The 144179-nt window shown below is 40.8% G+C and overlaps 5 protein-coding genes, 1 long non-coding RNA gene, 1 other non-coding gene and 1 pseudogene across 8 annotated transcripts; 2 read left to right on the plus strand and 6 right to left on the minus strand.

The window, feature by feature from the left end:
- The first annotated feature begins 21496 nt into the window (after window positions 1-21496).
- LOC120439176 lies at window positions 21497-23665 on the plus strand. The gene is made up of 2 exons (XR_005612442.1): window positions 21497-21634; window positions 23505-23665. It is a non-coding gene; the product is annotated as an uncharacterized LOC120439176 (long non-coding RNA).
- Window positions 23666-48395: 24730 nt separating this feature from the next.
- LOC120433706 (ribonuclease inhibitor-like) lies at window positions 48396-60100 on the minus strand. Its single transcript, XM_039600463.1, has 6 exons — window positions 60050-60100; window positions 58585-58758; window positions 56296-56469; window positions 54875-55048; window positions 50165-50174; window positions 48396-48494 (listed from the first exon to the last, which is right to left on the minus strand). Exons 2-6 carry the CDS (start codon window positions 58695-58697, stop codon window positions 48396-48398), a joined length of 570 nt encoding a protein of 189 aa, XP_039456397.1. The 5' UTR covers window positions 58698-58758; window positions 60050-60100.
- A 382-nt stretch (window positions 60101-60482) lies between these two features.
- Window positions 60483-72408, minus strand: LOC120433710. The gene is made up of 8 exons (XM_039600468.1): window positions 72148-72408; window positions 64455-64592; window positions 64278-64370; window positions 63477-63578; window positions 62354-62432; window positions 62005-62191; window positions 61660-61847; window positions 60483-60554 (listed from the first exon to the last, which is right to left on the minus strand). The coding sequence occupies exons 2-8, from the start codon at window positions 64541-64543 to the stop codon at window positions 60483-60485; spliced, it is 810 nt and encodes a 269-aa protein (XP_039456402.1). The 5' UTR covers window positions 64544-64592; window positions 72148-72408.
- On the minus strand, window positions 69722-69810 carry trnay-gua. The gene is given in 2 exon segments: window positions 69722-69757; window positions 69774-69810. It is a non-coding gene; the product is annotated as a tRNA-Tyr (tRNA).
- A 2644-nt stretch (window positions 72409-75052) lies between the features above and the next one.
- LOC120439317 lies at window positions 75053-76426 on the plus strand. Of its 2 annotated transcripts, XM_039610180.1 has the most exons (5): window positions 75053-75184; window positions 75388-75481; window positions 75669-75756; window positions 75870-75891; window positions 76021-76426. In XM_039610180.1, the coding sequence occupies exons 1-5, from the start codon at window positions 75139-75141 to the stop codon at window positions 76251-76253; spliced, it is 483 nt and encodes a 160-aa protein (XP_039466114.1). In that variant the 5' UTR covers window positions 75053-75138; the 3' UTR covers window positions 76254-76426. The 2 variants fall into 2 exon arrangements, with proteins under 2 accessions (XP_039466114.1, XP_039466113.1); XM_039610179.1 differs by having other exon boundaries at window positions 75870-76426.
- A 613-nt stretch (window positions 76427-77039) lies between these two features.
- Window positions 77040-78641, minus strand: LOC120439314 (putative nuclease HARBI1). The gene is made up of 3 exons (XM_039610176.1): window positions 78566-78641; window positions 77339-78172; window positions 77040-77246 (listed from the first exon to the last, which is right to left on the minus strand). Exons 2-3 carry the CDS (start codon window positions 77939-77941, stop codon window positions 77040-77042), a joined length of 810 nt encoding a protein of 269 aa, XP_039466110.1. The 5' UTR covers window positions 77942-78172; window positions 78566-78641.
- A 28615-nt stretch (window positions 78642-107256) lies between these two features.
- On the minus strand, window positions 107257-111229 carry LOC116329905 (annotated as a pseudogene).
- Window positions 111230-120695: 9466 nt separating this feature from the next.
- LOC120432709 lies at window positions 120696-121835 on the minus strand. Its single transcript, XM_039600475.1, has 2 exons — window positions 120979-121835; window positions 120696-120890 (listed from the first exon to the last, which is right to left on the minus strand). Exons 1-2 carry the CDS (start codon window positions 121684-121686, stop codon window positions 120696-120698), a joined length of 903 nt encoding a protein of 300 aa, XP_039456409.1. The 5' UTR covers window positions 121687-121835.
- Between the last annotated feature and the right edge of the window lie 22344 nt (window positions 121836-144179).

Consider the following 144179-nt stretch of genomic DNA (forward strand, 5'->3'; position numbering starts at 1 on the left):
GTTCAGTACCAAAACAGTTCTTTGGAAAGGTAATGTCGACACAAATATAGCCCGAATATGGAACATTCTGACCATTTGCAGCTTCGACTTCTAGCAGGTCCTGTATTGGATGGATTTCAAGGTCTGCAAGATTGTTTTCATAGAACGACCGGGACACTGTGGTCACTTGCGATCCGGTATCAAGAAGGCAGTTGCAAGCTTGATCATTGATTTTTACTTGAGCAGTGTACTTAGCTCCAATTAGACCTTTGGGTAGTTTCACAGTGGCTGATTTACTGTTTGAGAATCGTTTTTTGGGTTTATGTGAAGGTTCGGTGGGACTGGTTTTATCCGTAGCACCCATTTGTCCCGCAATGAGGGCTCCCTTTAGTTTAAAGGCTGTGTTTGCTTGTTTTGTCTATCCCACAGTAACTGTTTTTCTTTCAACTGTTTCCTTTTGTCAGTGACTAAAGACGGGTTTGGGTCATTTGGGCACACAGAGGCAATATGGCCGTCTTCGCCGCACTGGAAACAGTATCCAGGCTTGGGCCTACTCTTCGCAGCTTGGGATGTCAAGGGGGTTTGTTCTGGTACTTTAGAGTTGGTCTTAGCATTAGCTTTTGGAGGGTTAGACTTTTTCTTAGGAGGGTTCGGGGTTAATGTTGCGAGATGGCTTTGAAGCTGACTGATTTGTGCCTTTAGTTCTGTGACCAGATCATTTTGAGCATCTACTGGTGGGACTACTTTCTGGGGTTTCAATCTTGTCAGTTCACCCTGCAGCGCAGTTATTTGTGTTCGCATTTCAGTGAGATCATTTTGCATGGTGAGCGCAGGAATGTCAGCATTTGCAGCGATAGAGTGAGAGGCTACTTTTGGTCTGGTGGCAGCAAAATGTTTCTTCATTCGGCTTTCTTTTGCAGTATGCTTGTCCTCTTCTACTCTCAACTGTAGCAGCAGCTCGGTGAATGAGGGGGGTTTGTCTTTTTTCTTTTCGAGCTGAAGATCTGTTAATAAGGCATTATCCCAACACCCCCGACAGAATTGACGCAGAAGGTGTCGGTCTGCTTCACCCGCTAAGACACCACCTCTTTTCAGAGCTTCTGAGAGAGCTGTTTGCAAGCGATGGAGGTAATGTGAAGGCTTTTCACCTGCATCTTGCAATGTGTTGAGAAATTTGGCGAAAAGCTCATCGCCATCCTCCACAGTGCCAAAAGCTGAGTTGAGTAGTTCAAGATAAGCTGAAGGCAAGGCTTCAGGGCCCAGAGGTTTCACCACGTTGGCAGCAGGCGGTACAAGACTGTCTAAGATTTTCCATGGCGTTGCAAGTCAGACAGATTGGGATCTTGAAGTAGGAGCTCTACACTGTGGCGCCATGTATCAAAGTCCACCTCATGACTAGGACAGGGCAGTTTGCCTGAAAAATTTCTGAGGCGGAAAGAGGCGTTCACTGGTGAGACAAGAGCTTCACTTCGGACAATGTGCTCTACTACAACCTTTTGCACCTCAGGGTGTGTTATAAAGCTCTGTGGAATGGTAGTTTGTAGATCTGGTTGTGTCTGGTTGACTGACTCAGAATTGCTGATGCGTTCGTTAGCTTTGATTGGTTCTGAGGTTTCACTTTGGATAGGTTGATCATTTGCTTGTACTTGGGTTGTTGGTTCACTTTGTGCGTCTGGGGTAGGAGCTTCTGTGCTGTGTGTGACTGATTGAGCACATTGGGAAAGGTGTTCATGCAGAACAGCTTCAAAAGATTTGCCACTAAGTTTAGCGATGCTTTGCAGTTCATTGAAAAAACTGTTGGTGGCGACGTTGGTAACAGCTGCGATGTACTCAGGTGACAGGGCTCGTATCTGATAAGTGACTTCATTCGGACATTCAAGTGTGTAGGGTAGTAAGGGTTCAAGTTTTGACAGAGCAGCTCCACTCTCATACTCCACAATAACATTTTTGTGGTAAGAAGACTTGGGATCATCTATCTTAAGGGTTCTCGCTGTTCGACCATATCTGTTTAAAAAGTCTTTTAAAGCTTCATCAGCGTCTGTGCCTGTAATCCCACTAACAATAACTGAGTTTGGGATTTTAACATTCTCTCTGTCAACTATTTCCATTTTGCCGGACTTGGCCTATTTTTGAGGTCTGGGTCAGGAAAACAACCTTGAGGAATCAATTACTACTCCTGGCTGGCTCGCCACTTCTGTAACACTTCTGGAGTCGTTACAGTACACTAGGACCAGTTAGGTTCGACTACTAGAGTAGTAATGAATGTATGACGTAATAAAGACCACAGACCAGAAAATAAGTTTAAAGTGCCGGCTTATTATTTTGAGAAGACAGAGAATAGACAGATTACATAAAACATTAAACATCACACATTCAAGGAAAACAAGATATTTTCTTTCCCCTTTTTGTTCAGTAATTTCTGTTAATTTATCCTATTTATTTCAAAACCTTTTATTTGGCTTTAAAAGGATGTTATTTTCAACCTAGGTTATTGTCTTATTCATTTCAAGTTCTAAGTTCAAGTTTACCTTTTGATCTATTTGCATTAACACTGTGTTATTTTAAATCAAGTTTAGTTCTTCTAGGCCCAAGATTTAATTTAACCTTGGTCTAGGTTCACCTTTAAATTTCAACCATTCCTTATTTTGTTTTAACCCAACAAAATTATTTACATTTCCAATAACACCATTACAGCATTAAAATGTGAGGTTGACCAAAATAAATTACAAAAAACATGTAAAAACTGAAAACAATTCAGCAAAAGGCTGAACAAATCCCTTAAACAAACAAATAAACAAAAGAAAATTGTCTCTGTGTCCTTTAACTATAAATCCTGGAATTGCTCTGAACGATTATCCAGTGCTTTGAAAGTCCACTGTTCTTTTGCAGAGGTGTATGGATTAATCCTACCAGTTTTTTAGTGAAAGAATTCAACGTCCAGCAGGGGGCGGTTTTCCTTTTTCCTGCTCGGTACAGTTCAATGGGTCCCTGGGTGGCTCGCCATCTTGTTTCTCGCTCAGCGGATCAAACTCCGATTCTAGCTCGGCATTTCCCGATCCAAACCTTAATGGCCTACCATAACAACAAAGCAATATACATAAACATTTGAAAATAACACACGGGTAGCCCTTAAATAACAGTAAAAGTCCGTTTTTTTCCAGCTTATTTAGCCGTAAATGAGGTGACGCCAATATGGCGCGCTGAAACACCTTCAAAGGCCTTTGAACTGCAGCCTGTGTGTCGGTTAAGCACCAATCCACCGTTTTTAACATAAAACAGCATAAATCTGCTACCTTGACTTTCCAGTTGCATGAAATGAGCAATATAATACAACAAAACATTTCTTGCATGAAATAAAATACAATTTCTGAACTCACCAAGTCCCGTTCGGGTACGTTCACAACGTCACCAAGGCAAAGACAGGTCGGAAAAACAAAAATATATTCTCCAGAGTACAAAAATGGCTTTATGTAGACTTCTGGCTTGTTTTTTAATATTTTTTCACTCGTTTAGGCAGCAGCTCCGCAAGGACTGTCTGCATTTCTCCCTCTCCAGCATCAAAAAGAAGGAACAACCCGATTGGGTGTGGCTATCACAGGAGTCACGCTGCAGCGTACCCTTTCACAATAAGAGTCTGAACACATATTTTAGCCATTTTACCTTAATTAACATAAAAACACCATACATTAGCAAGTTTTTTAACCTTTTAACATGTTTTTAAACAAATGAAATCTTATACCATGAATTATATCATTGCTGATGTTTTTAATGAATTTCCTTAACCATTATGTTCTATTTATTGACTATTTATCACCTGTAATATATTTCTTATGACTGTTTTTACTAACAGGCTTTTGTTTATTGACAACTATGTTAACCAGGGTTACATGTGTACCCTTGTAATGAGAGTATGTTTGTGCGCGTGCCTTTAAATTAGATGGTCTTTCTGTTCGAATCTCAAAACAGTCAACAATGATGGATACTCGTTTTCCAAAAGCTTCAGTAAACTGTGGAGGCATTGTGGCCTGCAGACAGTGCCTCTCAGGCCAGTGCACCAGTGCTCCTACGCGGGCATACAAAACATCAATGGTATCGGCGAAGACAGAAGACAGTGTTTTGTGGGACACATCGAATAGATGACAAAGATGCTGGACTGGAAGATCAAGTCTCAAACGCATTAGTGTGAGTAACAGCATTTGGAAACCTGTCAGTTTCTTCGATATTGGCAGAAAATCTTTCACAGTGCTGAAGAGGGACATTAACACAGCATAGCAATGTAGTCCTGTGTAATATCTTACTTTTTCGGTATCATCCTTTAAGAAAGTTTCATTCAGCTCTGTCTTTTGCAACTGTGCTCGAAGCAGTCTGTTCTCCTCCAACAGCCGGTTTATTTCTGCTCTGCCCTGTTCACTGCACACACAATCCTTCGTCTGCCCTTGACCTTCCGTGACGCTCTCACTCCCATCACCACTGTCCACATTTGCAGCTGGTACGTCAACCTCCACTTGTCCAACACAACTGCTGTCCACTGCCTCCATGACATGGTGATTTTGTTGCTGTTCTTTTGTCAGACCTTCATCGATCATCAAGCCTGTAAGATAAAATTAGTGCATAGACATAAGGTTAATGTACACCAATATTCCAATGACAGGTGTGTGATTCATCCTTAACTTAGGTGCGGATTAGTGTACCATAAGAGCAATTTAGTATGTTTTTAGAGGGGAGGGGAGGGGGGGTGTTTACCTGCAATGGGTGCTCTTTTTCGCTTCCTTTGCATACGCCTTGCGTGCCGGTCCGAGTCTGATACAGGTATGTCGTCGTGCCCCATGTGCAGTGTTGGTGCCCAGTCTGGATTTGTAACATCCATTTCATATGCTGGTTTGCCTGCAATAATGCCAAATCAAAAGCTACTCAGTCGACATGATGTGGTTCAGCAGCATCACACATTAGCATGTTTTATCTCATTATCTATGACCTCAGCGCATTGAAAATAACACTAAAAGCCTTTTAAGAGTGATATGAATTAATTTAGAACTCACCGGAGAGAAAATGCCGCAAGCAAACCAACAAAAAGCTGGGGATTGCACGGAACTCAATATCCGCTCGTCGCACCGCTGCAATCCATGCCTGGCGTCTTTGTTTGGTGATATCGGATACATGGGATCCCTCACGTTGCCGCCAGGATGGAAAACGATGAAAAGATAGCCCATTATCCAGTTTCTTGCCTTCACGATCATGAGACCTAACGTTGCAACCGACTACACAACACGTACGAACCATAGCTGAAGCTGTATCCTTTGTCTGGCCTACTGTCATGGCGGCGGGGGGCGTGGCCCGCCTCCCGTGACATCACGCTCCAAAGCCCTATATAGGATATGATTGGGTTGAAATTGAAGCCTGAACTCATGATTGTTTAGGGATGTCCACCACATCACAACAAAGAGGTCAACAATACAAAAGGTAAAAATAATGAAAGAAAATAACTGACAACTATATTAATGAATTGAAAATACACATACACAAATTGTTACATGTGAGATTATCTTTGAAACGAATCAGAAGTGAGATAGTTTGAATCTAGAGCTCAGTGAAAACATGCATAAAGTGTTAAATATGAATACATGAAAATGCAATGAGGAGCACAATATAGGATGCAATGAAGAGGCAGCTTACACTTAATTAAGATGATCACATGGCATACAACGGAGAAAGCAGCTTACATTCAATTAATGTAGATTGCAAGGAAGAGCACGCTTACATTCATATTCATGACATAAACATGACATCACTGGTATTTGTGACATGAAAGAGAGAGAAGTGGGTCGTTTAAGCACTCGTGATAATAATGAAAATGTCTTAGTTTTGTTATTTTCAGGAGTAAAGCAGACCCGGATCAACTTTCCACAGCAGCAGTCGGAAGGAAAATTGTAGGTTAACATCAATGGATAAGTTAAGGCAAGTTTCTGGTTGAATTGTTCACAGAATGATGTGTCCATGAACCTGAGAAGCAAGCCCTAACTCCTGGCTGAAGACTAGGAGTGCTTTATTTAAGGTGGGAAATTAAAACAGAGGGTTAGTAATTCGGGGAAAGAGAAAACTGACTGTTTAACTGGAGAATTGAGAAGGTGTCTGACAGACTGTGAGGCCATATATGCAAAAAATAACACACACAAACAGAGAATGCATTAACCTTACAAAGACAAGCTCATGGAGATTAATGCATAGACATTGAATAAACCTGGCTAAGAACACAAGCATATGCAATGAAGATCAGCTTGCTACGTGTATGAGTGATGAAATGGTGTGAATGTTTAATAAAATAGATTTAAAGCTTGAGGGTGAAGTTGACTCAAAGGGGTTATATGACAGGGGAGTGAGTGATGGAAATTAACAGAAGAAAAGTGATTAAAGCAGTTTTATAAGAGTGAGTTAGGAGTGCTTTTGCACTGATTGATAAAAGTAAGTGATTAGCATAGAAAGAAAATGAAAATAATTCAATAAGGTGATAAGGTTTAAACATGTATTTCTTTTGTCATGTTGACTTGTTGAGATGAATCACTATGTAAATTAGCTGGAGCAAAGACACTTCCTGTGTGCGTGTGTGTCGGAGGCTTTCAGTTCAAGAGACAGCGGTGGCTGTGGAGGATTATTTGGCGAAATATATAAGGGTAAAGTAACACGATAGTTGATTACGGTGGTCAGGTCTGTTCAGAGGGGCAGATGTGAACAGGAAATTTGTAATTTGGTGAAGATACATTGTTGTAAAGGGGGACCATTGTTGTGTGTAAAACGGTGCAGCTTGTGACGAGGTCTAGGTTGCAGTGAACGGGTGAACTTTGAGATTGTTTCAGATTTTTGAGGCTGTTGTTTCTATTTCAAGAGAGGGAGTTTGATTAGACATGGATATGTCTGAGAGGGGCCCGAAAATTTTTGTAGTAGTGCACTCAGAAAAAACCTGTCAGGTGATTTTGTTTTGTACTTTGATGAGCTGATAATCAGCTCTCTTTTTTCATTTTTGTTCTAAGCAGGCCTGGAAGAGAGTGAACTGACGGCGCTGACAAAATTACCAAGTACGAAAATCAGGTGGGCTTTACAGATTATAATTGATTACAATCAGAGACTGATTGGCGGCGAGTCTCTGTCTAAAAAAGGATTGCAGCGAGTCAATCCAGTCAAAAATATAGAGAACTATTTTCCTAAAAAGGAAAAACGAAATAAAATAAATGATTGAGCTCATTTTGCTGATGTGGAGCATTTCATTAGGCTGCAGTATCAGCAAAAATATCATCTGTGAATGCATGTGAGTGAATGTGAGTGACTGGACTAAGGTGGGGATGAATAAGTGTGGACAAATTTACCATGTGAGGAAAAGAAAGGGGATGCTTTGTTTTGCTTTGGCCATAAGCAGGATAAGGGGAAGACTTAAATCTGGGGATGCTGATTTTGGGTTGCTGATGTTTGCATGGAGAAAATTTCTTTTTTACTGGGGTTAGATTATGTTATTACATTATAAAATGCTAAAAGGGAAACATTGTTTGATGAAACTCAAGTTACCATTAACTGAGGTAACACATGATTAATAACTGGTCTATTTAAGTTTGTTTTGTCATGACACAGATTGGATCATAAAGGGAGAGTTGAGTATGAAATGTAAAGTACAGGTTTTGTTTCCAGGAAATTCCAAGGATCCAGACTTTTGCATGGAGCAAGGAGTTTGAGAAGATTTGACATGATGATTAAATTGTTTTTATTCCTTAAACACAGGTTTACAGGGCTGGAGCAGACATACCGGAGAGGAGGATGGCTGAGCTGTTTGGAGAAATGATATGACTAACCTTTTTTCCCTTTTAATTTGTTAAGCTTGGGTGAAGCATTTTGAGTTTTTTGCCACATGAGATGTGTCAAAAAAGAGAGGGATTTAATTTGTTTTATTCATTTAATTTGAAAGGGCTTTAGGATGATTTTAGTGGGGTTTTTTGTGTGATACTTTAGATATGGTAAAACTGGGGCAGAGAATGTTATTTTTTAAAGAGAGGATTAAAATGAACTGAATTCGGTGTAGAAGATAAATTGCTGGTGTTGATAAGAAGTTGTACACCAAACTTAAAGGGAAATTGTGGGAATAATAATAATGGGGAAGATTAGTGAAGATTTTATGAGTAGAAAATGTGCGATTTCTTTTTGACTTTGAGAATAAGTTGTTATGATGTAGGCTTTAGAAACAGATAGTAAATAGATTTATTTCTAGGGTAGAGGAGAGCTTTTTATGAGGATGTTAAAAGTGTCACTGACCCGAATGAATAGCATTGAAGATTACATACACAGGAATGATTTTTTCATACACATTGCATTTTGTGCTTATTAAAGAAATGTTGCTCAAGTCAATAATCTGAAGGTCAGAAGCTTTGTTTGGCGGTATGTCCAAGCAATTTATTGTGCAAGATGACAGAGCATTGAAGGCTGCGCACGCTTACAGACATATAGAGTTCACCAACACACATATGACAGTATTGATTCCAGGCAAAAGGCCTGAAATCCATGTAGCATTTAACTGAATAGGAGTTGGCTTGTAACTAAACTGTGTGACATGTAAAATATTGAGATAACACATGCAGCTCTAAATCAGTCGTAGTATATAAAATGCAGGTATAGAATAACAGATGCTTGTTGATGTGACCAAGTTTTTGTTTAGAACAGAAGCAAAAGGGGAGAAAGCTTATATATTTTGGTTAAGTCTGATAAAGTATAAATGTGCTTACACTTAGTGATCAAAGTGGTTGTTTTTTCTTTGATCCTTTAGTAGAAAAAGTGTTTATGATGAGTTTCTTGTGATAGGTGACTTTAGATGAGAAGCACTTGCAGCAGCAGCGACAGTTTTGTGTACAGGATGCTGATAATCAGATAAGGAGCAACAGGAAGCACATGCAGAGACGTGCTTCCTTTGATCCTCTTAAAGACAGCGCTTTTAAGAGTTTTACAAATGCTGAGTAATGTTGAATAAGATATAAAAATAAAAGTCAAAAACCAAATACGAAATTAGGTTCATGTTTTGAGTAATATTAGGTTGAATCAGGTTTGAATAAAGACAACAACTGAGGAACAGAGTAAGTTAGAGCCGTAGGAGGAGAAGGTGTTTTCTATCCTTTACAGGCGGCCCGATTTCCACGAGAGAGGGACCCAGAAAAGGAGCAGAGACCACTCGGGCATGGAGGGTTCTCAAGTGGGAGCGGGTCTTTTATTATTAAGACCACCTAGATGACATGGGGTTGTCTGGTTCGCTAAGTCACAGGATGCCTAGAGAGGGTCAGAGTGGGAAAAGTGATCCTAATGTCCATGACGTCAGGGGTGGACAGGGAGGCAGCTGAATGGGCCAAGGAGTGACCCAACATAATGTATGGCGACCTCTGGTGGTCCAGAGGTCGAGAGAGGGAGTGTGAAGAATAGAAATATTTTACTGCTATTATTTGCTGCTGTTAGTATGATCATCATTACCATTTCATCATTAATAGTGATATTGCATTCAGATGTTCAAATATATTGGTATTATATTAGTCTTTATTACAAGTCCAGAAGAACCACTTTAAATTGTTGAATTTAATCTATAATTTTAAAGGCTTTTGAATGTTTTTATATTCTTATACTGGAGTCTTCAGTGGGTGAAGCACTCAAAGAGCAGGGACAGGAAACACGTCTGCAAGGCATGCTTTTGCAGAAGTGAAACTGAAAGCAGACTCTGAGGGCACGTACTGTGAGTAGATTATGAAACTATATTAAGCTTTTAGTAGAGGCTCTTGATTAAAACATTTACTCAACAGATTACATATATAGTTCCAGTTAGGTTATTACATGTAAGGATGAGCCTCTGTTCTGGTGAAGGGTCAGAAGTGCAGAGGGTGAGATGAGAGAGAGAGGGCATTTAAGGGCAAGACACACATACAGACACATATAGTGAGAGAAGTCATGACACGTACGCAGTACACAGCACGCACGCGCCCCCGCACGTGCACGCACACACATATTAGGTAGACTCATTTAGGTAAGAGTTTATAACTGCAAAGTTTGGGTGCGTACATGGTAGTCTGTTCCAGGAAGTACACCAGATGTCCCAGAGATGAGCGACAGCGAGGATGGAGACAGGAAGCATCTGCCTTCGACGCGAAGATGATGTTCTTTTAAACTATGTTAAAAGTCATTGTGGTTTTGAAGTGACGTATGCTGTATAAATCTGCCTAACAACAGAAGAGGGGGTGGTACAATTCTCACCTCTATAAAGCCTTTGTCTAATTATTGTAAGTTTAGTTCGACGCTGAAATCTGCACAGCGTTCGGGCTCCACATATGTGTATTCATTAAAATGCCGTCTAAATTGCACACGCCCGGATCTGTGGTTATTTTGGATTCCTCCTCAATATTTGGACCTTAAGACTTAGGAAGCTATCGCAAGGGCGTAGATTTGGTTTTGGCGTTGGTGGGGACGGATGATTCAACCACCGAAACCTGCCCTGTTTCTTTTCTTTTTTCCTTTTTGTCTTTGCTTCTTGATAAAAAAAGGAGAAATGTACTTGCCTACATATGTTATTCTATGTGCTTTTAAACCATTTAAAATTTCAATTCATAGTTTTATATGTGAATTATATAATGTTAAATTACTATTAAACAAATGACTAAGTATTTTAGACTTCAATTTATTTCAGCCATTCCATATAAATCAGGTATCATACAAAAATAAAAATAGCTTCAAATACAGCAATGACAATAAAAGAATATGACTGTAAGGACTTAACAACATTACTTCAGTTATAGTGCACCAACATCTCTTATACATTAGCGCTAAGGGAACACTGAATGACCTGCTGGGTTTTGTCCATAAAACTACTCATTTAACATTACCACAAAGTAAAAGATCTCTCAGCAAAATTATGCAACATTTTAAGCACACTATACAAACATTACTGATGAGGCACTCATATGGATATTGATGGGGACATGTCCCTTAAGTCCATGCCAAATCTACGCCCTTGCTGCTAACACCGTGATTTTATAGTTAGGAAGGGGAGTTATTCGGCATGAGATTAAAAAACACGTCAGCAGCTGAAAAATATCGCTCCCCGTTTAATCACTGAAATTATATTTTGTTCTATCATCAGTTTATTAGTATGTGTTTTATACAAAAGAGAGCTACAGCTATTAAAAATCATGCATTCTGCATGAACCTGTAGTTTTTACCATCGAAAAGAAATTATTTACTCTCGATCTAGTGACTTAAAAAACGGAGTTTATCCTTAATGCTGAGTATAATAGGCCCTCATTAACAAACAGAGCCAGGAGGCCGATCTTAGTGCAACTGCACCTCTCGCTGGCCTGTACAAATCATTTTACTTGGCTCAACCCGAGGCCTTTCAGGCCATTAACTCCAAACAGTTCATTTGGTTATTTTAAATGTTTTTACGTAGTTTGTGCTGCAGTAAAAGTGGAAAGTGTTTGCTTCAGTTTTTAATGTGTGTATCACACATGTCTAGCATTCATTTCATTGTTTAGGGAAATACCTTTAGTAATGAATGACACTGACAGAAAGGTTTTTTTATTTTCAAAAAAAGAAGAAGACAGATTTAAATAGCTCTACTATTTTCATTTTGACTTTCCGATCAATCTGAATGGTCAGACGGGACATATTTCAAATCCTGTAAGAATCAAGCGTGTCAGTTTTCAACCAGTGAAGCATTAAGTTGACATTGAACACTTTGGTAGATGTAAGCCGAGTTTTGATGTATAATTAACATGACCCAACCCTACACCGCTACAAAGTTTCATCGGAATTCATTCAACACTTTTCGAGCCGTCGTGCTCACAGACAGAATGACACGGAAACGCTATCAATAACAAAAGGTCCTTTTGGGGGAGGTAACAACACCGTCACTCAAATTCATCCACGCGTTTATGGATATGTTTAAAAATATTAAAATTAATCCAAGATGTCTAGCATTCATTTCATTGTTTAGGGAAATACCTTTAGTAATGAAAGACACTGACAGAAAGGTTTTTTTATTTTCAAAAAGAGAAGAAGACAGATTTAAATAGCTCTATTATTTTCATTTTGACTTTCCGATCAATCTAAATGGTCAGATGGGACAAGCTCCGCCTACACAAGTCGTGTGTCGGCAGCCACCTCCCTGCCAACGTCAGCGAGGATGGTTGACTGCATTCTTTTTACACACTCTTATAGAGGTTAACACATCATTTTTAATACAAAAAAATCCTTAGACGGTTTCGTATCTCACAAACATTTGATCTACTTTGGCCATGTGAAAATTGGATTATTTATAATGTAGCTGCTGGGATCTGTTAGGAGTTATGTAGAGTATTTTCTTTAACTCTTTACACATCAGCACAAATATCAGTATTGTAAATTTCCCTGATATGAGTTTAAGATAACCTTTATTAGTCCCACAGGTGGGAAATTTGTTTTGTTACAGGAGAAAGTGGACAGTGCAAAGTCACATGGCAAAAAATAGAAAGAAAAACCTCACTGGAATAGGATAAGAAAATAAGAATAAGATACTGTACACAGTAGGATAAAATAGAATAGAATACTATATACAATAGAATAAAAATACAACCGAGTAAAATACAACGTTGTCAAAAAGAGTATTGCACTTAGTGTTATTGCACATATGTGGATGTGTGTGTTTGGTCAGCTGGGAAGTCTTTGTTGTGGAGTCTGACAGCAGTGGGGAGGAAAGACCTGCAAAATCTCTCCATCCTGCATCGTGGGTGCCGCAGCCTTCCCCTGAAGGAGCTGCTCTGTCAGAGTCTCCTGCATGGGGTGGGAGATGTTGTCCAGCCGGGATGACAGATTAGCCACCATTCTCGTGTCACTCATCAGCTCCACTGGGTCCAGAGGGCCTAGAACAGAGCTGGCCCTCTGGATCAGCCTGTTCAGTCTCTTCCTGTTCCCGGCAGGGATGCTGCCGCTCCTGCAGACCACATAGTAAAAGATGGCTGAGGCCACCACAGAGTCATATAAGATCTTCAGGAGGTTGAGGTTGCATCCACACCTGAGGGAGCAGCTTCACCACCAGTTGAGTCTAAATAAAGAGACACTCAGCTGCTGTGTGCAGATTTGAAAATAAATACTGAATTTATAAAAAAAAGAAGAAGATATAAGCCTGGAGCCTACCCCAGCTGGTAAGAGGCAGGATACACCCTGCACAGGTCGCCAGTCTGTCACAGGGCTAACACATGGAGACAAACCAATCACACTCACACCTATGGGCAATTTAGAATCTCATATTAACCTAACCCACTAACATGTCCTTGGAACCCACACGAACACAGGGGAAACAGCCAAACTCCACACAGAGAGACCCCTGACCTGATGGTGGAATTGGACTCAGGACAATATATTAGTTTTAACTATACAGGGTGGGCCATTTATGTGGGTACACCGTAATAACATGGGAATGGTTGGTGATATTAAAGTCCTGTTTGTGGCACATTAGTATATGTGAGGGGGCAAACTCCTCAAGACAGTTGGTGACCATGGTGGCCATTTAGAAGTTAGCCATCTTGGATACAACTTTTGTTTTTTCAATAGGAAGAGGGCCATGTGACACATCAAACTTATTGGTAATGTCCCAAGAAAAACAATGGTGTGCTTGGTTTCAACGTAACTTTATTCTTTCATGAGTTATTTACAAGTTTCTGACCACTTATAAAATGTGTTCAATGTGCTGCCCATTGTGTTGGATTGTCAATGCAACACACTCTGTGTTTTAAAATTGCATTTACATTTTAAAACACAGAGTTTGTAAAACTGTGATTCAGATTAATTTAATTTTAGCTCATTGTTCTCCTGCTGGGCCCCATCTGTTGGTTCATGCTCACTGCTCTGAGACTGTGTGGCTTGTAAAAGCCTAACTTCTTGAAAGTTTCCTGAAAGCACGTTTCTTGACAGCAGTGTAAACCACAGCAATTCATTTCCCCTCAGGAGTGGAAATCAAAGTGATTCAAGTCTTAACATTTATTGAAGGCTGTGTGGGAGCGCTGAGTAAACAAGTGCTGCTGTGGGGCTAATTTGGCGCTAACTGCTTTATGTTTACTTTAACAGGGTGATTCTCTTCAGTATTACTGGTCAACAACTTCACATAATCCCTACTGTGACTGTGTGTGTGAAAGCAGTTACAAAACTAGAGCAGCTCATGTTACATGTGCTAATGTGTTGTTGGCTGAGGCTCAGGAGGTTACAGAGCAGATCACTGTCTAGTCTCCCCGTCTAAATGAAAGTGTTGTGTAAAAAAACACCAGTCTGTTGTCCTTTTACTGTCTGATATGTTACAATACAACTTTCTTTGTATAGCACGTTTTAAAGACCAACGTTACACCAAGGTGCTTTACAATAAAAACAGGAAAATTAAGACAATAAATAAAAGACTATTAACAAAGTACCACATATGTCATCAGGTTAAGGGCACTAATTATACAGCAATAGAAGGGAATATAAGAACAAAGTTACTAAGAACAGATATAGCTAAAAGATAAAATACATAAATAAGAAATAGAACCAAATATAAAACAGGGACACTAACTAGATGGAAAAGCTATGTTGAATAAATGAGTTTTTAAACGGGATTTAAAAGATAAAACGGAGTCTGACGCACGGATAGCAATAGGAAGGGGTGAATCAGAAAGAAACATCACAGCAGCCTCAGCACAGGTCAGCTGATCACATGGTCCAAATTAAAGTCCTCCTGGAGCTCAGTGCACTGATTCCAGCTCTAACTCCAGATGATGACGACGGTCAAGCTCTTGGTTAATATGAAGGCTGTCAGGAGGCTTGTTAGGACTCATCATAACTCTGCTGCTCCCTCTCTGCAGGTGCTGTATTCAGCTGACATGATGATGCTGCTCATCTTCATCTCCAGCTGTGTGGGTGGAGCAGCAGCAGAGGTGGAGGCTGAGGATGGTGTGGATGATCAGGTGTGTTTGGCTGCTGAGAAACAGACGTGTGTTTCATTGGTGTAGTTTTCACAGCATCAGGTCCTGTTTGTGTTTCACTCTGTAAACCATCAAACTCTTTACATTCACATGTTTGTTTGCTGCAGGAGCTTCACTCTGAATCCTGACCTCCTCCTTGTGCTTCTGTCTCCATAATTTGGTCACCATGGCGACCATCTGGATGATTGGAGTCCCTCCTCTCACTTTCTGAGGTCAGTGGTTACTGTTAGGGTTCAAACTTTGACAGTGAGGAGTGAGGCAGAAGAATCATTTCAGAGAGTGTGTCTAAATTTGTGTATTCAAAACTGGTTCGTTTTGAGCTGTGAGCACACTTTTAGCCAAGTGCAGTGATCTGATTGGTCAGATCTGTGTATTTGTACAGGAAAATCATGAAAATCAAACTTTTATAGGAAAAGGTAAATGCCTCAAAGTTGTGCTGTGACATCAGGCGATGTGTGAACGGCTGCATTAAAAATCACGAGTCTGAAAAATATTTTTAACACATGAGAATTTGACACTAATGTTGCACGTCTGGTGTGTAAAAGCCTTTAAGCTGCTGTGAGCCAGACTTTGTTATCAGACTATCACTGCTGGGCCTCACTGACGTTCTTGAGAACAACATGACATAGGATTTTTAAGTTGATATCACAGGCTACAACCTTAAAGTCAAGGTCAGAGGTCAAGGTCTCTGTAAAGCTTGTGAACTCAGTTTGATGTGTTTCAGTAGAGCTTCCACAAATAACAGGCGATAAAGTAAAATCACTGTTCAGTCATGTGTGCAGGTAAGAATAGACAGTGACTGAGAGCGTTCATGCATTTAAGGTGGAATAGATTGTGTTGGCTCTGGTGATTCAGCTGTTTCAGGGCTGATCAGCTGTTCTACAACTTTTACCTCAGGGGATTTGTGCCACCTACAGATTCTCCTGTACCTGCCAGCACACTGACACTTTGACTATCACAGGCCTGTGTGTGCACATGTGGACGCTCTGTGTAACAATGATATTCATTTTAGCACTACTTACTACTGACATGCAAGAGAGGAAGACCAGGTTTCATTTCTGTGCTTATATCTTAATAAATGCAGGGTAATGACTAATGTGTTGAAATTCATGTAGTGGACTGTCTGAGTGGGTCTGCTGATAAGCTGAGTCTGTAGGTGCCAGACGTCTGCTTTATATTTTTATTTATAATTTAGTTCATGTTGTTTTTATAATTCATAGATTCATTACATAAGTCATTTTTTCAGGATTAGTAAATAAATAAATAAATGAAAATATATGTTGTGTGTACATAAAGTACTGTTATGTCACTGTGTGCACAGGTAGTTCTGGATGACTGCTTATTTTTGGAACTTTCATGCTTATTTAGGAAGGAGTTCATTGTTACATCTTCAGTTTGTAATAAATAAACAATCTCCAAATCATAATGCAACTGGAAGCATTTCTTTTGGAAACCAGGAACACACGTCAGCAATAGGTTCCTTATTTGAACTTGGTTCATTGGAAATTACCCTACAGAGCCAATAGAAGCACATCCTGTAGATAAGCAGCTCTAAGATTTACTGTCTCTGCTGCTCTGAACGAGTCCTCTGAGCTTCAGCCGCAGACACAAACTCAGATTTATCCAGTCAGATTCATCTTCAGGACCTGAGGGAGCAAAGCAGACACAAACTGCAGAATATTTTATTTATTGGTCTGTCAGCACCTAATCAAGCCTCTCTCACCACATGTTGTTGAATTGCTGGCTGATTGTGTGAGGCTGTAGCTCCATCTGTCTAATGTTGGTGTGGAGATCATCCTTTCATCAGCTGCTGTGACAAAACCTTAAAGCTCAGATAGAGATAACAGGTGTCACACAGTAACTGTGAGATGAGCTGTATCTGCTGATGGGAGGCTGAGGTGGAGGTGGCTGTGATAAAGGTGCTTAGATTTGCACTGGGAATGACAGCTGTCAGGTATAAGAGGAAATATATCTGATGGACTGGTTAGTTTGGACTGTAGAGGATTATATTCATTTGATATTGAGCTGGGAGTGGTGGGAGGATTGCTGTTGTAGGTGTGACAGAGCAGAAGTGAGTGATTGAAGGAGAATAATTAGTTGATTAAGATGAAGTTAAATGTCTTTAGATGTCTGTGAAATACTCAGCTTCGTGGCTGGTGTTGATGTGTTTTCATAAGCTGTCCTGTTTTGACTTTGCATTTTCTCCCTGCATCAAACACATTCATGATGCATTACTTGGTGATCCTGAGCTGGCTGTGGATGTTTTGGTTAAATGTGGCTCATCAGCTGCTTTGCACAGTGCAAACCCTTCATTTGTAATTCTGCTAAATTAAGCTATTGTCTTTTCTGCTGCTCTGATCAGTGCATCATGTCTCAGTTCACATCAATAATGCTCAAATATTTGCTGCCTCTCAGTTAATGAGTCAGCTGCAGTAAAAGCCTGGTCTCAATCACAGTAATTACAGGACAGCTTTTTAGCTAGTGGTCATTTTTAGTTGGCTTGTGCTGCTCAAATGTTGACACTGTTGTGTGAATGATGTCTGTGGCGTGTGTGGGATCAGAGGTTTACTTGGGGGTTTTGCTTATTACTAATTGTTCAAGAAATGCCAACACCTTCCAAATCTGTGACTTTCTCTGAAAAACAGAGAGCTGCAGTCTGCTCTTCATTTTTTCCTGTATGTGTGCATCTGAATATCAGGATGGAGCCTCATGAATGCCACAGAGTCTTCATGAATCACTGTGATATGATCAAAGCTAAAAGAAATTTTCTCTATATACATACATATATATACGTATATATGTTTGAAATGGGATGGTTTCATGGAGCCTATGGAGATTTCTTTTGTCATTATCAGCCCCCTTGATAGAGGCCCAAGGTATGGTTATGATATAAATAAGGACATGTTTAGATGTTTTTGTGACAGATGCTATATTTGTTAAATGTTACGTTGAAACGTACTTTATGTTATAAGGTTTACGATTGTAAGATTGTGGATTTTTTTGCTTACACGCTGTTTCTATGTATACATCCCCAGCTCTTACAGTGAGGTTGATGGTTTACTGCCATTAAACCTTCAAAACGTCATCAGTAAAGTGTCATCCTTCATTCGGGGGGTTTCGCTACATATATTTTAGTTTTACCAACATATATGATATGCATGTTAGTAAAATATTTTCGGCTACTTTTCTGGCTGTAGTTATTCCAAGTGACCCCTAATTGAGAATGAATGTGTCTAGGTCTTTGTTAAACTTTTCACAGGATAACTGGAAACATTGTGGCAATATTGTGGTATATTGTGATATATATCGTTATCGTGATATAAAATAATTCATATCGTGATAAATATTTTTTCCATATCGCCCAGTACTATGTGTTACTTTGTTTAACTGAAATCTGTGGATTTACCTTTTATTTCTTGGCATTTGTATTACTTTGTATTAATCTGTCAGTGCATTATCTGCTGAGTCAGTTGAATCTGACAGTGTTTGCTGCCACACACTGCTCTAGTGTGTACACACACCTATCTAACAGATGACCATATAAGGTAATGTTTACATCCAGGACATCAGTGTAACCAGCAAACAAAGAGAAATGAATCTGTGAGAGATTCTGTTCTTGAGTGTTTCATGTGGGCAGATCCTGATTATATCAGCACAGGTTGTGATTTCTTATTTTCTGATGTTCACAGAGTTTCTTCACTTCACATGTAGAGTTGGCTCCACTACCCTGAAGGCTGCACTACAAACCAAGTCCAGCATAGTTTAGCTTTATAGGGCTTTGGAGTTGACGTCACGCCGCAGTGCATTGTGGGATTGCGGCGCCATGTCGGGCGGCCACAAATCAAAACAAACACACTGTGCTGGAAGCAGGACTGCCAGAACCATGCTTAAAATCAGCGCAAAAGACAAAGGGCTGTATCGCGAACGATTGCGCCCAGACGCCAAGAGACGGTACTTTGAAAAAATAGCGTGCATCGGTAATGTGGACCCGTATGAAAAAAGGCAGTGGAGCGGAAACCCAGACAGCCTACCGCCGTTGTCGCGTACCTTGTCTGTGCAGTCAGCGCATACACGGAGAATAATTTTCGGAATTATAAATCCCTGGAGGCGCACATCTAATTCACAAACGGTTGGGTACAAGATTTGGCCGTTTTTAAGCCTCCACGTTGTGAGTACGTTGACCATATGACCAAGATACAGCCAGAGGTTGCCAGCTGTGCGTTGCCATGTAAATAGTTTGCATTTCATGTGTATGTACTTGCTAAGTACATGTGAACAGATCTTGAATAAAAAAATAAACATACTTTTATTTTCTGCTTCATATTTCATATGCTGGTTTGCCTACAATAATGCCAAATAATACGCTACTCCGTCAACGTGACGTGGTTCTGCAGCATCACACATTACTATATTTTATCTAATTATCTATGACCTCAGCGCATTCAAAATAACGCTAAAAGCCTATTAAGCGAGATATGAATTTATTTAGAACTCACCGGTAAGAAAATGCCGCCAGCAAACCAACAAAAAATTGGGGATGGCAGAGAACTCGATATCCGCTCGTCTGACCGCTGCAATCCAAGCCTGACGTCTTCGTTTAGTAATATCGGATACATGAGAGCCCTCCCGTTGCCTCCAGGAGGGGAAACAATGAAAAGAGAGCCCATTTTCCAGCTTCTTGCCTTCCTTATCGTGTGATCTAACGTTGCAACACAGCACGTACGAACCATAGCTGACGCTTCCGTGTGCTTTCTTTGGCCTACTGTCATGGCGGGAGGGGGCGTGGCCCCGCTCCCGTGACATCACGCTCCAAAGCCCTATAGCTGGCTCATAAAAGCTCAGTCAGATATAAACTTCACAAACACCTGGCAGGAGTTTGTGGAGGATGGGCTTCTGCTGGTCATCACCCTCCTCTCCCTGGGCATCGCCTACTACGTCAGTGAGGTCCTGCCTTTCTCAGGGTGGAGGCAGTAAAATAAATGAAGATTCTTGTGAGGAACAAAAACCCTGTTTGCTCTGTTACAAGCTGTATATTGCTGATGTTTTGTATCTTTTCATTGTTTTCTCCCCACTTGTTATTAATTCAAATGTTTTTGGTATGAACTTTTTCCTTGTTGTCTTTATTTTACACAAATACCTGCAGCTGTTGTTTAAAAAAGTCTCATTATGTGCAATAAATGAATAAAATCTCTGAATGACTGTAATCTTCATCAGGTTAGAGTGTCAGTTTGTTTTTATCTCAACTTTATTGGCACACAGCAGCTAACCTGAGCTTTTTATAAAGAGCAAAGTAAACAGAGTGAAGACTGTAAATCTCTATAAACAAACAAACAGGACAAGTTCTCGCTGTAAATGAATAATTTTAATATAAAAGGGGAGTAAATAAAGAAGTAGAATAAACAAAACTGCAATAAAACTGTTCTGAAGAAGTAAGAATTTTGTAAAGTGGTCTGAGGAGCTTGGAAAAAAGCGAGTGGACGTTCATCTCTTCTTCTACACTTTAAGGGTTGAGTTGTTTTTCTTTTTCGGCTCATCATTTATAAAGTCAGGGTTCCCGTTTGACTTCAGCATGTGTTGTTGGTCACAGTCTGATTCTCTGCCCTCTTCAGACCCTCCTCCTCCTCCTCCTCTGTGCCGCTGCAGAGATCCATCACCGTTGCTGATGGTAACACTTTTCAAGTTTATTTCTTCTTCCTGCTCTGAGGATCCTCCACCAAAACCTGGAGTGCACACTTTGAATATCCTGTTCCTCAGAAACCAGCAGAGCCAAACGAGCAGGTCAACGATCACAAACGAAAATACCGTTATGAAGAATGTTCTCCACGACCAGTCAGAGCACTCTGATGGCTGCAGAGGACAAGAAGACAGCAGAAATATTAGTTAGCAGTTTTAACTGACTTTTAATGCTTTCAGTTAAAGTGAAAATAAAACATTTTACACCGTAAAGCTCAACATAAAGGCGAGATCATTATATGTTGCTTTTAAGGTGCTGAAGCTTGGACAGCAGATGTGGTGACATTAAAATTGTAGAAAATTGTAGAATTTCGGTCAAACAGGAAAAACAGGGGCTTCTGGTTTTTATGGAGCTTCTGTGCCCATTACGACTATGAGGCTCTGAAAGAGCTGCTTCCACCAAGTTATCAGAGCCCATGACTGCCATAAAGGCCTAATCCCCCCAATTATCAAGAATACATATCTTGTTGATCTGGGCTCCGTTATCTGTGTGGTTGTGTGGGAGAATACCTTAGTGGACCTTTAATGTTCACAGTGAAGTCTGAAACTATGTAATGCAGTCTGTGTTCTTACCCTCTCTGTGGTTGTAGGCTGCGATGTGCTGCTCGGTGGTGTTGGTGGTGTGGAGACGTGCAGGCGGACAGCGGAGCGGTGTTTCTCCACTTTGTCGATGTCACAGTAATAAACTCCTCCGTCTCTCGCCTCGGCTCGCTTTATGATGAGGGACAGGTTTGCTCGTTGGTGCCAGTCTGATGGTATTGAGACCCGGCTTTCATCAAAGCTTTTTCCATATGTGGTTTTCCCCGACCGGACATCCAGCACCACCTCTCCATCTCTCCTCCAGCGCACAGACTTCACCCACTGACCTGCTGTGATGGAGCGGCACGGGAGGATGGCATCCTCGCCCTCGTGTACAAAAACATCAGAAGGTATGAACACCTGCAGCTGTGCACTCTCTTCTTTCTTGTTGTTGCAGTCAAACTCGTAATAGCCTTCATCACTGATGTCTGCACTGGTCAGCATCACAGAGTCGCTGCTTTGGAAAAACCTGTTAATATAACCTGGAGCCGGCTTCCAGCTGCCGTCGAGATCCCCGACTGAATGGAGGCTGTTGTCCTGCAGGCGACATTTCAGCGTGCCTCTTCCTTTCATGCACTCCTCTGTGAGGGGAAACTTTACATCGTCTCCTGCAGCGGCCTGGATCAGTTTCCCAGAAACGCCGCTGATAAAAAGAAAAGGAATGAGCGTAGAGATCGAAAAACGTGTCATCTTGTCAGTGTGGCAGCAAAGTGAGCCGCACAGTAGCTGACTCTTTTTATCTGCAGATGCCTCTGGTTATGACTCCCTGTGCCAACCAATGCACCGCCCTAAGAGGAAACCACAGGCGCATGGGTGGAAAATAGAAATAGGAAATCATAATGTCTCTTGTACAAATTTACCACTATCTTCATAATAATGAAGTCATGAGTGCATGTGAGATAGAGATAATACTGTTAAATTTTCTGATCTGATCTTTGGATCATTTTAGAAATCAGAAAAAATTTAAGTAGGTTTAATTTGAAAACAACAACAATAAGAATAATTGTAATAATAATATGTACTGACATTGTTGCATCTTTACTGTCCCCTTTGAAATTCCTGTACTTTCAGCTACATTTTACTGTCTTTGTGCTGATTATTAATAAACAGAATAAAACTCTAATCGAAACTCCAGATTAAATTAAGCTCAAATGACAGGAAGTGATCGACTCTCTCGTTAGCTACCAGCTTCATTTGACGGTGAAAGAAAAGTGAGCTTGAAACAGCAGAAAATGACAAACTGTCCTGGCTACAGCGGCTCTCTTCGCAGTGAGCCAGCGCCCTCTCCAAAAGCCTGTCTGTGTCTTTGGTTCTGCGTCACTCGTTCTTTTGAGGCTGAGGGTAAAACTCTGTTGATGTGTCAAATTTCTCAGTAAAATAATGTTGGGAAACAGCCTGACTGCGAGGCCACTTTGCACAGTAGCATTTTCAGGCACATTCTTCACCAAAGTTGATGCTTTTTGTGCTTTTTTTGTCCTCAGTTTTACTCATGTATAGATATCTGCCATCATTTATCTTTCCTGGAGCTCCACACTTTCTGTTAGAGAGAAACAATGATGGAGTGGCTGAGTGCTCAAAGTGCCTGTTAGTGTTGGTGTAGGAGGTGAGATTGGTACCCAGCACAGACTTTTAAGCTGGCGAGGTGTGATAGCGGATGCCGCTCAGGTGCGTCTGCCTCTCTTGCAGCCGGAACAATTAGTGTGTTGTTTTTTTTTTTGACAGGCTGCTGCTAACAAAGTGCCCAGAGAAACAGTTTTAAACCATTTCACTGCTAATTAATTTGTTATGTGTACACAGTTCATTCAGGAGTTAGCTACCTGAATCATTCATGGATCAGTGTTAATAACTTAACAAAAACCAAGAACATTTCCTTAACCTCCTAGGCCCTCCTGTCCACATATGTGGACATCACATTTTGAGTTGTCTAGACCAGAATACTACATTTTGCTCTGCAAGTGCCTGATATCCACTTACGAGGACATTATACTGCCACTGTTTTATCAAAATTTTAAATGAATATCCTCATATGTGGCTCTCACTTTTCTTAGAAACAAAAATCAGGTAAAAGAAAATCTGGTAATTCCTTGTTTTTACATTCATCAGGTCCCAATCAGCCCAAATATCAAAGAGAAATTAAAAATGCATGCTGTGGAAGAGTTCGGGTCTTAGGAGGTTAAGAAGCCATAAAACACTTTACTTTTACATGTTTTTTTGCTGCAGGAGCTTCACTCTGAATCCTGACCTCCTTTATTTCACAGTATATAGGTACAGTCACGAGAGGTTAGTAATATCTGGAAGACTCAGACCGATGCAGAGATCTGAACTCTGATCCTTTCAGTTCTTCTGGTTACTGAAGCTGCTTCTTTGTCAGTCTTACTGTTCAGTGGTGTGAAAAAGTGTTTGACTCCTTTGTGATTTTTTAAAAATGTTTGTCACTTGTTTCAGATCACTAAATTTAAATATTAGACAAAGATAACACCGGTAGTTTATTATTACAATTATTATTAATCCAAACCTGTGTGGCTCTGTGTAAAAAAATGGATGTTTGTGCGTGACTATAACTGTGTCAGTAAAATAAACATAGCTTCAAGACATGTTTTACAGTTTTCTGTAATAAAATCAGAAATAAGATGGATTAATATAGTCATGAGGGGACTCTTTATTAAGAACTTGAAACTGTTCATCTGCTGCAGTGTCTCTTTGGCCAGCACCAGTGTGCTCTTCCTGGTATCACATGTTCATGTGAAGCAGAGAGAGCTTACCGGGAATGACTGAAACACAGTTGTGGTGTTTCTAAGTAGTCTCTTCACTACATGTACATGCATGCTATGAAATTGAACTTCTTTTAATTTCATTTTTTGTTCTTGTTTACTTGAATGGAACCGACCTGTCTGTAAACGGTCACGAAACAAAAAGAGTTTTGAGGCTTCCTGTTTAAAGCGTAGCGACTCAGACTGTGTGTAACACCTCCCACATCTGTGCGACTGACAGTAACATGAGTGGCTGACTGTGCGACTGACAGTCAGCCACTGATTCTCTGTAGATTAACATCATCTTTATGAGTTGTGAGCGGCATTGCTTTCATACTGAATCACAAAAAATATCTTACCTTCAGTTTTGTTTCTTTAAATAAATCCAGATTTTAACGTAATTGTGTCAGACCTGACATATCTTTCTTTTGTAAGAAAATAAAATCTGAAAAAATAAAACTAGTATCATTACTTTTTCTTGAAACTACAAATAGTCTGGTTTGATGATGTTAATAGTGGCTTTATGGTTGAAAACATTTGGTTAACAGATTCGCAGCTTTGTAGCTGCACTGACTGCATAGTCAGTTAAGATTAGGCTGGAGTTTATCACCATCACTGTGTTTAAAGATTTGAATTTTTAATAAAATGTCTCTAGACACCTGATAGCCTCATAGGCTGAACTGACTTATCTAACAATTTTCACTTTACTAGTCAATCCTGATCACTGAGGAGGTCTAAGCTTTGGCAAGTTAAGAGACACCGTAGAACTTTCAGCATCACCGACTAAAAGATTTAATTGTTATGTGTACATTTGACCCTGTGTGGATTAGAGGAAAGTGTAATGGTTTTCACAGTTGCCTAACAAGATGTCCAGTTTTATCCTGGGAGGAGACATTGTTTCCCTTTGGATTTGTGTCAGGAAAGGCAAAAATCTGCCAAATCAAGCACGTAGAGTTACACTGTGTGGTGACCCCTTATGAAGAAGGGAGCAGCTTTTTATATGCCGTTAAAGATGTATGCTGTAAAATCATTTTACCCAGGAAAAAGGAGACTTCAAAGAAATTATTTAAAGCCCAAAATTACCATGACATTCAGTAACTTTTTTCTTTTTTTAACTTTACTTTTTTAACTTGTTTTTTTTCTTGCATCCATGATGAGAATCTGTGAAGCCGACAGCAAGATAAATATGATTCGCAGAGCTAAAATCAGCATGAGAAAGCTCTCAAGCTGGAAAAGTCAAAGTTCCTTTTTAACATTGGCTTACATTTTGTTTTGGTTGTGAAGATTTTGGATGTGAGTTTGTAAGAGATGTAACACTAACTGCACGTCTAGCAGATTTAAAGCAGCAAAATAAAATTCCAAATAAAGTTTTTTTTTTTTTTTCTAGCTGATGTCATTAGGAACAGTTAAGAGAGGTTAGTAACATCTGGAAGACTCAGACTGATGCAGAGATCAGAACTCTGATCCTTTCAGTTCTTCTGGTTAGTGAAGCTGCTTCTTTGTCAGTCTTACTGTTCAGTGGTGTGAAAAAGTGTTTGACTCTTTTGTGGTTTTGAAGCTTTCGGTTTAGTGGCACAGTGAGTCATGGACGTGCCAAAAAGTTAAACAGTGAAAATGAGCAAACATTTGCCAGTGCTTTTAGGCCGACTTCCTGAGACTGAAGCTTTTTGTAGCAAAATATAAACAAGTTGTTTTGAGAACAGTTTGTTCTCAAATTGTTCTCCTCTAGAAGCTCAGTCTGGCTGGAGCTCTTTTTTGTTCTCATCTTCCCTCATGAATTGCATATTTCATTGTTTCCATCCTACCTCTCTCCGATCTGTCCCCTCTAATATGATGTCTGTGAAATGAATGTATGGTTGGAAGGGGTCCAGTTTCACTGCATATTTGTCACTGCACGTGACAAATAAAGGGCTATCTATAATGTACAAGTTAAATCTGTTGTCTTTTTTTAAAGCTTCTGTTTGGAAAGATGAACTTTTAACATAAACTAAAGCCCATGATAGTACAGATGGTCTCTGTTGAAACTGAGATTTGAGTCTCAATGAGATTTTTACCTGGATAAATAAAAGAATCATAAAAAAATAACAGTACAATCAGCAAATGTTCAGACTTTACTGATAATCTAGCGGGAGGTCTATATGTGGACCCGAGGCACTTTTCACTTTTTTGAAAACATCAAACGTCCTCACTCAGACAGGAAATAGACAGTTTATTTAGAAAATATATATACATATAGGCAAAGATTTTAACAATAAAACAGATCAAATGAAGTTTTAATCACAAATAATATGTGAATGGTCATTGTTATCATTTGTGACTATGGAAACGTCGTCATTATTAAAGTGCACACTAAACACTAAAGTGCGTTCATAAAAGCTGGCATTGTGCAGGAGACGCAGCTGCTGGCAGTCCTGCAGGTATCAGGTCTGTGATGTTGTTTGCAAAGCTTGTGCATATCATTTTAAAATTGTCAATTTATATTTGCATTTAAAGTTATGAAATATGATTCATTAAACATGTTTGTGGTTGTTACAGTAAAAAAATATAACTTTTTCTACTCAGATTTTATGTTTTTTGTCTGATTTTAGATCAATTGTGTTAATACAGTATGTCAAAATGAAAACATGACTGTAAATTCAGACATGTGAGGTTGTGCTCAAAAGAATGATACCAAACAAGGCAAATAAACAGTTTTTAAAGGTAAAATGCGGAGGGAAAATCAAAAGTAGTTAAAAATGGCCAATTATACCCTGGACCCCACAGGGTTAAAGATCTTTTTTTAAAAGTAACGCAATAGTTACTTTTCAAGTAATTAATTACTTTTAGAATCTTGTAACTCAGTTACTAACGCAGTTACTTTTTTGAAGAAGTAACTAGTAACTATAATTAATTACTTTTTCAAAGTAACTTGCCCAACACTGCTTGTAGGTAACATTCACAAAGATAGCATGGTTTGGCACTTCAGTTTACCTGTCAGAGTATGGTCGTGTCCAAATTCATGGGCTGCATCCTCCTGAGGCCGCATTTGTAGACCGATTACGTCACAGCGACGCGCCGAAGGCTGTCCAAATTCGTAGACTCCTCCGAATGCAGCCGACAAATGCGTCTTCCTTTTCCCCGAATTTGAAGGATGGGTCGGGTGTGTCCTTCGTGGCCCATCATATCCCAGAATTCATAGCGCAGCCCAGCCAAACTCCAGTTTCCAACAATGGCGGCCGCTACTAAGTTTTAAAATTACTCTTACTAATCTTTATGAGTCACAAAATAAACTTTTAACATATTTTCAGGCGAGAAAGTAGCCGTGTAAACATCAAATATCTGCTCGGTTTATCAAGATATTGCATATTTGCAAAAGTGCTTCGACGTTTTCGGAGACGTCTGTTACCCACCAGCTCGATAGCTAGCCGGGAGCTCGAGGGTCACTGAAGCCGCCGAGAATGGCACAACCCCTGGCACATCATTTTCAGATCACCGCCGACTTTCGCTACTCTGGTTAAACGTAATATATAAGTCACTTAGACAACCTAAAAATGTTATTGTTGGGCTTTTTTCAGTGTTTTGTTTGTTTGTGAGTAAATTGGTTTGGCTGAGATTAAAGTTATTAGATTAGATTAGATAAAATAAAACTTTATTAATCCCCCGGGTGGGTTCCTCCTTGGTTTCCACACAGCGGAATAAACGTCAAACAGAAAACTGATTAAAAGCAAGTGTGAGACGGTCAAGAATTTACTCCAGTGTCCTGTTATATTTTAGATAGCAAGGAGCAGACGGCCGAGTTTATTAAACTCCACCGAGACAGCTGTGACGCTAATCAGAAGGCTAGACCGTCCAATTTCCCCAGCCGTTTACTTCCGGCCTACCCGACCTTCTGAGGACCCGGCCCACGTAGACCGCGAAGGCCGGGTCCTCAACAGGATGCAGCCCATTAATTTGGACACGACCAATGTCTCTAGCGCTTATTAAAAAAGGTAGGATGATTTGCCACTAAATTTTACCTGTTAAAGTATGCTTGTAGGTCACATTCACAAAGGTAGGATGGTTTGGCACTTAATTTCATGTTGTGCACATGCGCAAAAACAACGGGTAGGATGGTTTGTCAGGTAGGATGGATTCCCAGAACACCTGTTGTAGATGCCACTGTTGAAGCCATGTACTTGCAGCTTTTCTGGTTGCTGTCGGCTGGTGTCGGGCAGCGGAAGAAGCTGAATAACAGGATTATAACCTCACAGTCTTTTCAGGAAACTATGTAAAGACATAGAAAGGTTTCTGTGCAGTTTTTTCCCTACAATTTGGGATTTGAGAGGACTTCTGGCTTCAGGTGAGCTTTCTAACGTATCAGCAATTTTCTTTGGTCATTAGCTTTGCTCGCACTGGCTAAAACATTCAGGGTTTGTGAGGTGAGAGAATGTTGATCTAAACTGTTATTATTAACAGTTTAGATCATTTTGAGCTAATGAGATATGGGCTGTGTTAATTTGATTAGCAAGGCTAACAAGCCTAGCATACACGGACCTCGTCAGCATTTCTAAACAGAGTCTGCTGGTTTCTTTTCTGCCACACGCTTTCTGAGGGTGGAAATGCGTTTTAGTTACGTTCAATTACATCTTTCTGACTAACCTCGACATAACAAAAGGTCAGTGTAACTGTATTTTTGAGTTTTAGAGATAGAAAACACGAACTAAACGCTATATGTTTTTCTTCAGGGTGTGGCGTCTTTGTAAAGTCCTTTATTAGAAAGTGATGAATGTGTTGAGTTGATAGAGTTTCCAGTTTCATGGCAGGTTGAACCTTTGTTGTTTATTCTTGGACTAACCAATTTCATCTCATCTGAATTGACAGGTTGGGTCTATTTCCAGAACTTGGCAAAGTGGTGACACATGAGAATAGCTTGCACATGTGTACAGTTGTTTGAACTGATGATCTTTGAATCTGCAGTTGTTTAGGAATGACTCCAAGAAACATTCCCAAGTCGTGTACATCTACAATATGCCACTTGCAATTTTCATCTGACAAAATAATGCCTTTTTTTTCAGAGTCAGGTTGTACCCTTTATCATATTCAAGAAGGTGGAGGTAGCAGCAGGGCAGGCTGGGAGAGCAGAGAGGGAGAGGAGGCACACGGGACAGCTAATGAAGTCAAAGAGTTCAAATGCTGGGTCACGCAAACACTGTTGAGCAGGTTAAAGGAGCTGTCCACAGAAGTGTGTGGCACCTTTTTCTTCTGTCATGTGACATCCTCACACAGAGAGTGGAGCAGGCTAATCAGCAGCAGTGTGGCAAACGGGGGTGATTCAGACGAGCAGATAATTATTTAAATGCTGTGGTATAAACACAGTTATGCATGGACAAATACCATGTTTGCTGGGTAGGGATGACCAGCCAGCTGCCCTGCATGATGATGTGAGCCTTTAATGTCCATCCAAACTTGTTTTTATTTAAGTTTTTATCAACTTTTAAAGGTTTTTTTCTTATGAATTATCTGTTATCTATTATTATCTAATAATATTAAAACTATGGTACATCCTGTGATAAAGATGCTGCAGTTAAAAAAGTGTTCTGAACAAAAACAGCTTAGATTAGTTTCATGTGTTGATCTCTTCCACACTCATGAAGTTATGAGGGCTCAAAAATACTATAATTATAAATCAAATTTCAAGGAAGAGTAAGTAAGTTTATAGTAAGAGTGTAAAGTTTTGCTTGGCTGCATTATATGGATCATAATGTATGTAAATTTAGTGAAGTCTATCAAACAAGAGAGCAGCAAGTTCAAGTTCAGCCCTGAATAATATTTCCTGCACTTGTGGTAACGTTTAGCTGCTTATATTTATTTTCATTTCAAATCAAAGCCACATAAAACATTTTAGAGACTTGATATTAAAAGTGTTTGTTACTCTCTGCTCTGACTGAGCTCTTTCTATTTTAAATATTAGACAAAGATAACGTGAGTAGTTTCTTATTACGGGGGGGAAAAAAATGCCAAACATACATGGCTCTGTGTGAAAACGGTATGTGTGTGTGTGACTAGAATTGTGTGTTTGTAGTCGTACTGCAAACCGGTCTTCTCAATCTCATTGTTCCTCTCATTTAAGTGCTTCCTGCTACCAATGCTAATAGAGGCTTCAGATGTGGTGACCTGTAGTGTTTTGAATCAGCACTACAGAGCATTTTGTTAGCACTCTTCCATCCCGTGGATACGTCAGTGTGGAGTTTATGGTTCAAGAGCTGTGAGATTTTCTGTGTTTTCTCCAGAGCACAGTTTGCTGCTGTGCTTCTATTGAAAAAGCCAGTTATACACACACTCTCCCATGACTGTGGCTACTGCTCGCCATGATGCCAGATTCATAGGCAGTTATCCTGCTAGCTGAGTGGCAGCTCAGATTTTTGCTGGCAATCCCCCATTCCTGTGCTCTTCACTCCAGTGTGACAATCATGTAATGTTCAAGTTTGGAAAACGTAAGACAGCAGTCAGTGTTATGTGTACAACAATCAGTGCAATCACCAGACAGCACTGATTTTTTTTTTCTTTTAAAAGAGAACATTTTGTGTGTGTGTGTGTGTGTGTAAGAGAGAGAGAGGTTGAATTTGGTCAGTTTGCTCCATGACAAGCAAGATTAATGAACCTTAGCTCATTCAAATGCCAAGATTGCTCTGTATGTGTGTGAGTGTGTGTTTGGAAAAGGAAATCTTTGTCTGTGTAATGGCTTTTAGCTCCACTGGAACCTGCTAATCAGCATGTGCATGTGTGCAAATAAAAAAGGAAGGATAAAAAACTATATTTTTTAAAAGTGGAAATTGATGACATCGTTTTGACACCTAGAAATCTTCTTGGCCTTATGCACTAATAAGGATGTGTGTTAGTTGCATGTGTCTGACCTGAAGCATGTGTGTGGCTGTGTTTCTCTCTTATTTATTTTCATAACATTAGCTGTCAAATTTTTGACGTTTATCAGTGTTTGATGGCTCAGAGTCCAGCAATGGAGCACTGAGCGCTCTACAATGGGTCAGCCCGCTTAGGAACAAGCAATAAGCTGGCCCACACAGAAAACACATGCGCATTAATTATTGTGTCAACTCAGAGAGGAAAAATACATGATGCATTCTAGGGCTGCACGATATTAGGAAAACCTGCGATGTGCGATAACTGTGATCAATATTGCGATAACGATATGACATGCGATAAAATAAATAGCAAAAAAACCCCAAAACGAATACATAATTTCCGTTTTACTGCAACAGTTTTATTTAAAGAAAGCTGCTGTATTAGCAGTGTAACAACAAAGTGCACATTAACATTGAAACATTGCCCCCATATAAAAAATTTCTGAGGCTTGAATTCTGAAAGACATCCTTCCCAGTCTCTATAATTAGTTTTAAATAAACATAACTTAAATTATACTGCAAATTATCTCAATGCAGTTGTTCATCATTTTACCACTCACCAAGTAGTTATGATGTAAGTCAAAACTGGAGAGGAAACTTTACTGTAGTGCTTGTGTAGTTTTCAGCTTGGCTCAGTTCAAACATTACGGTCTTGCGGCATGTTTCGTACATTTGTGGAATGGCGACATGGGAAAAGTAGTTTCGTGAGGGGATGCGGTATCTCCGGTCCACTTTATGTATCAGACTGGTGAAGCCCTCTCTGCTAACTGTATTTATAGGCATCATGTCTTTAGCCAAAAAATGTGTAATGGCCTCTGTTATTTCTTTGTACTGCTTCAACATTTTCTCATAAGGAGTTCCACTTGAAAAACTCGGATACAGAGACGGCTGTTGGACTGCTGTTTTTTAGCCACGAGTTCATAGTCAGTAGCGTTCTCGTCATGCGTCTCGCTCTCAGCCATTACAACTCTGACTCGTTGCTGCCAGTGTTGCCAACTCCTCAGTAAGGAAAATCGCTATTGGCTGTCCTAAAAGTCGCTAGAAGTCGCTAAATGACGTCATCGCCTAATTTGCATAATTGGTCATGCTAATGTATTGTAACCTACGTTGTTGGAGAGAGAAATAACATCGTGGAAGAGACATAAAGTGAGTAAAACACATCCTAAATGCAGTTAGAATTTATTTAGAACTACAAATTAAATTTCTTTTAGTAATTATTGTTTTTTAATGTCACAATTCCAACCCTGCTCCTTTATCCGGGTTTGGACCAGCAAAGTGACCCGAAATCGGCACTCTGGTGGAGTTACTTTGTGTGTGTGTGTGTGTGTGTGTGTGTGTTTATAAGTAATTTTAACAGTAAAAGAAGAACTGACGGCGTTACAGTCAGTGCGGGAGCTGCGGCTTCGCTCATGCGCGATTCATTTGCCGTTTGGAGGCATAGGTGTGAACGTCTCCTGCCCTGATAGCAGCTGGGGGAGGACTATCCTCCGCCTGTGAGTGCTTTGGCACGGGTGAGGTGCCCATGGCAGCACCGCTGCTTGTTGAGAGTAAGAGCGTCTGGCGTTTTCACGTCAAAAGTTGTCATAAATAAGTCTCCAATAACACCAGAAAAAGTCGCCAGATTTGTCGCTAGTCGCTTTTTAGAAAAAAAAGTCGCTAAGGGGTCTGAAAACTCGCTAAATATAGCGACAAAGTCGCTAAGTTGGCAACACTGGTTGCTGCAGCGTTGTTCGCTCCCCGCCTACGTAGGAGGCGGGCCTCTAATCCATTTGATTGGTTAATGCCGTGAAGGGCTCTATTCAACTGGTCAAATGTGTAAAGGGGTTTCTTTGATTGGTAAATTCTTTAAAGCACGTGTGTAAACATTTTAAGGTACCCAATTATCGCAGTTTATGCAGTCTTTTGCGATGGGCCCATCGCACAAGCGGATATCGCGATGACAATAAATTTTCGATTTATTGTGCAGGCCCTAATGCATACCACATGTATGTACTCTGGTCGAAAGAATCCACGCTTCGTACTGATGTCCAGAATACTTTTATTCCTCTCACAATCATGGAGCACCGTGAAAAGTAGGAACAAGTAAAATAATATCAATAGCACATATGACATTCATCTCAGCCACTTATTTCTTTTCACAAAGTGCACAAGTGCTTAACAAATAACAGCATAATGTTTTTACCGTGTACGCCTTATAAAACCAGCAGTAGAAAAGTTGTACATTCCGAAAAGTCCGCCGTGTTACCGTTCTGTCTTGTCTCTCCCGCGCACAACTTCCGGTTCCCGCGACTCACAGGAAGTGACTACTTCACAATAATTTTTAACAGAAACATTTCTTATAAGCAGGATGTATTACTGGATTCATAGATGATCTTTTCCTACTGCAAATGTACACAAACATGAGTACCAAATAAAGAAAACAAATAGAAAACAATATAACGATCTCAGATGCACTTCTGGTGTTGTCATGGCAACCCACACAAACATTTCAGCGTCAGCTACACTCCCACCAATTACCTTTGATTATTACAATTGTGAATGTAAATACACTTGCATTGTTCATTAAATCAATGGTAGTTCCCAAGCACCATGTTGTTGTTTTTTAAACACTCTTGCATTGAGATAAACGATATTCTTTTCTCAACAAATGAATTTAACAATATGAACAGTAGAATTTACATCTCCATAACATGTGCATGAAGTACAGCATAATGATAACTTCTATTTTAGAAGGGAAATCTAATCAATGAATGACATTTTTCCAATTTTAGCTGTTTTTCACCAGGACCACTAATTTCTGAATGGGTCTTTGAATGATTGAGGGTTGGACGAGGCGTTCGCCTCCCTTTCCTAACTTCCGATCACCAGTCTGGATTGTCACCTTCCGTACAAGTCCATCATCATCCTCATGTGCTTCCACAACCCTAGCGAGTTTCCATTCATTGCGAGGAACATCTTCCTCCTTGAGAATCACAATGTCACCCACCTCCACATTACGTCTTGGTGTATGCCATCGCTGTCTCAGAGCAATATTGGCCAGGTATTCCTTCCTCCATCTGTGCCAAAATTGCTCAGTCAGATACTGGACCTTTCTCCACCGTTTCTTAGCATACAGGTCCTCCTTGACAAATTTCCCTGGAGGTGGAAGTGGGATTGAGGATTTCATGGTGATCAAGTGGTTCGGTGTGAGTGGCTCCAAGCTTTTGGGGTCGTTGATGTTATCAACAGCGAGTGGGCGGTTATTCACAATGCACATAGCTTCATAAAGGAATGTCCTTAATGAGGCATCATCCAACCTTCCCACACTGCAGGCAAGGACCGTGCTCAGTACGCTTCTCACTGTCCGGATTTGACGCTCCCATGCACCTCCAGCATGACTAGAGTGGGGCATATTCATCTGGAAGTCGCACTGATTTTCTGCTAGGTATGCAGTCACTCTTTCCTTATCAAGTTCTTTCAGAGCCTTTGCCATCTCGTTTCTTGCCCCCATAAAGTTAGTTCCCCGATCGGACCTAATATGCCTAACAGCTCCACGAAGGGCAATGAAGCAGCGCAAAGCATTGATGAACGTGTCAGTCGTCAAATCCTCCAACATCTCTATATGCACTGCCCTTGAGCAAAGACATGTGAAGAGGAGGCTGTACCGTTTTTGATCTTTGCGACCCTGTTTGGTGTGAAAAGGACCAAAGCAGTCCATACCACAATAAGTGAATGGTGGTGTGGGATCAACACGGTCACTAGGTAGATCTGCCATCCGTTGCTCCTCTGGTGGTGCGCAGGCTCTCCTGCACTGTACGCACTGCCTGATGTATTGGGCTACAGCCTTACTTCCACCAGCGATCCAGTAACCATTGGCTCTCAGTGCATTGAGGGTTTGTCCTCTGCCTTGGTGTTGTATCTTGGTATGATGGTGTGCAATGATGAGGTTTGTAACAGCACCATCTTTAGGAAGGATCACTGGGTGTCTTAACTCGAGAGGCACAGATGCCTTCCTCAATCTTCCTCCTACTCTCATTATGCCATCTTGGAGGAATGGGTCAAGCTGAAAGAGTTGGTGGTTGCAAGGCAGCCTTCCTGGTTTCTGGCTGAGTGTGTTTAACTCCTCTTGAAAGGCATCTTGTTGTGCAAGCTTGACGAGAGTCTGTGTAGCTTGTTTTCTCTCTTCCACGTTTAAAGGCTCAGCGGTCCTGATCCTCTTTGCCAGCCGCTGGATACGAGCAATGACGTTGACAGCTGTAGTCCATCTTGAGAACCGCAGCAGATGGTTCTGGATGTCAAACTGCCTTGCTACATCAACCTTCAACACCTGAGTAGTCCTCACCTCAGGGTCTCCCACCAGCAAATCTGAAGTAGCATGTTTTGTGGCTATCTCTCTTTCCCATAGAAAGCTGGGACCAGAGAACCAATTTGACTTGATGAGGTCAGCTACTTTGAGGCCTCTCGAGGCATGATCAGCAGGGTTTTCTCCTGTGTCAACATAATACCATTTCCGTGCATCGGTGGTTTCTCGAATTCTCTGAACGCGGTTTGCCATGAACACATGGAACCTTCTTGCTTCATTATTAATGTAACCAAACACGACCTTCGAGTCTGTCCAAAAATATTCGTCATCAATCTTGAGCTCCAGCTCCTCCCTTAACATGCTACTCGCAGCTGCCGAGGTTACTGCAGCAGTTAACTCAAGTCTCGGTATGGTAACTATTTTGGTTGGTGCAACCCTTGCCTTGCCCATGACCAAGGAGCAGCATACCCTTTCTCTGCTTACCACTCTGATGTAAGGGCACTGGCCATACCCTTGACTGCTTGCATCAGAGAAATGATGAAGCTTGGCTCTCTGAATCTCACCAAGGCTGTCAGGTATGAAGCATCTTGGAATCTCAATTCTTTCCAGGTTCTCCAAATCCTTCATCCAAGTCTCCCACCTTAACTTCAGGTCCTTGGGTAGTGGCTCATCCCACCCTGTGCCTCTCTGACACATCTCTTGCAGCACTCTTTCCTTCAAGAATGACTGGGGCTAGAAACCCTAAAGGGTCATACAAGGAGGCCACAATTGAGAGAATCCCTCGACGCGTTGCTGGTTTCTCCTCAAGCGACACCTTGAAGGAGAAGCTATCGTTTTCAGTGTTCCATCTTATACCTAGCACTCTTTGGACTGGTAAATCATCGTGATTAAGATCAACATTCTTTACCTCTGTAGCACGCTCTACAACATCAACAGAGTCAAGGACCTCTCGGCTGTTGGAGAGAAATTTGTGAAGGTGCAGCTTTCCTTTGGCACACACAACTTGGGCTTCTTTGACCAGTTCAATCGCCTTACCCACCGACTCTACACTTATGATACCATCATCGAAGTAGAAATGTTTCCGGATGAAGCTAGCTGCGGAGGGGTACTCTTTCTCACATTGACTGGCAAGGCGTTTCATCCCATAATTGCCGCAGCCAGGGGAGGATGATGCTCCAAACAGGTGAACCTTCATGCGGTACTCTCTGGGTTCAGAGTTTGTGTCTCCGTTTTCCCACCAGAGAAACCGCAAGTAGTCTCTATCATCCTCGCTCACATGAAACCTGTGGAACATTTTCTCCACATCACACATGACTGCGATGGGATACTTACGGAAGCGGCACAGCACAGCTGTTAGGCTATTTGTGAGGTCGGGTCCTGTTAGTAGATGGTCGTTTAAGGAGGTGCCTTCATACCTTGCAGAGCAGTCGAAAACCACTCTGATTTTGCCTGGTTTTCTGGGGTGGTAGACTCCTTGATGTGGGATATACCAGACTTTCCCCAGCTCTGCTTGGTTTTCCACTTTCTCTGCGTCACCATCCTTGAAGATGCCGTCCATAAATCTCACGTAGTCTATTTTGAATTTTGGATCTCTGTCCAGCTTCCTCTTTAGATGCTTCAGCTGTACTAACGCCAGCTTTTTGTTGTCTGGGAGATGCGGACGTGCTTTGAAAGAGAGAGGCATCTCCAGGTGACCATCCTTATTTTGTTGGATTCTGTCTTTCAAGATCTGCAGGAAGCAAATATCTTCTTGAGATATGCTTCTGTCACCAGGTTTTGCGTCTGCAAAATCGGACTCGAGGGCCTTGATGACAGCAAATGGTGTTATGGGTGGCACCTCTCTGACAGACACTCAATGGCAAAAACCAGTCACATCTTTAGCCTGCATACACTGTGGTGTGCTTCTCACAATGCTCCAACCAAGGTCCGTCTCAAGAGCATAAGGCTCATAGTCGCCCCCAGTGATGAATGGTAAATGGACTGATTCTTATATAGCGCTTTTCTACTCTCACGGAGTACTCAAAGCGCTCTACACAACATGCCTCATTCACCCAATCACACCCATTCTCACAAGCACTTCATCTACACTTAGTGCTTTCTAACGACATTCATACACATTCATACTCCGATGGATGCATCAGAGAGCAAGTTGGGGTTAGTATCTTGCCCAAGGATACTTGACATGCAGACTGGAGGAGCCAGGGATCGAACCACCGACCTTCCGATCAGTAGGTCACCTCCGATCAGTAGGTGACCTGCTCTACCTCCTGAGCTACAGCCACCCCTGATGACCCTTCTTGGAATTAATGCTCTGGAACAGTCGTATCGAGCTTGCATACTCTTTGACTCTTCACAACTGAGTCTCTCCCAATCATGGTGGAAAGTTTAAGTTTCGCTGGTTCCATTGTTGCCTGTAGCTTTTCGCACACCTCCTGATCAACAAATGTGTGACTGCTTTGAGTGTCCAATAGTGCATATACTAGGGTTTCAGTGTCCGGAGCACTAAGTGTTGAGATCCACACTGGGACTATCATCGACGTACTCCCACCTTCACCTCCACTCACACAACATGATAATGACGACGTACTTTCTTCAACTGCGCCTTGTATTGATGGTGCTCCTGCTGTAGAACGATCTTCATGCAATGGCGTTGGGTGACTCTTTTTGCATATGCCACACATGGCCCTGTTTCTACATTCTTTAGAATTGTGACCCTTTCTTAGACATGCAAATCACAACTTATTTTCAAGTATGCATTTTTTCTTATCCTCTACAGACATGTCCATAAACCTCTTGCATTTATGTATGGAATGGTTCTCACCGCAGCAAACACACTGGCTATTATTGGAATTTTGTGTTGGTCTGTTCCATTTCTTCGGTTTCTCTGCATCTCTCAACTTGATTTCACCAGGGTCAGATTTGGCGGTGGAGCTTGATGGAATTGGGGGGTTCACATTTGTGGCAAACGTGTTTGCTTTTGAACGCTTCATCTCTCTGGGTAGTGCCTCTGCAGAGTGTCTTAAGGCATGTAAGGATGACACTGGATTGCATGCTATGCGTGACTCCTTAGAGATAAAGGAAGCAAACTCATGAAAGCTTGGATAGTTGTTGCCCCGCTCTAGCTGCTCTGTGACATAACGGTTCCACCTAGATGACACCCAATCAGGAAGCTTGACTAGTATTTTCTGATTCTCCTCGCAGTAGTTAAGAACCTGTAAGCCCTTTATGTGAGGCATGGCATTACTACATGTTTGGAGGAAATCACTGAACTCTCTTAGCTTGAGATATTCCTTTCCACCAATCTTCGGCCACCCATTTAGCTTCTCTCTGAAAGCCCGCTGCACTACAAAGGAATGGCCATATCTAGCATTTAACCTATCCCATGCTTGTTGATAGGCTTCTTCATCTTTTCTGTAGAAGCTGCCTTCAAGAGAAGATTTTGCCTCACCTGCTATGTACTTTTGCAGGTAGAATAGCCTGTCTGCAGGGTCAGAGCACCGTCTCTCTATAAGGGCTCTGAAGCTTATGCTCCATTCTGTGAACTTCAGAGGATCACCCATGAATACAGAAGGTTCTGGAGTTGGCAAGCGAGTGAGAGCTAATGACTCTAGCAGCGTAGCGATTGGACCAATGATGTCTCGTTTTGTGCAACCTGCCGTTCTTCATCTGGGACGTGGTGAGCGAAGGGGCGTGCATCACTCACTTTGCTGAATGGAGGACTGCGTGTCCCATCCCTTCCCTCTTCTTCAGTGTAGACATTTAGCTTTGCCTGAATGACATCAATGTCCCTCTGATTTTCAAGTTTTCTCAACTGCTGACGCTGAGCTTCGATGGCAGCTTCCATATCCATTTCGGCTCTCTTTGCCGCCAGCTGAGCAGCCGCTTCCGCCCTCATAGCTGAAATGCTAGGTGACTCTGAGAGATGGTTAGAATTGTGACAGCTGGGTGCAGTAACTCTGGAGGCTGTGGATCCATATATGGACCTAGCATATTCATTACCAAGTAGCATGCGTAACCTTGATCTTTCTGCCACCGTGTCAAACTCACCTTCATCTTCAGTTAGACGTACTCTCATCAGCTGCAGCAAGTCAGCCGTCACGGCTGAGCATGCATCGACCTTTCTTCGAATTTCTTGACTTGGTGAGGTTTGGAGTCGAATTCTGTCATACTGTTCCTTTAATTCAGACTCTAGCTTCTCAGCCTCATCCATCATATTATACATGTCACTCTCAGAGCATACTTGCTTTAACCTTGTGCGAATGTCTCTTACGTTGCTTTTCCATTTCTCATATGTTGCTTTGAACCTCTTCTCCTTTTGAGTTAACTCTTGATCTTTCAGTTCCTGCATTTTTGGCGTTAATCGCCTTTCACGAGAGGATTTTCTTGTTTTTGTCTCAGATTTCTCAGACACTACACTTTTTCCCTCTTCCAAATCCCCTGCATCTTGTACTTCTGACATAACATCAGGGTGACTATGACCATCTTTAGACATTTTCAGACTTTAAAGGGCATATCTTATGAAGAGGACAAGATATCTAAGGTAAATACAAGAATGGAATGGATGTAATAGGCGGAGAATTATTAAAATTAACAAAAAGGCACCTTAGCTTAGATTCTTACGTATGACAGCAAATAAATCTTCAGTTTCAGCCTTGATGAAGCTTGCAAACAATAGGTAAGAAAACAACAATAATTTCCAGAACTTCAGCAGATTGTCCTTTTTTTTTTTTTTTTTTTTTTTTTTTTTTACACAGTCTGAAATTTGAACACTAATTTCTTGTCCATTATAGCAAATTTGTAGCTCATGTTCTATCCATCAACTCATGAGGCATAATAACTGTGCAGTGTAGCCTGAGGACTCACGCTTTAGCCTGAAACCGCTTCTTGGAGTGTCCGCTGAATCTGCAGCTCCCGATTGGTTGTTACAGAATGCAAAGCAACGTGTCCACTGAAGCCTGTAGCTCACTGCAGGATGAGAAGCAACCGAGATCTGTAGCCTGCTGCAGGATGAGAAGAGCTTTGCACACCGAAGCCTGTAGCTTGCTGCAGGAGGAGAAGCGTGTTGCAAACTGAGACCTGTAGCTTGCTGCAGGATGAGAAGAGCTTTGCACACCGAAGCCTCCAGATGGATTGGGACACGTTTTCACTGTATCTACTCTGGTCGAAAGAATCCACACTTCGTACTAAACTTCGAAATGAAGTTTATTGGATTTACAGAAAGTGTGCAATAATTGTTAATAGTTTACTTTCTTACTACCTGTAATTTATTCCAGATTACTTGTATTTGCTTAATTGTTTACTAAATGTTTGAGGTGTGAAATAAACCGCAGTGGAGCAAAATATGGGTGTTGGGTTGGAGGATGTGCAGTTTCTCACAATAAGAAACAGAAGATTCAGTTTATACTTCTACTACTAAGACTGCTGTGGGTAAACACTTAAAAAATTACACTTGAGTAAATGAAAGCAAAATAATTGAAAAAAAGCACATTTTAACTCACTATATAGTAATGATACCAATGATTATATGCTCCAAAGGAAGCGAATTAATGACACTCACCAATTTTCTGATCATGTGCACACAGCAGGATCATCAGGGTCATTACTAAAGAGACCAAAAAGAGTTACAGATTACAAAAAATCTGTGTTATATGTGTTATGTGTTTTAAGATCTCATAATTGGTACACAAAAATAGAAATAAAGAAAATTGTGCAGTTTTTTTGCATTTAATAAACTAATCTATTAGGTTTAATAAATCGGTTGTAGTTAAGTTTTTATGTGGAAATAGACACACAGTTTGAGGCACAGAGCTCTGACCTCCATGATGTGTTGTTGCTGACTGTATGGACAACTGATAAATGTAAAGGCAGTCAGCATGGGGCGTTTTCCTGCGTGGCTTCTTCCTGCAGCTAAAGCCATACTAAACAAAAAGTCACCCACAGTGTTTCAGATCATTATCAAATGAGAAAAAAAAGACAGACTGCTGCTTTCAATGTGAAATGCAGTCATGTGGTATTTCTCATGCTCACCTTCATCCACCCACTGACAAAATGGAAAATTTTATGAAATAAAATAAAAAGCAACTACAGATTTTAGAAAGAGTTGTGATGAACCAACTTACAGTTGTCTTGGACAAATATGGTGTGCTTGGGGGTTTATCCTTCCTGGCCCCACCTATCCCAGAATTCATAGCGCGGCTCAGCCAATTCCAGTTTCCAACAATGGCGGCAGCTAGTTAGTTTTAATATTTTTCTTATTACTCTTTCTGGGTCACAAAATAAAGTTTTCAGATATTTTGAGGAGAGAATGTAGTTGTGTAAACTTCAAAAATCTGTTTAATTTATCAAGACATCGCATATTTGCAAAAGTATTTTTAGTAGTTTAGTAGTAGTTTTCTGAAACATCTGTTAGTCACGCTCCAACACCTCGATAGCTAGCCGGCTCTAGCAGGTTCTAGCCAGCGAGAACAACCCTTCACTACTGAGGTTAAACATGATATATAAGTCACTTAGATAACTTAAAGATGCTATTGTTTGGCTTTTTTCAGTGTTTTATTTGTTCCTGAGTAAATCGGTTTGGCTTAGTTATAGTTTTTCACAGCTGAATAAACATTTAACAGAAAACTGATTAAACAGAAGTTTGAGATGGTCGAGATTTTACTCCTGTGTCCTGTTATATTTTAGATCAGATGGCTGAGATAATTAAACTCCACCGAGACAATCTCCAAATTTCATTAAAACTTTAATAAACTATCATCTTATCTTTATTTTTAGTTAGCACATACCTTAAACATTTGAAGCTGTAAGCTAATGATAGTTATATAAGATCAGATGCATGCTGGTGCAATAAGCGGTACATTTTACGTCCAATGGATGCATGATCTGATTAGTCGACTAATCACAAAAATAATCGGTGATTAGTTGACTATCAAAATAATCGTTTGTGGCAGCCCTAGTGGCAGGGCTGGACTGGGACAAAAAATCAGCCCGGGCATTTTGACTAGTGACCGGCCCACTATGGTATTATAGGAAAAGCCATAAAGCCTTTATAATAAACTTAAACCTACACCATCCTCCCTATTATGGTATTCTAACAGTACTTGGCAAAAATATAAAACAACCTAATTTATAATTACATATACCTAACTAATAGGGTTGCCAACTCCTAGCAAAAAAAGAAAAGTAAAAAAAACAGGGAACCACTCCCCCACCCTCTGCCTCAAGATGCTTAACTGACAAAACCGATTTTAATTTAATGCACGTATAAAACAAATGCACAGAAATCTATTATTTTTCTCCAGTAATTACACAGATTCAACATCTTTCTTCAACAGAATTGCAGACTGCACAGATGGTACCTTAACAAAGGAAAGAATACTATAGCTTACTAGGGTATATACTAGACTTAATATTCACTGAATACAATAATGGATTTCTATACATTTTACATCAGATGAAAACTTTGGCTATAAGATTCAGATAATTATTCATTAAAAGTGAGACATTTTAAATAAGAATAAGAAAGAAAAGTATGTCTTTGTGCCCCCCTTTTCCCTGTTAATGCCCTACCTGCCCCCCTGGCAAAACTTTGCTAGACCCGCCTCTGCACACGTAGCTGTCGGCTACGTAGAAAAGGATCCTGGTGTTATTTGTCTCTCAGAAACAGTTAATAACTTCCCTTCAACTCATTCCTGTCACCTAAAAGGTAAACCTGTCTCTCCTTCTTTTTTGATCATCCCTGTTCCTTCTCTTTCGTTCCTCTACTGTCAGGTTCTCCTTTGCTATTCTAGCCTGAAATGTACCATTTTGTAATTACTATAATTTTTCTGAACCTGATGCTTTTTTACAGATTAAGGACGAATATTCACAACACAATTATGCATTAAGCAATAGAGATGCTATCCGGCCATTAAGTCTGATGTCATTAGCCGTTTCCAGGTCCAAACTCCGCTGCAGATCCCAAAGTCAAAGGAACTCTGCGGCATCACTGAGCGTTACAAATTGTCTAAATTCTTTCGTCTTTAATAAAATGATCAGTGTGGCTGCTCTACCAGGTGTAACATCCAGGCATCCATGAAAACAGAATATATTAAATTTAACAGAGTTAGAAGTTAGATTGCTTGTTTCCACCTAAAGATGATATACCAGCTCTGCTATCACTTCCAACATAAATGAAGACAGAAAACTAAACCACAGTGACTTCTGTAGGGTTACTGAAGTTGGACTAGCTGGTATAGTGATGTGCTACGTGATCGCTAGCGACACAGCTATGTTAGCATAACATAAACACAGTGAAGCTGGAGGATGAATGCTAACTTTTTTCCACTTGATAAAAGTTAACGTGAGGGTTCCCGATGGTTAGGCTGACAGCGATCACTGACTGTTTTTAGGGGCTTGTTCAGATGTAATAGAACAAGATAAAAAGCATTAACACATTTTAACAGCACAAAAGGCTTAATAAACACAGAGTAGTTTAGGCCTGGAAGCAGGATTCATACATCATCACTTAAAGACCAGCTCTCGGGGCACAGCTAGCTCAGTAGATGCCACATGATCGGAAGGTTGGGTGTTCAAATCCAACGAACAGCGGCTATCCTGGATTTGTAGCTGCCCACTGCATCACTGAGTGAATGGGTTAAATGCAGAGGACTAAGCTTTTTCCTACAGGATTAATAATGTATACATAAACAATGAGATTCAAGATAAGGCAAATTTGATAATATTTCACACATCTGTAAAGCAGAAATATCAGTAAAATACACAGGAAGTAATACGATGAATAGCACACTTTTGTGGCATCTGTCAATACCATTAGAAAAAGGGTCAACACCGTCAGACAAAAATCCTGATGGTGTTGACATCTGATGGTGCTGACAAAATACCCTACTTTCTCTCATAACATATGTTTTCCTGACAGAAGCCATCTTGTTTTTCATCAGTTGCTTATGGCCTCTACAATCTACCTAAATTAAGCTCTTTTTACAAAAAAAATAAATTAAATTAAATCTTGCATTACATCGACTTTGGTGTTGACGCACTATGGTTGTGACACAGAGTTTTATCAGAGAGGTATGCCATAAATGAAATAAAAATAAAAAAAATTATCACAGCAGTGACCTCATGGCTTGTGTATCAAACAGGAAGTGGTAAAGGGGTCCTCAGAGTTTAAGCTACCCACAATAATTCCTGATTTTTTTGTACTTGTAAAAAATCTGATGGTGTTGACAAAAACTCTGGACACGATTTTAATCACTTAAAAATATGTAAAAATAAATTTTCAATTGCATATTTTGATATTATATAAGGTATTGACTTAAATACTTAGTGACGAGAGCCATGATGTTTAATTTTACATTACTTTTAATTTTTTTTCTGTATTTTAATATGATCACACCTGCTTCTGGACAATGGATTTTTAAGGCACTGGTAATCTATTGTACCATTTAAAATAAATATATATGTATAAAAAATGCAAAATCATACTTTTGTTGTATAAACATTGCCTTGGTTTGTCTTTTAGTCAGTTGGGTTAACACTTGTATGCATATTTTTTACCACAAAATTGGGTTTTATCTGCCGGACATGTTTTGTCCCTTATCTCAAGCATCACTGAGCTGATACTAGAAAGTAATATTAAATAAATTCTAACAACAGCTGATCGAGCTTAAACGTGCTGCTGTTGTTTAGCGTGACATCCGCTGGTTTTCTCTTTCTGGCGCAGAGAGAAAAGCCGATCAGCTGATCATTGATCAGTTTCATGATTGAATTTGCAACTTTCTAGCTGAAGTAGTAAGGGAAAAAATCGCGTTCCTTTTCACCTCAACTTTAAAGTTCGACCTCCCCGGCTGTAATTGGTCCAGCCCAGAGTCGATCATGACCAACTGGCCAGTCCACCACTATTCATTTATACCGTTAAAAAAAGAGAAAAGAAATAAAACCCCAAATCACGAGCGGCCCACCAGGCAAATGCCCGGTATGCCCGATGGCCAGTCCAGCCCTGCCTAGTGGCCACCAGACTCTGGACCTCTCTTCCTCAGAGTTTGAGGTCAGTGGACTCTTTCAAGAAACAACTAAAACCTCATCTTTTCAGACTTGCATTTAGTTAATTATTCTTTTTTTTTTTCCTGGTATTTTGCACTGGTAGTTTGTCCTGAAGCACTTTGTAAATTTGTCTTGAAAAGTGCTTTAGAAATAAAATTTTAATTACTTACTTGATATATGATATAAGATAAGACAAGTCATGACAAGACAAGACATTCTTTCTTAGTCCACATTTTTACAGAAGCAGTGGACAGGAATAAATAAACAGGTTCAGCATAACCTGATAGACTGATAGAGCAACCTGGTGAAACAGCAAGCCCAGTGCCTGCCAGACTTGGTTCAAAAGTTAGAAATGATTTTGGATTTTCTCTAAGTCACGCAGGGTCAAAAGGGACTACATGCTGGTGGTGTAATTCTGGCTGGATACTTAACCACTCTTTTAGCAGAACCATTTAAACTGGTTAGTTTCTGGAACAAACTTTGCTTTTAAGCATAGTTCACAAATTTTCAGGAGGGATGTACTGATTTGGGCTTTCACTACAAATTGTAAAAATATGTGTTCATTCTAGAAGTTTAAGACCAAGTTCAGAGAAAAGATTTGGCTGGTTGAAAAAATCACTATTATCACTGTCAGTAAAAAAAAAAAAAAAAAAAAAAATCATTGTATGTATGAAGAAATTTTGCTATTGACTACTCCAATTGATTTCACCAGCACTTCTCTTCCCCCTGCTGTGCAGCAGTAAATATTGCAGCATTTTCTCAAAGGCAGATATAAAGTTGCATTCAGTTCAACATTGAATATATATGGATTCAAGGAAAGGAAACAAGCAAAACCAGAAAAAATCAGTTGATGATGGTGTATAAATATTTCAGTACAAAGTAAGTCATTTATAAACAGGAAATGGTGTGGGAGTTAGGTTGACATGGCATTTTTTCTAGTGATTTCATTTCTTAAAGCCAAGCAGCACATGATGCACCTGCTTCTAGATTTTTAAAAACACACAATGCAAACTTTTCTGCCATTGCCTGCACTGTTTCCTGTATCATGACAGTTAAAGTTAAATGGTCAATGGACTGATTCTTTTATAGTGCTTTTCTAATTTGAGCACTCTACACAACTTGTCTCATTCATACAAGCACTTTTTGTATGCTTCTTCTCCGCAAGTGCTTTTTATCTAACGTTCACATACATTCATACTATAACTCAGTGGTTCCCAAACTTTTTTTTCTGCAACACACACACGCAGTTATTATCCCTCCATTTAGAAAGGCAGAGGCTCACGGTGTGATTATTTTACTTGTAGTTGTTTTTTTCCTGCGTAATAATATTCAACATTGCTGTCAATACATTTAAAAAAAAAATGCTTTTCTGTGCAAAATGGGTTCAAAAACATAAAGAGCTGTGGGATACTGTTTGTCCGTGATTTTAACCGGGGGAACAAATTACGGCAGGATCAGCCTGATGTTATTTGTATCCCGCTGTAACTTCACTGTATACAGAGCTAACATCTCCAAAATGTCAGGAGTAGTTAGTCATTACAACAAGTGTGTGTGAACTAAAAATCAAGAATGTGGGATACTGTTTGTCCATAATTTGGAGAGCCCAGCGCGTGCTCCCGACGAAGGGAAAACCAATTATGCAGGGGAGACCTACCTCGGCACTTGTGCAGGTGAAACCAAAGGGCAGATATGCTTCACCATATTTTCTAGTCTTTGGCTTAGAATGAAGTTGGTTTGGAAACATATTCAGCTATGCTTTATCTCCTGCTTTGTGTTTGTGTGGGCGCCCCGTGTTGAGCCACGAACCTTCCAATTAAAACCTTCCTGCTCTACTTTCTGAGCCACAAAAAAAGCAAGGGACACTTCTCACTCCCCCTCAGGGAACCTGGTTTTCCATGTGACATGGATTCCACTTCACTAACTAGGATCTGATACGTGGGCGAATAGGAATTAGTGCACAGTGAAGGACTCCTAGCAGCAGAGGACAAGTCATGATCATAATGGTAAATACAGTCCAAAAACCAGGATTGGAGAAGGACTCATTGAGTGTTTGTGTTTGAAAAATGGCTAAAGTTTATGTTTGGAAGGGGAGTTTCTTAATGTGATTCATTTAATCTTATTTCAGGTCCAGGTCTCTCTTGAAAATGAGATTTTTAGTCTGAGTAAGTTATAGAATATCAAAAGATTACTTTTTTTTTTATCGAAACATCCAAAGGAAACTACTTTAGTATTACTTAGAAAAACAAACGTTTTTCTCATACTTGATTCAGTTTATATTTAATACAACACATTTTAACAAAAGATTTATAAATGCACACATTTTGGGAACCATTTTTTAATTCTTTTGCGTCTTTTAATTTTCTGCAAGTACTTTCTGCAAATACAATTTTGTAGGATCCACGACACTTTTCTTATTCAATTGTACTCATACAAATACAAATCAGACACTGAACTTTGTATGTATTAAAAACAATGAGGGTCTGCCTGCCAAGCGTATAACAATTTATACGCATTCATACTGAACTTAACTGACAATTACAAAAACAGTAAATGATAAATTTGTGTTGTCTTCACTCTTACCCAGATGTGATCGTGTCTTCAGGCAGTCCTCTGTAAGGTACATGTTCAACTTTTTTCTGTCGTGCAAAATTGCAGTCACCTCAAGGCACTTGATAATTTAAGGTAAAGACCTTCCAGTAACACAGAAAAACCCTTATCAATAGATAGCACAAAATTAAAATAAAGAAGTTGTTTCCCAAAAAAAGGCAGCTAATAAAAAAACCCAAACTTGATTACATGAAATAGCATTTAAAGATGTATCGAATGAAAGGTTGGACATAGAAAGCAGTGTTACTCCTACATAAAACCCATCACTACATAGCCAGTCACTAGCAATAAGAAACTGACATTTTTCAACAATATGCACCAAATAAATGTAATAAATGTCAAATGTAGCACATTTTCACTTAAAAAAAATAGTAGCTGTAATTCCAGGTTTCTAAAGCAAAAAACAAAGCAGAACAAAAAGTTAATTTAACAGATCACATGCTAAATTTTCACATTTTAATGTGACCTTTACTTAATTTTCACAAAACAATTTTCTATTCAATTTTCAATTTTCCGCAGTGAAGGGGATACTATAATGGTTTGGGTGCTTTTTCCTTCAGTGGAACAATGGAGCTTCAGGAGGTGCAGAGGCGTCAAACAGCTGCTGGCTATGTCCAGACATTGCAGAGCATCCCTCACGACTCAGGGCCCTCATCTGTGTGGTAACGACTGGGTTTTTCAACAGGAAAGCGCTAAAGTACACAATGCCTGCATGACAAGGGACTTCTTCCAGGAGAATAACATCACTCTTTTGGACCAACCTGCATGTTCCCCTGCTTTAAATATAATTGAGAACCTTTGGGGATAGATGGGGCAAGGGAAGTTTACAAACATTTCCAGACAGTAGATGCCATTTAGGCATGAGGTTTTTTGGAGGTGACTCAACCAAAGCTGGTGCAGTTCTTTCTTTATTTGAAATTAAGGATTGTCTTGAGCTTTTATATTTTTTGTCTTTGAAGATTCAAAGCAATTTTTCTAACATGAAATACAAAAGGTGCAGGATTAAGACAAGACTAGTTTCAAATAATCAATGCAGTGTCTGCTGTTTATTAGATAAGCCACATGCATTATGATCCCTCAATAGAATCATATTATGGTTAGAACTGCATTAAAAACTATTGAGCCAATATTTTCAGCTTATATGGCTGAAACATTTTCAAATGTTGAGCTTCCAACAATGAGTGAAACAGTAAGAGCATGTGGAGAGTTTGGAAACATCACATTAAGAAAGAAAAATCAAACATTTGGATTCATTTTAATGAGCTCAGACTTGTTGAAAATGCAGAGGAGCTGGTTGTGAACTGAGCTTCAGAGAAACACATACTGATATTCACTGTGAAGCTTTGAGTGGAAAAAACAGATAAACAGCATGTGGATCCTGGAATAATCGTAGCGCCCATCTGAAGAGGAAGAAATTTACCAGGAATCATTTAGAACAGTTTAAAACATCAACTGATTGAATCCATGAATCTGAAAATGTGTTTCTGAGTGAAAGAGACAGACATGTACAGACTGAACCATCTGTTCAACAGTCAGAGTGTTTCTCTAACAGGAGGACACTCTTTACACTCAACTCAGCACAGACACACTGAGGCACCAGGAGACCAGATACTAAATCCAGGATAAAGAGTTTGAGTGAATGTGGTGTTGAAGGTGTGGAGGTGGATCAGAGTGTCAGAGGAGACACTGTAGAAGGACAGAGTGCCAGCAGGACAGTCCACATACACTGCTACTCTGTTAGAGACAGAGGAGGAGGAGGAGGAGGAGGAGATGGATGTTTGCATGTTATTGTGCCAGACAGAGTAACCAAGAACATTAGAGCACCACAGACTCCAGGACTGATCATTGTATCCAAACCCACAGTCATCACTGTCTCCTTTCCTTCTGATTCTTCTGTAACTCACTGATATATAAACATTTTCTCTCCGCTCGACCTCCCAGTAACAGCGACCAGTCAGACCATTTTTACACAGCAGCTGAGGACGAACATCAAATCTGTCTGGATGATCAGGATATGACTGAACCTTCTCCACACGCGTCACCTTCCTGTTGTTGTCAGACAGTTTGAGGTTTTTGTTTACTGTGTTTGTGTCGATTGTGAGTTGACAGGAATCTGATGGAGAGAACAAACAGAATCCAGCTGCAGTTATTGATCCATCATCTGTTCATTGATTGACACTTTGATGATGACTTCTGACATCAGAGATGTGATTGAGTGATGTGACAGTTTGACCATGGTTGAATGTGTCCTGCTTTGTTTTCATGAATCACATTAAAAACACACTTACACTTCCTCAGACCTGGTTTCAACCATCGGACTCCAGCAGGCTGCACCCTGAAAGGAGGAGGGGGGTCAGAGCAGCACAGTCTCTTTCAGCATGCACACATGGACATTACATGGCTCTCATACACATACTGTTAAACACTGATAAAGGAACAGTCCAACATTTTCACAAATACACTTCAATCCATACCTGGATCAAACTGCTGATGATTTGGACTGATCCTGGATCTGTCAGTACACCACTGTATTGAGTGAAATATGACTGATTCAAACTGTGACCTTCATTATCTTTATATTCCTCTTCTGTTTAGCTGAAAAGGACACCTCCCTGCCTTTGCTCTCATTCATGACCTTTACTATAAAAAACTGTTAATGAGAGTACGGCATCAAGTCAGTCCAACTTCTGGAATATTGATCGACTAAATTAAGCAGCAGAGCGTTTTTTTAATCAGTTTCAGCTGCATGGTGTTAATGAAATAAAAAACCTGGTTGTCATTAATGGTGGTAGGAGTGTAGTAGTAATAATAATGATACTAATTAGTGTTGGATATAATGCATTTCAAAGTAACGCAGTACTGTCATCAGATAACTTTTGTCAGTGACATTAGAATAGGATCAATTAGAAAAGCTCTTTATTGAGATTGTACATGTAAAACTAAATGATGGGCGAGCTCACTCCAACTGTGCAGGAATCAAATATAAATAGCAGACTGCAGGCATAAACACCAAACTGGACAAATATATAGAAAAGAAGAAAAGGCACACATTGGGAATCAGTAATGTAACATGTAACTGTACTCAATGCTGTAATTACATTACAGTTGTCTGGACGCAGCGTGGATAGAAAAGAAAAATCAAAAACAGGCATTTTCCTTCCTCCACACTGAGCTACAATCAGCTTTTCTTAGTTCGTGTCCCTCAGGAGGAAAATGCTGCAGTGGTTTATAGTGGAGATATATATTTGATTTTTAATGCACAAAAGGACACAAGTGTGATCATGAAATACACACCACATCCAGGACACAAACAACTGCATTATGCTGCTAACACAACTTTGGCTCTTTGCAATCATGTGCACAGATGGCATGCTAACACAAAGTGACAAAGCCAGAATCCAGAGCAATGTTATAGCTGTGTGGATGCTGTCTAGAGTCCAGAAAACAGAGGCTGACTTTTAAACAGACAACAAAGGCAGTGATGAGCAGTCAGGCTTGGAGCCTCCATTTCTACCTGCTCACTTTTCTACAGTCGAATCACTGTGAACATCACTGTGAAGTTTTTGCGCTGCTTTGTGTTGTTGCTTTTGTGTCCATACACAAAAACTATCATTAGGACAGATTTATGTGTTAGAAAAAAGGAAGTTATCAGAAACTTTTTTTTAATTTAGCAGAACTTGAAATTTTTATCAGTGAGTAAACAATTAGTATTGTGCCCTCCGAAAGATCAAGTTATTCCTAGTACTGTATACTTGTAATGAATAAGTTGTCCTAACACAGATATCTTAAGTAAGCTTTACTTCGTTTTTTTTTTTTTTAGGGAACGAGTTTGAATAATTTTTTTAAGTTCGGGGAACTAATTAGATTTTACAGTGAAGTGGTTCAATTAATTCATTTGTTTGGCAAGTAATTAAGTAATGTACTGGATTTTAAGAAAAGGAACAATTACTGTGTAATCCATGACTCTTTTGTGTAATGATCCCAACACTGGTAATGATAATAACTTATTGTCAGGGCTCGCAAAATTTCAAAATCTCTGGTAGCCCTTCGGGCAGGCACTCTTCAGTTTTTGGTAGCCCAAAATAAATTTAAGTAGCCGAATAAAAAGAGAGCAATTTTTAATGTTTTGTTTCCTTTACAATATTATACATTAAAGTATAATATTGTAACAGAAACAAAAATTAATCAGAAAATTGTTAAATACAAATCACAACTGTATAAAAATTACAATCATCAACTCAAATACTTGGTTCTAATTGAACAGAAATTTCTATGAACTTGTAAGAACTGTAGAACATGAATCAGTCTGTGTCAGATCCTGAATCTGAAAATTCCACTGAAGTCAAGGGTAAGGGGTGAGTGGAACCAAGATTGAGGCCATTTGCTTTTTGAAGTTTGCAAAACTGCTAAATTTGGCCAATGGTAGTTCACTCTTTGCAACATAGTACGCTTTTGAAAGATTTTTCAGGACTTCTGCTTGTGCTTGGTTTATTTTTAGTATGTTTTTTGCAATTGCTGTTTGTTCTGGGAAAGATATTGCAGACTGGGTGTTGCAGACTGGGTGCAGTATAATGCATTTCTTGCGTTTCTCATGGGGTCTTTCTTAAAATGACTGGTCCCAGTTACAAAGGCGCTTGTCGACTCAAATGAAATGAAACTCACGACACACCCGGCAGAACATCATGTTATTTAGCTCGTCATATTCCAGCCACATAAATTCTTTTGTCCATGAAACCAAAAAAGCTGAGCTTTCTTTTTGCCTCATAGTCTGGTTTGTCATAACTTTTCCGTTTTGTGGTAGGCTTTTATTTGGCTCCCCCTTATTCACCCTGACCTGTCTTATTTGGCTCAGCAGAACTAAAATACCGGCGTAAATCCTGCTGATTTTACACACGCACTCACATAACGGTCAGCGATTCTCTCTCCTATGATAGCCCGACGGGCAGGGCTGAGATAGATTTTGGTAGCCCGATTGGAAAAATCGCTAGCCCCGGGACGTCGGGCTAGCGATTTTGCGAGCCCTGATTGTTGTTTGTTTCTCATTTATTATTTTAATTCTCTCTTTTTCCTTCGCCCAAATGTGTTAATCCTGGCTTTATGCAGCCGCATTTAAACCTCTCAGATTTTCTTTACCACCTCTGTTTTGGCAGGTTTTTGTCTTTAAGTAACTTTCCATATTCATGGGATGTCCTACTCTGCTCTGTATGCTGGATTTTTCAAAATAAAGTTCAAAAAGAGGCAAAAACAGAAACATGGATTCTTTGTCTCAAACGGACTTGAGGCTATAATTGCTGCCAATGTTGCTTCAACAAATTACTGAGCCACAGCTGTAAATACTTGTGTGATATTATATATATATATACATATATATACCGGACATAGTGGTGGTAGACAAACAGAAGAAGACGGCCGTAGTGATCGATGTAGCGGTTCCGAATGACAGCAATATCAGGAAGAAGGAACACGAGAAGCTGGAGAAATACCAAGGGCTCAGAGAAGAGCTCGAGAGGATGTGGAGGGTGAAGGTAACGGTGGTCCCCGTGGTAATCGGAGCACTAGGTGTTCTCCCTTTGTTTTCCACTATGCCTGGGCGGAGCTCATTATGGGCTCCCGCCCTTGGCCCACGCACCTGCCACACCTGAGAGTGATCTCCCTGATGACCTGCCCTGGACTATTTATGACAGCAGTTTGGTATTATTCTTCACTGGACTGTTGTAGACTGCAGTTAGTAACTGTCAGTAGAATCTAGCTTTCTCCCTTCACTAACTTAAAGCCTGCCCTCATGTCCCTTGGATTTTTCCCCATGTGTTCGTCTCAGTGGAGAGTGTGTGGATTACTGGAGTGTTTTGTGGATTACTGCCTGTGGAATGTTCTGTGGAGTCCAAGTGAATCTCTGAGTGAGAGCGGAGTGTCTGTGCCTGTTTTCCCCAAGCCCCGTGAATCCCTGTAGCTCTTGTTTTTCCCTTCATCGTGTAAATATTCACCTGGTGTTTGTGTAAAGAATAAAATTTGTAAATATACTGTCAGCGGTCTGCACGTGAGTCCGTTCAGTCAGCCACGACAGAAATAAAGGAAGCAATGAAGCACCTTTCCTCAGTATTTGGAGAATTCAAGCAGCTCTAATTGTTTTTTTCATGTTTCCTGTACTGCTTTGGATTTCTGTTTGATGGACTTTTGTCTTTTGGCCACTAAAGGCTCTTTTTGTCACTTCCTCACCTGCCTCTGCGTCTTTCACCTGTCCTCAGTATTATTTTACCTTTCATACAGAGCATTTCAGGGTCAGGCTCCTGTGCATGTAGTCCATCTCCACCATCACTCTTCATCTCACTCACTGAGTTCAAACATGACAAATTTACTGTCTGTCCCACAGACCTACCTAAGGGTCATCAAGCTTTTCAGTCTGTGCCCCTTTCTCACTTTGCACTTCCTCCACTGCTCTCCTGATATCTTAGCCCCTCCCACCAGAGACGTGAGCAGAGGAGCCAAGGAAAGGACACGAGGAGAGAGGAGTCATGGAAAGAGGTGCCTAACAAAATCTAGAGAAATGCAACAATTTATTTTCACTTATTTAATTAATCCAGTTACTTTAGAGCCCCTAAAATGAAGGATTTTGTTAAGAAAATGTTTTAGTTCCTCACATTTTTATACAATCATTTTGTTCAACCCACTGAATTAAAGCTGAAAGTCTGAACTTCAACTGCATTTGAGTTTTTTCCTTTAAAATTCACTGTGTTAACCAAAATTACAAAATGTTGTCTCTGTCCAAATATTTATGGACCTAACTGTAGGTTTACTTTTAATTAAAATCTCAACATGACTTATCAGTTATCATTAATGTTCCTGCAAACAGACTCCTTGGAGACCCCCTACATAAATATCCATGTACTATCCAGCTAGACTAGTGTGTCTGTCCCTAAAAATATTCCTGCATGTGTGATTGTTCATGTCTCATCTGCAGGAAACAAACAGGAAGTGAGAAAAGGACACAGGAAATGTTTCCAGCTCTTCCTCCTCTATCAGACATTCTCTTCATACCTGAGAGTGTCCAGTCTCCAACGTGGATCCTTCAATCCAGCCGACAGCAGCTTCATTCCTGAGCCTCCTGGATGATTGTAGCTCAGGTCCAGCTTTCTTAGATGGGAGGGGTTGGAGTTCAGAGCTGAGACCAGAGACATACAGCCTTCCTCTGTGATCAGACAGCCTGACAGACTGCAGACACACAAAACATGAATCCATCTGTGAACAATGATTTTCTGTTTGTCAGATACAATAACATTATCCATTTACGTCCATTCAGTTTAATTTAACTTTATTTATAAGTGACTGTTTAACAGTGTAAGGTAACTCCCTACAATATTAGAAAGTCCCAACCATCAGACAATCCACTGTGAGCAGTGCTTGGTAATGGTGGGAAGGAAGAACTCCCTTTGATAGAAAGATCCTACCAGTGAAAACAGGCTACAGGAGGACCATCTACCATGACTGGTTGCAGGGTGAGGGGGAAGAGAAGAGATGAGCTCAGAGAGACAAGAACAAATCACAAACTAAGAAGAGAGAAGACAAAAGTTAAGAGCATGCAGTAGTGACATATAAAAACATCAGTAGTGAAAAGAGGGGGGCGGAGAAGAAAGAAGAGTATCATGGGAAGTCCTGCAACAGCCTGAGCCTATAGCAGCATAACTCAGGATCACCTGATCCAGCTCTAACAATAAGCTTTATCAAAAAGGAAAGTTTGAAGCTGATCTTAAAAGTAGAGAGGGTGTCTGTCTCCTGAACTCAAACTCAGAGGAGAGCATTCATCTGCACAAGTTTAACTTGTTACATAAGCAGAATTCCCAGTTAAACATTATTTTGCTAAACATGAAGCTTTTACAGCTTTTATCAGTCATCAATATATCAGGATGGGGATGTCAGTGACATCACAGATTTTCCATCAGCTCAGAATAAAATCTATGATCTCCATCTTTGTAACTCTGACACTCTGTGGACAGTGTTGCTGTTAGATTGGAAGTTTCCTGCACTGCAAACATTTACTGTGTCGCACACTGATCAGTTATCAATCATTATTTGACTAGAATCAATCACACTGATGGAAACGTGTGTCACAGGTGGATTTTGGAGATGTCGTGACCTTTGACCTTCTAAAGAGAGTCAGCTGTGGATTATTCATTGTTGTGTCTGATACTTAGAACTGTGAGGAAGAACGGTACACAGTTAATCGGGGTACCCTCTCTCTGAATTAGGAATGCCGCGGGCCATACGCTGAGTATCACTGTTTGAAATGTGAACATTGTTCTGCTACAATCAATGGACTAAACCAGAGAAGAAGTAAACAGACTTTACAATGAAGATCCTCAGTGTGGATCAGTATAATATCAGCCTTATGTCTGCAGTTTAGTGTCAGCACAACTTTCACATCATATTCATCTCAGCACAACTAAAACATGGTGACTGACCTCAGAGTTTTGAGTCCACATCCTGAACTCTCCAGAAAACCACACAGCTGTTTCACTCCTGAATCCCGCAGGTTGTTGGTGTTCAGGTCCAGCTCTCTCAGATGGGAGGGGTTGGACTTCAGTGCTGCTGCCAGATAATCACAGCTGATCTCTGACAAACTACAGCTCCCCAATCTGTATAAAGAATGAAAGATGTAAGTTTATTAGACAAAGTGTGAGCTTGAAATCATTCAGTGTTTCATAATCTTTTCAGAGCTGAAGAAGGTTCAGAATGTAGAAGTTTAGAAAATGGAAACTCCAAACAGCTGAAGCCAACAGGAAGCAGCTTCAAAAAAAACACAAGAGAAAAAAATCTCTGAATTTTTCACATTAAAGTTGTACATTTATCATAAAAAACATGAAAAAGTCATGTTTTTTCATTCCAGGATCCCCATGTCTTTTAAAGGTGAAGTTGGAAAGAAATGGACATATTTGAAGGCCATCACCTTTTTTCAGTCAAATTATTAAAGCAGACAAACTACAAGCTCATTTTCATTCCAACAAGTCATCTTCTGACCTGGACTAACAACACTGGCCTCAACTGTGTTTAATATTTAGGCACGTAGATTATTTATGTGCTTCAGCTCTTCTTAAATTTTACCACCAACACGTTTCAGAAGGAGCAGCTTTTAATTTGAAGGCCAGCTGTCTCTGTTTCCTGTTTTCATTGTTCTTCAGTGCATTAAATTGTGTTACACAAAAATAAGAAAAGCAAAGTTTTCGAGCGTTGAAGAATGAATTCACACGCCAATAAACATTTTCAGCAGCACAAGCAGAAAATAGCCCAAAACTGCTATTTCTCATTCTACAATTTCAACAACTGCACATGAATTATACTTCATACACAGACCCACAGTCTCTGATTGCTCTGAAATCTCACTTACAGCTAATGGAAATAAAGAAAAGTCCAGACTGACAGTTTGCTGTCCTTGCCCTGATTTTCCACGTTTTCACCAGCTAGACAGTGAGATAACGATGATTCAATATCCAGACTTATTTTCCTTTCTGTGCTCATTTATTAAAGACCGGCCTCTCACCGTGGCTCTCTCTTTGACCATCATAAAACTGAAAACATACGAAATATTGTGTTAGCTAACCAACATTGCAAACTAGCTTGTTACACGCTTATTGCAAGCTAACAAGATAAAACGTTCATCTTAATCATAAAAATTATCATTAAGCAAAACAAAATAAAATTATGATTTTATCATCATTCATACTGACGGACAAATGTCGTCCAAAGCTACAATATTTTAAGGTTCATATGAGCTTAAAACAATAATACTAATACAGCATCACGGTGAGCCATCTTGGATTTTTCTTTTTTCTAAAGTAACCAAAAAAATATTACAAAGCAGCCACTAGAGAGAGGGCAGTTTACAAAACCGTATAATCCATCTTAATTTTTAAAAGACAGAACCAATGACTGTACAAAAGATGGACAACGCGACACCACCTCCTCCCATTGTGCAAAAATAAAGCCAAAATATCCCGCTTGTGGAGGCTGCCATCTTGCATTTTTGGAGCCAGAGTCTGCGCAGTAGTGACTTGAGGTGGAGCGACTGTGTAACGCTCCCGCCCACACACCCGCTAGACATGACCGCAAACACGCCGCCCTACACTTTTTACGTAGCCCGGCTGCTCTAGTTTTTTGCTGGTTTACCGCGTTCCTCTGGCGTTTACTGGCGTTCCCCCAGACAAGCTAGAGGAGGTGGCTGGGGAGAGGGAAGTCTGGGCTTCTCTGCTTAGGCTGCTGCCCACGTAACCCAGCCCCGGATAAGCGGAAGAAGATGGATGGATGGAACATATAGCCTGCTCATTGGTGTGTCAAACAAAACATGCCACAGAAAACATGAACCGAACAATACTTCTCTTTTACAAAATATGTGACTGTAAAAACTCCTCAGACAGTAATTAAGAACCTCATAAGCCCTCCAAAGATAAATAAAAGGTGAAAGGACTGGTTCTTATATAGCTCTTTTATACTCCATCTGAGCACTTTATACAACTCGTTCATTCACCCAATCACACCCATTCACAAAAGAACATTATCTAAGCTGTTTTAGTGCTTCATGCACATTCACACTGCAACGGAGAGCAACATTCTGGATAGTAGCTGACCTGCTCTACCACCTGAGCTACAGCCACCCCGGTCAAAGGTCACTCGCCAATTCTACAAAGCTTGGTTGTTTATTGTTTAATATCATTCAGACCTTAAATGATAAGCAGTGGGAACGTTTGGATCCTGACCTGAGAGTTTCCAGTGTACAATGTGGACTCTGTAGCGCAGCAGACAGAAACTTCACGCCTGAATCCTGCAGGTCATTGTAAGTCAGGTCCAGCTCTTTCAGAAAAGAGGACATGGAGCTGAGAACTGAGGACAGAGCTTTACAGCTTCTCTGTGAGAGGTTACAGCCACTTAGTCTGTAAAAAAAACAAATTAATTAAATCAGTCAAATGAATTTTTAAAATGTCACCATGCAATACAATTACTGGTTGACTAAATAGCTTCATTAAAATACAGCCGTCCTTCTATCAGTACTTACTCCTTGTAAGCTTCACCTCCTCCACCTCGTAATTCAGAGGACATTAACATAAACTGTAAATCTAGTACAAACATAATTTCTGAGTCATGTTTGGAAATGTAATCTTCTCTGATCCATTTGCATAGTTTAGAGCCTGATACTGAAATATATCTGTGGACAGCACGGACATTCACAGCAGCAAAGATCACAGAAGATGACTCTGTTCAATAAATATTACACTCATGCTGTCAAGAAAGACCAAAGGTAGGTAAAACTCTGGTTGTTGCAGCCATCCAGTAAGACATGCTTTGTATTTGCTGTCGTGCTGCAGTTTGTGACACCTGGTGGATGAGTTGTGAAGGATGATGAAAAGAAGATTCAAACCCAGGCCCCGGAGTCACAACTCTAACCTTTAGTACATCGGTCACCTGCTCAGCCAGGTAAGCTATAGCAGCAGTCAGCAGTGTGTGAGTTAATTTGAAGACAATGATGAGAATAGCTATAAGTCAGGGGGAAAAACAAACAACAACTTATTATAAGAAGAGCAGGTTCAGGGAGGGACAACCATCTGCTCCAACCAGTTTGGGAGTGAGGGGAGAGAGCAGGCCAAAAACAACAAAGAAACAAAAAACACACTGTGGAAGACCGAGGCAGAGTTTAGTAATTAACTCAATTCAACAGTGGTGCATGAACACATGAAAGTGGAGAGAGGTGGGTGAAGAAGTAATGCTCATTACATCCTGGGAAGAGCCTGGAAATCTAAGCTTAAAAGTGTAACTAAAGACGTTTCTGTGGCTACAATGATTCACTGAGTAATTCAAATGCAAATGCTTTGTTTAATGCATGAGCCACCATGCATGTAAAAGTGAGTGTTTCACCAATATTTGTGACCAAAAATAGACCTGCAGTAGAAATGTATCTAAAAGCATGCATGTGAATATAAGGTATTACAACATTTGGCAGTTTTTAAACAAAGACTGATAACACAACAGCAGCAGTGATGATCATAGTTTATGGTAGACTCAGCGTCTCGAGTACACAGAGTTCTTGAGCCATCAAAGAGGTTACAGTTGTATAAGAGTAATCCCAAACTTTAGGATACAAATTCATACAAAGACAGAAAGCCTGGTGAAATAAATTACTGACACAGTTGGATGTTTGAAGTAAAACATGAGTACAAATGTACTTACAGGGCTTTGTCGGAGGCTTTGACCACTGGCAGCAGCCTCAGAAGAGCCTCCTCCGAAGCAGAGTATTTCTTCAAGTCAAACACATCCAGATCTTTTTCTGATGACAGTAAGATGAAGACCAGAGCTGACCACTGAGCAGGAGACAGTTTATCTGTGGAGAGACTTCCTGATCTCAGGGACTGTTGGATCTCCTCCACTAGATAACGATCATTCAGTTCATTCAGACAGTGGAACAGATTGATGCTTTTCTCTGCAGACAGATTCTCACTGAGCTTCTTCTTGATGTACTGGACTGTTTGTTGACTGGTCTGTGAGCTACTTCCTGTCTGTGTCAGCAGGCCTCGTAGGAGAGTCTGATTGGTCTGCAGTGAAAGACCCAGGAGGAAGCGCAGGAACAAGTCCAGGTGTCCATTTGGACTCTGTAAGGCCTTGTTCACAGCACTCTGGTAGAAGTGTTTCTCTGAAGATTCTCCTTTTCCAGATTTCTTGGAGGTTGTTTGTTGGTCTTCCATCAGATTGAGTCCAGAGTTAATGAAAGTCAGATGGACATGAAGAGCAGCCAGAAACTCCTGAACACTCAGATGGATGAAGCAGAACACCTTGTCCTGGTACAGTCCTCTCTCCTCTTTAAAGAGCTGTGTAAACACTCCTGAGTACACTGAGGCTGCTCTGATATCAATGCCACACTCTGTCAGGTCTGATTCATAGAAGATCACGTTTCCTTTCCTCAGCTGATCAAAAGCCAGTTTTCCCAGAGACTCCATCATGTTCCTGCTCTCTGGACTCCAGTGTGGATCTGTCTCAGCTCCTCCATCATACTTGACCTTCTTCACTTTGGCCTGAACCACCAGGAAGTGGATGTACATCTCAGTCAGGGTCTTGGGCAGCTGTACTCCCTCTTTGGTATTTAGCACATCCTCCAGAACTGTAGCAGTAATCCAGCAAAAGACTGGGATGTGGCACATGATGTGGAGACTTCGTGATGTCTTGATGTGGGAGATGATCCTGCTGGCCTGCTCCTTATCTCTGAATCTCTTCCTGAAGTACTTCTTCTTCTGTGGGTCAGTGAACCCTCTGACCTCTGTCACCATGTCGACACAGCTAGGAGGGATCTGATTAGCTGCTGCAGGTCGTGTGGTTATCCAGAGGTGAGCAGAGGGAAGCAGTTTCCCCCTGATGAGGTTTACCAACAGCACATCTACTGAGGTGGACTCTCTGGGGTCAGTTAGGATTGTAGTTTTGTGGAAGTCCAGAGGAAGTCGACACTCATCCAGACCATCAAAGATGAATGCAACCTGGAAGTCTTCAAAGCTGCAGATTCCTGCTTTTTTGGTTTCAGTAAAGAAGTAATGAACAAGTTCCACCAAGCTGAACTTTTCCTCTCTCAGCACATTCAGCTCTCTGAAAGTGAATGGAAATATGAACTGGATGTCCTGGTTGGCTTTGTCTTCAGCCCAGTCGAGGGTGTATTTCTGTGTTAATACTGTTTTCCCAATGCCAGCCACTCCCTTTGTCAGCACTGTTCTGATTGGTTCATCTCTTCCAGGTGAGGCTTTAAAGATGTCTTCGCGTCGGATTGTTGTTTCTGGTCTGTCTGGTTTCCTGGATGCTATTTCAATCTGTCTAACCTCATGTTCATCATTGACCTCTGCAGTCCCTCCCTCTGTGATGTAGAGCTCTGTGTAGATCTGATTCAGAAGGGTTGGATTTCCTGCTTTAGCGATCCCCTCAAACACACACTGGAACTTCTCCTTCAGAGCAGATTTAAGGTTACGATGACAAACTACAGCTTGAAGTTCTGAATGAGAAGAAATATGTAGAATATCATTTGAAAATGAAAATACACACTTAACTTCAAAAACAATGAATCTTTAAAACACGTTGCTCTGTCTCTTAAGACATTAGTAAATGTTTCATTTATCCAGCAGCTTAAATCTTTAGAGAAATCCTCTTACTGCTCTGCAGACGGTCAGCCAGCTCCTCCTCCTTCATTTTCCTCAGGAAGTCCACTGTGATCTTCTCAAATGCCTTTCTGCTGCTGCTCCTTCGACTTGCTAAGCACTCTGGGTAATCTGCACTCAGAACCTTCTGGATCTTCTTCAGCTCGTTCTTCACAAAAGTGATGATCTTGTCCTCCAGCAGCTGGAACAGAATACTTTATGAATGAGACAATCAGACTGAAATCATGGAGCTGAACATCAGATCCATGTTGGACACACTTACAATCCACTGGTCTACAAAGAGCAGCATGGAGAGGACTGTGAACACAATAGATGTAAAAGTAGTTGTTGTACATGTACAGACCATAAATATGGAGTCCAGGTGTGTTTGATGCTGCTGGGCAGACTGACCACTGGGAACCTCTGAGCTCTCCTGGTCCACTCTGTGGATGAACCATGAAGAATCAGTTCAAGCACAAGATAAAGATCCAGTAGTTTCTGCTCAGATAACTTCATCTGAATCAAGTTTGTCAAGTTTTAAACTCTCAGATTGTGAAAATATCAGGCATTTTCAGTCTGTTTTATGGACTCTCTTTCAGTGCTGATGGATAATGTTGCAGAAGCTCAGACTTCATTAAATTGAACAAATTAACTCAGTGGGAGGTAAAACTGATATACCATCAACCACCTCTACAAGCAGTTCATTGCTCAAAGACCAGAACATTATCCCAGGTCTGCTCTCCACCACTATAACAACAGCTTTACAAACTGGGTGGATTAGTGTAGGACATGTGAGAAATACCTGCTGTATCATTTTGTCACAAATCATCTGACGCCTCTGATTTTTTTCTAAAACAAACTTTGCATATTTACTGAATGTGTGAAAGTTTTACCGTCATACTAATAATACAATTGAAATTTGGTTCCTTAGTCATCGATTCATAAGTTCAGGAAATTATATAAGTTTTTCAGGGCAACCCCCCCACACATTTAATCTCTATTGAAATCACTAAACAAATGTAACGTCTAGTCTAAAGGTCACAATCTGAAGATCAAATCTGTTTTTGTTCCCTGTGATTAAGTCTGAGCATCAGTATCCTGGGATTTATCCACTACATCCACACTACTGTTGTTCAGTGTTCTCCTGATGGAGGTCTCATTGACATCACCCAGTATGATCCGGGCTTTAGCTGCTTAGACATTACCCTGGGTCTCTTTGTGACCTCTCAGACTGTTTAACAGATCAGACACAAAGACATGAGAATCAGAGACAGAGCAGCTCTGTTCTTTAAAGACAAACATGAACCCACTCAGTACACACTTTCCCCACAGATATGAGCATCACTGTCCTGAAACAGCAAATGACCAAATCTGACATTTTTATCTTTTTGTTTCATCGTTTTCTTTGTAAAAATCTGAGGATTTTTCAGCTCGTATTTATCCAGGAAAACGCAAACATCTAAAGGAGCTCATCACAGTTCTCTGACCTCGTTGGTCCAGGTTCATCACTGAAGTATGGAGGTTCATCTTTGGACAGGTCACTCCTCACAGACAGACAGCTGGATCCTGCAGACTGTGACATCTGACCGCTGCAGACACAAACATGTTTTATTCAATAATAAATTATCTGATGAAAGTCATTGAAGCAGCTCTGATCACACAGACTGCAGATAATGCAGCTGTTTCCTGTCAGTAACAGTCCTCTTAGATTAGAGTACAGCTTTTTACAGGAAAACAAATGTCCCTGAATGCAACAGTGAGAAACAGTCTGCCTCTGTGGCTGTGATAGCTGCCCTTAGGAGCATTCATGTGTTTGCAGTTATACGAGGAGATGGTACCATCATGGAAATGTTAACAAATCCTGCAGCATCACGTGGCACGCACAAACAACTTCCACTGATCAGAGCGATGTCCTCTTTAAGGTCTGCAAACCTTAGTTTGCTTTCTAGAGCAGCGTATCATCCTCACAGAGCACAGCTGGCACGCTTGTTTCTGTTAGCTTAGCCACTAGGCTAAAGTCAAACTACCCACTGCTAGCAGCTGTTTCCATCATAGTTTAGAATCCAGATGTGTGAGCTCTAAATTTGCACCTGTGATTAAAATAAATAGTTAAAAACAGCCAATTGTGTCCAAATGTGTGTTAAAAGCAGATAAAATGACAGTTACACCTGTGCCTGTGTGTCCTTTGAGACACTACTCTCCTACAGAGATGCATTTTCGAAACCAGTAAACATCAAAATCATTTAAATCAGACAAACTGACATCAGTTCATGTTACTGACAGCTCACCTCTCTGCAGCAGAAACTTTAAAATCAATGACACCACCTTTAGACGTGTCACTCCTTAAGGACACAAAGCTGGATGGAGGTCCAGGCTGGTTCCTGTGAATAATGATGGAGCAGTGATGCAAGTGCTGAGCTGTGACATGGAGAAGAGTCATGGACAGTTAGAGATGGTCATCTCACCTCTGAGATTTGGTCTGGCTCTCACGTTCCCCACACAGAATGGCTTTAGAGGGAGGGACTCCCTCCTGTCTGTCCTCACACTGATCCATGCTGCTCAATTTCCATCCACATCAGCTCACAAACACTTTCTACCTTCACCTGCAGAGAAAACACAAATCATTCATGTGCACATCAACTGAAATCCTCCCTTCCATCATGTGTGCTGTCCAAATATCAACTGCTTCTTTCCTGCTTCATCTCAGTGTCAGCTGAGAGAATGACAAACCCACTATGTGTCAACATTTGATGGATGATGACACAGAAATGTGAAGTGATATTGACCTAAATGTGTCCTAATGCTAATGAGAAGCTTTGATGAGTTGTGACTGTGTGAGGTGTTACTAGCATGTTGAAACACTAGCGGCAGAGCTGGACTGGGACAAAAAATCAGCCCGGGCATTTTGACTAGTGACCGGCCCACCATGGTATTATAGGAAAAGCCATAAAGCCTTTATAATAAACTTAAACCTACACCATCCTCCCTATTATGGTATTCTAACAGTACTTGGCAAAAATATAAAACAACCTAATTTATAATTACATATACCTAACTAATAGGGTTGCCAACTCCCAGCAAAAAAAGAAAAGTAAAAAAAACAGGGAACCACTCCCCCACCCTCTGCCTCAAGATGCTTAACTGACAAAACCGATTTTAATTTAATGCACGTATAAAACAAATGCACAGAAATCTATTATTTTTCTCCAGTAATTACACAGATTCAACATCTTTCTTCAACAGAATTGCAGACTGCACAGATGGTACCTTAACAAAGGAAAGAATACTATAACTTACTAGGGTACATACTAGACTTAATATTCACTGAATACAATAATGGATTTCTATACATTTTACATCAGATGAAAACTTTGGCTATAAGATTCAGATAATTATTCATTAAAAGTGAGACATTTTAAATAAGAATAAGAAAAAAAAGTATTTCTTTGTGCCCCCCTTTCCCTGTTAATGAGCTACCTGCCCCCCTGGCAAAACTTTGCTAGACTCGCCTCTGCACACGTAGCTGTCGGCTACATAGAAAAGGATCCTGGTGTTATTTGTCTCTCAGAAACAGTTCATAACTTCCCTTCAACTCATTCCTGTCACCTAAAAGGTAAACCTGTTTCTCCATCACCTGTTCAGCTCTGATGATTCAGTAAGGACATCTCCTGGTTTCATCTTCATGTTTCCCTCTCACCACATATCCAAACCGACATCATGACCAGCAGCTTTTACAGCTGTGGCTCCAGCAAACATCAGCTCAGTGATTCCTGAGATTAGGGACAAAACAGGTTTTAATTTTCTAAAATATATTTTTTGATTTTTCAAAAACACATTTACATATAGTTGTTACACAAAGTTTTGGCTGTCTCATCATGTTTTGGTACAATCTCCCAGGTGTAACATTTTTTAATAATTTATGTTTTTGCTGGAGAAGTGTAAGGTTTTTGTCAACACCGTCAGACACAAAGAAATGCAAAAATATATATTTTAAATTAAGTTGTTTCAGCTATTTTGACTATTAGCAGCTTCTCTGTTCTACTGTTTATGCACATGTGTTTTCAGATGAATTATACCATGTTTAAAAGTAAGACTGTTTTAGCTTTTTATTATTAGAGTTACAGTCATACATATTTTCAGAAGCTTGTATTTAATCTCTATAAGAAACAATCATATTAGGCAGCATGCAAATTGCAAATTTATTGAGAAAATTACGTATTTTTATTGGAAGATCTTGAGGGAGGAAAATATATGGTTCTCCAAAAGAGAAAAATAAACCAAAACTCCATATTATGAAGTTGACAAGGTGCTGACAGTGGTGACACACTAGTAGAAAACAAGATATTATTTCTTTCAAAATGACCATTAAACCTTAACAACTTACGTAATATCACAAGACACCATAACAATTCAGTTTTTGCACATTTGCAGACCTTCTCTTCTGCCTTTTTTCTCTTTCTTTCAGATCACCAATGTTCTTTATTTTTCCCTCTTTGACTCTATTTCTCCATCTTTCCCTTTCCTTTATGAGAAACTCTTACTTCAATTTAGGGTGGCTGTTATTTTTTCTCCTTTTTTGATCATCCCTGTTCGCTCTCTTTCGTTCCTCTACTGTCAGGTTCCCCTTTGCCATTCTAGCCTGAAATGTGCCATTTTGTAATTACTATAATTTTACGGAACCATATGCATGTATACAGATTAAGGATGAATATTCACAACACAATTATGTATTAAGCAACAGAAATGCTATCTGGTCTTTAAGTTTGATGTCATTAGCCGTTTCCAGGTCCAAACTCCGTTGCAGATCCCAAAGTCAAAGGAACTCTGCGGCATCACTCAGAGTTACAAACTGTCTAAATTCTTTCATCTTTAAAAAAATGATCAGTGTGGCTGAGTTAGAAGTTAGCTCGCTGGTTTCCACCTACATTCCAACATAAATGAAGACAGAAAAGTAAACAGCAGTGACTTTTGTAGGGTTACTGAAGTTGGAGTAGCTGGTATATAATGATGTGCTAAGTGATCGCTAGTGACACAGCTATGTTAGCATAACATAAACACAGTGAAGTTGGAGGATGAACACTAACCTTTTTCCACTTGATAAAAGTTAATGCAAGGGTTTCTGATGGTTAGGCCAACAGTGATCACTGACTGTTTTTAGGGGCTTGTTCAGATTAAACAGAACAAGATAAAAAGCGTTAACACATTTTAACAGCACAACAGGCTTAATAAACACAGAGAAGTTTGGGCCTGGAAGCAGGATTCATACATCATCACTTAAAGACCAGCTCTCGGGGCAGAGATAGCTCAGTAGATGCCACATGATCGGAAGGTTGGGTGTTCAAATCCAGCGAACAGCAGCTATCCTGGATTTGTAGCTGCCCACTGCATCACTGAGTGAATGGGTTAAATGCAGAGGACTAAGCTTTTTCCTCAGGATTAATAATGTATACATAAACAATGAGATTCAAGATAAGGCAAATTTGATAATATTTGACACATCTGTAAAGCAGAAATATCAGTAAAATACACAGGAAGTAATACGATGAATAGCACACTTTTGTGGCATCTGTCAACACCATTAGAAAAAGGGTCAACACAGTCAGACAAAAATCCTGATGGTGCTGACAAAATACCCTACTGTCTCTCATAACACATGTTTTTGTGACAGAAGCATCTTGTTTTTCATCAGATGCTTATGGCCTCTACAATCTACCTAAATGAAGCTCTTTTTACAAAAAAAAAATTAAATTAAATCTTGGATTACATCGACTTTGGTGTTGACGCACTATGGTTGTGACACAGAGTTTTATCAGAAAGGTACGCAATAAATGAAATAAAAATAAAAAAAATTATCACAGCAGTGACCTCATGGCATGTGTATCAAACAGGAAGTGGTAAAGGGGTCCTCAGAGTGTAAGCTACCCACAATAATTCCTGATTTTTTTGTACTTGTAAAAAAATCTGATGGTGTTGACAAAAACTCAGGACACGATTTTAATCACTTAAAAAATATGTAAAAATAAATTTTCAATTGCATATTTTGATATTATATAAGGTATTGACTTAAATACTTAGTGACGAGAGCCATGATGTTTAATTTTACATTACCTTTAATTTTTTTCTGTATTTTAATATTATCACACCTGCTTCTGGACAATGGATTTTTAAGGTACTGGTAATCTATTGTACCATTTAAAATAAATATGTATGTATAAAAAAATGCAAAATCATACTTTTGTTGTATAAACATTGCCTTGGTTTGTCTTTTAGTCAGTTGCGTTAACACTTGTATTCATATTTTTAACCCCCAAAATTGGGTTTTATCTGGCGGACATGTTTTGTCCCTTATCTCAAGAATCACTGAGTTTTATATGTGACCCCCAGCAAAGTTATACAACACTTTATCAAATCAGTGAGCTGGGATTTTTTATTCTAAACATGAACTACTGTTACAGCAACAGACATGGACTCCTGGTGCCCCACACAACAACTCAATGTCCACTATGCGAAGGAGCTAGGGTTGCCAACTCCCTGAAAAATAAATAAGGGACACCTCATGGCCAGGGCCGGGCGACCCAATTGTCTTCACCCTTCCCAGTGTGGTGAATTTTTTAGCTCTTTTTTGTGTGTGTGAAATTATTTTTTTAACCATTTGACTTGAAGTTGATTAAAGTAGATGCATATTCGTTGTGATATGAACACATGGGAAACAAATGATCATTTAGCTTTATTTTTAGCTCAAAATGACAACATTAACACAATAAAACAGGACTCTTTCTTAAACAGAAGCCTGTCATGCTTAACTTTTGAGAATGTAAGTAAATCTTTCTTTAAAAGAACTCTGTCCTGCTTAACTTAAATTTATATAAATTAATAGAAAACAATAGAATGAAAAACATTCTTGTAACAGTGCACATATAGTGCATTTAGTGCAAATGGCTTCAGTTGAGGTATTATTTCAGCTTTTCTAATGCTAATCAGCTGCTGCCGTTTGTAAACCCACTTGTTCCCATGATTACGCATCATAACTCATCATCATTATTCATCTATGTATTACTTTTATGTATTAGTCATCTATTTGTTGTAATCATCTATCCTTGCAGTTGTTTATTACACAAAATAAATTATATTATCACACTTCTGGCCACATAGCGCTGATATTCACTGCACATGCCCATATTAACCTTAACCAGAGGGTTTAAAAAAACCAAACCAATGTTTACATACCATATCTGCTTCTGCCGTGGCCTGGTGGACAAAAAATTGGTTAAGGATTCCCCGAGCTTTCACGCCCCTCATGTTCTTCATGTGCCCACCATTAGAAGCATGCCTATGGAAAAAGTGCGCCGGCACACAGTGCAGTGTGCATGTGCACTTTATAGGTGTTATTGTGCACTTTTTCCAGCCAGGTGTTTTCCTTTTTCCCATTCCTCCCTGTACTTTTGCAGCCTTTTTTTTTTTCCTTTTATCGGAGGGGAACAAACATTGCTGGGCTTACACTGTGCGAGTTTTGGCCCATTTAGAGCCGATTTTTGAGTCGTGCGACCGTTTTGGTGATCGGCCCGATTTTGGCCTTCATCGTGCGTCATGTAGTATACGTGGGGTAACGAGAAGCGATTAACACCTCACGATCATCAATTGCTTGGTCGTGAGGATTTGAGGGTGTCACTGCGTTTTAAGTTTTGTTTTTAAGCTGCGTTCAATCAGTACAGACAGAAGGTGTTGTAAAATGTCCTTCGAGTCGGAGTTGAACCAACGACCTAAGGATTCCTGTTCCCATACACCTACAGTCCTCCGCTCTACCAACTGAGCTATCGAAGGGTGTCACCGCATCCGCTCACACTGCTCACATGCAAACACGTAAACGTCGGTGAAAAAGACGGAGCAGCACGGCTGTGCAGCGTGTGATCTGGACACAAGCGATGGAGGCACAACTTGTAGAACTTAGGAAAGCTCATCCGAGCCTTTTCGATGTGGCCTCACAAAATGATCATGACCCCAACAACCGTGAAAATAGTTGGATTTACATTGCTACTAAATCACAGCTGCCTGATCAGTGTTTTTCATTAGCAATTTAGCAAAGCTGATGGTGGTGATGTGCGTGTCTGTGTGAGTGAGAGACAGAGGGAGAGTGAGCGACAGAATTTCTGTTATAACCTTCATTTTATGAACGCACAGTGTGAGCACTCAGGTCGCATCAGAGCATCGGGCTGTATAGTGTGAGACCCTGCATCGTGACCTACCAACTTATAACCCCTGCAAGTCAATCGTGCAGTTTGAGCAGAAGCTGAATAACGCGACTGAAAAAAAATCGCACAGTGTGAGCCCAGCTTTAGGTGTACTGTCGTCCGAGACTTGCACCGCAGTGTCAGCGTTTGTTTCCCTATTGGCCGTGCTTCTTGTTGTGGTCATCTGTTGTCTTTCGGTATTTTCTCCGCAAGCGACCTTTCCTCAACCAGTGAGATCATCAGTAATCTGAATTGTCATAAGTGTGCTGTCAGCTCATTGGTCACAGAGCAGGAGAGGGGCTGGGAATTATGTTTTCAAACAAAGCGTTAATTCCATTAACATTTATAGACTACTTTTGATTCTCACTGTATTACGGGACAAAGTGTGTCCCTTTTCAGCTCAATACGGGACGTGTACTTTTGTTTCTAAATACGGGACAATTCCGTTTTTCAAGGGATGGTTGGCAACCCTAGAAGGAGCCAAACACATGCGTTCTCCTCTCGTTAGCTGAGATAAACTGCTGGCATATTTGTTTTACATCTATACTGTCCATTCTCTCCTGGTGGACATGGCAACACGTTATTCATGGTTACATACAATTTTAGACTGATGTGGGCCAAAGCCTAGCACATACTTGCCAACCGTGAGACCTCAGAATTAGGGAGACATTCAAAAGGGCTGTTGGGGAGTGGTATATTCATGTATATATATATATATATATATATATATATACATATATACACACATATACATATATACATATATACACACATATACATATATACACACATATACATATATATGTAGATATATATATATGTATGGAGATGTTGACAGATTGTTTGTTTTTCTTTCTTTCTATTGGTTTTGTTTTTATTTACTCGAAGAGATCAAATTATTGGTGGGGACAATTCAATAATCACTGGATATTGGTGGGGACATGTCCCTTCCGTCCATGCTAAATCTACGCCCTTGCTACAATCTAACTAAATGAAGCTCTTTTTACAAAAAAAAAAAAAAAAATTAAATCTTGGATTACATCGACTTTGGTGTTGACCCACTATGGATGTGACAGAGTTTTATCAGAAAGGTACGCAATAAATGAAATAAAAATAAAAAAATTATCACAGCAGTGACCTCATGGCATGTGTATGTATAAAATATATATGAATAAATATATATGTATAAAAATGCAAAATCATACTATTGTTGTATAAACATTGCCTTGGTTTTTCTTTTAGGCAGTTGGGTTAACACTTGTATGCATATTTTTAACCACAAAACTGGGTTTTATCTGTGGACATGTTTTGTCCCTTATCTCAAGCATCACTGAGCTGATACTAGAAATTAATATTAAATAAATGCTAACAACAGCTGATCGAGCTTAAACGTGCTGCTGTTGTTTAGCGTGACATCCGCTGGTTTTCTCTTTCTGGCGCAGAGAGAAAAGCCGATCAGCTGATCATTGATCAGTTTCATGATTTAATTTGCAACTTTCTAGCTGAAGTAGTAAGGGACAAATCACGTTCCTTTTCACCTCAACTTTAAAGTTCGACATCCCCGGCTGTAATTGGTCCAGCCCAGAGTCGATCATAACCAACTGGCCAGTCCACCACCATTCATTTATACCGTTAAAAAAAACAGAAAAGAAATAAAACCCCATCGGCCCATAAAAACGAAAAATCACGGGGCAAATGCCCGGTATGCCCGATGGCCAGTCCAGCCCTGCACACAGCTGATGTTAGCCAGGAAAACATTACACACTGACTGTAAAGGAGAGACCGGACATAAAAACACACACAGTTTGTTGTGTGAAGAAATCAGACATGAGCTGAAGAAACAGTAAAGTTCCTAAAGACAAACTGTTAAAGGAGGAAACAAAGCAAACTTACAGTTTCTTCAAACACACCAACAACAAGCTCCACTTACTTCCTTATTGTTCAGCTGCTTCCTGGAAAGCCAGTAGTGATGTGTCGGTCGCGAACAAAAGTGAACGACGCGAGCCGGCAGCCGTGTTTTGTTTTTTTCTTTTTCTTTCTCTCACCCTCTCTCTCGCACTTTTTTTCCGCTTCACTCCGCACGCGAGCCTTGTGCTTTGCGCGGGGCAGAGGGGGGAGGGGCCGTAGTTACAGTCGCAGTTGCACAGGAACAGAGCAGGAGGGAGAGAGAGAGAAAGAGAGCCAGGGACAACAGCGTCACATTACAAAGGTATAGTAATCATCCACAACTATTTTCAGTTGCGGATCATAAAGGATTCAGAAAGTTTATTCATGCAGGCCCATATGACAGAGAATGTGCATCTTCTTATTGTTTTCATATTTTAATTTATATTTAATTGTGTTGGGGTTTGCAGTGTTTTGTGTTGTTTCACTTTAAATTTGTTTAAAAGGAAAAAGCTGAAAATGGAAATAGTTAAAAGTTGCAATGTAAACAGAGGCGGAGCCAGACATTTGAAACACCCGGGGCTTAGCCCTAACGGGTAGTATGCATGTGGAATTTTTTTTTTTTTTTTTTTTGGGGGCTAGAAATGACTGAAAGATTAATTGGCTCTGTTTTGAGTTTTGTTCAAAAAAGAATGACTTCATATAGGGAAAAATATATATCACATATGCAGGACACCTTAAACTAGTTTTTGATCCAGAATTAAAACAGGACTACAACAGTTCAAAATCAGGACTACTTAGGACTTAACCAAGACAGAACCAGAATCAGAACTAGATGATAGTAGCACTAAAAATCATCATAGACCTGCACTACACTTATTTTTTAATTCTACCAAAGTCCACTATTTAGATTGAGAAAAGTTTATATAACTAATTAGCCTTGTTGTGCAAACAAGCCTGCATAACTTAATAAATATATAACTTGAAAACTAACAAACCTAAAAAGAAACACTAGGTACGAGATACATGAGTACCTATGATACGGTGATACTTTTGTTAAACAACCATTTGACTAACATGTGTGTCTCACCTGCTCTTGTTCCATCTCTGTTCTGTCCTCATTCTCCATCTCCCTCTCTGTTCCTCTCTCTCTCTCCCTCTCTGTTCCTCTCTCTCCCTCTTTGTGCTGACAATCATCAAATATACAGTTGAAACCAGATATTTACATACTCTTCAGATAAAAACACAAACACTTTTTTAATTGTAACATCAAATCAGACTAAATGGTTTTTTTTTTTTAGATTGATAAATATAAAAAACATATTTGTTAACTTTAAGAGTAAAGAGAGAAACTATCTGTATTTCTTAATTGCAAATGGCACCAAATTGTATTCAAAATTGAGCCACACTTATGGAGCTCCACAATTCTTTTCCTGGTGTTTTGGTTGACATCTCTTGATTTTCACATGTCAAAGAAACAGGCTCTGTGTTTTGCCTTATATGCATCCACAGGTGTGCCACCAATTTACTCACATGGACTCTACTAACCTATCAGAAGCTTCTTCAACTCAGAATGGAATCGTCTGCAGTTTTCTTATTAATTAACAATAAACTTAGTGTGTATGTACTCCTACATTTGATGAAAGGGATAAAAAATAGACAGCTCTCTCTCTCTTTATTCTGACATTTAACTAATTCAAAAGATATTTCAATATTTATTTGTCCAAAACAAAACAAGTTTACTCTAAATTGATGTTGTACAGTAAAAAAATGTTCTTGTGTTTTCCATAAAGTGTATGTAAATATCTGGTTTAAATTGTGAATATACTGCTGTGTATTGAAATTCCTCTTGTTTTGCATAGAAATATACTGAACAACATACTAAGCATAATATATAAAATAACATCTACCAGAGTTTTTTCTTTGAAAGAAGCTCCTTATGTCCATTCTTGCATATCTGTACATTACTGAAACCGATTTATTTAGCCGTGAAGGGTAACAACTGAAAATATGAAATAAACACACATGTAAGCTAAGACTCTCTAAAGAAACAGCGTTGTTGTTGTTCGGCTTTTCATTTCGCCATTTGTTGATTCACTTGAAGAGCAAGTAACGTAATATGGGTCAAGTGATCAGTTTGATATCAATCTTTCGTGATACACCGTCATATTTACATTATTTGTACAGTATGAATGATTTGCTTTGGTACCTGGTCAGACTTCAGTTCTCCTCTGTCTGCCTGGCTCCGTTTCTCCAACAGCGCACTCGAGACAGCAGCTCCTCCCGCCCCCTCACTCAGTCGCCTAGTGCCTGAGCTCGGATCATACCAATATTAGGGGGGATTTATGCACAGTCCTAAATTCCCACAGTGTGCACTATGTGCTTCGAATATTGTGTGTAGTTTTTTGTTTTATACAGTTGTCAGCCAGGCATCTAACTATGAAAAAATTACACTCCAAAAGACCCCGGGCTTCTGGAAAAACAACCCGGGCTTAAGCCCAGTAAGCCACCCCCACGCTCCGCCCCTGAATGTAAATAGTTGTTTTTTGTATTATATGATTTATTTATTACATTTTAGCCGTGTCCAAATTCATGGGCTGCATCCTCCTGAGGCCGCATTTGTAGACCGATTACGTCACAGCGACGCGCCGAAGGCTGTCCAAATTCGTAGACTCCTCCGAATGCAGCCGACAAATGCGTCCTCCTTTTCCCCGAATTTGAAGGATGGGTCGGGTGTGTCCTTCGTGGCCCACCATATCCCAGAATTCATAGCGCGGCCCAGCCAAACTCTAGTTTCCGGCAATGGCGGCCGCTACTAAGTTTTAAAATTACTCTTATTAATTTTTCTGGGTCACAAAATAAACTTTTAACATATTTTCAGGCGAGAATGTGGGTGTGTAAACTTCAAATATCTGCTCGGTTTATCAAGATATCACATATTTGCAAAAGTGCTTCAACGTTTTCGGAGACGTCTGTTACCCCACCAGCTCGATAGCTAGCTGGCCCAGAATTCATTGCACACTTCATTCACGTAACGATGGCGGCACAAAAAGATCAACCGGGAGACGAATACACTTTTAAATGTAAGTATATGAAAATCTGGTGGTACAAAAGTTAAATTTTTATAGCGGTTATGTTGTTAGGGTTGTGAATTTGCATAGACTTGTAATATTTATTTAAACGATCTTCATAAAAAGTGTCCGTAAACTAGCTTGTATGGTGGGTCCCGCGGTTTTCATTGCCGCTTACATTTTTCCCAATCAACTTCTTTGTGATATGTTTATAGGGACCAAAGAGCAAACGGCAGACTTCATTAAAACTAGAGGAGAAAACGATCACCTCTTCACCGGGGTAAAAAATTCAGCGACTGTGGGATGGAGGTACACGAATAAATCAATTTACACATCACATTAATCTGAGTACGGTGTCAATAACCCTCATTCTGTACAGAATCTGTGATGTCCAGACGATATTCCTCTTGTGTTCTGCTGTGAAAACTTTTGGATTTAGGGATTATCATAGTTGTTATGGTTTTCTCTCTTCTCTTATTTTTTTGTGTGCGATCAGGACTGTTCTCGAGAAGTTGGGCCTGCAAGGGAAAGTCACCCCCTTGCAGGCCAAAAAGAAGTGGGACAACTTAAAGAAAAGATACAAAGTATGTGTGTTATCAAGAAGATATTTTTTAAGAATGAAATTTAATAAATGTACATTTACTAAAAGTTGTATTGTTTATATTTGTCTGTCATTTCTGATTTCCTCTGCCTTTAGGATTGCAAGTGTCCAGGGTCAGGTGAGGGAGTCAGTGGGAAGCCCACTGCTGCTACTTGGCCCTGGTTTGGCCTCATGGATGAGGTGATGGGACAGAGGCCTTCCATTAGGCCCCCTGTCCTTATTTCCTCTCTCCCTGAGGACACTCCAGGGCCAAGTACAGCAGTGGGTGACCAAAGCGAGAGGGAAGACGAGACAGATGAGGAAGGAGGTCAGCCAGCAACAACGGGAAGGAAGAGGAGAAGGGATAGGGGGGATGAGCTCCTTGAGCTCATCAAAGAGGACATGCAGTACCAGAGGGAGGCTGAGGAGAGGAGAGAACAGGAGAGCAGGGACAGGATGGAGAGACTTTTTTCTATATTGGAAAGATTAGTTCCTAAATAAGTTAAAATTCAAATAATGTTCTTACTTTGTTCTATTTGTTATGTCATTCTAAAAGTTTTTGATTAATGAAAATTAGTTCCCAAATTGGTTGTGCCTTCAGATATTCTTTTTTTGAAAACATTTCTTACTTTTTTCTGTGTTATTTTAAAAGTTTCTCATTATGAATAAATTGATGAAAACAAATTTCACTGAACTCATTTTATTTACAGTTGTTTTTAACATGTATGAACATAATCAAACTCTGAAGAGTTTTAAATTGATATTTAAAGGTAAATAACAATAGAACAAGAATATTTCTAAAACATGAATTTTAGTCAGAGAAGGAAAAAATATATACAAATATATACAAATATTTACAATTTTTCACACGGGATTAACCAAAGTGACCTGTTCCTGGACCGTTTTTTAAAATATACTTTGAAAGATCACACACACAGAAAATCTCTGGCAGTGTTGCTGGATTTCCCGAAGGAAGATCAGACATGGATGGGGTGCTGCGACTGTGACCTGTGGTTTGTCTTTTCTGGTCGGAAAGTGGAGAATCGCACAGGGTGGTCTGCAAAGAGAGTTTTAGGATGCTTCCTCCCCTTGTCCACTGCATCGTCCATCCACGGGTTTGCAGGGTTGACTCAATCGACGGCTGCCACACCACTAAGAGGTTTTTCAGAAATATGCAAACCAGAGAAAGTGGATTCACTACTAGTATAATACTTGTGACTCTGTAGCAGACAACAGTTTGAAAAAGTGGTATTAAAAAAGATGCTTAGATAAATGTTTACTTGCCTGTTAACAGTAGTCATGGTCTGGTGGTACCTCCTCCAGGGCAGACACCTCGGCAGACAGCTGGTCCCGCCACAGAGCACCACTGACTGCCTCCAATCCAGCCTCCCCCTCATCATCCTCTGCTCCATCTCCCTCAGGTTCATCCTCAGGAGCCACAATGTCGCCAGCACTGAGGCAAATGTTGTGGAGGACGGCACATGCTGTTATTACCTGTAGTGATATACATACACACATTATTCTTTCACATATATACACACACACACAATTATACACAATTAATTTGACATTGGGTGGTCACTTACATGAGGTACAAAGGTGTGGTGCACCTCCAGCGCTTGCAGGAAGATGGCCCTGAACCTGTTCTTCATCATCCCAAAAGCACGCTCTATTATGGAGCGTGCCCTGGAATGATGGCTGTTAAAGCGCTGGGCTCCCACACCTTGGACTGGCCTCTTGTAGGGTGTGATGAGGGGGAGTGGACGCTGGAGGCATGGGTACCCTCCATCTGCGAGGATGAAATGCCCTGGAGGAGGGTAGACTGACTGACTGTACAGTGGGCTGTGGCGGAGCACCCTGGAATCATGCACCGACCCAGGCCAGCCCACGTATGTGTCGATGAAGCGGCCCCGATGGTCACAAACAGCCTGCAAGATGATGGATGGAAACAGTTTTCTGTTCCTATAGCACTGACCATCAGGGCCACTTGGACACTTGATGCGTATGTGGCAGCCGTCGATTGCACCCACCGCTTTCATAAAGGCTCTGTGGCGTGCCAGCCCTGCAAACCCACGGGACACTACCTCCAGGTCCTCTGGGGTTGTTGGGAGGTGGATGACCTGGTAGCGAATGGCCAACACCTCTTTTGTGACTCGGTGGACGACGTAGTGGACAGTAGAACGAGGCATCCCAAACACTCTTGAGACCACCCTGTAGGATGCTCCACTTGCCAACCAGAAAAGAAACACCAGGATCTCAATTGTGGCACCCCATCCATGCCGCCGATCCTGGTTCAGGAGATTTAGCAACACTGCCAGAGACTCCCTGCTTAGCCGAAAATCAGGCCTTGGATCCTCCTGGCTAAAAAAACGGTCCAGGACTGGTACACTTTGGTTAATCCTGCAGTACAATGGCCTTGTCTGGTTAAGGAAAAGGTGGAGAACAGCATAAACAGTTTTAATAGGAAGGTATGACTTCATTTATTTTATGACATCAAAGCATTATTCTGATTACTAAGCTTGAGTAAAATAAACTAACACTGAGAAATAACATTTTATACATTTCATCTGCGTAGCTAAGCTTTTTTGTGAACTCAAAAATAACCCTGTTTTCAGCTTTCTGACAATTTTACTGCAATTTTATGTACACAAATAAGTAACAGGATCATATGAATAATTGAAAATAAATTTAAACTTAGAGAAGAACATTTTCTAAGAGATTTTGTTCATATATTTTGAATGACCGCCATCATTCAGTCACTGAAATTATCCATAAAACCAGCTAAGTAAATGCGTCTAGATTAATAGTTTTACCTGGATATGATTTTCTCTGATGAGCCTGGAGTACAAAACATGCCGGCGATGACGATGGCGACACAGTTTTTTCAGCTCGTCGATAATTAAAAATGTACATAAAAAACGGAGCAAGACTTCGGGGTCCATTGTCGCTTTTCGCGCTGTGGCACTGACGACCGGAAATACTCTGAATTAAGGGCGGGAGTAGATCGAGAAGGCTAGACCGTCCAATTTCACAGCCGTTTACTTCCGGCCTACCCGACCTCCTGAGGACCCGGCCCACGTAGACCGCGAAGGCCGGGTCCTCAGGAGGATGCAGCCCATGAATTTGGACACGCCTTTTATGTGGAGTGAATAAATAAAAGTATATTTACGGTAGCCGCTAGAGACAAAGCACGTACAAACTCCAAAACACGTACAAACTCCAAAACATGTAAAATCTCAGAAGCACGTACAAACTCCCCAGATAGCAAGACGACATTGAATCTATGTTGATTTTTCATCCGAACCGTCGTATATGGTCGGGGTTGAAATGCCAATGTTGTAACAACATTGAAATACTGTGGTAAACCGACGGTCTTACTATAGAGACGTTGTAACGATGTTGATTCACCGTTGTTTTTTTGTCATTGATATTTGATCTATTTATAGTCGACCAGGTGACAACAACAACGTCGAGAAAACGTCTATTTATAGTTGACGATCATTCGGCTCCGGTCACCATCAAAAACCATCGATTTGTAGTTGAGCATTAAATTGCATTGCAACTGATCGGGTATAAAGTACCAGAGAAAGTAGATTTATTGTTCACTTGTTATCAATGACTTGGTCTAGTTCACCAGCTTTAAAAAATCGTGTCTACGTGCAATTTATGTATAGTTGACCGGAAATTAAAGCAGCGATCACTTGGACTATTCCGCAGCACCCTCTCACATTGGTACATCCCCCAGGTATTCATTGTCTTCTACAGTAGAGCGGGACATTTGATTTAGTCTCAGCGGAATTGACCGGAGAAGGCATCAGTTCATGCACTGCACTGGCCTGCACCACGATTAGTATAAGGTAAGAATGAATGATTTTTTTTTTTCCTACTCGTTATTTCCATGTTTGCATTTGAATAACAGTAAAAAACTCGTTTTTCTTACTGTTATTTACGTTGCTCCCACAAAATGTGGGAGCCCGAAATTGTGTCTACTTCTTACAATCCGGCAACAAATAAATTGCACTGCGAACAAAGTATATCAACAAAGAAAACATTTTCGTTTCATAATTTCTTCGTTATATTCCCTTACAAAGCTAGCTTTAACGCTTCGAGGTTTCCTTTGTTCTTGCCGCCTCGGCGCTTGACCCAGACTTTCGCTCTGTAGTTGCTTAGTACTACAAAAAATTCTAAATCTGTGATATATGATTGATAAACGTAAAGTTAACTGTATAAACGTGTTCAATGACTTTGTTACTTTTGATGATTGGAGAGCACCCGCTTCAATTCGCACACGAAAACTTTAGACTCAGTTTGAATGCTCACGCAGCATGCCCACGTGACTGTACGTTGCACGCGTACATGACTTTCCGTTTGTGCCTTGAATAATGAATAAGGCTACGTCCACACGTACCAGCGTATTTTTGAAACCGCTGATTTTTCTATGCGTTTGCACCTTTTGTCCACACGTAATGTATGTCTGGCCGTACATTGTGTTTGTATTTCAGGCACATTTCACGAAGCAGAACGCAGTCTTCAGAGATATCCACGTGAACGCTGTGATACGTCTGACCTTCAGTCCGAAGAAGAAACCCAGACTAGTCTTAAAAGAAAGCACAAGTAAAACCTTTTTATTCACAAACATATCTTTGATTGTTAAGAATTTATGATCTTGTCTTTTATACATATCTGTGGTGCTTGCATACTGCAATATCACCACATAATATAGTCCAAAAAGTGGAAGTTTGTAAACTTTTTAAAAATGCAAAGCAGTGTACACTTGTGCACTTCAAAAATTCATTGTATATTGTACCTTCTTGCACGTCTCTGTTTCCTGTGTGTGTTGTTAGAAATCAAACTAACTTTAGGAAACAATATGCCAAAAGCATATTTACAATTACTTAAGACCGTTTTAATTTCTTTTCTTTAGACCAAATCCCTGTACACATATATGGACTCAGAGGATGAGCAGCCTACAAAAAAACGGTTTCCCCAGGCCCCTCGAGTGAAAATACCAGGTAATAAAATACTGTCTAGTGTCTGTGTACATATCTGTGTCTGACACGAGGAAACTTTTTTGACAAGTTGTCTGTATTCTTAAATACTTAAAAAATTATCTTTTCTAAACAGCCCTCATCACTCCGCAGTCTGCCCCCAGCCCACTGATAGCAACCATCATAATGCCCCACCCAGCTTCGGCACCTTTCGCCACTCCGGCACAAACCGACACAGCTTTGCGATCTCGCCAGCATGCAGAGTCTGATGTCTTCCCTATAGATGGTATGCTTTTAAAAAAAGCTTTAAAGCTGCATCACAATGTCATTGTACTCTTATCTAAAAAAACCCCAATTTATACTCCTGAATGTCATCTTGTTGTGATTTTTTTTTTTTCTGTAGATTCCAGAGACTCTGTGAGGCCACTATTACAAGGCAAGTTTGAAAATCTTGGAATTTCACAGTTTACATGGTATAACAAATATATGTGACAGGCAAAAACTAGTAAACACTTTTAGCAGTTACAAGAACTAACAAATGAATATCCAACAAAAGGGAATAGAAATACATTGTACTGCCAATACTTTGGTTTATTCTTTGTATGACTTGAAAATCAGGCTTTAGGGAAAACTAAATGACATGTTTCTATCATCAATTACATGAAGTAAACACACAAGCACTTGCATACACATTTAAGACATGAGACACGCTAATTCCATCTCATAAAATGTGTCTATAGGTGAGACGCTTTGCGTTGATTGGTGCTGCTGGACCACACTGGAGATGCAAAGTCCCGTGTAATGGTTTATGCCATTACAAAGGAGCTGGCCTCTGTACTCAACTGGGCAGGGAAAAAAACCAAGGACCAGACAAAGCAAAAAGGGCATTTAAAGAGACAGCGCTGTGCAGATGCATATTTGGTAAGTTTTAACATTTATTGTAGTTTTATGAGCCTAAAGTGAACAATAAAGGGATCAATTGATGTGCTGGGTGCGTTTCACATTTCCTATGTCTGTTTTTTTGCTATATTACTTTGTCTTTCTTAATAACAAGACTTTCATGTCCGGTTAATCTGGAGATAGTCTTTGGTCTTGACTGTTTTTTGTCCTCAGGTTGTACACTTTGTACAGCCCGAGGACCCCATGTTTCTTTCTTCTTTTTTTTTTTTAAAGGATACACGGCACACCATGCTAAGACATGTCACATTTTCAGCTTATAGCTCTTTGGGAATCAAATGCGGCAGTTTGCTGATTTCCGCCTGGTGACTTTCATGTTTATCAGCCTAGGAGTTTACATACTTTCTCCCTGCTGAAGACAATTAACAAGAGCTTATTCATGTGCTCTAATTCCCTTTTTTTTTGTCTTTGTTTTTTTGTGTGTGTGTCTATTTTTGTCCTAGATGGCCTGGCGCAGCAGGTAGGGGCGAACTCTATGTCTGAGTTGGTCTTTGCTCAAGCAGTCCAGAAATGGCTCAGATATGCTCCAGATCGTGACGGGTGGCGCGCAGGACGCACATCATCCATCCCCATCCCGGAGTAAATAATAAAAGTGATGTGAAACATAGAAATGTAAATAGGAAACTTTGTCTTTTAATAAAGTATTTTGCAAATGATACATGTCTATTGACCTTTTTTGTTTTTTTGTTTTTTTTCAATAAAAAGCAACTGTGCGAAAGAGGTGGAAAATCAATACCATAGCTCAACAGTGTTTCAATATCAGAATCTGACATTGTTTCAATGTCAACAGTGTTAGAAAATATAACGTCGAATCAATGTCAGGTTTCAACATTGATTCAACATCAAAACCTGACGTTGTTTCAACGTTAAAAATGGGTGCAAGAGTGATGTTGGGTCAACGTCACACTTCAACGTTGCTTCAATGACGTCGCCTGATATTGACTCAACATTGTTTCAATGTTTCCTTGCTATCTGGGTCAGAAGCACGTAAAAACTCAGAAGCACGTACAAACTCAGAAGCACGCACAAACTGAAAAGCACGTAAAAATCAGAAGCACGTACAAACTCCAAAAACATGTAAAAACTCTGAAGCACGTATACAAACTCCAAAACGTAGAAAATGAGAAGCACGTAAAAACTCAGAAGCACGCACAAACTCCAAAAACATGTAAAAACTCTGAAGCACGTACAAACTCCAAAAACATGTAAAAACTCTGAAGCACGTATACAAACTCCAAAACGTAGAAAATCAGAAGCATGTAAAAACTCAGAAGCACGTACAAACTCCAAAAACATGTAAAAACTCAGAAGCACGTACAAACTCCAAAAACATGTAAAAACTCTGAAGCACGTACAAACTCCGAAGCACACACAAACTCCAAAACACGTTCAAAACACAACGGAAGTAGTAATGTGTCGGTCGCGAACGAAACGGCTCTTACGGTGTGTTCACACCGAATGCGATAGATGCGACCAGATCGTCAGGTTTACATGTAAAGTCAATGGAGAAGCGCGATGATGCGCGATTGCGGGTCCCGCGAAAATTCAGAAGCAGATTTGCGTCGCAAAAACGCGTCAAACGCGCGTCAAAGCAGCGCATCTGGCGCGTTTGACACGCGAATAAAAGTACGCGCGTCAGTTTTTGTGTTGCATTTTGTGCATTCACACGTTTCGCGTCTACCGCTCGAGTTGGAAAAATCTGAACTCCAGCATCAATTCGCGCCACGACAACCAATCAGGAGCCTGGTGACGTGGCTCTGACGTAGGTCAAAGGGGCAGATCCAGCCAAAGCCTTTCATACTTCATTGAATATGGAGGAAAGGCTAATCAACGCTGTAGCAAACCACCCGGAGCTGTAGGACACCAGCTGCTTTGTGTACCGAGACAGGAATATAAAAGACCGAGCTTGGAGTAAGATATGGGAAGAGATCTGGCAACCTGGTAAGTTCATTCATTTTTCTTTTGAAATTTTTGACTGACCTGGGGAAGCCGCACAAGAGCTAAAAAGCCCGCCTACTGCCCCGCTATTTTCCCACTGATATACAAATACCGTTCTGCTTTTATGCATGTTGTCATATAGGAATATATTTTATTGTTTATTAATAAACAGCACACAGTGGTCCCGCTGTTCATCCGTCACTGCCTCGCTTTTTCGCAGAGTTTTTATTGCACAGTACAGCTTTCAACAATGCGCATTGCATTCTGCAGCCTGATTGACAAATCTCCTCCGTGTCGTGTCTCCTGTGCTTGCCAAATGTATCATGTTTGGTTTTGATAACCATCACGTCCAATAGAAAAAACAGCACAAAAACACCCATAACTATGACCCTCATTCGGAAATAGACACCTGCACCGGGAGGGAAAAAGGCGCACAAAAGTGGCAGGCAGATGAAGACAAAACGTGGCATAATAATACTTTCACGTTTTAAAATCTACAAAGGTTTGCACTTTGAGAATCAACTTGTGAGAACTGTGACTAATGTTCATGTGTGTGTGAAAAAAAGTGCATAAAGTGCGTGGCGAGGGGCTAGTTATTCTGACAACCCCTGCTGCAATAAATGAGGGACCACTGTATATACTTTCTCTATGATTATTGTATTCAACCTCTTAACATTTAATATTGTCTTGACAGAGCCAACTGATTCTGCAGCAGAGCATCCCCTGTTGCTTCTCCTGCTGCTGCACCCACAGGTATGCAATTGTGGCATCAGATGTACAGCAAGCACTGATAACTTTTTACTCAGTTGGATTCCCTTGTGATCACCTTTACTAAATATCTACAACCAATCTGTTTATATCCTGTTTTTTTTTTCAATGTTGAAAATGAAAATCTAGTAGTCAGGGGCGGATCTAGAGAAATTTTCTTAGGGTGGCATGAGGGTGGCAAAGAAATCAAATGGGGTGGCAAAATCAAAGCCTTTTTTTTTCAAACACATATGCAGGTGGTTACATATGGTTAAAATGATTCAAATGCAGTAAGTATACACGTTATAGTCTATAACTTAATTATTGTCTGTAGCCCACATAATTACACACTTTAGTTACATAAAACATGTGAGTTTTGATCTTATGTACTGTATAGCCTGTATAATAAATAAATATGTAGCCCAATAAGTATAAAATCCAGAAAGCTACACAACATGGGGCGGTTCATTTACAAACACAAGTCTAACTTAAGTTTCACACTGTTTTTTGTTAGAAAACAATCACATTGTTACAGCTTAAATTACACAAAATGTCAGAAATCTGCACTGTCATGAACAAAAATTTAAACCTAATTTTTCATGATTTGTTGGATTAACCCACTGAGGTCTGAAATACAACCGGACATTTTTGACTCCTTTTGAGTTTACGTTTGTATTTCACCCTCAAATTGTTTCATTTGATTTTTTTCCCCTTGCCTTGTTTGGTATCATTCTTTTCAGCTCAACTGAATTTAGTTATTTTTTTCACTGACATACTGCATTAGTATTACTGATCTGAAATCACACAAAGAACTTAAAATCCTAGTAGTATTTTTTTACTGTAAAAAAAACCACAGACATGTTGAGTAAATTTTTATAACTTGAAATGCAAATATAAAATGTACATTTTGTAAACATATACAACTATTTTAAAAAAATGAGAGAACAATCAGGTTTCGCAATAAGATGCCCCACAAATGATGTGTGCCAGTAAAAAAAAAAAAGTTTCTCCACCAAAAGACAGAGGAGAACATCACAGGGATAAACCTGCAGGCCTGACAGCAGGAGGTGTATCACTCCGCTGGTTTTCTACTTAGTGACAGTGTTTACGTTGCAAATGTGCCTTAGTGACATTCATTAGTGCCCTCACTGACACACATGCAAAACAACGACTACACAACAGAACAGCTACACAAGACAACACAACACACTAAGTATACACTCCACACTAAACGTCACAAATCTCCCACATCTAAAAACTCTCTCGCTCGCTCTGTCCCTCTCTCTCTCGCTCGCTCGCTCTGTCTCGCTGCCGTTACCGTCACTCCCAAAACTTTTCCCTCTTCCTAAACAACCAAATCCCAGGTGTTGACTTTTCTTTTAATTGGTCGACATGGTGCATTTTTCCACCGATAGGAAAGAGGTGGCTTTTTTTCTTTCTTTACTGTTTTCGCGCTGTCCTTAAAACGCTTAAAACACACACACAAAAAAACGTGACGACAGTATTTAGTAAAAAGCATGGCTTATATATATTATCATAACTCTGGATTTACTGGCCTGTAATTAAAATTTAAAAACTTTGAAGTCCGAACTTTCAATGTGGGCTGAAATAGAGACTCAGCGTGGCTGCAGGTTGTTGCTATGTCAGCTTACATCAGTCATGTGATTTGGAGGTGCAGCGTGTCCGTGGACCACGGAGGGTTAATAACACTCACCTTCCTTCCATTTCCAGAGTGTAACATCCAACCACCTGTGCAAAATCCGAAATTCCCATGGTGTTGTTCAAAATGTGCTCTGGCACAATCATAAACATCGCTTGCTACTGAAAACAAGAAAAAAGCCGGTCCGCTATGGGCTGAACCATTTGTTAATGGTGGAGGGGGGGAACACTATGCAATATATTCAGTTTTAGCATTTATATTCACTGTTGACTGTAACTACGCTCAAACTGTTAATGCTATCTTATTTTAATAAACAACACTGTCATATGCAAAACTGGAGTGGCACTTGGGGTGGCAAGGGATCATTTTAGGGTGGCACTTGCCACCCCATGCCACCCTTCTAGATCCGCCCCTGCTAGTAGTAGCCTTCTCATTTCTTTGTGTTGTTTTGTGCTGTGTTTTACAGGCCCACAGAGGCCTCACACGTTGTATCAGTGCATCATGACACCCCACACCAGCAAAGTCTTGCAGGAGCCTGCTTTATCAGCAGCTACAAGGCCAGAACAAGTATTTCACAGGCATCAGAAAGTGGATCATCAAAGGCAGCAAACCGCCTGTTAAATTCCTCTAACCTTTATTGTTCCTGGCAGTCTGCATACAGAGGACTGACTGTTGTTCTTGTTCCTGAAGGTGTTTCTTTGTTTCTCTGATGGTGTGTTTGTGGTCACGCTGCAGAATCAGGCCAAGGTCTCTCTGTTAACTGCAGAGCATCAGACCTTATCTGTGATCCTCCCAATGGTTTCTCTCTGTGTGCCCCAGGGTGATGGAGAGCTCTCATTAAAGCTGCAGAGCAGTGAGAATGTCCAGCTTCAGGACTTCATGGAGAACTTTGGCTTCTTGGGAGTGCTGCTGCTGCTGATAGATGTCATTGTTCTCTTCTCTCTCTCTCTCTCTCTGACTGTTTCTTTGTTAAATCCATTTTTCCACATTTCCATCTTTTTGTTTTGCAGGCTACTTTATTTATTTATTTGTTCCTTTGTTATTTAAGAAAATAATATTGCCAGAGTTCTGGAGAAGAGGCAAAGGGACACTGGAAGACACGAAAACATGACACAAACATGATCAAACGTTCAAATCTTATATATTTATTAGCAGAAAAGCTGAGATTCATGTCTTATAAAATGAACAGGAAAAGGAAGTGAAGCTAAAACAAGCAGTGAGATGCCAAAAAAACCCATAAAAAATATAGAGTATCACAGCAGAGGTCGTGCTTGTGTAGAAGCAGGGTTATGACGGCTGTGATGATGATGGGAGTGACACAAGCTGTTGTGTGTGTCTCTGCTTCACGTGTGGGCTGCAGAGAGACAAACATGAAATAATGTGAGACCCACTGCGCTGACTCAGCAGCTGTGATGTGCTTCAGTGTTTAGCAGTGAGGTGTACTTACGGGAGCAGAGGTGCTGCTGATGTTGGTGCTCCTCTCACTGACAGTCACTCTCACAGCTTCAGTGCGTGGTGTGAGCTCTCTCTCGTCTTAGGAGAGGCGTGTCCCTCTGGTCTCATGTTACAGTCTGAGAGGCGTAACATGAGTTTGAAACTTGGGTTATTTGGTTGTGTGTGGGTAATAAAGGAACTGTTTCAACCCCTTCCAGAGGCCTGTTGTAAAAATTAGGACTATACCTGATATGTTTTCAGGCCCTTTCTACTTTGTTTTTTAATTGTTTGCTCTTTTTGGGTGCTGTCATTTCCACACCGCTGATTTTACAGAGACCATAATCAAGTGTTATTATGTCAGCGGGTTTTGAGGAAATAATTGTTGGCAATGCAAAGCTGGCCCATTTCTTGTCTCATAAAGCACTTAAACTATGGTAACAGGGATTGCAACTAAAGGATTTATAAAAAAAAAAAAAAAAAAAAAAAAAAAAGCGTATCACAGCAGAGGTCATGTTTATAAAGAAACCAGACACACACATATGAGTATGGGAGGTTTTCTACTGCTGGTCAAGTAGAAAACTACTGCGTCTATCAAAATCAGCTCTGACTGATTTTGATAAGATCAGGGAGGGGCAGAGAGACTTTCCAACACACTATTACTGAACAAGACTCACAGCTAAGTAATGAATGGCATATGTTCACAGGACACTCACTGTTTACTCGACTGTGAGCCAAGTACTTGACTCATAAGTAAAGGTATCAAAGTTTCTTCATTTAATTTTTAAAACAAATATATATTTTTTAATTAATCATCATCATCAAATAATAATAATAATAATAATAATAATGATAATAATAATAATAATAATAATAATAATAATTATTATTATTATTACCATCATTATTATTATTGTTGTTAGTAGTAGTAGTAATAGTAGTAGTATTAGACAGTGGGGTAATTTTAATTTATTTTTAATTTAACCTTTCTTTAACCAGGAAGATCCCATTGAGATTAAAAACCTATATTTTCAAGGGAGACCTGGCCAAGATAGGCAGCAGCAAGTGTCTCACACTCAATTAAACACAGGCAGCAACAACACACATGCAAAAAAACAACAACAACAAAAAACATAAATAAAATAAAATAAAATTCAATAATTCTCTCTTTGCATGGTGGTATGGCACCAGTTTGACTGAACAGTTTTGTTGCTCCAGTCTCTTCATCTTCTGGTTCTCTCCTCAGTTTTCAGTCCAAAAGGAAAACTGTCAATGGAAAATTGTACTTAGTAGTCAGTATAATCTTTTAATGATATAAGTTTCCATATATGCTTAGAGGTGTATAATCGATTGTGTAGTGATAGGATGTGTGATCTTTAGTAGGCTTTGTGTGCATTCCAGGGTGTTCTGGCATTCAAACTCACATCCTGGGAGCATGGGAAAAGGGCATACCTTCTTTTATTGTTTTATGATAGGATAAATGTATCTATGTTTGTTTTACTCTAAGTGCCTTTTGTTTAGATGAACTGTTGGACTTCCAGACCAGCAGGTTTGGGGAAGTCATTTATGGGGTCACACCACTGACCCCCCCCACCACCACCACACACACACACACACACACACACACACACACACACACACACACACACCCAATGATGTATAAATAAAGACCAGGGCAGTGGCACGGCGCGAGTCTCAGAGCCCTCACTTCTGTGCTGTGACTGCCCTTGCTTGCAAGTAACTGACTGCAGTGTGTGTTTCTCCTCTCTGATTCGAAGCTGAAGAAGTGTTTTAGAATACATCTCTTGACAAAAACAATCCCAGGTGTTAAAGCTGCTATTTTAAGGACTGTGATCCATGTCCAGTGAGAGGACTCTGATGGCTGCAGAGGGCAAGAAAATGGAAATCAGACATGTTAGTAAGTGGAAGTTTCAGTTTCAGTCCTGAGTTCATTTGAACAGAAAACCAAAAATGGCACAGTTCAAAGCTCAAGGTATGATGAGATGTATCTACGTGACCTGACTATTGACCCCAATTGCATTTCCAGAACATGTTTAACTGTAGATCTGCCTGTGCTAGAGAGACAAGCCTAAAAGGCTGCTAATAAGAGGAGACGCTAATAATATAGTTATTTCCTTTTTCACTTCCTGTGGTTGTCTTTATGTTCCCTGGTTTACATATGAGTGGGGAGATTCATGGTCATGTGTGTCATATTATCGTCAACACACACAGTGAGCACAGTGACACATTTCAAATCCAGTGCATTTGTTACAATAAGGGATTATTACCTGTTTTAACATTCTGTATCATTGCTTGATATGGTAACATGTCTTTGAACAATAAGACCAGACTTAGTAATCTGGTTAAAGTGGCTGTTCAGATTTCAGGGAGGTCTCGGGTCCAGCATGTGGACTTACAGGCAGGTGCTGAGGAAGGCGACCTGTGTCATGTTATGTTCAGACCATCCTCTTTAATGACTTTCAGCTGCTTCCCTCATGTTGTGAGTATAAAGTACCTGCAGTGAAGACAAAGAGACACAGAGTGTCTTTTGTATTTGCTGCTATAATCATGGTTAATAACACTAAACCATAAGGGTTGTTGCCATTGCACGTTTTTGATGATGATAAAATTTGGGCTGTTCTCTCTGGGCTTTGTGTGTGTGTGTTGTGTTTGTTTGTTTTGTCTCTCTGTATGGATAGAGATCAAATCAATTTCCCACTGGTGACAATAAAGTTACCATTGACCCTTGATGTTTTCTCTCCCACACGTTCACAGCTGTAGACTAAAGCACTTATATTCTTAAAAAAATGTATGAAGAGCTCCCCGTGTGGTTTGAAAAAGCACCTTGTCTGCTTCTAGACCAGTGGTCGGCAACCTTTAACACCCAAAGTGCCATTTCGACCTGGTTTGCACAGAAAACACTGGGAGCCGCCAAGTTTTCAGATCTAAAATGAAGATAACGCTGCATATATTGTTTGTTTGTTTTACGTTTAAGCTTTGTATAAACAACTATAATGTCCTGCTTATGAAATCCATGGAGTACTACAGAGAAAATTGCATTTAAATCAGTGGTTCCCAAAGTGTGGGGCCCGCCCCCTAGGGGGGGCGCAGAGCTATTGCAGGGGGGGCGCGGCATGAAAAGGGAAAAAAAACAAAAACAAAAACAACGCTTGGACACTGCTAGCACGGGGCGCCCACACAAAAGCAAAGCAGGAGATGAAGCATAGCTGAATATGTTTCCAAACCAACTTCATTCTAAGCCAAAGACTAGAAAATATGGTGAAGCATATCTTCCTTTGGTTTCACCTGCACAAGTGCTGAGGTAGGTCTCCTGCAGAATTAGTTTTCCTGCATCGAGCAGCGCTGGGCTGTTCAAATCACGGACAAACAGTATCCCACAGTTGTTTATGTTTTTGAACCCATTTTGTAGACGTTTTTTTTGAAAAATGTATTGATAGCAATGTTGAACATTATTACACAGGAAAAAAAACAACTACATGTAAAATAATTACACCGTGATGCCTCTGCCTTTCTAAATGCAGGGACAGTAATGGCCTGTATATGTAAGCGTGTAAAACCTGCAGTCAGATTAACAGTATTTTGTCTCTATCTGCCATTCATCTCATGTAAACAATAACGTGGCGCACAGTGTGACGTGAAAAAGGCACATACCTTTGACATTGCGTGACAAACTCTGTATTCCTTGTCCACACGTAAACGCAAAAAAAGGAGTTTTAAAAATCTCCGTTCTCGGTGATTCGATACGCCGTTTACATGTGCCCGAAACAGCTGCGCGTTCAAAAATACCCGTGTAGGTGCGGACGGAGCGTAAAAGAGTTGGTAGTTTATTTTCTTACTACACTGTAAAAAGAACCAACTTAATTGAATTATTTCAATTGGTAACACCTAATTTAATTAAGTTCTTTGAAATGAAGTTAATACATTAGATAAATCAGTTGTGTTATCTAATGTATTAACTTCATTTCAAAGAACTTAATTAAATTAGGTGTTACCAATTGAAATAATTCAATTAAGTTGGTTCACCTATTTTCTTTTTACAGTGTACCTGTAATTTATTGCAGATTATTTGTATTTGCTTAATTGTTTAATAAATGTTTGAGGTGTGAAATAAAGCAAAATATGGGTGTGTGTGGTTGAAGGATGTGTTTGTGCGTGTGCGTGCGCGCGTGCACGGGGGTGGGGGGGCGCGAACATTTTTCTTGTTAAACAAGGGGGGCCCAGCAAAAAAAGTTTGGGAACCACTGATTTAAATTGTGTAATGAATGCATTTTGAACATTATGAACTCTTAAAAAATAATAACAATGAAGAAACACGAGTTAAGGCTAACGCCAGTCTCTCTCTTAAATTAAATACTTAGAATTTATTTTCCCAAGTCATGTGGAGCCGCAGTATAAGGATGAAAGAGCTGCATGTGACTCGGGAGCTGTGGGTTGTCAACCCCTGTTATAGACTCAATCCTTTGTGGTTTTCATTCAGTCCTGTGGACAAACTCATTTTGCTGCATAAATGAAATGATCGAATAATTGATTTGTGCTCTTGATTCTCTATAGAAATTAATATGAAGCCAAACTACCTATTGTAAAATGAATAATGTTCTAATAATGTTCCTGCCTCCGTAAACACGAGGACACGTTTCTGCCCTGTAACAAAATGATGGTCAACTATGATGGAGACAAAAAATAATGAAGTCTGGTTACAGCTGCAGATGTTTCACTCCGAGTGACTCTCAGATCCTTCATTTATGTTCATCTTTGGGAATAAAGGAGTTTTTAGTTTGGTTATACTTTAGTGTTTTACAGAAAACACACATGTAATTATGTAATGCTGCAAGTACACACTTTAGGCTTTTAAACTCATTTATTGATGTAAAGAGAAGGACTGTATGTAGACTGAAGGCACCAAAGACACTGGAGCAACCAAAGAGTTTATTTAGAGACAGAATAAGTAGAAATACAAAGGCAGATGGATAAAATGTAAAGGTCATACAAACTAATAATGAAATAAAAATCAAAGAAGAACAAATTACAGAATATAAAGAGATATGACTGTCCTGTTAGAACACATTTCTTGTGATAATAAGTCTGAAAAACTTTAATGTTTCTAAGCTTCACACTAAACATCCCAAAGCACATTCAGAGTAAAGCTGATACTTCTAACTTCACACCTGGATTTTTTTAGACGCTGAAAATGAGAAATACATGTAACGGCTGGCAGCCACTGATGAGCTGACGAGAAGGAGGAAGGTCCGTGTGAATGCATTGGGTGTGGATGTTGCACAGCACCGCTGATTTCATCATCCAGTCCACAAGGTCGAGGAGCCAAAGATCCTCCTTTGTAAAGCTGACAGCAGTTCAGATTAGTTATGGTTTCTAACGATAGAATTTCAGAGAACAGGAAGCATAAATTTAGTTAAACTCAGACGTAAGTGGGACCTTTTAATGTCATGTGCAAAAAGGAGGGATGCTTACCGACGCAGGTGGTGGAGTGGATGATCCGGACCTTGTGTTGTTGACCTTTAGCCTCACAACGGCTACGGGGTACTGGATCTCACAAAAATAATCTCCCTCATCTTGCTTCTTAGCCGATGTTATGTTTAAGCAAAAGGTTCGGTCAGTTGATACAGACACTCGGGCATCAGCAGACTTTTTTCCTTCGTCTGTGCTGGAATTCTGCTTCACCACATTCTTCCCGTTTTTCACCCACAGCATAGACCTATTGCTGTGGGTAGGTTGACAGAAGCACGGGAGGGTGGCATTTTCTCCCTCTTTGACTGTTACATTAAAGGGAACCAGAACATCACACAGAGAGGCGGTTAAGGAGGAGACCACGATAATGAGCTGCAGAGGCCGGGCCATCCTGAGTCTCTGTCCTTCTGAGTGGAGCAGGGGAACAATGGATTAATATAACCTAAAGAGAGTGACCCTCCTCTACGCACCAGCCCATCTTTACTGGCGTCTGATTGGTCATCTAAGCCTGGAATGTGAAAAAAAAAATCAGCTGCATGAACATAGTCCACTTGAACCTTGGGAAGCAGTCCAAGCAGTGAAATGATTATCAGTCACTTTCCTGTGGTGAGTTTCAAATTTGGAGCCAAACGTCATCCTCAGCAGCAAAATTCTCTCACGGCAACCTCAAAGCTGGACAGCCCACGCCATTATCATCTCTTTCCACATCACACGACGTGCCATTGATCACTGTGTTATGTTTTTGTGCAGACTCAATTTATAAAAAAAATATAAGTTATGATACTTTTTCCCCATTAGATCTAATACAGTTGCATTGAAGCTTCATTTTAAGACATAATTAAATCATGTTATCCATGGATCCATTGAGCCATTTTCTGCTACTTATCTGAGGCTGGACAGTGGGGAGAGAAGCCTAAGCAGAGAAGACCCAACTCATCTGGGACAACACTGAGGCATTCCCAGGCCAATCAAAAGGAATAATTTCTCCAGTGTGTCCTGGGTCTTTCCTCGGGGCTCCTCCTGGTTTAACATGCCCAGAACACCTTACTTAGGAAGCATCCGGGCGACATCCTATTCAGATGCCTGAATCCTCTGCTGACTGCTTTTGATGTGGAGGAGTATGGGGCTTGGAGTTCCCCTCGAATGAACCAGCTCATTTTCCCCTCTTCTTTGATGAGACATTCAACACCATCTGCAAAAAGCAGAGATAAGCTCCTAAGACCGCCAATGTGGAAGTCTACTGCTACTTAGCAATCCATAGAAATTCGAATCATGAAAGTTATCAACTGAAACAGTGAGAAAGGGCAAACCTGGAGAAGTGCAACTATCACCAGAATGAGTCCAACTTATTGCCAGGGGATAAAATTCTCAGTTGTACAGATGCAAAATGGCTCCTAGCTATGGACCAGATACCCCATGCCCTCTAAAGCACCTCCTACTCCTCCAGAATGACAACTACATCTTTGGGAAAATTTTGTTCTGATGCTTCTGAAATTGAAGCAGGTATTCCTTAACCCAAAGCTTCTAGACATATCAAATATATGCTGCACTTTTTTCCAGCCACACCGACTGGGATGGTGGTTCTCATCTTTACCAGACGGTGTGCCAAAGGGGTTTCACACTCCTCAGCAGTGTTGGGTAAGTTACTTTAAAAAAGTAATTAATTAATTACTTAGTCAATATTGTATTTAAAATACTTATCTAATAACTGTGTCAGAAAAGTAACTTAATTACTAAATAAGTAATTTAACTAAATACTTCTTAAAATCCCTATAAACCTTGAGTGGGCAAACAACAGAAATTAAACTCTTTAAATAATAAATAATTTTTTTTAAAGACGGAGACTCTACAGTACGCAGCGGTAGCATCTCTTCCACAATGTAGACTACAATCATTTTTTAAGCTCACCTTTTTATGCACCGTCTGTGCTGCTGAAGTAAAATCAAGTTTTGCCTGCTTAGCAGGAGTTGCCGCGGTGTTATCCATGGATGATGAACAAGGATCACTCAGAAGTGTTCGTCTATGCTCTCGTGTCAGGCGCTTCAGTAGATTACTCATGCTATTAACAGCGGCCGATAGTTTTTACATATTACTGTAATGTTCTTGTCTGCTTGTTTCAGAAAAGTGAAGAGACGGGAATATGTCCATTTCATAAAACAGCCACACGCTTCAGCCGAGTCCGACAGCTTCCGCTGTAGAATACGACTATGCAGCAAACTGGCGCGAAATGACGTACAGCTGCACTACAGCGATGTTAAAGCGGCAGAGTTTACTTTTACCTTTAGAAGATAAATTATTGAAATTAAATAATGATATTCAGCAAGTTTAATTATTTTACAATGTAACGCAAGTACATTGTAAGTAACTGTAATTAAAATACATAAAAATGAACAGTAATTAGTTACTCTACTTTTTCAGTGGAAAAGTAATTTAATTACAGTAACGTGTTACTTAGTAATCAAGCGCCCTGCATGCAGACTGCTTCTACAAACAACATTTGTGAAAGAACCGGTTGCTCCCATTCAGCTCTTATTGTTATTATAACAACATGGAAGTGTCTGGGAACGACAATAACTGAGCCATAAAGTCATGAGCCACATTAAATCACAAAGTGGGCTCAGCAGATGCTGACGTGCATAATGTACAGAGGTCACCAACTTTCTTCATAGTCAGTCGCTACAGACCTCCAAACTTCAGTGAACTTGAGATTAGCCTTACATCACCAAGTGCAATGCAGAGCATTGGATGCAGTCCCACACCAGGTGGATCATGGTGTGGGACTGCATTTCCCTCAGTTCCATTGAAATAAACTCTAAATCCTTCAGCATACCAAGACATTATGGACATTTTCATGCCCCCAACTGTGTGGGAACAGTTTGGGGATGGCCCCTTCTTGCTCCAACATGACTGTGCACCTCTGGAGAAAGGCCCATAAGGACACAGATGAGTTTGGTGTGCAAGCCAGATCTTGATCAGTGTCTGACCTTCTTGAATGATGGTCAAAAAATTCCCATAAACACATGTAAACTTTGTGGAAACCCTTCCCAGAAGAGATGAATCTGTTATCAGTGCAAAACGACCGGCATCATATTAAACCCTCTAGATTAGAAATGGGAGGTCAATCAGACCAGGAGTGACATGTTTAGCCGCATGTTCTCCTTAAATTGCTGTCTGTCTGAGTGGTGTCCCAGAAACGATGTGGGGTTCATAGATAATTGGCAAACCTTCTGGAGGAAACCTGGTCTTGTTAGGAGAGACGGCATCCATCCCACTTTGGATGGAGCAGCTCTCATTTCTAGAAATATGGACAAATTTATTAAACCCCCCAAAATATGACTATCCAGAGTTGGGACCAGGAAGCAGAGTTGCAGTCTTACACGCCTCTCTGCAGCTTCTCTCCTCCTGCTACCCCCCCAAAAACCCATCTCCATTGAGACTGTGTCAGCTCCAAAACAGACAAAAAACCAACTAAAAACCAGCAATAAACAACTTACACATAAAAAATCACAAAGAAAGAACAATACAGTATCCACATCTGAACCAAAGAGTAAAACAGGCTAAATGATGATCCTCTAAATTTCCTCTAAAAATGTGGATTATTAAATATTAGGTCTCTCTCCTCCAAGTCTCTGTTAGTACATGACTTAATAATTGATCAACAAATCGATTTACTCTGCCTTACAGAAACCTGGTTGCAGCAGGATGATTATGTTAGTTTAAATGAATCAACACCCCCGAGTCATTCTAACTACTAGAAATCTCGAAGCACAGGCCGAGGGGGCGGTGTGGCAGCAAATTTTCACACCAGCCTATTAATTAACGAAAGACCAAGACAGACTTTTAATTCATTTGAAAGCCTGATGCTTAGCCTCGTCCACCCCAGCTGTAAAACTCAGAAACCAGTCTTACTTGTTATCACCTATCGTCCACCTGGGCCTTACACAGAGTTTCTCTCTGATTTCTCAGACTTTTTATCTGATTTAGTGCTCAGCTCAGATAAAATAATTATTGTGGGTGATTTTAACATCCATGTAGATGCTAAAAATGACAGCCTCAACATCGCATTTAATCTGTTATTAGACTCTATTGGCTTCTCTCAAAATGTAAAAGAACCCACCCACCACTTTAATCACACTCTAGATCTTGTTTTAACATATGGCATAGAAACTGAACATTTAACAGTGTTTTATGAAAACCCTCTGCTGTCTGATCATTTCCTGATAACATTTACATTTACAATAATTGATTACACAGCAGTGGAGAGTAGACTTTATCAAAGTAGATGTCTTTCTGAAAGTGCTGTAACTAAGTTTAAGAATATAATCCACCCACTGTTATCATCTTCAATGCCCTGTACCAACACAGAGCAGAGCAGCTATCTGAACGCTACTCCAACAGAGGTCGATTATCTTGTTAATAATTTTACCTCCTCACTACGCAGACGACTCTGGATACTGTAGCTCCTGTGAAAACTAAGGTCTCAAATCCAAGTACCTGACTCCGTGGTATAATTCTCAAACACGTAGCCTAAAGCAGATAACTCGTAAGCTGGAGAGGAAATGGCGTGTCACAAATTTAGAGGATCATCATTTAGCCTGGAGAAATAGTTTGCTGCTTTATAAGAAAGCCCTCCGCAAAGCCAGAACATCTTACTATTCGTCACTGATTGAAGAAAATAAGAACAACCCCAGGTTTCTCTTCAGCACTGTAGCCAGGCTGACAAAAGTCAGAGCTCTACTGAGCCAACAATCCCTTTAACGTTAACTAGTAATGACTTCATGAACTTCTTCACAAATAAAATTCTTATCATTAGAGAAAAAATTACCAATAATCATCCCACAGATGTAATATCGTCTACAGCTACTTTTAGTACCATCGATGTTAAGTTAGACTCTTTTTCTCCAATTGATCTTTCTGAGTTAACTTCAATAATTACTTCCTCCAAACCATCAACGTGTCTTTTAGACCCCATCCCTACAAAACTGCTCAAAGAAGTCCTGCCATTAATTAATTCATCAATCTTAAATATGATCAACCTATCTCTAATAATCGGCTATGTACCACAGGCCTTCAAGCTGGCTGTAGTTAAACCTTTACTCAAAAAGCCATCTCTAGACCCAGCTGTCTTAGCTAATTATAGGCCAATCTCCAACCTTCCTTTCATATCAAAAATCCTTGAAAGAGTAGTTGTCAAACAGCTAACAGATCATCTGCAGAGGAATGGCTTATTTGAAGAGTTTCAGTCAGGTTTCAGAGCTCATCACAGCACAGAAACAGCTTTAGTGAAGGTTACAAATGATCTTCTTATGGCCTCTGACAGTGGACTCATCTCTGTGCTTGTCCTGCTAGACCTTAGTGCAGCGTTTGATACTGTTGACCATTATATCCTATTAGAGCGATTAGAACATGCTGTAGGTATTACAGGTACTGTGCTGCAGTGGTTTGTATCATATCTATCTAATAGTCTCCAATTTGTACATGTAAATGGAGAGTCCTCTTCACACACTAAGGTCAATTATGGTGTTCCACAGGGTTCGGTGCTAGGACCAATTCTGTTTACATTATACATGCTTCCCTTAGGCAGCATCATTAGAAGACATAGCATAAATTTTCACTGCTATGCAGATGACACGCAGCTCTATCTATCCATGTAGCCAGGTAACACACACCAATTAGTTAAACTGCAGGAATGTCTTAAAGACATAAAGACCTGGATGGCCGCTAACTTTCTGCTTCTTAATTCAGATAAAACTGAGGTTATTGTACTCGGCCGTGAAAATCTTAGAAATATGGTATCTAACCAGATTCTTACTCTGGATGGCATTACCTTGGCCTCCAGTAACACTGTGAGGAACCTTGGAGTCATTTACGCACATATTAAACAAATATGTAAGACTGCTTTCTTCCATTTGCGCAACATCTCTAAAGTTAGAAATATCCTGTCTCAGAGTGACGCTGAAAAACTAGTTCATGCGTTTATTACTTCCAGGCTGCACTACTGCAATTTGTTATTATCAGGATGTCCTAAAAACTCGCTGAAAAGCCTTCAGTTAATCCAAAATGCTGCAGCAAGAGTCCTGACAGGGACTAGAAAGAGAGAGCATATTTCTCCTGTTTTGGCTTCCCTTCATTGACTTCCTGTTAAATCCAGAATTGAATTCAAAATCCTGCTCCTCACATACAAGGTCTTAAATAATCAGGCCCCTTCTTATCTTAATGACCTTGTGGTACCATATCACCCCATTAGAGCACTTCGCTCTCGCACTGCAGGCCTATTTGTTGTTCCTAGAGTATTTAAAAGTAGAATGGGAGGGAGAGCCTTCAGTTTTCAGGCCCCTCTTCTGTGGAACCAGCTTCCAGTTTGGATTCGGGAGACAGACACTATCTCTACTTTCAAGATTAGGCTTAAAACTTTCCTTTTTGCTAAAGCATATAGTTAGGGCTGGACCAGGTGACCCTGAATCCTCCCTTAGTTATGCTGCAATAGACGTAGGCTGCCGGGGATTCCCATGATGCTTTGAGTTTTTCCTTTCCAGTCACCTTTCTCACTCACTATGTGTTAATAGACCTCTCTGCATTGAATCATATCTGTTATTAATCTCTGTCTCTCTTCCACAGCATGTCTTTATCCTGTTTTCCTTCTCTCACCCCAACAGGTCGCAGCAGATGGCCCCGCCCCTCCCTGAGCCTGGTTCTGCCGGAGGTTTCTTCCTGTTAAAAGGGAGTTTTTCCTTCCCACTGTCGCCAAAGTGCTTGCTCATAGGGGGTCATATGATTGTTGGGTATTTCTCTGTGCAATATAAAGTGCCTTGAGGCGACTTTTGTTGTGATTTGGCGCTATATAAATAAAATTGAATTGAATTGAAAGTTCAAATGAGAATCAGACAAGCAAATGTGCTTTACTTGACTGTTTTTTATTAAACTTATCAGAAGAAAAAAAGACTCTAAGATATATGTTTTTATTGTTATCGTAATGATGTCAAATGTTTAATTTGTGGTTTAGAAACCTGCCAAGTTATGAGAAGCTATACACTCTGGTGACCCCTTATAAGGAAAGTAATGGTTTACAGTAACCTTTGTAGGCTATTGTATGGTATCTTTAATTGATAAATGTATGTTTCCTATATGATGAGGAATCCCAAATCTCCATGTTTTCCACTAGCAGCGTTTAACACAGCTTACATCTGTGGATGTCATGTGGAGGGAAATCTCGGTGTATGGTGAAAATTGAATGCTAAAGGATTTCAGCTCTACTATAATGACTACAGGCTGCTGTTAGAATAAGCAGGTTGTAAGAAAAGCAGCAGCATTCCTTGGCTTTTTCCACTCAATGCCACTACACTATCATTCTGCCTCCGGTAATCACAGGAGTCATAAAAAGACAACAACATGTTTATTGTTTTCTAGATTTACATTCAAGCCCAAAGACTGTAAAAAGTTGCCAATATGCGGTGATATGTCATAGAAGAGGAGTTTATTTCCAAAAACATTACAGTACAAGGCATTATCATAGTATTTCCATCAGCACACAACTGGAATCTCCATGACTTCATTTGAATATACTTAAAGTTGACCAATTACTCCATTTGTTTTATAGTTGTACATATTTTTTGCACATCTTCTCTGTAGCAGATAACCAGAACAGTCTTTGGAAGATTTTTAGAGCCATTCATTTAAAAATCCTTTTAGCTGCTTGAATGTTCTGGATGACTTTTAGAGGTTTTGCTTCTACTTTCAATTTACAACTCATAACTTTGTTGGAGCTTCATTTTCTCATTTTTAACAAAAGTAAAGCTCAAGATAAATGCAATGTCACATTTATTTAGGAATACTGATGGGACTAGATACACACTGCACTGCTGTGCAGGTTCAATGGTTATCCTTTAACCACCTTGGTAGGTTTTGCCATTCAACATTAGGGATGGGTACCGGTAACCAGACTGAAAAGCAGCGCACATTTCGGTGCTTTATTTCGGTTCTTTTTTTTCCTGAGATGTTATACACTTTGGATTCTAGCCAATCATTTTACCTTTCCAAGGATAGTAGGCGGGCCCAGGTACGTACGTTCTTTTAGAGCAGAGCTACAGGTTAAAAATGCCCAAGGCGAAGCGGTCAAAAGTCTGGCTGTACTTCACAGTAAAAGATGCAAACTCAGCAGCCTGCAACACGTGCTTTAAGGTGATACTGTGATACTGTGCAAAGGAGGTACAACCTCGAATCTGATGAAACACCTGGTGAAGCATAGCGTTTTTTTAAAAGCTGAGAAATGCACTGTATTTGATAGCTTGCTACAAGACCTCACACTGAGCACATCTACTGCGGATGTGGTAAATCTCCATGAGCGAGTTAGCGCAGATCGCCCCGTGCGTGGGGCTGGACGATGCTTATCATTTTGCAGAAAAAAAAGAGACTGCTAAAAATAAAAACATAAGAGGTTTTTGGACAAAGTTTGTGTTCTCCATTCTTTAAGCACCAGTTCGAGCACCGTTTAAGCACCGGCACCGTTTCAAAAGTACCGATTTGCCACCGGTATCGGATAAAACCTAAACGATCCCCATCCCTATTCTACATCCATCCAGTTTAATTAAGTCCTGAGCCATTCACTGAATTCATGACCCTACATTCCCCAGCTCACCTCTCCTGCACTGGCACATCCTGTTAGGAGTTTGTCCAGAAGATATGATCCAAACCCCGGTATTACCTCTATTACTAAAACCCTAAATTAAAAAGATAGGCTCGTGTACAAAGAAGTTGGAGAAATAATTATGGATAAGAAGGGAGAAAGACCCGAGTGACTCTGGGCTGCACCGAAAATTGCACATTTTATCTCCAGAATAAGGTCTAAAAAGCAAGAAAGCTTTAGTTAAAACAGCTCAGTAGCTGTGCCTCCATCATTTACATCCACCTGTAACAAGGTGATGGGGTCCTCACTTTGTCTTTAGCACTTCTGTCAGACAAACAAGCAGATGAGATGTTTGTATAAAACCCAGCATCCCACCAATCTCATAAGGTGAAAGCCTTTCATCAATGTCAATAAGTAACCCAGCAGACAAGGGTTTTCTCACAGTTTCTGCCATCATTACAGGTGTAAGATCCTTGAGCTGCACATTGTGAAACAGGCACAGCTACTCCTTTGCAGTCTAGAGCAGTGGTTCTCAAACTTTTCACAATGAGTACGACCTCATAAAATATATGGCTCTACCACTCTTATGGCCGACATTGAAGTACAGTAGTATAGGCCTATTTAACACCATATACAGTTTACACAAAACAATTTTATTTCTTAAATGAATGTTATTTATTTTAACTGTCATAAACAGGATGTGATGAGTGATAGTAATAACTGTACTGCAATAAAACATTCACAGTAGATGGGATATCCAATCTTTAAGTGATGACCTGATGAAACCTGCTTCCGGGTCCAAACTACTCTGCCTTTATTGTTGTGTTTTTAACATGTTTTAATGCTTTGTATCTTGTTCTATTTAATTTGAACAAGCCCCTAAACCAGTGGTCACTGTTAGCGTTCATCCTACACATAACTGTGTAGTTAGCCACAGCTAGCCCAACTTCAGCAACCCTACAAATATAGAACAGACTTCAATTTAGACAATCTCAGGCTCCCTCCCCACCGGAGAGGTGACATTCAATGTCCCACTTGTCAGTCTGGATAGCCCTGACCACCACCCGACACAATAATGTCATGTACATTTTTAAAAAAGGGCTGTACAAACATAGCTAATAACTCTTCATTCTGATGATGTGCAAAATAATTTGGGCACAAAACAAATTTCACTGTTCATAAACTTGCAGACTTCACTATGTACAGCTTAGACCATCTAAACTAAGTTTGGGGGATATGATCTGTCAATAAATGCAGACCAAACTGTTGTTGTTTGTTTATTTACACAGCATGTCTTGTAGAATTAACTGGAGCCATCAGCAACAGGATAGAGCAGTCAAATCTTAAGTCTAATAAAAGAAGACAGGAAAAGATCAGTAAAAAAAAAAACTTCCCTAAACCAAAGCACAGATGAAACAATAAGTTAAACAGGCTGAACTAAAGACTGATTAAAGTTCAGCCTGAATAACATGAATGTTACTGATGATTACTAATATATTGGAAAACCAAAATACTTACCACTCAGCTGTGATGGGAATAACGGCGTTACAAGTAACGGCATTACTAACGGCATTCCTTTTTCCAGTAACAAATAATCTAACTAATTACTCTTTCTATCGTTGCAACGCCGTTACCGTTACTAACAAGAAAATGCAGTGCCGTCCCGTTACTATTTTTCAACAAATAGACGGTTAAAGCTGTCTTCAGCTTACTGCGTCTTATATCAGTTGCACGAAAGTAGCTGTCTATATAAGTAAGTAAGTAATAAGTAATCTGGGCGCTATGGCTTTAAGCAGCTGGGTGCTCACGTGCAGTTTTGTCCACACATGTAAACGCTAAAAACGAAATTTTGGCCAATCAGAAGTCTAGAAGCCTGGGAGGGAAAGATTAAACAGGGTTTTGTAACCTCACAAAACCTTAAGTACTTATGAAAAGTTTTTGTATTTTTCTAAAAAAGGCAGCTTATTATGTGTTACTTTTCAAGTGCCTTCATCATTTCAAATGTTATTAACTAAAGACAGTATTTTGGTTGGTGTAGACTTGCAACTTAGGAATGAACAAAATGCATACAGCATACATAATTTAATTTAAAAAATCAATTCAAAACCAGCGTCGGGAGTCGGATTGTGAGAGTGTCTGTGTTGAATGTAGAAGTTCACTCTGACGCCTCTGTCTTTCTAAATGGAGGGACAGTAACTGCATGTGTATATGTAAGCGTGTAAAAAGTGAAGATAGTAATATTAACAGCAACAGTATTTATTTATTGTAGAAATTAATCCCATGTAAACAATAACGTGGTGCACAGCGTGACATCAAAATCGCGTGACTAAATCTCAGTTTTCCTTGTCCACACGTAAACGCAAAAACTGAGTTTTCGAAAATCTCCACCCTGGCAGGAGTTTTAAAAAATCTCCATTTTCAGTGACCGAAAACACCATTTACGTGTGGACAAACGGTGCAAACGCACTGAAAAATCAGCGTTTTCATAAACGTCATTAGCTGTGTCTGGGCCCAAACTCTGCTGCAGGTCCCTGAGCCGAACAAACACTGCGGCATCACTGAGAGTTGAAAAACTACCTAAATTCTTTCATCTGTAATAAAATGATTGGTGTGGCTGCTCTACCAGGTGTAACAATTAACTTTAACTTCCAGGCATCCATGAATTTATCAAATTTAACAGAGTTAGAAGTTAGCAGGGAGTTAGCTCACTAGTTTCCACCTAAACATGACATATCATGTTCTGACTGAGAGATTTGTGAAACAAATTAATACGTAGAGCTCTGCTATCACTTCCAACATAAATGAAGACAGGAAGGTAAAGAGCAGTGATGTTTGTAGGGTTACTGAAGTTTGGCTAGCTGGTATATAATGATGTGCTAGATGATCAGTAGCGACACAGCTATGTTAGCATAACATAAACAGTAAAGCTGGAGGATGAACGCTAACCTTTTCCTACTTGATAGAAGTTAATGTGAGGTTTCCCGATGGTTGGAAAATGCAATGGCATGGCAGGATGCTGTAAATGGACCAAACTTAAGCCAGGAGAACAACTGAGATATATATGTGTATGTATATGGCGGGCAGGGATAGCTCAGTAGGTAGCGTGGTGGCCCCATTATTGGAAGGTTGGGGGTTCGAATCCACTGAACGGCTACCCTGAGATACCCCTGAGCAAGGCACCCACACACTGCTTCCCGGTGTGGCTGCTTTGCTCACGCAGAGAGAGTAATTTCACCACCGGGATCAATAAAGTATACATCATTATATATATTGTGAGATTATTATATTATCTTATGCCACGTTATACCCCTAATTAAAGATTGTGAAATTATTATGTAGTTTTAGTTTGCAATATTCTCCTGAAGAGGTGATAACTATTAGATTTATTAAACTGATTTGTATTACATCAGACTGCTGATTTATTTTGAATGAATTACATTGTTTATGATGCATTATACTGCTGAGTTCTAAGAAATACTGTTTTCAGAGAATCATGGCCTTATTTTTCTGATTACAAAGAGAACAGAGCATACCGTAGAGGTTTTCTGCCCCATCTCATCAGGAGGAGATAAAACAGGAAGCCAAGGTCGTCACTTAGGCGCCGTAAGAGGGAAACAATGTGAATGCTTAGTTTGGAGGGGGGCTGAAGCTATAAGAATGTGAGAAATGCTCAGACACTTCGAGATCAGGCGGACACCCTCCTGCGCTCATCACCTCTCCGGATGGTTAATGCGCAAAAGTGTTTGTATGGAATAAAGAGATTGTTGATTGAGCATTTATACACCGAGTGTTGTCCTTCCTTCAGGCCAAAGATGAAAGAATTGGGAGAATTTAACAACTTGATGCCGTGACCCGGATCTTTGGTCTGCTGAGGAAGGCAGATTTGGCCTGTGGTTAGATCGTGAGACGAGGCGAACAGAGGACCGGTCCAACAGAATAAAAAGGTGAGCACCACCTGTTGTATAAATACCGACGTGTGCATATTGGACATTCTAAATTAATCTGTTCGCTAAGTTACACACATTTTCACATTAAATTTTGTCGGTGTCTGGCGCGAGATACTAACATCATAAGTTGAGGCTGAATTCCAGTGTGTCATAGGAACTGGCTCTAGCAAGAAACCAAAAACATTCTACGTTGAGACTAGAGTTGCAGCCCACATTAAATTCCACATTTAACTTTGTCTATGACTGGCTTTTGTGGCAAGAAACTGTGAAAAATTTCTAAGTTACGGCCAAAGTTCAGTATATGAAATAGAGAGGAAATCGAGACTGGCTGTTGGTGCAGAAACACTTTAAATTATTTCCATGTTGAGCTCAGAGGTTTCTGTGTGTCGTTTCTGCGTGTGAGACACGCTCTCTGTGTGTTTCAGTGTGGGAAATATGAACATGGTGACAGTGACGGTTAATTTGTGAATTTGAGGACACTAGTGGGAAGAAAATATTTTAAGATACTAAGGTTGACGCCTAGTGTGCCTTGTGGATTTTGTTCCTGGAGTGGTTTCCCCAGCGGTAGTTCGGACGCGGTCCGGATGTAACTAGGATAGCAACCTTGGGTGTGGAACCCCAGAAAAGTTTGTTCATGGTTTGGCAACCCCCCTGCCTGTGGACGCAGAGGCAGGTCCAGCAGTGTCTAGTTAGCTGAGATGGCGACTTGGGAACTGAGGACTCCCGCATTAGCCCCAGTATAAACAAAAAGACTGCTGTGTAATCAGGGGTTGATGTTTATTCTGGCATAGAACAGGACACATTTAAAAATCAAAGGTTGAGTTCTACATTAGGGTAAAAGGGTTGAATCACTCGCTTCAGCGGTAGAAATTGTTGATTGTTTTGTGCCTGTCCCCTGACGAGTTTGTAAAAAATAAATAAATAAAACAAAAGGAAAAAGGAAAAGAAAGGCTGAAGAAGAGAGTAAAGAGGATAATTTGGAGCCACATAGAGATAGACAGGCTTAATTGGGTGACATTCTCTGTGGTGTAAAGAAAAAAGAGGAGTCAAAGCAGTAAGAGGTGAGTAGTGGAGTGAAATATGTTGGGTTTTAAATCTGACGTAGAGAAAGGAGAAATAAAGGGAGAGTGGAGAATTATTGCGAAGCAGAGAGAGGAATGTGTTGTGAGACTGGCGTGCAGTTTGCGCTGTAACGGTGGGCTTGTTGCCTGCTGGTCTATTTAACAGTGATGAAAATGATAGTAAATAAATCTCTTAGTGTGTTAATAAAGTTGGCTATGGACCTGGACCAATCGCCCACCACAAGCACAGCGGCCAGAGCAAAATGATAGATTAACATAATGGGAACCACACTCAGCAAGAATCAGCAGCTGTGGAACGGACAGCAGCGAGGAGAGAATTAGAGGAGAAATGAAGGTTTTAAAAGCACTGTTATAACCTCAGGATAAAAATGCTCGGAAACTCAAGTGCCAATTTTAGGACGTTTACTGACCACTTTGTTAAACAATCACAGCTAGTCGCAACACATACAGGAAACTGTCCCACACATAACATTCCGGCAGGGAGAACCCTGAAAAACCTCTGAAGGTTCCGGGATGCAACGCCCCCAAACATACATTAACAACAACACTGTCTATAACACTTCCCCCCATTAAGCAAAAACCCACAACATAGCAATCATGCATAAGTAAGAAAAAAGAGAGGGAGAATTCAACACCACATTATTTTAACAATTTAGTCTATCAGGGGGCTTGTGCTGCCTCTTTGACCTTCTCAGTCCTGCTGCTGGGTTCTCCAGGCTAGGAGCCTGCTGAGCTCCTGTGGCCGGGTTCGGCTCAGGTGACTTAGATCGCTCCACCAACCCTTCTGGTGATACTGAAGAACCAATCCCAATCTCAGGGGCTGCTGACACGACTTCCCGTTCAGGTGAACCACTCTGAGGCCCCACAATGTCCACAGCCCTGTCTCCATCATGTGCGTGCGAACCACTCTGAGCCCTCTTCCCAGCTCCATCCGTGCGGGCTCTCACATGATCCTTGTGCCTGCGAACTCGTCTGCCATCCAACAACTCCACCACAAAAGATACTGGCCCCGAACTGTGGTGAATGACGCCAGGCAGCCACTGTGAGCCACCCGTAAAGTTTTTGATATACACAAAGTCTCCTTGCTTGAAAACACAGCCTCTGGCATGTAGATCATGTCTCACCTTCTGCCCACCTTGTGACTGGGTGACTCTGGCTCCCACATCTGGGCGAAGAAGATCCAGATGAGATCTGGGCTTCCACCCCATCAGCAACTCCGCTGGGGACAAGCCTGTGGTTGTATGAGGCATGATGTGATACTGAAACAGGAAACGGCAGAGCCTCTTTTCTATGGAAAGACCTGGCATTTTTTTCAGACCGTCTTTCAGTGTCTCCACGGCGCGCTCCGCTAAGCCATTGGAGGCAGGGTGGTAGGGTGCTGTGCGGATATGTCGGATCCCATTTCTCTCCATAAATTCTTGGAAAACCCCACTTGTGAATGTGGGCCCATTGTCCGTGACCACTGCCTCAGGTAATCCATGTGTTGCAAAGATTCTCCGGAGTGACGACTGGGGCTGTGATGGTCGGCGTTATGTGGGCATCCAGCCATTTTGAATGCGCATCCACCAACACCAGGAACATGTGGCCCAAAAAGGGGCCGGCAAAATCTAGATGAAGCCTGGACCATGGATGGCCAGGCCACTCCCATGGGTGGAGTGGGGCAGGCGGTGGCATTTTTTGGTTTGACTGACATTGAGAACAGGCTTTTACCTTGTTTTCCAAGGCCCTGTCCATTCCCGGCCACCACACGAATGACCTTGCCAGACTTTTCATTCGAGAAATCCCTGGATGAGCTTCATGCAAAACTTCAATGATCTGTGACCGACCTGGAGGCGGAACCCCACAGGATGCAGCCATCTTGAACACTGAGCTCCTGCTGACGCTTGGCATACGGTTTGAGCTGATCCTGCTCCACTGTTGCTGGCCAGCCCTGCAACAGCCACTGTTTAACCTGAGATAACTCTGGATCCCATCCAGTCCATGCTTTGATGTTTTTAGCACAGACTGGAGAGTTCGCCAACCTGTCCAGCAAAAACACAGTTTCTGGGGGCAAGTTCGACTGGTTGGGGACCTCCGGGAGGGGGAGGCGGCTGAAAGCATCTGCATTCGCATTTTCAGGTCCCGCCTTATAAACAATGCGATACTGGTATGCCGACAGTGTTAATGCCCAGCGCTGAACCCAGCCTGAAGCCATGGGTGGCCTTTTGTTTCACTAAAGAGACTCAGGAGGGGCTTATGGTCTGTAACAACAGTAAATGGGCAGCCATACAGGTACTGATGAAATCATTTCACAGCAAAAACTATTGCTAAGCCTTCCTTCTCAAGCTGTGAACAGCCCTTTTCTGCTGCTGTGAGCGTGCGTGACACATATCCGACCGGTTTCTCTTCCCCCTCTTCCATGCGATGTGAAAGAACAGCTCCTATGCCATACGGGGAGGCATCACAGGACAGGACCACCTCCTTCTCCGGATCAAAATGCACCAGGAGCGGTGCCGATTGTAACAGTTCTTTTAGCTGTCTGAAGGCCTTCTCCTGTGCTTGGGACCACCTCCACTGACTGTCTTTGAGCAGTAGCCCATACAGGGGAGCAAGCATGCTGGAGAGGTCAGGCAAAAACTTCCCATAATAGTTCACTAAGCCCAAGAATGATCTTAGTTCAGCTACATTCTTTGGACTCAGGGCTTCCTTTACTGCCCTCACTTTCTCTTCCAGCGGGGACAGGCCCTGAGCAGAGATGCGATGACCCAGGTATGTCACGCTAGGGGCTTGGAAAACACACTTACTGCGCTTCAAACGCAACCCAGCTTCAGAGAGCTTCTTCAACACCTGCTCAAGGTTACGCAGATGCTCCTCCTCTGTTTTACCTGTAACTAAAATGTCATCCAAGTGAACAGCAACACTGGGAATGTTTTGCAGAAGATTGTCCATGGTGCGCTGAAAGATAGCCGGACTGGATGCCACGCCAAACACCAGGCGGTTGTACTTGAACAGCCCCTTGTGTGTTTATTGTCACATATTTTTTTGATTCCTCATCCAGCAGCAACTGCTGGTAAGCATGACTCATATCCAACTTTGTGAATGTCTGACCACCCGCCAGTGTGGCAAACAGGTCATCCACTCGAGGCAGAGGGTAGGCGTCAAGCTGAGAGGCTTGGTTTACTGTCAGTTTGTAATCACCGCATATACGCACCCCTCCGTCCTCCTTCAACACTGGTACAATCGGGGCTGCCCAGTCCGAGAACTCTATTGGCTCAATGACCCCTATCTGTTGTAGTCTCTCCAACTGTGCTTCTACCTTGGCCTTCATGGTGTATGGTACAGTGCGTGGTTTGAAAAAGCGTGGCCGGGCAAAAGGGTCCACACACAGCTTCACAGTGGTGCCCCGGAGAGTGCCCAATTCATTCTTGAACACATCTGCATACTTTCCCAGTAATTCTGCTATTACAGTTACATACCTGATTTCCCTCCAGTTCAGGCAGATTTTCTGCAGAAGGTCACGACCCAGCAGACTAGGCCCCTCCCCTTTCACCACCAGTAGTGTTGCTGCAGCTTCTTGACCCTGATATGCTGCATGCACCTCTATGGCACCAAGCAGGGGAATGCATTCACCCGTGTACTGTCTCAGGCTTATCTCAGTCGCTTGGAGAGCTGGTGCCCCGCCCGAGTGCCACAAGCTGTGGTAGGTGACTTGGCTGATCACGGAAGCTGAGGCCCCTGTATCCACCTCCATTTGTAGCTCCTTCCCATTTACCTGGATAGTGGCATAGATGGGCTCTGCACGGCACTTATTAAAGCCAACCAGATTAAACATGTTGAAAACACACTCATCCTCCTCAGGCGCCATGCCCTGCAGGTGATGTGTGTTTAGTTTGTGTTTTGTCTTCCATTTCTTCTTTGATTTCTCTTTAGTGCCCCTGCATTTCTTGGCTAAGTGCCTCTTTTTCTTGCAGTTATGGCAGGTACTGTCTTTGAAAACACAGTCCTTGGCAAAGTGCGCTCCCCCACACCGGTAACACTCCAAAAGCTCCCTCGATTTGCCCTCACACTCCGAGATACATGATGCACCTCGGTTGAGTGCATATTGTTGTTAGCTTTCCGAATGTCTTTAGTGTTATTAGCTGTCGTTTCTATTGCCTGAGCAATTTCCAAAGCTTTCTTAAAGTCCAGTGTGGGCTCCCCTAACAACCGACGCTGCATGCCATTATCATTTATACCACACACCAACCTGTCGCGCAGCATGTCATCCAGCACGCCTCCAAACTCACAGTGCTCCGATAGCTGTCTCAGCTCCGTCACATATGCAGCCACCAAAACTCCCGGCTTGTGTGAATGAGTGTGGAATTTGAACCGCTGAACAATCACAAAGGGTTTCGGGCAGTGATGATTTTGCACCAACGTCACCAGTTCTTTGAAACTGAAGTCCCCGGGTTTCCGAGGCGTCATCAGGTTACGTATCAACTTGTAGGTCCTCGCTCCACACGCACTGAGAAGAACTGACCTTTTTTTCCCTTCGTCCGAAATGTCGTTTGCCAAGAAAAAGTGTTCCAGCCTCTCGACATATTCAATCCAGTCGCCGTCTCCCTCGGCGAACTCCGTGAGCGATCCAATCGTAGCCATAGATGTGAAGTGGTAGTTCGACTGCAAAATCCGTAGCAAAAACTCAAAACTGTCCGCGTTCGGCTTTTATCCTCGTCACCAAAAAGGTGTTATATCCTCAGGATAAAAATGCCCGGAAACTCAAGTGCCAATTTTAGGACGTTTACTGACCACTTTTTGAAACAACCACAGCTAGTCGCAACACATACAGGAAACTGTCCCACACATAACATTCCGGCAGGGAGAACCCTGAAAAACCTCTGAAGGTTCCGGGGTGCAACGCCCCCAAACATACATTAACAACAACACTGTCTATAACAAGCACATAAAATTGGGCTGAAATTTGGGGCCAACGGACTTGTGGAGGTTGGGAAAGCGTCCAGAGCATCGCAACAAAAGGTGAAACAAAAACACACACACAAGCAGAGAAATGTGAGAGAAAGGCTCCTTTTAAGGAAACGTCTTTTTGAAAAAAAGAAAAAGCTAAGGAAGAGAGAAGCTTTGCTGGATCTGCAGCTCCACTGAACACACATAAAATTAACCGGCCTGTAAATGCACACACATGCAATGAAAAGCAGCTTACACTCATGAACACGTGAAGATTTTTCTGCAAGGTTAAAGCAGGGAAATTTAACACACACCTGTTGTTAAAGGGTGAAGTTTATCCACTACTAACAAATAAACTCTCTGGGTTGCAGGACAACAACTTAACTTTAAAAAAAGAGTAAAGAAAGAGACTGGTATGACCAACCAGGAATGAAACAACAAATTTAGTCATTAAGATAGTCAAATTGTGAGATGTTTTCTGCTGATTGAACAACATAAGTGACTTACTGAAGGAAGGAAATTCTCTCTTGTGAGTTTAAACATGATCTTAAGAATTTAAACATGTACCTGTGTTGTCCTGTCCAGCGGCGGTCCTAGCCTGTTTGGCGCCCTGGGCGAACACTCCCTATGTTAAGCGAGCCTACCGCAGACATGAGCGAGACAGATAAATATGAAGGCATACCGGCTCGGACGTCGCCCGGATCAACAAGGTCCGCGTCAGGTGTTGAGGAACCAGGGCACCCTGACGAGAAGTGGGCTACTGGAACAAGAAGGCATCGGTGGGCAAGAGACGAAAACAGGGCGTTGTTGGAATGCTACTATGCAAGTAACCCTGGCGGAAGGGGTTACATGAATAGGATGAGGGACCTATGGATTCTTCGATACCCAACATCCACAATGACGGCGAAACAACTAGTAGCTCAGTGTTCCAACATTCGAAAGAAGGGACTGCTCTCACAGCTAGAGATTGACGATGTACAACATAAATGCTACGGCAAGGGGGAGCCAGGACGCCAGGTCAGGGGGGAGATATCATCACCCCCACCTGAGATTGGGTACAAAGCCCCAAGTGCGATAGAAGAAGGATCGTTGAGTGCGAGAGGAACTGACCTGAAAGATAGGATCATGGCCAAGCTTGAGACCTGGATCCCCCGTAGCCGGTTACCAAGATTACGTGAAGTACCCTCAGAAGGTCTGCTAGATGATGTTAATGCTCACTGCCTTGGCCAGCCGCTTGAGGAGGTACACCAGAGAGATAGAAGGCAGGAGAATAAACCAGCTGTTCTCCACAGAACCAGCAAAGGTGTACTCTCAGTGGCAAGGGAACAATAAGAGAACAGCACCACCAAGGCTGGAGACGGAGCAATACTGGAAGAGCATATGGGAGAAGGACGCAACCCATAACGGCAATGCTCAGTGGCTAGTGGATCTGAGGGCAGACCATAGCAACCTCCCTGAACAGGGTCCACTTACCATCACAGTGGCAGATATCCAAGAAAGGGTCTCCAGTATGAAGAGTTGGACAGCAGCAGGCCCTGATATGGTTCACGCCTACTGGCTGAAGAAGCTGACTGCACTCCACGAGCGTCTGGCAGCACAAATGAACCAGCTGCTAGTTGACGAGAGACACCCTGAATGGCTAACCGAAGGTGGGACGGTCCTGATCCCCAAGGACCCCAAGAAGGGACCAGTCCCATCCAACTACCGACCAATAACCTGCCTCAGTACTACATGGAAGCTCCTGTCAGGCATCATATCGGCTAAGATGAACAGGCACATGGGTCAATACATGAGCGGGGCACAGAAAGGGATTGGCAAGAATACCAGAGGCGCAAAACACCAGCTACTGGTAGACAGGACTTTCAGCCGAGACTGCAAGACCAGGTTGACCAACCTGTGCACTGCCTGGATTGATTACAAGAAGGTCTATGACTCAATGCCCCACAGCTGGATACTGGAATGCTTAGAATTGTACAAGATCAACAGGACCCTAAGAGCCTTCATCAGGAACTCAATGGGGATGTGGAGTACAACACTAGAGGCCAACTCCAAGCCCATAGCACAAGTCACCATCAAGTGCGGGATCTACCACGACCCCACTGCTGTTCTGCATAGGCCTGAACCCCCTCAGTGAGATCATTAACAAGACTGGCTACGGATACTGACTACGGAACGGAGCAGTTGTCAGCCACCTCCTGTACATGGATGACATCAAGCTGTATGCCAAGAGTGAACGAGACATCGATTCACTGATCCACACTACCAGGATATACAGCAATGACATCGGGATGTCATTCGGGCTGGAGAAGTGTAGTCGGATGATAACAAAGAGAGGGAAGGTAGTCAGAACTAAGGGGATCGAGCTACCAGAAGGCAACATTGCAGACATAGAGGACGGTTACAAGTACCTGGGGATCCCGCAGGCGAATGGGAACCATGAAGAGGCTGCTAGGAAAGCTGCAACCACCATGTACCTGCAGAGGGTCAGGCAAGTCCTGAGGAGTCAGCTCAACGGTAAGAACAAGATCCGGGCTATCAACACCTACGCCCTGCCCGTGATCAGGTACCCAGCTGGTATAATAAGTTGGCCAAAGGAGGAGATAGAAGCCACTGACATAAAGACAAGAAAGCTCGTTACCATGCATGGAGGGTTTCACCCCAAGTCCAGCACCCTGAGGCTGTACGCTAAGCGGAAGGAAGGGGGCCGGGGACTGGTGAGTGTCAGCACCACAGTCCAGGATGAGACAACGAACATCCAAGAATACATTGGGAAGATGGCCCCAACTGACCGAGTGCTTAGTGAATACCTCAGGCAGCAGAAACCCAAGAAAGAGGAGGTAGACGAGGAACCATCATGGAAGGACAGGCCCCTGCATGGTATTTACCACCGGCAGATAGAGGAGGTGGCTGATATCCAGAAATCCTACCAGTGGGTGGACAAAGCTGGACTGAAAGACAGCACAGAGGCACTAATCATGGCAGCACAAGAACAAGCTCTCAGTACAAGATCCATAGAGGCTGGGGTCTATCACACCAGGCAAGACCCCAGTTGCAGGCTGTGTAAAGATAGCCCTGAGATAATCCAGCACATAACAGCAGGGTGCAAGATGCTAGCAGGCAGGGCATACATGGAACGCCATAACCAAGTGGCCGGTATAGTGTACAGGAACATCTGTGCAGTCACTGCACCTAGTGCTCTGATTACCAATGGGACCACCGTCACCTTCACCCTCCACATCCACATCTTCTCGAGCTCTTCTCTGAGCCCTTGGTATTTCTCGAGCTTCTCATGTTCCTTCTTTCTGATGTTGCTGTCATTTGGAACCGCTACATCGATCACTATGGCTGTCTTCTCATGTTTGTCTACCACCACTATGTCCGGTTGGTTTGCCACCACCATTTTGTCCGTCTGTATCTGGAAGTCCCACAGGATCTTAGCTCGGTCATTCTCCATCACCCTTGGGGGCATCTCCCATTTTGACCTCGGGACTTCCAGGTTATACTCTGCACAGATGTTCCTGTACACTATACCGGCCACTTAGTTATGGCGTTCCATGTATGCCTTGCCTGCTAGGATCTTGCACACTGCTGTTATGTGCTGGATTGTCTCTGGGGCATCTTTACACAGCCTGCACCTGGGGTCTTGCTGGGTGTGATAGACCCCAGCCTCTATGGATCTTGTGCCAGCCAGCCAGCCAGATTCTCTGGCTCAGCCAGCCAGATTCTCTGGCTGGCTGGAGCTCGCAAAATAAAAGAAAATAAAAACAAACCAACAAACACGAAAACACAAGACATTATGATACAGACTTATAATTTGCACCGATATTTTTTCGAAATTCTGTACGCAAAAAGTGAGCACGAGAGCCCTGCTGAAATCAAAGTAATTATTGTCATATCCGCTACATACAGTCCAGTATATAGAGAGACGAGACGACGAGGCTCCAGTTACAGCAGTGCAAGAAAACAAACAATAATTAAAGCTGCAAGCAGGGTTATGAGGGCCCTCGCATCCCCCACGCGTCGAGCCACGCTCAACACCTAAAACCAGCACGTCCGATCTGATGTTACATTGATGGAATTCATGCATTTAACCAGCAGCTAACATTTCATCTCATTCAATCATGATTATAGTACTCCCACTAGGTGGTGCTCTAACCATGAATGACAAATGGCATATCAAACATTTCCGAGCTCGGGTCTCATCATAACTGCGACCTTTGGGAGAGATTGGTCATTGTGTTTTTGAGTGACAGCAGATTGCTGCTTTTTGGCGAGTGATTGAAACTCCACGTGCCGCCATGACCACCCCGTTTCCCTGAACGTAAAAAGCTTCGCAATTTAACATCACAAAGGTCTTTAGATTCCACACACAGGAGATCACGTCAATCTGATGAAATCCCTTGGAGGAGTTCGTCAAAGTACGGTGCCTGAAAAGAGGGGAAAATGTCACCAAAATTACACATTAATTTTAAAATGGCTGACTTCCTGTTGGATTTGGGATATTGCTCCAAGAGACTTATTTGTATATCTTGATATCTTCCATAAGCTTACCAGGTTTCAGATAAATAAAACACAGAGCAGGGGCTGATGTTTTGAAATTTTGTAGGGGGCGCTATGGAGCCATTTTGCGCTATTCAAGGAAAATGATCACATAACAACAATGCCTATATCACATTGGAGGTGTGGGCCAAATTTCAAGACTTTTTAAACCTTCCAAGCCCCTCAAAAGCCACTTTATCTTTCATGGTAAATCGCGTGGCCACCAGGGTGCGCCGTTCAGTTTAAACACGTTGCCTGCCTGTAGCACTAAAGGACTCCGTGAGAGACGTCTGTCTCGCCCTAGCAGCACCTGTCCGTGTCCACTCCTCCTCTTCAGTTCACCTCATCATATTCCGTGATATCATTTACTCTGAGGTGTTTGACGAGGTTAGCGGTGTTGCCGAAACACATCACTCTTGCCACATGTACCGCAAACCGCGTCTTGGCTGTTTGTGGAGGTAAAATACGTCCACACACGACTCCGTTTATGCTCAGCCATTGTTGTGAGTGCGCTAGTGATGTGTCGGTCGCGAACGAAATGGCTCTTAGAGCCGGATCCTTGACGTGAATGACGCGAGCCGGCTCCTTATTGCGAGCCGTGGGTTTTTTTTCTTTCTCTCACCCTCTCTCGCACTTTTTTCCTCTTCACTCCGCACACGAGCCTTGTGCTTTGCGCTGGGCCGAGGGGGGAGGGGCGGTAGTTACACTCGCAGTAGCACAGGAACAGAGCAGGAGGGAGAGAGAGAGAAAGAGAGCCAGGGACAACGTCACATTAGAAACGTATAGTAATCAACCACAACTATTTTCAGTTGCAGATGATAAAGGATTCAGAGAGTTTATTCATGGAGGCCCATATGACAGAGAATGTGCATCTTCTTTTTGTTTTCATATTTTAATTTATTTTTAATTGTGTTGTGGTTTGCAGTGTTTTGTGCTGTTTCACTTTAAATTTGTTTAAAAGGAAAAAGCAGAAAATTTAAATAGTTAAAAGTTGAACTGTGAATAGTTGGTTTTTGCATTATATGATTTGTTTATTACATTTTATGTGGAGTGAATAAATAAAAGTATATTTACGGTGGCCCCTAGAGACAAAGCACGTACAAACTCCAAAACACGTAAAAACTCAGAAGCACGTACAAAAGACAACAGAAGTGCTTCAGGATGCTAGGGGCAGTGTTGAGCTTTTGTTACCTAGTGGCTACACAAGCCAGGAAGTACCAACGACCGGATTTGGTGTGTGGTAGTAACAGGTCAATGAACATTTTCTTTTTAATTATTTGAATATATATGAGTGCTTATGTATAAATACACAAACCATACACATATGATTTCAATTGTGTAATTTAAGTGATCTAGGTAGCTCTGTTTTGGAAGTTCAATTAACGCTAGAAATGTGTTTTGGAATTTGGACGTGCTTTTTGGAGTTTGTATGTGCTTTGTCTCTAGGGGCCACCGCATATATTTATATATAAAAATATATAAATAAAACCACTTTTTTTTTACATTAGTAATTCCTTTTGTGCATAATTTTATATTATTGTTAATAATAAATTAATTAAAGCAACAAAACAACCTCAAGAGCCGGTTCGGAGCCGGTTTGGAGCCGGCTCTTTTTAGTGAGCCGAGCCGAAAGATCTGGTTCTCTAAAAAGATCCGGAAATCCCATGTTAAGGTTCAAAATATTGAGAGAGGAATCCAAAAATAACCACAGATCCAGCCGGTGCAAATTAGACGACATTTTAATGAACACATGTGTGAGTCCGACCGCTGTGCAGATTTCAGCGTCGAACTGAACTTACAATCATTAGACAAGGTTTTATAGGGTTGAGACAACAAAGCCCCCTCTTTTGCAAAACAGACAAAGTACAGCTTACGTCAATCCAAACCACAAAATGTTCTATTTGACAACTTAAGGCACAATTAAAAGTACACTGGCTTCCATCTTCTCCCCGGTGGTTTCCCGTAAGCCAGCTCAGCTCTCGCATCGTGCATCTACTGCTTCATCAGTCAACTTTCACCTACACCCTAACAGTGTGTGTGTGTATGTGTGTCTGTGCGCACACGCGCGGCGGCGTGCATGCTGTGTACCGCGACGTGTCATGACCTCTCACTATTTGTCTGTCTGTGCGTGCAGAGTTTGCATCTGCTTTCTGAACCTTAGTTGACCTCAACTTAAGCAACCTGAACTTTCCCCTATCAGTGATCCCTATATGTGTACTCTACTGAATTAATGTTTTGATCAAAAGCCTCTACTAAAAGCTTAAATCAAAGATAAATGCATACTAACTCTTTGGCTCTTTGGCTTTCACTCGCTCTGCTTTCGGTTTCACTTCTGCAAAACATGCTCTGCAGACGCATTTCCTGTCAGCCTGCAACTCAGTTTTCTCACCCACTGAAGACTATGTGTAAGAATATAAAACATTCAAAAACCTTTAAATTATAGATTCAACTGATTATAACTGAACCTGTAATAAAGACTAATATAATACCAATCTATTTTGAACATCTGAGTGCATCTATGAAAGCAACATCCCTATTAACATGAAATGTTAATGATGATTATAAAAATAGCAGCAAATAATAGCAGTAAAATATTTCTATTCCCCACACCCATCACTAGAGTGCGCATGCCAGGGGCTGCGAGACATTTATACAGCCGTACTTCGCACATGACTATGAAAGGTGGAAGAGGAAGTAGTTACTTGCAATTTAGAGATCTGGATGATAGTTTCTTACCACTGTGTTCCTGTTAATGATAAACTGCAAATTTACCCCAAAGTACTAAAGTATCGATATTTTAATATGAGAATTGATTCCAGAACATAAATTACTGGAAGCAGAAGATTCGATATTTCCGTTGACTGATGAGGATAACATGCAAAACAAAAACATTTTATAAAAAAAAACCAAACCCCACAATGGTGGGGAGGGAAACAAAGAGAAAGTGATTTCTTTTTCCCACTATAACCGTGTTTACAGGCCATTCCCGTGTTTATCTCTCTCACACACTCGACCAAACAACAAATACAAAATGAAACAAAAAATAAGTTAAAAATCAAAATGTCTCTTCCAGCAAACAGTAAAAAACCTCCAACATAATGTTAAGTCTTTTGTGTGATTGGCGCATCTGGAACAAAAAAAACTTAATAATCCAACAATTAGCTATATTAATACTGAAATAAACAAGAAATAAAGGCAAAATATTCACTCCAAACACAACTTTCTTCTAAACGCACAAATCAGTCCATGCAGGATTACATTGCTCCAGCGATCAAAACGTCGCATGCACGAATACATCGCATATCGTCATTTTCTGGACTGAAGAATGTCGGTTGGAAATTGTTTACATATCGCCGAACCTTTTAGACTGGTTACATTAAATCATCCCAGGATGTGGGCTAAATGTCTGTCTCCATGGAGTCTCAGACCTAAGTCGATGAAGCAGAGACCCTCATATTCTTCGAATGCACTTCAACAGGTGTATAAAATCGAGCAGCCAGTCATACAGTCTGCCTTTACAAACCTTTGTGAAAAACGGGTCAGCTCGCTGAATTAAAGTGTAGTGTGATAATAGGATGCCACCATTTGAATAAGCCAGCTTGTTAAAATTCTTTCCTTCCTACACATTCCACGATTATTGTGAAGTGGAAGTGTTTAGGCACAAAGTGGCAGACCAGTGTTGAGGCGCATAAGTGTAAAAGTTACCATCAGAAAAACCTCGGTCCTTTTCTTTCTTTCATTGTCTTTAACAAACAAACTGGTGTCATAAAATCCCATCTCACTAAAGGTGAGTATATTCAACTATAAACTAATGAAGAAAAAATGTCTGTACAATCCACCGCTCTCCAACCACACATTTCTCCAACATCAACTAAATGTGTTTGTCAAATCTCATCAGGCTTGTCCCACAGGGGCTACTTTATTCATATAAAATAGAAAAGGATACCCTATACTGTCATTATATTGTCATTGTACATGTATATGTTACTCAGGTTTATTCAGACCATGGCTCAGACTGGTGAGGTGAGTGGGTGTGGGGGCATTTATCGTTCCTGGCAGTCTGCATATAGTGGGGCAGAAAAGTAATTTGTGTATAGAATCCAGGAGTTGTAAAAGAGACAAAAAGAGAAGAGGACTGACGTTCTTGTTCCTGAAGGTGGTTCTTTGTGTCTCTGATGGTGTGTTTGTGGTCACGCTGCAGAATCAGGCCAAGGTCTCTCTGTTAACTGCAGAGCATCAGACCTTATCTGTGATCCTCCCAATGGTTTCTCTCTGTGTGCCCCAGGGTGATGGAGAGCTCTCATTAAAGCTGCAGAGCAGTGAGAATGTCCAGCTTCAGGACTTCATGGAGGACTTTGGCTTCTTGGGAGTGCTGCTGCTGCTGATGTCATTGTTCTCTTCTCTCTCTTTCTCTGACTGTTTGTTTGTTAAATCCATTTTTCAACATTTCCATCTTTTTGTTTTGCAGGCTACTTTATTTATTTGTTCCTTTGTTATTTAAAAAAATAATATTGCCAGATTTCTGGAGAAGAGGCAAAGGGACACTGGAAGACACCAAAACATGACACAAACATGATCAAACGTTCAAATCTTAGATATTTATTAGCAGAGAAGTTAAGATTTATATCTTATCAAATGAACTACAGGAAAAGGAAGTGAAGCTAAAACAAGCAGTGAGATACAAAAAACCCTTAAAAAAATATAGAGAAAGAGTATCACAGCAGAGGTCGTGCTTGTGTAGAAGCAGGGTTATGACGGCTGTGATGATGATGGGAGTGACACAAGCTGTCGTGTGTGTCTCTGCTTCACGTGTGGGCTGCAGAGAGACAAACATGACATAATGTGAGACCCACTGCGCTGACAGCTGTGATGTGCTTCAGTGTTTAGCAGTGAGGTGTACTTACGGGAGCAGAGGTGCTGCTGGTGTTGGTGCTCCTCTCACTGACAGTCACTCTCATAGCTGCAGGGCTGCCCCTCTCTCTCCACTCCCCCCTCTGTCTGCTGCCTTTATTAACACAGCAGAAGAAGTCACCTCGGTCCTCCAGCTGGACTCGCTCCACCGTCAGTGACAGGTCTCCCAGTACAAACCAGTCAGACCTCATAGACGCTCTGCCCTCAAATCCAGTCCCATGTCTGACCTCCCCGGAGGAGAGGCTCTGGTTCAGCACCAGCTCTCCGTCTCTTTCCCACACAACAGATTCCACGGCGTCCCCCTCAGTGTGGAAATAACACGGCAGCGTGAGCGTGTCTCCTTCAGGCACAGAGAGGTTGTTGTTGGAGATGATGAGGACCTCCAGCTGGATGGTGGTGACAAGCTGCCCGGCGAAGGTGAACTCGTAGTTGTAGTTCACACAGGTTAGCCACAAGCTGAGCATGGATCTTTGCTCCACCCGCTCTCTGTAGCTCTCTCCCAGCTTCTCCCAGGCGTTTACCAGCTGGGCCACAGTCCGAGGACTGTCATCCCTCAGCCGGTAGATCAGACTGAATTCCTGCGCGTCACACTTCACATCAGCTTTTAACTCTACAGACTCTCCCAGAATCGCCAGTTTTCCACAGCAGCCATCTAAAAGCACACAGAGAGCAAAAAAGATGGAGACTGCACCACCCGACATCGTAGCTCAGGAAGGATGATCTCAGTGCTGAGAGCAAGTTGAGGTTGGAAACTTCTCTATTGGTGATGAAGTCTCTGCGTGCTGCTTTCTGAGCTCTGACTCTGCGTTTTAAAGGCTGGTGGAGAGGCTGTCAGAATTTCCTGGTTAGAAATTCTCAACAACTTTCTTCTTTCCCTCTACAAGCCTAATAAAACAAACACTTGTTAGATTGTGTGACAAGCCTGACAGGCATTCTGGTATTTCAGAGCCTACTAACTTGGGCTTTGAGGAAATGGCTGAATAGACACACACACACACACACACACACACACACACACATTTCTCACCGTCATTATTTTCCCCCTCTCACACACAAGCTGACATCTTGGTATCTAATCTGGCATCTTGGAGTAGGATAGTTAACAGAGAAAGGACCCTAAGCACGGTTTGTGTAATGAACCATGGGCAGACACACCCAGAGATAACGTGCCAGCTGCAGAGGAACAGCAGAAAGGGAGTGAAAGCAGACAAGGATGACACAACTGGTGTTGATGTGATTTTCAAAACCGTTTCAAGAACATTTGTTGCTAGTGTTGTTGCTGTGTTGTTCTATTACCAGCCCGATGATCATAGTTTTATTCAAACAGTATTAAACGCTTTTTTCCTTAAATAATCATTCAGATTCAAACTTTTTTAAAAGTTCCACTCCAGAGTAACCACAGACTACAATGTACAAGAGCTAATTGTCTGATAAATGGCATCATGGGGATTGTAGACTATTTATCAGAAAAAGCACAAAGCTGGCGGTGCATTAAGAGCAAAATAGTGAAGACGATTATAAGGGCTCATGACTGACAGGGACCCTAGAAAACAGTAGAAAAGGAATTAGTTTTCATTAACTTAAAATAATAAGTTAAAAAATAATATCTGCTTCACAAACAAAGTGTTTGTTTGCTAGCATCAGATTTTTTTTTAAAGGAGTGAAATCTAGTCCTCCTCCGACCCTGCATACCCCCTTTTCATTTCCTGTTTTAGTTTGGTCCAGATGCATGCGCTCTTAGCCAGCTGATGGCTCCATGAAAAGTAAAGTCAGGGTTTCAAAGCAGAGAAGCGACAGCAGTGGAAATTAAACTTATAGTTCGAGTATTAGTGAGCTTAACCCTTTAAGACCTACCATAGAACCAAGTCCGCCAGAGCTTATATTATATTTTTACATGCTGTAGTGCCATTTTTGGGAGCATTTCAAGTTGATATACATCAATACAACCATTATAGCCCAAATTTTAATAATATGTATGCATTAAGTGCATAGTAATTACATAAATTGCAAAAAAGTGCAATAAACTACAAAAAATTTGAAAATCGTTTTTGTGTTTTTTAACATCTATTTCTAGTTAGAGAAATTTAAGAGGCTTATCCCTCAAAACTGTAAATACAAAAAAGTTGCACAAACTAGTTTCCCACCACAGAAAATTTATTTGAAGTGTCTTCATAGTTTTATTTCTGAAATACACCAATTTAAATATACTGCAGGAAAAACGAAAATAAATATTATAATGCAAATTTGCAAAAAAGCAGCATATGCATCAAAATAAAGTAAACTTGTGTGCCCTCTTTGAATTTCCTGTTCCTCAGACACCAGCAAAGCTAATCAATCAGGGCAACAATCACAAATACAGCTGCCGTTACTTTCAGCTACATTTTACTGTGTATTTGTGCTGTTGATAAATAAACAGAAGTGCTGTTGATAAATAAACAGAATAAAGCTCTAATTGAAGCTCCAGAATAAATCTAAACTCAAATGACAGCGGGGAGTGATCAGCTGAGCAGGAGCTGCTCCCTCATTAGCTACCAGCTCCAAAGTTAATGCTTTCTGTCTTGCAACCATAACCATTAGTTATGTATGGATACCTGCCATCATTTATCTTCCCTGCATATCTACTGTTTATGTTGGAGGGAAACAATGATGGAGTTTCTAGTCGCTCAAACACAGAGTGCTGTTAGTGTTGGTGTATAATGTGAAATTGGTCCACTTACATTTAATGAGCAAATGCTTAGATCATCCATGTCCAGCGATGTGCAGTTGGCATTTTGAAGGACTGCACTGGAGCACGTCTGCGGTGGGAGAAAAACACCCCTCTGCAGGAGCTCCCACATTTATGGGACTACTATATGATGCCAGATTTATGCTTAGCAATCATGCTTTTTTTTCTCCTTCAGGAACCACAGGGACAGATTGTGTAATGGAAACAAACTGTGTTAAGTTCTAAGTTGGTCCATAAAAGATGTCAGTTAAACAGAATTCTCATAAAAATACTTAACAAAATATCATAACTCAACAAACTGATGTCCCCAAATGAGAGACAGCTCAACCTATATCGTAGCTAAATAAAGCATTTTAAACATCACAGCCGAAAACCACAGAGACAATAACCAACCATGACACAAGAAGAAACTCCAGGACAGGCGACAAACTGCCTGTGTGCCTGACACAAACTCCATGGATGGGAAAAGTCAATGCTTTCCAAATGATTTCGCTGATATCTGGGATGTGCACTGTCTTGCCAATCTTTTAAACAATGTCCTGGGAGGAGGTGTGGCCTATCTTGAAAACTTGTAAACGAGCAGTATTTCCCTCACTCATTGTTTGGCTCTGTCTCAAATAAAGAGTGACTCATCATAGGACATTTTAGGATTTAGTGACGTCAACAGACACATCTCTGCGTACATGAATTGGCTTTCAGTACAAGGTGACACATGAAAGTTTGACTAACATGTTTAAGTCATGGTTGTTTGTTGTGAAACTCTAACAAGTCTAACTTTATTTAAGCTGAGCTAAAATTCATTATTGATATGAAGCTATTCATTCAATCATTCACAGCATTGCTTAAAGTAAAAAACATTCATGGGAGGTTTTGAAGGCAGAGGGGCATGCTGGGAAATATTTTTCTTCTTTTACCCTTTGATTTGTCAAAGTCATAGCCACCAACCTGTTGTCTGGCTTTGTCTCCTTCTCCTGTTTGTTTCTTAAATCAGTTTTTACAAATTTCCATTTGACTATTTCTTTTGTTCTGTTTTTGCAGGCTACTTTATTTATTTGTTTGTTTCACTTGCTTTTTAAAAATAATATTGCCAGATTTCTGGAGAAGGGGCAAAGGGACACTCAGGAAGACATGAAAACATGACACAAACATTGGAATCGCAGATGTTTCTTAGCAGAAAAGCTGAGATTTATGTCTTACAAAACACACACATACACACACACACACACACACACACACACACACACACACACACAGGCTTCAGTTATCCAATGATCGTCCCTCTGTCAGGGCTCCTCTCAGTGAAAGGTGTCATCTCCAGGTCACTGGCAGGTCCTCCATCAGCGCCTCCAGGTGTGGATCCTGAGCCGCGGGAGATCCTCCTCCACACAAACCACACAGCAGCAGAGAGCAGCAGGGTTATGCCGGCTGTGATGATGATGGGAGTGACACAAGCTGTCATGTGTGTCTCGGCTTCACGTGTGGGCTGCAGAGAGACAAACATGAAATAATGTGAGACCCACTGCACTGACAGCTGTGACGTGCTTCAGTGTTTAGCACTGAGGTGTACTTACAGGAGCAGAGATGCTGCTGGTGTTGGTGCTCCTCTCACTGACTCAGCTTCAGTGCGTGGTGTGAGCTCTCTCTCGTCTTAGGAGAGGCGTGTCCCTCTGGTCTCATGTTACAGTCTGAGAGGCGTAACATGAGTTTGAAACTTGGGTTATTTGGTTGTGTGTGGGTAATAAAGGAACTGTTTCAACCACTTCCAGAGGCCTGTTGTAAAAATTAGGACTACACCTGATATCTTTTCAGGCCCTTTCTACTTTGTTTTTTAATTGTTTGCTCTTTTTGGGTGCTGTCATTTCCACACCGCTGATTTCACAGAGACCATAATCAAGTGTTATTATGTCAGCGGGTTTTGAGGAAATAATTATTGGCAATGCAAAGCTGGCCCATTACTTGTCTCATAAAGCTCTTAAACTATGGTAACAGGGATTGCAACTAAAGGATTTATAAATAAAAAATAAAATAAAACATGACAAAAAAAAGCGTATCACAGCAGAGGTAAGGTTTGTAAAGAAACCACACACATACACACACACACACACACACACACACACACGAGTATGGGAGGTTTTCTACTGCTGGTCAAGTAGAAAACTACTGCATTTATAAAAATCAGCTCTGACTGATTTTGATAAGATCAGGGAGGGGCAGAGAGACTTTCCAACACACTATTACTGAACAAGACTCACAACTAAGTAATGAATGGCAAATGTTCACAGGACACTCACTGTTTACTTGAATGTGAGCCAACTACTTGACTCATAAGTAAAGATATCAATGTTTCTTCATTTAATTTTTAAAACAAATATATATATTTTTATTAATCATCATCATCACCCAATAATAATGATACTACTACTACTACTAATAATAATAATTATTATTATTGTTAGTAGTAGTAGTATTAGACAGTGGGGTAATTTTAATTTATTTTTAATTTAACCTCTATTTAACCAGGAAGATCCCTTTGACATTAAAAACCTATTTTCAAGGGAGACCTGGCCAAAATAGGCAGCAGCAAGTGTCTCCCACTCAATTAAACACAGGCAGCAACAACACACATGCAAAAATAAATGAAAAAAACATAAAATAAAATAAAATTCAATAATTCTCTCTTTGCATGGTGGTATGACACCAGTTTGACTGAACAGTTTTGTTGCTCCAGTCTCTTCATCTTCTGGTTCTCTCCTCAGTTTTCAGTCCAAAAGGAAAACAATCCCAGATGTTAATATTTTAAGGACTGTGATCCATGTCCAGTGAGAGGAGTCTGATGGCTGCAGAGGGCAAGAAAATGGAAATCAGACATGTTAGTAAGTGGAAGTTTCAGTTTCAGTCCTGAATTCATTTCAACAGAAAACCAAAAATGGCACAGTTCAAAGCTCAAGGTATGATGAGATGAATCTATGTGACCTGACTTTTGACCCCGAATTGCATTTCCAGAACATGTTTTAACTGTAGATCTGCCTGTGTTAGAGAGACAAGCCTAAAAGGCTGCTAATAAGAGGAGACGCTAACAATATAGTTATTTCCTTTTTCACTTCCTGTGGTTGTCTTTATGTTCCCTGGTTTACATATGAGTGGGGAGATTCATGGTCATGTGTGTCATATTATCGTCAACACACACAGTGAGCACAGTGACACATTTCAAATCCAGTGCATTTGTTACAATAAGGGATTATTACCTGTTTTAACATTCTGTATCATTGCTTGATATGGTAACATGTCTTTGAACAGTAAGACCAGACTCAGTAATCTGGTTAAAGTGGCTGTTTAGATTTCAGGCAGGTCTCGGGTCCAGCATGTGGACTTACAGGCAGGTGCTGAGGAAGGCGACCTGTGTCATGTTATGTTCAGACCATCCTCTTTAATGATTTTCAGCTGCTTCCCTCATGTTGTGAGTATAAAGTACCTGCAGTGAAGACAAAGAGACACAGAGTGTCTTTTGTATTTGCTGCTATAATCATGGTTAATAACACTAAACTATAAGGGTTGTTGCCATTGCACGTTTTTGATGATAAAATTTGGGCTGTTCTCTCTGGGCTTTGTGTGTGTGTGTTGTGTTTGTTTGTTTTTGTCTCTCTGTATGGATAGAGATCAAATCAATTTCCCACTGGTGACAATAAAGTTACCATTGACCCTTGATGTTTTCTCTCCCCACAAGTTCACAGCTGTAGACTAAAGCACTTATATTCTTAAAAATGTATGAAGAGCTCCCCCGTGTGGTTTGAAAAAGCACCTTGTCTGCTTCTAGACCAGTGGTCGGCAACCTTTAACACCCAAAGTGCCATTTCGACCTGGTTTGCACAGAAAACACTGGGAGCCGCCAAGTTTTCAGATCTAAAATGAAGATAACGCTGCATATATTGTTTGTTTGTTTTACGTTTAAGCTTTGTATAAACAACTATAATGTCCTGCTTATGAAATCCATGGAGTACTACAGAGAAAATTGCATTTAAATTATGTAATGAATGCATTTTGAACATTATGAACTCTTAAAAAATAATAACAATGAAGAAACACAATGAGGTACGGCTAACGCCAGTCTCTCTCTTCAGTTAAATACTTATAATTTATTGTCCCAAGTCACGTGGAGCCGCAGTATAAGGATGAAAGAGCTGCATGTGACTCGGGAGCTGTGGGCTGCCAACCCCTGTTATAGACTCAATCCTTTGTGGTTTTCATTCAGTCCTGTGGACAAACTCATTTTGCTGCATAAATGAAATGATCGAATAATTGATTTGTGCTCTTGATTCTCTATAAAAATTAATATGAAGCCAAACTACCTATTGTAAAATGAATAATGTTCTAATAATGTTCCTGCCTCCGTAAACACGAGGACACGTTTCTGCCCTGTAACAAAATGATGGTCAACTATGATGGAGACAAAAAATAATGAAGTCTGGTTACAGCTGCAGATGTTTCACTCCGAGTGACTCTCAGATCCTTCATTTATGTTCATCTTTGGGAATAAAGGAGTTTTTAGTTTGGTTATACTTTAGTGTTTTACAGAAAACACACATGTAATTATGTAATGCTGCAAGTACACACTTTAGGCTTTTAAACTCATTTATTGATGTAAAGAGAAGGACTGTATGTAGACTGAAGGCACCAAAGAAGACACTGTTGCAACCAAAGAGTTTATTTAGAGACAGAATGAGTAGAAATACAAAGGCAGATGGATAAAATGTAAAAGTCATGCAAACTAATGATAAACTAAAAATCAAAGAAGAACAAATTACAGAATATAAAGAGATATGACTGTCCTGTTAGAACACATTTCTTGTGATAATAAGTCTGAAAAACTTTAATGTTTCTAAGCTTCACACTAAACATCCCAAAGCACATTCAGAGTAAAGCTGGCACTTCTAACTTCACACCTGGATACTTTTAGACGCTGAAAATGAGAAATATGTGTAACGGGTTGCAGCCACTGATGAGCTGACGAGAAGGAGGAAGGTCCGTGTGAATGCATCGGGTGTGGATGTTGCACAGCACCGCTGATTTCATCATCCAGTCCACAAGGTCGAGGAGCCAAAGCGCCTCCTCTGTAAAGCTGACAGCAGCTCAGGCTAGTTGTGGTTTCTAATGACAGAATTTCAGAGAATAGGAAACATAAATTTAGTTAAACTCAGACACAAGTGGTTCACATTTCAATGTCATGTGTAAAAGGGAGGGATGCTTACCTACAGAAGTAGTGGAGTGAAGCTGCGAACCATTTCTCTTCACACTGGATGTAACAAAAATAATCTCCCCCGCCTTGCTTCTTAGCCTGTGTTAGCTTTAAGTGAAAGGCTCGGGCAGGTGTTACACAGAGTCGGTCACAAGCAGACTTGTTTCCTTCGTCTGTGCAGGAATTCTGCTTCACCACAAGCTTCCCATTTTTCAAACACAGCACACACCTAGACTTGCTGCAGGTGAGAGTGCAGCACGGGAAGGTGGCATTTTCTCCCTCTTTAACTGTTATGTTAAAGGGATCCAGAACTTTAACTTCGATGTGCATCTGCCAGCTTCCACATCTTAACAGGAGCAGTTTTCCTTCTTCATCTTTGTTGCAGTTTTCTGGAAATGTGAACTGCCCTCCTGAAACAGCTTCCACACAGACATCACACAGAGAGGCAGCTATTAAGGAGGAGACCACGATAATGAGCTGCAGAGGCCGGGCCATCCTGAGTCTCTGTCCTTCTGAGTGGAGCGGGGGATGATGGATTAATATAACCTAAAGAAAGTGACCCTCCTCTACACACCAGCCCATCTTTACTGGCGTCTGGTTGGCCATCTAAGCCTGGGATGTGAAAAAAAAAATCAGCTGCCTGAACATGGTCCACTTGAACCTTGGGAAGCAGTCAAAGCAGTGAAATGATTATCAGTCACTTTCCTGTGGTGAGTTTCAAATTTGGAGGCCAACGTCATCCTCAGCAGCAAAATTCTCTCCCGGCAATTACAACCTAAAAGCTGGACGTCCCACGCCGTTATCATCTCTTTCCACATCACAGGATGTGCCAATGATCACTGTGTTATGTTTTTGTGCAGACTCACTTTATAAAAAATATAAGTTATGATACTTTTTCCCCCCATAAGATCTAATACAGTTGCACTGAAGCATCATTTTAAGACATGATTAAATCATGTTATCCATGGATCCATTGAGCCATTTTCTGCTACTTATCTGAGGCTGAGCAGTGGGGACAGCAGCCTAAGCAGAGAAGACCCAACTCATCTGGGACAACACTGAGGCATTCCCAGGCCAATCAAAAGGAATAATTTCTCCAGTGTGTCCTGGGTCTTTCCTCGGGGCTCCTCCTGGTTTAACATGCCCAGAACACCTTACTTAGGAAGCATCCGGGCGACATCCTATTCAGATGCCTGAATCCTCTGCTGACTGCTTTTGATGTGGAGGAGTATGGGGCTTGGAGTTCCTCTTGAATGAACCAGCCACCATGTGGAGAAAGCTCATTTTCCCCTCTTCTTTGATGAGATATTCAACATCATCTGCAAAAAGCAGAGATAAGCTCCTAAGACCGCCAATGTGGAAGTCTACTGCTACTTAGCAATCCATAGAAATTCGAATCATGAAAGTTATCAACTGAAACAGTGAGAAAGGGCAAACCTGGAGAAGTGCAACAATCACCAGAATGAGTCCAACTTATTGCCAGGGGATAAAATTCTCAGTTGTACAGATGCAAAATGGCTCCTAGCTATGGACCAGATACCCCATGCCCTCTAAAGCACCTCCTACTCCTCCAGAATGACAACTACATCTTTGGGAAAATTTTGTTCTGATGCTCCTGAAATTGAAGCAGGTATTCCTTAACCCAAAGCTTCTAGACATATCAAATATATGCTGCACTTTTTCCAGCCACACCGACTGGGATGGTGGTTCTCATCTTTACCAGACGGTGTGCCAAAGGGGTTTCACACTCCTCAGCATGCCAGGGTATTTTAAGACTGCATACATTTGTTTTTTTTAGAACAGTGAAGTGGAACATATAAAATACATAACCCCAAACTGATGAAAACTAATCATGAATGACCCATTCACTATATTTCAAAAGTATTCTCTCACACTTCCAAATCATTGAATTCAGGCCTTCCCGTCTCTTCCATGGTGTATAAAATCAAGCGCCCAGCATGCAGACTGCTTCTACAAACAACATTTGTGAAAGAACCGGTTGTTCTCATTCAGCTCTTATTGTTATTATAACAACATGGAAGTGTCTGGGAACGACAGTAACTGAGCCATAAAGTCATGGGCTACATTAAATCACAAAGTGCGCTCAGCGGATGCTGACGTGCATAATGTACAGAGGTCACCAACTTTCTTCATAGTCAGTCGCTACAGACCTCCAAACTTCAGTGACCTTGAGATTAGCCTTACATCACCAAGTGCAATGCAGAGCATTAGATGCAGTGGTGTAAAGTATGCCATCACTGGACTCTAGAGCAGTGGAGATATGTTCTCTGGACGAGTCTGTGTTTGGCGATTGCCAGGAGGTGATATTTCTCTGATTGCATTGTGCCAAGTGTGAAGTTTGGTGGAGGGGGATCATGGTGTGGGACTGCATTTCCCTCAGTTCCATTGAAAGAAACTAAATCCTTCAGCATACCAAGACATTATGGACATTTTCATGCCCCTAACTCTGTGTGGGAATAGTTTGGGGATGGCCCCTTCGTGATCCAAGATGACTGTGCACCTCTGGACAAAGATGAGTTTGGTGTGCAAGCCAGATCTTGATCAGTGCCTATCATTCCTGAAAAATGGTCAAAAAATTCCCATAAATACATGTAAACTTTGTGGAAACCCTTCCGAGAAGAGATGAATCTGTTATCAGTGCAAAAGGTGGACCGGCATCATATTAAACCCTCTAGATTAGAAATGGGAGGTCAAGTTCAAATGAGAGTCAGACAAGCAAATGTGCTTTACTTGACTGTTTTTTATTAAACTTATCAGAAGAAAAACAGACCCTAAGATATATGTTTTTATTGTTATCGTAATGATGTCAAATGTTTAATTTGTGGTTTAGAAACCTGCCAAGTCATGAGAAGCTATACACTCTGGTGACCCCTTATAAGGAAAGTAATGGCTTACAGTAACCTTTGTAGGCTACTGTATGGTATCTTTAATTGATAAATATATGTTTCCTATATGATGAGGAATCCCAAATCTCCATGTTTTCCACTAGCAGCGTTTAACACAGCTTACATCTGTGGATGTCATGTGGAGGGAAACCTCGGTGTATGGTGGAAATTGAATGCTAAAGGATTTCAGCTCTACTATAATGACTACAGGCTGCTGTAAGCAGGTTGTAAGAAAAGCAGCAGCAGTCCTTGGCTTTTTCCACTCAATGCCACTACACTATCATTCTGCCTCCGGTAATCACAGGAGTCATAAAATGACAAAACCATGTTTATTGTTTTCTAGATTTACAGCCTAAGGAGCTTGGAAAGAAAAGTGTCTGGACTTCTTTGAGTTGTTTGAAGACGTTTCACCTCTCATCCGAGAAGCTTCTTCAGTTCTAAGGTCAAATGGTGGAGAGTCCCAGATTTAAACACTATGGGAGTGTCCCCCCAAAGAGGGACAAAAGGACCCCCTGATGATCCTCTACCTAATCACATGAGCCAAGGTGTGAAAGCGGGTGTGGGTCACAATCATCCAAGGTTTCAGGTGAGCTCATTGTGAAACCTGGCCCCACCCTATCATGTGATTTACTGAGGTCAGATGGCCCAGGATGTGAGTGGGCGTTAAGGCGTCTGGGAAGGGATCTCAGAACTGGATTATAGATGGCAGACAGTTGGTGTCGTAAACCAGACAGATTTACAGCCAAGCCAAAAGACTGTAAAGAGGTGCCAATATGCAGTGATATGTCATAGAAGAGTTTATTTCCAAAAACATTACAGCACAAGGCGTTACCATAGTATTTCCAGCACACAACTGGAAGTTTACCAATTACCCCATTTCTTTTATAGTTGTACATATTTTTTTTTTTTTGCACACCTTCTCTGTAGCAGATAACCAGAACTAGGGCTGGGCGATATGACCCAAAATTCATATCTCGATATTTTTTAGCTGGATGGCGATATACGATATATATCTCGATATTTTTTTTAAAGCCATAAAGTAAGAACAAATAGAGAGTTCTTAGTCAAAGCTGTGTCCCAGATGTCACACAGGCACTTTTACTAACATACAGCATAAATGTACATGAAAAAATTACTCAAAAATAAATTATGAGCATTTATTAAATAATAATGCTCCATAAATAAAATAAAACAATGTTGTTTTTGTGCATAACAAAAAGCTCACAATTGTGCAGTCAAACTGTAAACTAAAAGACGCTGAGCATAATAACAAAGACAGATTTCACAGCTGCTCTATTCCCAAGTTCTACTGCGTGACTGACAGCCTGGAGTTTGAAATCCGCTTCGTAACCATGTCTCTTAACAGGTGCCATTTATGGCCCTTATACACACACAATACGGTAATATTACGTTGAAACACAGTACGTATTACTCCGCGAGGCTCCTCGGTAGCCGTAATGCTCCGACAATCCATCAAGCAGTGCAGCTCCGTAGCTTACCAAAGTCATACAAAAACATTTTTTGACAGATTGCTGAGCGCCGTGTACCACATAAAATCGGTTTGTGGTCAGTAAGCACAACCAGAATTCATACATAAGGCGCACTGTCAACTTTTGAGAAAATGAAAGGATTTTAGGCCGTGCAGCCCCTGTGGGCTGCATGGCGTTAGCGTTGTAGCTGCCGTCAAAAGCAACTCTCGCATTTAAGTTCATTTTATTGGATTTAATGTTGAAACAATTAGTAGTTGAAATATTAAGAAATAATAAATAAATAGTAATTCATGTTTTGTTCATTAGATTTATATGTTTAAATGTGTCTTTGTGCTAACTGTGCAATTAGATAGGAACCTTTTCTATAGTTCCGTCTGTTGTTGCTAAGAGGGTATTTTTTGGCTGTCACACTCAGCAAGCTAATTAAGAGACGAGCCACGAGGTTTGCACGTCTACAGTAAGATAAATAAAAGAGTGCCTTTTTGGACTACCCCACAACGTAAGGATTAAAGTTTTTATTCCCTTTGAGTGAGGCCAATGAGGTAAATGTTTTCTTTTGTTTATTATCGTTGTATGTAAATACGCTAGTATTGCGTGATATTCTAGTGCAATTACCGCAGTGTGAAGTGTAATGTGTATGTTATTGATTCTTTTGTTGGAATGTTTCGTCATATATAATGCTTAAGGACTTTATTAAAAATATTCATTTAAGTTTGTATTTCTTTTTAGTTCTGACGGCATTGTATCGGCTGTGGTTGGACATCATTACATGTTAAGGCATGTCGAAGAATCCTCCTGTCCGAAATAAATGTCAGTTTAAACGCAAAGAACAAGTTGAGCTTTATTAAGACTCGAGGGGAGTAACAAGCGTGGTTAGCTTGTTAGCGCGGTTAGCTTGCTAACACGTTGACGCTGTCCAGTTCAACAAACGGGGCGATGTGCGGTAACTCGTTAACGGAGATTTGCCGTGTCCATCTTGTCGTTGCCTGCAGGTGAAGCAATGGGGGAGGGGGAGTTGTGTTCAGTGAAGGAGAGGCGAGGTCGAGTAACGTTGCGTAGAGACAAAAGTGGATGAAAGAGAGGCAAACTTGCGGCTCCACAAGTATAGTTATAACGTAACATAGACTATATCGATATAAACGATATTGTCACATCTTATATATCGTATAAAAATATATCGATATTTTTAAAAAACTCGATATATCGCCCAGCCCTAACCAGAACAGTCTTTGGAAGATTTTTAGAGTCATTCATTAAAAAATCCTTTTAGCTGCTTGAATGTTCTGGATGACTTTTAGAGGTTTTGCTTCTACTTTCAATTTACAACTCATAACTTTGTTGGAGCTTCATTTTTCATTTTTAACTAGAGTAAAGCTCAAGATAAATGCAATGACACATTTATTTAGGAATACTGATGGGACTAGATACACACTGCACTGCTGTGCAGGTTCAATGGTTATCCTTTAACCACCTTGGTAGGTTTTGCCATTCAACATTAGGGATGGGTACCGATATCCAGTGCCATTATGGCACTGGTTCTGACATAAACGGTAGTAACCAGACTGAAAAGCAGCGCACATTTCGGTGCTTTTTTTTCCCTGAGATGTCATACACTTTGGATTCTAGCCAAACATTTTACCTTTCCAAGGATAGTAGGCGGGCACAGGTACGTACGTTCTTTTAGAGCTGAGTTACAGATGAATGTTACTGACGATTACTAATATATTGGAAAACCAAAATACTTACCACTCAGCTGTGATGGGAATAACGGCGTTACAAGTAACGGCATTACTAATGGCGTTACTTTTTTCAGTAACGAGTAATCTAACTAATTACTCTTTCTATCGCTACAACGCCGTTACTGTTACTAACAAGAAAATGCAGTTGCGGTCCCGTTACTATTTTTCAACAAATAGACGGTTAAAGCTGTCTTCAGCTTACCGCGTCTTATATCAGTTGCACGAAAGTAGCTGTCTACATAAGTAAGTAAGTAATAAGTAATCTGGGCGCTACGGCTTTAAGCAGCTGGGTGCTCACGTGCAGTTTTATCCACACATGTAAACGCTAAAAACGAAATTTTGGCCAATCAGAAGTCTAGAAGCCTGGGAGGGAACGATTAAACAGGGTTTTGTAACCTCACAAAACCTTAAGTACTTATGAAAAGTTTTTGTATTTTTCTAAAAAAGGCAGCTTATTTTATGTTACTTTTCAAGTGCCTTCATCATTTCAAATGTTATTAACTAAAGACAGTATTTTGGTTGGTGTAGACTCGCAACTTAGGAATGAACATAATGCATTCAGCATACATAATTTAATTTAAAAACTCGATTCAAAACCAGCGTCGGGAGTCGGATTGTGAGAGTGTCTGTGTTGAATGTAGAAGTTCATTCTGACGCCTCTGTCTTTCTAAATGGAGGGACAGTAACTGCATGTGTATATGTAAGCGTGTAAAAAGTGAAGATAGTAATATTAACACCAACAGTATTTATTTATTGTATTAATCCCATGTAAACAATAACGTGGCGCACAGCGTGACTAGGGTTGCAAAGGGGCGGAAAATTTCCGGTAAATTTCGGAAAAGTTTCCGGTAAATTTCCATGGTAAGTTAAGCTTGGGAATTTTGGAAATACTCCATATTGGAAACTTTCCATGGAAATAATGGGAATTATGGAAATTAATGGGAATTTAGGAGAACTAACTGGGAATATATTTTTTCCAAGCATAAATATAAACAGAAATCATAAGAAAACCTCCATGCAAAATGTTTTCAACAGATATTTCAACAGATTTATTTGTAAGTACAGTAGAATAGAACACGTTTCAATAACTTGTTTCATGGATGAATAAAAACAGAAATGTTGAGTTCAATATTACCATCCCCTAACACCGCTCATTCAAAAATGCCCCCTGTCCAAAAATCTCCACAAAGTCCCATTCAAAAGGTTAAATGAAAAATGCCACTTATCCTCCAAAACATCCCATTAAACATGCAAATCTTCCTTCAAGCAATCCTCTTTTCTCATTTTTGCTCAGTCAATAGACTCTTCCTGGACCTCATCATCATCCAACAACATGTCCACTTCCTCAGCATCCAACTCTGAGTCTTCCTCTTCAGTGTCACTTTCCAGCCTTGTTGAGGATGGCTCTGTGTCAGGCTCAAAGAGCCGTAGGTTTGCCCGAATGCCGACCAGCTTTTCCACTCTCACATTTGTGAGCCTGTTGCGAACCTTTGTGTGGGTGTTCCCAAACAGTGACCAGTTGCGCTCGGAGGCGGCTGATGATGGTGGGATTTGGAGGAGGATGGAGGCTACAGGTGCAAGGGCCTCAGATTCACATAGTCCCTTCCACCAGGTGGCTGCAGATATGTGCTGGCATGACTGCCATATTCCATCCCCTTTCCAAAGGCCTTGCTTTGTTCGATACTTTGCCAAACTGCCTAGAACTTTGCCTTTATCGAGACCCAGGTGGTCAGACATGGCTGTAATGACCGCATAGGCACCGTTGATCTCCTCCCCAGAAAGTATGCCCTTGTCATATTTGGGGTCCAGCATGTATGCTGCTGTTCCAATGACTTGACCACAGCCGTTTCCTCTGCTTTCAGTAGTATGGAAGTGGGCAGAATTGTCTGGATTTCTTCTTTGAGTTCTGCAAAAAGGCACTGGACATCTGACAAGATGGCACCATCCCCCTCTATCTTCGCTATTGCTGCTGCAATAGGTTTGAGGATTTTCTGACTGCTAGATACTCTTTCCCAGAACACATCATCCAAGATGACCTTCTTGATGTCACTGTCGATGCCTACAGACTGGGATATGGCCATCTCTTGCAGAGACTCCTTTCCCTCCAGAAGGCTGTCAAACATGATAACAACACCACCCCATCGCGTTATGCTGGGAAGCTTCAGTGTAGTACTCTTGTTCTCTTCCTTTTGCTTTGACAGAAATGTAGCGGAAATTACTTGTTTGCCTTTAACATATTTCAGAGTGTCCATTGTTTTTAGTGCCATTATGTCTTTTAGGAGAAGATTTAGTGTATGGGCAGCACAGCCAATAGTAGTTATATGAGGGTAGGTCTCCTCCACATGTGCCCAGGCAACCTTCATGTTGGCTGCGTTGTCAGTGACCAGTGCAATAACCTTATCTGGTCCAAGGTCATTGATGATCACTTTTAGCTCATCTGCAATGTATTGGCCTGTGTGTCTGTTTTCCTTTGTGTCTACACTCTTGTAGAACACAGGCTGAGGAGTGGTGATTATGTAGTTAATAATTCCTTGTCCCCTGATATTGGACCATCCATCAGAGATGACTGAAATACAGTCAGCTTGGTCAATGGTCTGTTTCACCTTTGCTTGAACTCGACTGAACTCTTCATCCAGTAGATGAGTAGACAATGCATGTGTGGTTGGGGGAATGTATGCTGGTCGGAGAACATTCAAAAATCTCTTCCAGTACACATTGGATGTCAGCCTCAGGGGTGAGCCAGTTGCATAGATTGCACGAGCAAAACACTCATCTGCGTTTTTCTGGCTAGTGTCATCCATAAAATCAAAGAATCCTCTGATGCCAGAGGGACCAGGAGCTGATGAGTGGGTATCTGACTCTGATACAGCTGAAACAGATTCATTTTCCCCTTGAGTGGAACTCCTGGCTGCTACATGTGTAGGGCCTTGAGGAATTTTTTTGCACTTTGCAATGTGCTGCTGCATTTTTGTGGCATTCTTCACGTACGTCTTATCACAATACTTACACATATATACAGATTTCCCTTGTACATTAGCTGGTGTAAAATGTCTCCACACATCAGATAGCGCACGTGGCATTTTTCTGTAAAATAAAACAAGAGCTTGTAAAAATGCTAATGCAATGCAAGAGATCGTAATAATACAATTGCAATATGATAATAAACAGATATAAATAGTAAGGCTAGCTAAACAACTGGAATGATCTTCAAAACAAAACAGCCAAATGAGGAAGCTAGCATCTTCTTTATGTTATACTAGCTATGGCTTATTTAGCATCTAACAGATGCTAGCATTTTATTTAGCATCCTATCAGATTGCTATCTACCAGATTAATACATTTTATGTGATATTCACAATTTAAACATTTATTGAATATATTTTCCCATAATATCATCAAAACTTACCTCACTTGTTAAGTCCACAGGCTCAAATATGTGCCTTCAATACTCTTTGTGGTTCAGGCTCAAAAGTGTGGTCCATGTGTACATGTGATTGAGGCATGCACAGTGCCAGTAGGTGGTCTCAATAGCCATGCAGCAAGCATGTGCTCTGTACATGTGATTAAGGAATGGCATGGATATTCAAGTGTATTTGAATTGCATTTGTTTGTTTTTGTCAATATTATGCTAAAATATACTTTGCTCAACTATATTTAAGTTCCCTAAGAATAGCCAACCTTCAATTTGAAAATTCCCTGTTTATTCCCATAAATTCCCGTTAATTCCCGTTTATTCCCATGGAAAGTTTCCATCTTTGAAAATTCCGGGAATTTTGCAACCCTAAGCGTGACATCAAAATCGCGTGACTAAATCTCAGTGTTCCTTGTCCACACGTAAACGCAAAAACTGAGTTTTTGAAAATCTCCACCCTGGCAGGAGTTTTTAAAAATCTCCATTTTCAGTGACTGAAAACACCATTTATGTGTTGACGAACGGTGCAAACGCATTGAAAAATCAGCGTTTTCATAAACGTCATTAGCTGTGTCTGGGCCCAAACTCTGCTGCAGGTCCCTGAGCCGAACAAACACTGCGGCATCACTGGGAGTTGAAAACCTAACTAAATTCTTTCATCTGTAATAAAATGATTGGTGTGGCTGCTCTACCAGGTGTAACAATTAACTTTAACTTCCAGGCATCCATGAATTTATCAAATTTAACAGAGTTAGAAGTTAGCAAGGAGTTAGCTCACTAGTTTCCACCTAAACATGACATATCATGTTCTGACTGAGAGATTTGTGAAACAAATTAATACATAGAGCTCTGCTATCACTTCCAACATAAATGAAGACGGAAAGGTAAAGAGCAGTGATGTTTGTAGGGTTACTGAAGTTTGGCTAGCTGGTATATAATGATGTGCTAGATGATCACTAGCGACACAGCTATGTTAGCATAACATAAACAGTAAAGCTGGAGGATGAACGCTAACCTTTTTCCACTCGATAAAAGTTAATGTGAAGTTTCCCGATGGTTAGGGACAAATGCAATGGCATGGCAGGATGCTGTAAATGGACCAAACGTAAGCCAGGAGAACAACTGAGATATATATGTGTATGTATATGGTGGGCAGTGGTAGCTCAGTAGAGTGGTGGCCCCATGATTGGAAGGTCGGTGGTTCGAATCCACTGAACGGCTACCCTGAGGTACCCCAGAGCAAGGTACCATCCCACACACTGCTCCCCGGTGTGACTGCTTAGTGGCTGCCCACTGCTTCACTGAGTGAATGGGTCAAACGCAGAGAGAGTAATTTCCCCACGGGGATCAATAAAGTATACATTATTATATAAGTCTATCTATCTATATGTATGTATTTAAATTAAATTATAGTTATGGATTGAAAATTCCCCACACACCCCACCCCTAATGGCTGCACCTCCGAAAAAGTTTGTGTGGGCTCTTATCTACTAGCTGCTCACTTTTTTATTTCAAACATTAAACAGACAATTTCACAGACAGATTTTTATATAAGCTTTTTAAAGCTGTGGGGTTATTTTTAAAGTAACATGAACCCAGAGGCAAGAGCAAATGCTAGGCTAACACTAGCTAGCTAGCAAGATTATAAACCTGGTGCACAAAATCAGTTTGAATAAGAGTAAACATTTACTCACCAAATCGGTGTATCGGGTAAAGATCCACAGCAATGACAACAATAATATCTTGAGCTGAAGCTTCTCCAGGTTTGCTCAACATATTCCAGAAAAAAATGGGGCACCACGAACATGCGGACTGATCCGTGCGAGGGAGGAGGACGGTAGTGATGTGGCATTTTCCAGCTTAGGTTTTCTAAGTTCAGAAAACTCAAATAAATTGAGTTGATCATCTTTCTTGAATAAAAAGTACTGGTAACTTACTTAAACTGAGTTCTAATAACAAATTGATAAAAAATTGAGTTCAATCTACTTAATATTTTTAATTAAACACAATATTAGATTTTACACTGTACTGCTTCACAATATAGCTCCAAGTCTCATGGCCCCCTAAATGCCCTGAATGACACCCTCAGCCCCTCTCCCTGGACTTGATATGTAACAGCAAACCTGAAATTCGGAGTTACTGACAGCATGCTCCCGCTGAATGACCCATTTCCTCACTAACGTTTTGTCCTGAAACAGTTAACCTTCACAGCCTTTTTACTCTAAGAAGAAAAAAAAAAACCCTCAGACTGACCAAGAGTAAGATCAGCCACCGGCTCAGGTCCACACACATGTGGAAATAAACAGGAGTGAGTCAGACAGAGAAAAACCTCAATCCCCATACGGCTCCTAAACTTAAGGCTTTCTTCGCCCTCTGGTCACATGGCGTGGAAACAGCTCTCAGGCTTCTGCCTTAGATCACCTTTAAAACCCACATCTAAGCTGCAATTTATTTATATAAATTAAGCAGCACACACTGTCAAACTTCTCCAGAATATATAATTGTTGCTAAACTCCCATCTTATCTGTAGGACTTTTGGAGCCTCTATTTCATGATGTCAACACACAAGCATATTCATACACGTGTCTAAAACATAACTCACGATAATGTAATTTTTTTAAATAAAAAATATCTTTATAGGTGTGACACTTTTCTTTGATTGGAGGGACCACACTGGAGGTGCAAGGCTGTCTATGCCATTACAAATGAGCCGGACTTGGGAGGAAAAATAAGGACCATACCAAGCAAAAAAGGGCATTTAAAAAGACAGTGCTCTGCAGATGGATTTTTGGTAAGTATTATTGTTTATTGTGGTTTTATGAGGCTTCAGTGAACAATTGAGGGATCAATTAAAGTGCTAGATGAGTTTGTCATTTCCTGTGTCAGGTGCTTGGTAGCCAACCGGACTGTGGAATATAGCACACAGCTGAACAAAGTGAGGCAGCAGTTTGCTGATTTCTGCCCTGTGACTTACATGTTAATCATCCTAGTAGTTTATAGGCTTTCTCCCTGCTAAAGACTTTTGACAAGAGGTTATTTATATATAAGCTCTAATTGAGCCTCTTTTTTTCTGTTAAACTTTTTTTGTTTGTTTTTGTCCTAGATGGCCTGACTCAACAGGTGGGGGTAAACACAATTTCTGCAGAAATGGCTCCGCTATGCTCCCGATCGGATCGGCGGGCAGGTTGCCCGATATTCAGCCCGATCCTGGAGTAAACCAAAAACAAGGAGTTGTAAATAAAACATTTAACAAAAAATGTCTTTATAGGATAATTTTTTTTCTTGATGCAAAGATGTCTGTTATCATTTTGTTAATTACATAATGCCTGATGCTTAATGTTATAGGGATATTATAATGGACTTTGTAAATTGAAAGATAATGTCTAACATATAATGGTATTCCTGTTTTAAGATAATACACAATTGTCTTTTTTGCAGGTTGAAGTATTGATTGGTTAATTTCCACTGGTTTAGTATTGATTGAAATTGCAACCATGCAAATGTTGTGGAAAATAAACACCAGAATTCAACATTGTTTCATTATTAGCTGAGGGTGCAAAAGTGATGTAAAATCAATCTCAGATTTCAATGTTGATTTAACAGAATTACCTCATATTGATTTAACATCATTTCAATGTCTTCTTGCTATCTTAGTCTGCTCTTAAGCAAACACAAGTACATTCACAACTAATTTCAAAGCCACAAAATCACCACAAACACAGCCTGGCAACCAAAAATCCCTCACGGTGATGATTCACATCGGACACCGAAAACCACACCAACACTACAAACCATTACTGAAGTGAATATTCTGTATAACTCCCTTTTTCTGTTTCCTGTTTATAAAACCATTGCTAGAGAGTGACCAAGGGTTAACTGTCACTATAGTTTTGCGTTAGCGCTGGGTGGGATGTACGCTGCTGTAATGAGCACAGCAGTGAATTCCCAAGGTAGATAAAAGGGTCTGCATTGAACAATCATAAACTCTACCAGCTATGAACAGTAATTAAAAAGTTCTTGCACCTTTCCAAGTTGATGTAGACACACCAGCCACGATCACGAGTCTTACCGCTCAGAGCTGCATTTCTACCACCAAAACATGCAGTGAGCCCATGTAGCTGAATCGTGGTGTCCAGAACCCGGTAACTGAGCCATGTTTCTGTCAAATCAAAGATGCAGCAGTCCCTAAATTCCCACTGTGAGAGGGGTCAGAGGGTTTACTCTGGGTTTTTTTTTTCTCATATTTGGTCTGCATGCCAAATATCCTTGGGCAAGATACTCAATACTTAAATATAAACTTTATCTGTCTGCATAAGGGGTGAGGCGGTTTCATGCATGATCATAACCCAGTTTACTGCAGTAAAGACAACAAGTGCACATCCACACTGACATTTGATCATAACTAAGATGTGTCATAAATAAACAACACATATATGATAAAAAGCAGACTAGGACTTTAAAAGCCAGAATGAAACAGTGTATAGCAGTTACATACCAGTTAATAAAAAAAAAAAAAAAAATCAATTGCGGCTCCAAGGGAGTTTTCGAGTCTGTTTGTCCAGTGTGTTGGCGTGTTGTATAGTCAGGCAGAAGAGCTTCAACTCCTTCGATAAGAGGTAGCTGGAATCACTTACAGTGCCAAGGTATTTTTAGTGCTGCACAAACACAACAGCCTGAACCTGTCACCACAGGCACCACTGGTGTATCCTTTAATCATCAACCCTTCACACACTGGCTCTTTTTCTGTGAAATAATAAATAATAAGAAAAAAAACCATAGGGGAGCACATTAAGCTATGATAGGTGTTATGAATAACTGAGCCCACCCAACAGACTTTCACAACATTTAACAGTGTTTCACAAGGGTATAACCCACCCACTGCTGACCATGGGGGTCTGTCCACAGTAGCATGTGCAGGGGTGGATCTACAGACATTTTCTCAGGGTTGCATGGAAATCAAATGGGGTGGCAAAATCAAAGCCTTTTTTCAAAACAACAACAACAACAAAAACATGCAGGTGTTACATGTGGTTAAAATGATTCAAATGCAATATGTATACACATTTCATATAAATACAGTCTATAACTTAATTATTTTCTGTGGCCCACATAATTACCTGCCTGTCTAGTCTACTTTCGGACTTTCAGTGTGCCTCCTACGTTTGTGATCTGTGCACTTGGTTTGGCTGAGTTTAATTTAGTGGCCTGGAAAAAAGGTCCCAGGGATCTGGTCATTTAAAAGGGTGGAGAAAAGTGTAAGAGCTATTTATACTTTCATACACCTGTAGTGTTTCAGAAAGGGTTAAAAAATAATGTCCACTGTTTATAATTTTTGAATGCAAGATATTTTATTTAAGTAATTTAGCAGGAGCAAAGCAAAAGCTGAATCAAATAATCATATAGCCAAATTAATTGCACTATACTAAAATCTAATCCACTCTGAGCTAATGCTGGTTTCCAATACTAATGTTGGGGTGAAGGAGAGAGAGGAGGGTGGACACACTCTGGCCACTGGTGCATTTATCTCCGTTCTGTGTGACACAATCCAACAGGAAAGCAGTCAAGTGGTCAAACAAGGTAACATTCCAGCATCGATACAGGCAGAGAAACTCTGAGCCCCAAGGTCAGAGTTGTTCTTTCTCATGTTCAGCGTCTAAAGAGATCCAGGTGTTATTCTGTTCATTTAATC

The sequence above is a fragment of the Oreochromis aureus genome, linkage group 3 (assembly GCF_013358895.1).
Source record: "Oreochromis aureus strain Israel breed Guangdong linkage group 3, ZZ_aureus, whole genome shotgun sequence".
In the NCBI taxonomy this organism is placed as follows: domain Eukaryota; kingdom Metazoa; phylum Chordata; class Actinopteri; order Cichliformes; family Cichlidae; genus Oreochromis; species Oreochromis aureus.

Excerpts from the sequence above, each read along its gene's own strand:
- LOC120439314 (XM_039610176.1), bottom strand. The coding sequence starts at position 77,941 with ATGCCTCGTTCTACTGTCCACTACGTCGTCCACCGAGTCACAAAAGAG. Across the intron at positions 77,247-77,338 it reads ACCACACCTTTGTACCTCAT|GTAATAACAGCATGTGCCGT; the intron begins GTAAGTGACCAC and ends ATATCACTACAG.
- LOC120433710 (XM_039600468.1), bottom strand. The coding sequence starts at position 64,543 with ATGGATCAGTGTGAGGACAGACAGGAGGGAGTCCCTCCCTCTAAAGCC. Across the intron at positions 63,579-64,277 it reads AAAGTTTCTGCTGCAGAGAG|CGGTCAGATGTCACAGTCTG; the intron begins GTGAGCTGTCAG and ends TTGTGTCTGCAG. Across the intron at positions 62,433-63,476 it reads GATGAACCTGGACCAACGAG|AGTGGACCAGGAGAGCTCAG; the intron begins GTCAGAGAACTG and ends GTTCATCCACAG.
- LOC120439317 (XM_039610179.1), top strand. The coding sequence starts at position 75,139 with ATGGCGGCACAAAAAGATCAACCGGGAGACGAATACACTTTTAAAT. Across the intron at positions 75,185-75,387 it reads AGACGAATACACTTTTAAAT|GGACCAAAGAGCAAACGGCA; the intron begins GTAAGTATATGA and ends ATATGTTTATAG. Across the intron at positions 75,482-75,668 it reads TCAGCGACTGTGGGATGGAG|GACTGTTCTCGAGAAGTTGG; the intron begins GTACACGAATAA and ends GTGTGCGATCAG.
- LOC120432709 (XM_039600475.1), bottom strand. The coding sequence starts at position 121,686 with ATGTCGGGTGGTGCAGTCTCCATCTTTTTTGCTCTCTGTGTGCTTTTA. Across the intron at positions 120,891-120,978 it reads CCAGCAGCACCTCTGCTCCC|CCCACACGTGAAGCAGAGAC; the intron begins GTAAGTACACCT and ends GTCTCTCTGCAG.
- LOC120433706 (XM_039600463.1), bottom strand. The coding sequence starts at position 58,697 with ATGTCCTCTTTTCTGAAAGAGCTGGACCTGACTTACAATGACCTGCAG. Across the intron at positions 56,470-58,584 it reads TGTACACTGGAAACTCTCAG|ATTGGGGAGCTGTAGTTTGT; the intron begins GTCAGGATCCAA and ends TTCTTTATACAG. Across the intron at positions 55,049-56,295 it reads TGTGGACTCAAAACTCTGAG|TCTGTCAGGCTGTCTGATCA; the intron begins GTCAGTCACCAT and ends GTGTGTCTGCAG.